Raw genomic sequence first — 121,896 nt, 5'->3', positions numbered from 1 at the left:
ATTTCTTTACTTATCCTGCCTTACCCTTCCCGAGCAGCGCTCACCGATCAATGAAGACTCAAATCATGCAGTAGCTGATAATTTACTTTTAGCATTTCTGCCCTCACCTGGATTGTATGTCCATGCAGCACCATTTCATCACAAGTGCTCCTTCAACAGTCTGTCAGCTGGGGCATGGTGTCCCTTTACTTAGAACCTGATATTCAGGTTTTATTTCTTTGCGCAGCAGTGACACATTATGTACTACACCAGCTGCTGCTGTGTGCGGATACAGTTACTCACTGAAGGAACAGCGAGAGCGCTGAAAAGGGTTCGAGAAATAGTCAAAGCGCTATATTCTAGGAAGAACGTTTCGCTACCTCCTCATGTGAATAGGATTGGATTGGGGAGATTTAATGCGTCTTCCATTGGATAAGTGTAACAAAGACGCAATTTCGGTTCTGCTGCTACTCTCGACTTGGTAGGTGATGACTGCATTGTCTTGCATATCATAGCGTCATTGTGTCTTCGGTGGTTGAGCATCTCCGCAGGAAATATCAGTGAGGATACCGTTAATTCGAATGCACTGATCAGGAAGGTACTACCCCAAGCAAAATGTTATCTTCCTTGCTTATGGAGAAAGGGCATAACAATGATAGACAGAGCAATGCGAGAAATACGTTGACGTATATGAGAGATGGAAGATCCTGCGGCCGAGATTGAGGCCCAGCTCGCCGAAAAAACATATATAACTGTGCATCTAAACTCAGCCATTTAGAGAATTATAAAGGCGACAGATGGGCAAAAACACGTGTAACACTGCCTTCGCCAGATATTTGAATTTCAGCTTAACTTCTGAGCATTTTTTTCATCGCGTTTGCACATTGGATTGCATAAGGATATTTGTTTTGTTTGGGCTGGTTTGTGGGGTTTAACGTCCCAAAGCGACTCAGGCTATGAGAGACGCCGTAGTGGAGGATTCCAGAAATTTCGACCACCTGGGGTTCTTTAACGTGCACTGATATCGCACAGCACACGGGCGCCTTGCTTTTGGCCTGCTGCCGCCGAGGCCGGGATTCGATCCCGCGTCCTTGGGAACAGTAGTCGAGCGCCGTAACCACTGCGCTACAGTGCCCTAGAAGGGGGCACTGTAACTGCACCACCCCGGCGGGGTGATATTTGTATTTGCTCCACCCACTGGTAGTACAGTAAATTAGCAAAAACGTATTTTAATTGTGTGAGTGTTTGTCTTACCTTGTTAGTTTTATCTGGTCGCTCAGTGTCGGTATGAAGGATCTGGTTTACGAGCCATTGTCACTGGATATCTCTATAATCACAAACCCTATTGTCGCCTATGACTAGGACATGGTCATTGGGCGGCGTAGCCAACGAATGCTACCTATAATATGTTGTACCAATGGAGCATGTGTTATTTGGTGTTGCGTAGGTATTACCGATTGCCATGTACAAGCCCCACAAGAGTCGCCAGTGCCGGTCGGTATCGTTCGACGAAGGCAAACGGCTCGTGATTGCTACCGACTTGGACCCGGAGGTGGACCCGCTTAAGCTGAGGCCCGTCGAAGGCCGTCCCCCGACTCCACGGCCTTCGCGAGCTGATTGTACCGCCTGCTCCTCGCCCGAAGGCCAGTATGACGAGTTAGGCGAGTGCTCCTCGCGGCCACCCAGCGCCGCCTCGACCGCAGCCGCCGCCCAGCAGCCGTCTACGATGGGCTCGCCACCTAAGGTATCAAAGAGCATTTCGCTACAGAACGCAAGCATAGAGCAACAATAGAAGCAGAAATCAGTGAAACCCTTCCGATATATTGATAAAGGTCTCTGTACCGGCTTAGCATAGTATATTCGCTGGCAAAATATAGATGCATGGCTCAGAAAAAACGCTCCCTGCACAGGTTAATGTAGTGATTAAAGAAATCAGTCCTCATTGAAGTACATTAAAGACAGAAGTGAATACTGCTGGCTTTATTTTACCGCCTTCCGATATATTGATAAAGGTCTCTGTACCGGCTTAGCATAGTATATTCGCTGGCAAAATATAGATGCATGGCTCAGAAAAAACGCTCCCTGCACAGGTTAATGTAGTGATTAAAGAAATCAGTCCTCATTGAAGTACATTAAAGACAGAAGTGAATACTGCTGACTTTATTTTACCGCCTTCCGATATATTGATAAAGGTCTCTGTACCGGCTTAGCATAGTATATTCGCTGGCAAAATATAGATGCATGGCTCAGAAAAAACGCTCCCTGCACAGGTTAATGTAGTGATTAAAGAAATCAGTCCTCATTGAAGTACATTAAAGACAGAAGTGAATACTGCTGACTTTATTTTACCGCCTTCCGATATATTGATAAAGGTCTCTGTACCGGCTTAGCATAGTATATTCGCTGGCAAAATATAGATGCATGGCTCAGAAAAAACGCTCCCTGCACAGGTTAATGTAGTGATTAAAGAAATCAGTCCTCATTGAAGTACATTAAAGACAGAAGTGAATACTGCTGGCTTTATTTTACCGCCTTCCGATATATTGATAAAGGTCTCTGTACCGGCTTAGCATAGTATATTCGCTGGCAAAATATAGATGCATGGCTCAGAAAAAACGCTCCCTGCACAGGTTAATGTAGTGATTAAAGAAATCAGTCCTCATTGAAGTACATTAAAGACAGAAGTGAATACTGCTGACTTTATTTTACCGCCTTCCGATATATTGATAAAGGCCTCTGTACCGGCTTAGCATAGTATATTCGCTGGCAAAATATAGATGCATGGCTCAGAAAAAACGCTCCCTGCACAGGTTAATGTAGTGATTAAAGAAATCAGTCCTCATTGAAGTACATTAAAGACAGAAGTGAATACTGCTGACTTTATTTTACCGCCTTCCGATATATTGATAAAGGTCTCTGTACCGGCTTAGCATAGTATATTCGCTGGCAAAATATAGATGCATGGCTCAGAAAAAACGCTCCCTGCACAGGTTAATGTAGTGATTAAAGAAATCAGTCCTCATTGAAGTACATTAAAGACAGAAGTGAATACTGCTGGCTTTATTTTACCGCCTTCCGATATATTGATAAAGGTCTCTGTACCGGCTTAGCATAGTATATTCGCTGGCAAAATATAGATGCATGGCTCAGAAAAAACGCTCCCTGCACAGGTTAATGTAGTGATTAAAGAAATCAGTCCTCATTGAAGTACATTAAAGACAGAAGTGAATACTGCTGGCTTTATTTTACCGCCTTCCGATATATTGATAAAGGTCTCTGTACCGGCTTAGCATAGTATATTCGCTGGCAAAATATAGATGCATGGCTCAGAAAAAACGCTCCCTGCACAGGTTAATGTAGTGATTAAAGAAATCAGTCCTCATTGAAGTACATTAAAGACAGAAGTGAATACTGCTGGCTTTATTTTACCGCCTTCCGATATATTGATAAAGGTCTCTGTACCGGCTTAGCATAGTATATTCGCTGGCAAAATATAGATGCATGGCTCAGAAAAAACGCTCCCTGCACAGGTTAATGTAGTGATTAAAGAAATCAGTCCTCATTGAAGTACATTAAAGACAGAAGTGAATACTGCTGACTTTATTTTACCGCCTTCCGATATATTGATAAAGGTCTCTGTACCGGCTTAGCATAGTATATTCGCTGGCAAAATATAGATGCATGGCTCAGAAAAAACGCTCCCTGCACAGGTTAATGTAGTGATTAAAGAAATCAGTCCTCATTGAAGTACATTAAAGACAGAAGTGAATACTGCTGGCTTTATTTTACCGCCTTCCGATATATTGATAAAGGTCTCTGTACCGGCTTAGCATAGTATATTCGCTGGCAAAATATAGATGCATGGCTCAGAAAAAACGCTCCCTGCACAGGTTAATGTAGTGATTAAAGAAATCAGTCCTCATTGAAGTACATTAAAGACAGAAGTGAATACTGCTGACTTTATTTTACCGCCTTCCGATATATTGATAAAGGTCTCTGTACCGGCTTAGCATAGTATATTCGCTGGCAAAATATAGATGCATGGCTCAGAAAAAACGCTCCCTGCACAGGTTAATGTAGTGATTAAAGAAATCAGTCCTCATTGAAGTACATTAAAGACAGAAGTGAATACTGCTGGCTTTATTTTACCGCCTTCCGATATATTGATAAAGGTCTCTGTACCGGCTTAGCATAGTATATTCGCTGGCAAAATATAGATGCATGGCTCAGAAAAAACGCTCCCTGCACAGGTTAATGTAGTGATTAAAGAAATCAGTCCTCATTGAAGTACATTAAAGACAGAAGTGAATACTGCTGGCTTTATTTTACCGCCTTCCGATATATTGATAAAGGTCTCTGTACCGGCTTAGCATAGTATATTCGCTGGCAAAATATAGATGCATGGCTCAGAAAAAACGCTCCCTGCACAGGTTAATGTAGTGATTAAAGAAATCAGTCCTCATTGAAGTACATTAAAGACAGAAGTGAATACTGCTGACTTTATTTTACCGCCTTCCGATATATTGATAAAGGTCTCTGTACCGGCTTAGCATAGTATATTCGCTGGCAAAATATAGATGCATGGCTCAGAAAAAACGCTCCCTGCACAGGTTAATGTAGTGATTAAAGAAATCAGTCCTCATTGAAGTACATTAAAGACAGAAGTGAATACTGCTGACTTTATTTTACCGCCTTCCGATATATTGATAAAGGTCTCTGTACTGGCTTAGCATAGTATATTCGCTGGCAAAATATAGATGCATGGCTCAGAAAAAACGCTCCCTGCACAGGTTAATGTAGTGATTAAAGAAATCAGTCCTCATTGAAGTACATTAAAGACAGAAGTGAATACTGCTGGCTTTATTTTACCGCCTTCCGATATATTGATAAAGGTCTCTGTACCGGCTTAGCATAGTATATTCGCTGGCAAAATATAGATGCATGGCTCAGAAAAAACGCTCCCTGCACAGGTTAATGTAGTGATTAAAGAAATCAGTCCTCATTGAAGTACATTAAAGACAGAAGTGAATACTGCTGACTTTATTTTACCGCCTTCCGATATATTGATAAAGGTCTCTGTACCGGCTTAGCATATTATATTCGCTGGCAAAATATAGATGCATGGCTCAGAAAAAACGCTCCCTGCACAGGTTAATGTAGTGATTAAAGAAATCAGTCCTCATTGAAGTACATTAAAGGCAGAAGTGAATACTGCTGACTTTATTTTACCGCCTTCCGATATATTGATAAAGGTCTCTGTACCGGCTTAGCATAGTATATTCGCTGGCAAAATATAGATGCATGGCTCAGAAAAAACGCTCCCTGCACAGGTTAATGTAGTGATTAAAGAAATCAGTCCTCATTGAAGTACATTAAAGACAGAAGTGAATACTGCTGACTTTATTTTACCGCCTTCCGATATATTGATAAAGGTCTCTGTACCGGCTTAGCATAGTATATTCGCTGGCAAAATATAGATGCATGGCTCAGAAAAAACGCTCCCTGCACAGGTTAATGTAGTGATTAAAGAAATCAGTCCTCATTGAAGTACATTAAAGACAGAAGTGAATACTGCTGGCTTTATTTTACCGCCTTCCGATATATTGATAAAGGTCTCTGTACCGGCTTAGCATAGTATATTCGCTGGCAAAATATAGAGCATGGCTCAGAAAAAACGCTCCCTGCACAGGTTAATGTAGTGATTAAAGAAATCAGTCCTCATTGAAGTACATTAAAGACAGAAGTGAATACTGCTGACTTTATTTTACCGCCTTCCGATATATTGATAAAGGTCTCTGTACCGGCTTAGCATAGTATATTCGCTGGCAAAATATAGATGCATGGCTCAGAAAAAACGCTCCCTGCACAGTTAAAGAAGATCAGTCCTCATTGAAGTACATTAAAGACAGAAGTGAATACTGCTGACTTTATTTTACCGCCTTCCGATATATTGATAAAGGTCTCTGTACCGGCTTAGCATAGTATATTCGCTGGCAAAATATAGATGCATGGCTCAGAAAAAACGCTCCCTGCACAGGTTAATGTAGTGATTAAAGAAATCAGTCCTCATTGAAGTACATTAAAGACAGAAGTGAATACTGCTGACTTTATTTTACCGCCTTCCGATATATTGATAAAGGTCTCTGTACCGGCTTAGCATAGTATATTCGCTGGCAAAATATAGATGCATGGCTCAGAAAAAACGCTCCCTGCACAGGTTAATGTAGTGATTAAAGAAATCAGTCCTCATTGAAGTACATTAAAGACAGAAGTGAATACTGCTGACTTTATTTTACCGCCTTCCGATATATTGATAAAGGTCTCTGTACCGGCTTAGCATAGTATATTCGCTGGCAAAATATAGATGCATGGCTCAGAAAAAACGCTCCCTGCACAGGTTAATGTAGTGATTAAAGAAATCAGTCCTCATTGAAGTACATTAAAGACAGAAGTGAATACTGCTGACTTTATTTTACCGCCTTCCGATATATTGATAAAGGTCTCTGTACCGGCTTAGCATAGTATATTCGCTGGCAAAATATAGATGCATGGCTCGGAAAAAACGCTTCCTGCACAGGTTAATGTAGTGATTAAAGAAATCAGTCCTCATTGAAGTACATTAAAGACAGAAGTGAATACTGCTGGCTTTATTTTACCGCCTTCCGATATATTGATAAAGGTCTCTGTACCGGCTTAGCATAGTATATTCGCTGGCAAAATATAGATGCATGGCTCAGAAAAAACGCTCCCTGCACAGGTTAATGTAGTGATTAAAGAAATCAGTCCTCATTGAAGTACATTAAAGAGAGAAGTGAATACTGCTGACTTTATTTTACCGCCTTCCGATATATTGATAAAGGTCTCTGTACCGGCTTAGCATAGTATATTCGCTGGCAAAATATAGATGCATGGCTCAGAAAAAACGCTCCCTGCACAGGTTAATGTAGTGATTAAAGAAATCAGTCCTCATTGAAGTACATTAAAGACAGAAGTGAATACTGCTGACTTTATTTTACCGCCTTCCGATATATTGATAAAGGTCTCTGTACCGGCTTAGCATAGTATATTCGCTGGCAAAATATAGATGCATGGCTCAGAAAAAACGCTCCCTGCACAGGTTAATGTAGTGATTAAAGAAATCAGTCCTCATTGAAGTACATTAAAGACAGAAGTGAATACTGCTGACTTTATTTTACCGCCTTCCGATATATTGATAAAGGTCTCTGTACCGGCTTAGCATAGTATATTCGCTGGCAAAATATAGATGCATGGCTCAGAAAAAACGCTCCCTGCACAGGTTAATGTAGTGATTAAAGAAATCAGTCCTCATTGAAGTACATTAAAGACAGAAGTGAATACTGCTGGCTTTATTTTACCGCCTTCCGATATATTGATAAAGGTCTCTGTACCGGCTTAGCATAGTATATTCGCTGGCAAAATGTAGATGCATGGCTCAGAAAAAACGCTCCCTGCACAGGTTAATGTAGTGATTAAAGAAATCAGTCCTCATTGAAGTACATTAAAGACAGAAGTGAATACTGCTGACTTTATTTTACCGCCTTCCGATATATTGATAAAGGTCTCTGTACCGGCTTAGCATAGTATATTCGCTGGCAAAATATAGATGCATGGCTCAGAAAAAACGCTCCCTGCACAGGTTAATGTAGTGATTAAAGAAATCAGTCCTCATTGAAGTACATTAAAGACAGAAGTGAATACTGCTGGCATTATTTTACCGCCTTCCGATATATTGATAAAGGTCTCTGTACCGGCTTAGCATAGTATATTCGCTGGCAAAATATAGATGCATGGCTCAGAAAAAACGCTCCCTGCACAGGTTAATGTAGTGATTAAAGAAATCAGTCCTCATTGAAGTACATTAAAGACAGAAGTGAATACTGCTGGCTTTATTTTACCGCCTTCCGATATATTGATAAAGGTCTCTGTACCGGCTTAGCATAGTATATTCGCTGGCAAAATATAGATGCATGGCTCAGAAAAAACGCTCCCTGCACAGGTTAATGTAGTGATTAAAGAAATCAGTCCTCATTGAAGTACATTAAAGACAGAAGTGAATACTGCTGACTTTATTTTACCGCCTTCCGATATATTGATAAAGGTCTCTGTACCGGCTTAGCATAGTATATTCGCTGGCAAAATATAGATGCATGGCTCAGAAAAAACGCTCCCTGCACAGGTTAATGTAGTGATTAAAGAAATCAGTCCTCATTGAAGTACATTAAAGACAGAAGTGAATACTGCTGACTTTATTTTACCGCCTTCCGATATATTGATAAAGGTCTCTGTACCGGCTTAGCATAGTATATTCGCTGGCAAAATATAGATGCATGGCTCAGAAAAAACGCTCCCTGCACAGGTTAATGTAGTGATTAAAGAAATCAGTCCTCATTGAAGTACATTAAAGACAGAAGTGAATACTGCTGGCTTTATTTTACCGCCTTCCGATATATTGATAAAGGTCTCTGTACCGGCTTAGCATAGTATATTCGCTGGCAAAATATAGATGCATGGCTCAGAAAAAACGCTCCCTGCACAGGTTAATGTAGTGATTAAAGAAATCAGTCCTCATTGAAGTACATTAAAGACAGAAGTGAATACTGCTGACTTTATTTTACCGCCTTCCGATATATTGATAAAGGCCTCTGTACCGGCTTAGCATAGTATATTCGCTGGCAAAATATAGATGCATGGCTCAGAAAAAACGCTCCCTGCACAGGTTAATGTAGTGATTAAAGAAATCAGTCCTCATTGAAGTACATTAAAGACAGAAGTGAATACTGCTGACTTTATTTTACCGCCTTCCGATATATTGATAAAGGTCTCTGTACCGGCTTAGCATAGTATATTCGCTGGCAAAATATAGATGCATGGCTCAGAAAAAACGCTCCCTGCACAGGTTAATGTAGTGATTAAAGAAATCAGTCCTCATTGAAGTACATTAAAGACAGAAGTGAATACTGCTGGCTTTATTTTACCGCCTTCCGATATATTGATAAAGGTCTCTGTACCGGCTTAGCATAGTATATTCGCTGGCAAAATATAGATGCATGGCTCAGAAAAAACGCTCCCTGCACAGGTTAATGTAGTGATTAAAGAAATCAGTCCTCATTGAAGTACATTAAAGACAGAAGTGAATACTGCTGGCTTTATTTTACCGCCTTCCGATATATTGATAAAGGTCTCTGTACCGGCTTAGCATAGTATATTCGCTGGCAAAATATAGATGCATGGCTCAGAAAAAACGCTCCCTGCACAGGTTAATGTAGTGATTAAAGAAATCAGTCCTCATTGAAGTACATTAAAGACAGAAGTGAATACTGCTGGCTTTATTTTACCGCCTTCCGATATATTGATAAAGGTCTCTGTACCGGCTTAGCATAGTATATTCGCTGGCAAAATATAGATGCATGGCTCAGAAAAAACGCTCCCTGCACAGGTTAATGTAGTGATTAAAGAAATCAGTCCTCATTGAAGTACATTAAAGACAGAAGTGAATACTGCTGACTTTATTTTACCGCCTTCCGATATATTGATAAAGGTCTCTGTACCGGCTTAGCATAGTATATTCGCTGGCAAAATATAGATGCATGGCTCAGAAAAAACGCTCCCTGCACAGGTTAATGTAGTGATTAAAGAAATCAGTCCTCATTGAAGTACATTAAAGACAGAAGTGAATACTGCTGGCTTTATTTTACCGCCTTCCGATATATTGATAAAGGTCTCTGTACCGGCTTAGCATAGTATATTCGCTGGCAAAATATAGATGCATGGCTCAGAAAAAACGCTCCCTGCACAGGTTAATGTAGTGATTAAAGAAATCAGTCCTCATTGAAGTACATTAAAGACAGAAGTGAATACTGCTGACTTTATTTTACCGCCTTCCGATATATTGATAAAGGTCTCTGTACCGCTTAGCATAGTATATTCGCTGGCAAAATATAGATGCATGGCTCAGAAAAAACGCTCCCTGCACAGGTTAACAGGTATGTAGTGATTAAAGAAATCAGTCCTCATTGAAGTACATTAAAGACAGAAGTGAATACTGCTGGCTTTATTTTACCGCCTTCCGATATATTGATAAAGGTCTCTGTACCGGCTTAGCATAGTATATTCGCTGGCAAAATATAGATGCATGGCTCAGAAAAAACGCTCCCTGCACAGGTTAATGTAGTGATTAAAGAAATCAGTCCTCATTGAAGTACATTAAAGACAGAAGTGAATACTGCTGGCTTTATTTTACCGCCTTCCGATATATTGATAAAGGTCTCTGTACCGGCTTAGCATAGTATATTCGCTGGCAAAATATAGATGCATGGCTCAGAAAAAACGCTCCCTGCACAGGTTAATGTAGTGATTAAAGAAATCAGTCCTCATTGAAGTACATTAAAGACAGAAGTGAATACTGCTGACTTTATTTTACCGCCTTCCGATATATTGATAAAGGTCTCTGTACCGGCTTAGCATAGTATATTCGCTGGCAAAATATAGATGCATGGCTCAGAAAAAACGCTCCCTGCACAGGTTAATGTAGTGATTAAAGAAATCAGTCCTCATTGAAGTACATTAAAGACAGAAGTGAATACTGCTGACTTTATTTTACCGCCTTCCGATATATTGATAAAGGTCTCTGTACCGGCTTAGCATAGTATATTCGCTGGCAAAATATAGATGCATGGCTCAGAAAAAACGCTCCCTGCACAGGTTAATGTAGTGATTAAAGAAATCAGTCCTCATTGAAGTACATTAAAGACAGAAGTGAATACTGCTGGACTTTATTTTACCGCCTTCCGATATATTGATAAAGGTCTCTGTACCGGCTTAGCATAGTATATTCGCTGGCAAAATATAGATGCATGGCTCAGAAAAAACGCTCCCTGCACAGGTTAATGTAGTGATTAAAGAAATCAGTCCTCATTGAAGTACATTAAAGACAGAAGTGAATACTGCTGACTTTATTTTACCGCCTTCCGATATATTGATAAAGGTCTCTGTACCGGCTTAGCATAGTATATTCGCTGGCAAAATATAGATGCATGGCTCAGAAAAAACGCTCCCTGCACAGGTTAATGTAGTGATTAAAGAAATCAGTCCTCATTGAAGTACATTAAAGACAGAAGTGAATACTGCTGACTTTATTTTACCGCCTTCCGATATATTGATAAAGGTCTCTGTACCGGCTTAGCATAGTATATTCGCTGGCAAAATATAGATGCATGGCTCAGAAAAAACGCTCCCTGCACAGGTTAATGTAGTGATTAAAGAAATCAGTCCTCATTGAAGTACATTAAAGACAGAAGTGAATACTGCTGACTTTATTTTACCGCCTTCCGATATATTGATAAAGGTCTCTGTACCGGCTTAGCATAGTATATTCGCTGGCAAAATATAGATGCATGGCTCAGAAAAAACGCTCCCTGCACAGGTTAATGTAGTGATTAAAGAAATCAGTCCTCATTGAAGTACATTAAAGACAGAAGTGAATACTGCTGACTTTATTTTACCGCCTTCCGATATATTGATAAAGGTCTCTGTACCGGCTTAGCATAGTATATTCGCTGGCAAAATATAGATGCATGGCTCAGAAAAAACGCTCCCTGCACAGGTTAATGTAGTGATTAAAGAAATCAGTCCTCATTGAAGTACATTAAAGACAGAAGTGAATACTGCTGACTTTATTTTACCGCCTTCCGATATATTGATAAAGGTCTCTGTACCGGCTTAGCATAGTATATTCGCTGGCAAAATATAGATGCATGGCTCAGAAAAAACGCTCCCTGCACAGGTTAATGTAGTGATTAAAGAAATCAGTCCTCATTGAAGTACATTAAAGACAGAAGTGAATACTGCTGACTTTATTTTACCGCCTTCCGATATATTGATAAAGGTCTCTGTACCGGCTTAGCATAGTATATTCGCTGGCAAAATATAGATGCATGGCTCAGAAAAAACGCTCCCTGCACAGGTTAATGTAGTGATTAAAGAAATCAGTCCTCATTGAAGTACATTAAAGACAGAAGTGAATACTGCTGACTTTATTTTACCGCCTTCCGATATATTGATAAAGGTCTCTGTACCGGCTTAGCATAGTATATTCGCTGGCAAAATATAGATGCATGGCTCAGAAAAAACGCTCCCTGCACAGGTTAATGTAGTGATTAAAGAAATCAGTCCTCATTGAAGTACATTAAAGACAGAAGTGAATACTGCTGACTTTATTTTACCGCCTTCCGATATATTGATAAAGGTCTCTGTACCGGCTTAGCATAGTATATTCGCTGGCAAAATATAGATGCATGGCTCAGAAAAAACGCTCCCTGCACAGGTTAATGTAGTGATTAAAGAAATCAGTCCTCATTGAAGTACATTAAAGACAGAAGTGAATACTGCTGACTTTATTTTACCGCCTTCCGATATATTGATAAAGGTCTCTGTACCGGCTTAGCATAGTATATTCGCTGGCAAAATATAGATGCATGGCTCAGAAAAAACGCTCCCTGCACAGGTTAATGTAGTGATTAAAGAAATCAGTCCTCATTGAAGTACATTAAAGACAGAAGTGAATACTGCTGGACTTTATTTTACCGCCTTCCGATATATTGATAAAGGTCTCTGTACCGGCTTAGCATAGTATATTCGCTGGCAAAATATAGATGCATGGCTCAGAAAAAACGCTCCCTGCACAGGTTAATGTAGTGATTAAAGAAATCAGTCCTCATTGAAGTACATTAAAGACAGAAGTGAATACTGCTGACTTTATTTTACCGCCTTCCGATATATTGATAAAGGTCTCTGTACCGGCTTAGCATAGTATATTCGCTGGCAAAATATAGATGCATGGCTCAGAAAAAACGCTCCCTGCACAGGTTAATGTAGTGATTAAAGAAATCAGTCCTCATTGAAGTACATTAAAGACAGAAGTGAATACTGCTGACTTTATTTTACCGCCTTCCGATATATTGATAAAGGTCTCTGTACCGGCTTAGCATAGTATATTCGCTGGCAAAATATAGATGCATGGCTCAGAAAAAACGCTCCCTGCACAGGTTAATGTAGTGATTAAAGAAATCAGTCCTCATTGAAGTACATTAAAGACAGAAGTGAATACTGCTGACTTTATTTTACCGCCTTCCGATATATTGATAAAGGTCTCTGTACCGGCTTAGCATAGTATATTCGCTGGCAAAATATAGATGCATGGCTCAGAAAAAACGCTCCCTGCACAGGTTAATGTAGTGATTAAAGAAATCAGTCCTCATTGAAGTACATTAAAGACAGAAGTGAATACTGCTGACTTTATTTTACCGCCTTCCGATATATTGATAAAGGTCTCTGTACCGGCTTAGCATAGTATATTCGCTGGCAAAATATAGATGCATGGCTCAGAAAAAACGCTCCCTGCACAGGTTAATGTAGTGATTAAAGAAATCAGTCCTCATTGAAGTACATTAAAGACAGAAGTGAATACTGCTGGCTTTATTTTACCGCCTTCCGATATATTGATAAAGGTCTCTGTACCGGCTTAGCATAGTATATTCGCTGGCAAAATATAGATGCATGGCTCAGAAAAAACGCTCCCTGCACAGGTTAATGTAGTGATTAAAGAAATCAGTCCTCATTGAAGTACATTAAAGACAGAAGTGAATACTGCTGGCTTTATTTTACCGCCTTCCGATATATTGATAAAGGTCTCTGTACCGGCTTAGCATAGTATATTCGCTGGCAAAATATAGATGCATGGCTCAGAAAAAACGCTCCCTGCACAGGTTAATGTAGTGATTAAAGAAATCAGTCCTCATTGAAGTACATTAAAGACAGAAGTGAATACTGCTGGCTTTATTTTACCGCCTTCCGATATATTGATAAAGGTCTCTGTACCGGCTTAGCATAGTATATTCGCTGGCAAAATATAGATGCATGGCTCAGAAAAAACGCTCCCTGCACAGGTTAATGTAGTGATTAAAGAAATCAGTCCTCATTGAAGTACATTAAAGACAGAAGTGAATACTGCTGGCTTTATTTTACCGCCTTCCGATATATTGATAAAGGTCTCTGTACCGGCTTAGCATAGTATATTCGCTGGCAAAATATAGATGCATGGCTCAGAAAAAACGCTCCCTGCACAGGTTAATGTAGTGATTAAAGAAATCAGTCCTCATTGAAGTACATTAAAGACAGAAGTGAATACTGCTGGCTTTATTTTACCGCCTTCCGATATATTGATAAAGGTCTCTGTACCGGCTTAGCATAGTATATTCGCTGGCAAAATATAGATGCATGGCTCAGAAAAAACGCTCCCTGCACAGGTTAATGTAGTGATTAAAGAAATCAGTCCTCATTGAAGTACATTAAAGACAGAAGTGAATACTGCTGACTTTATTTTACCGCCTTCCGATATATTGATAAAGGTCTCTGTACCGGCTTAGCATAGTATATTCGCTGGCAAAATATAGATGCATGGCTCAGAAAAAACGCTCCCTGCACAGGTTAATGTAGTGATTAAAGAAATCAGTCCTCATTGAAGTACATTAAAGACAGAAGTGAATACTGCTGACTTTATTTTACCGCCTTCCGATATATTGATAAAGGTCTCTGTACCGGCTTAGCATAGTATATTCGCTGGCAAAATATAGATGCATGGCTCAGAAAAAACGCTCCCTGCACAGGTTAATGTAGTGATTAAAGAAATCAGTCCTCATTGAAGTACATTAAAGACAGAAGTGAATACTGCTGACTTTATTTTACCGCCTTCCGATATATTGATAAAGGTCTCTGTACCGGCTTAGCATAGTATATTCGCTGGCAAAATATAGATGCATGGCTCAGAAAAAACGCTCCCTGCACAGGTTAATGTAGTGATTAAAGAAATCAGTCCTCATTGAAGTACATTAAAGACAGAAGTGAATACTGCTGACTTTATTTTACCGCCTTCCGATATATTGATAAAGGTCTCTGTACCGGCTTAGCATAGTATATTCGCTGGCAAAATATAGATGCATGGCTCAGAAAAAACGCTCCCTGCACAGGTTAATGTAGTGATTAAAGAAATCAGTCCTCATTGAAGTACATTAAAGACAGAAGTGAATACTGCTGACTTTATTTTACCGCCTTCCGATATATTGATAAAGGTCTCTGTACCGGCTTAGCATAGTATATTCGCTGGCAAAATATAGATGCATGGCTCAGAAAAAACGCTCCCTGCACAGGTTAATGTAGTGATTAAAGAAATCAGTCCTCATTGAAGTACATTAAAGACAGAAGTGAATACTGCTGGACTTTATTTTACCGCCTTCCGATATATTGATAAAGGTCTCTGTACCGGCTTAGCATAGTATATTCGCTGGCAAAATATAGATGCATGGCTCAGAAAAAAACGCTCCCTGCACAGGTTAATGTAGTGATTAAAGAAAATTGAAGTACATTAAAGACAGAAGTGAATACTGCTGGCTTTATTTTACCGCCTTCCGATATATTGATAAAGGTCTCTGTACCGGCTTAGCATAGTATATTCGCTGACAAAATATAGATGCATGGCTCAGAAAAAACGCTCCCTGCACAGGTTAATGTAGTGATTAAAAAAATCAGTCCTCATTGAAGTACATTAAAGACAGAAGTGAATACTGCTGGCTTTATTTTACCGCCTTCCGATATATTGATAAAGGTCTCTGTACCGGCTTAGCATAGTATATTCGCTGGCAAAATATAGATGCATGGCTCAGAAAAAACGCTCCCTGCACAGGTTAATGTAGGGATTAAAGAAATCAGTCCTCATTGAAGTACATTAAAGACAGAAGTGAATACTGCTGGCTTTATTTTACCGCCTTCCGATATATTGATAAAGGTCTCTGTACCGGCTTAGCATAGTATATTCGCTGGCAAAATATAGATGCATGGCTCAGAAAAAACGCTCCCTGCACAGGTTAATGTAGTGATTAAAGAAATCAGTCCTCATTGAAGTACATTAAAGACAGAAGTGAATACTGCTGACTTTATTTTACCGCCTTCCGATATATTGATAAAGGTGTCTGTACCGGCTTAGCATAGTATATTCGCTGGCAAAATTTAGATGCATGGCTCAGAAAAAACGCTCCCTGCACAGGTTATTGTAGTGATTAAAGTAATCAGTCCTCATTGAAGTACATTAAATACAGAAGTGAATACTGCTGACTTTATTTTACCGCCTTCCGATATATTGATAAAGGTCTCTGTACCGGCTTAGCATATTATATTCGCTGGCAAAATATAGATGCATGGCTCAGAAAAAACGCTCCCTGCACAGGTTAATGTAGTGATTAAAGAAATCAGTCCTCATTGAAGTACATTAAAGACAGAAGTGAATACTGCTGACTTTATTTTACCGCCTTCCGATACATTGATAAAGGTCTCTGTACCGGCTTAGCATAGTATATTTGCTGGCAAAATATAGATGCATGGCTCAGAAAAAACGCTCCCTGCACAGGTTAATGTAGTGATTAAAGAAATCAGTCCTCATTGAAGTACATTAAAGACAGAAGTGAATACTGCTGACTTTATTTTACCGCCTTCCGATATATTGATAAAGGTCTCTGTACCGGCTTAGCATAGTATATTCGCTGGCAAAATATAGATGCATGGCTCAGAAAAAACGCTCCCTGCACAGGTTAATGTAGTGATTAAAGAAATCAGTCCTCATTGAAGTACATTAAAGACAGAAGTGAATACTGCTGGCTTTATTTTACCGCCTTCCGATATATTGATAAAGGTCTCTGTACCGGCTTAGCATAGTACATTCGCTGGCAAAATATAGATGCATGGCTCAGAAAAAACGCTCCCTGCACAGGTTAATGTAGGGATTAAAGAAATCAGTCCTCATTGAAGTACATTAAAGACAGAAGTGAATACTGCTGGCTTTATTTTACCGCCTTCCGATATATTGATAAAGGTCTCTGTACCGGCTTAGCATAGTATATTCGCTGGCAAAATATAGATGCATGGCTCAGAAAAAACGCTCCCTGCACAGGTTAATGTAGGGATTAAAGAAATCAGTCCTCATTGAAGTACATTAAAGACAGAAGTGAATACTGCTGGCTTTATTTTACCGCCTTCCGATATATTGATAAAGGTCTCTGTACCGGCTTAGCATAGTATATTCGCTGGCAAAATATAGATGCATGGCTCAGAAAAAACGCTCCCTGCACAGGTTAATGTAGTGATTAAAGAAATCAGTCCTCATTGAAGTACATTAAAGACAGAAGTGAATACTGCTGGCTTTATTTTACCGCCTTCCGATATATTGATAAAGGTCTCTGTACCGGCTTAGCATAGTATATTCGCTGGCAAAATATAGATGCATGGCTCAGAAAAAACGCTCCCTGCACAGGTTAATGTAGGGATTAAAGAAATCAGTCCTCATTGAAGTACATTAAAGACAGAAGTGAATACTGCTGGCTTTATTTTACCGCCTTCCGATATATTGATAAAGGTCTCTGTACCGGCTTAGCATAGTATATTCGCTGGCAAAATATAGATGCATGGCTCAGAAAAAACGCTCCCTGCACAGGTTAATGTAGTGATTAAAGAAATCAGTCCTCATTGAAGTACATTAAAGACAGAAGTGAATACTGCTGGCTTTATTTTACCGCCTTCCGATATATTGATAAAGGTCTCTGTACCGGCTTAGCATAGTATATTCGCTGGCAAAATATAGATGCATGGCTCAGAAAAAACGCTTCCTGCACAGGTTAATGTAGGGATTAAAGAAATCAGTCCTCATTGAAGTACATTAAAGACAGAAGTGAATACTGCTGGCTTTATTTTACCGCCTTCCGATATATTGATAAAGGTCTCTGTACCGGCTTAGCATAGTATATTCGCTGGCAAAATATAGATGCATGGCTCAGAAAAAACGCTCCCTGCACAGGTTAATGTAGGGATTAAAGAAATCAGTCCTCATTGAAGTACATTAAAGACAGAAGTGAATACTGCTGGCTTTATTTTACCGCCTTCCGATATATTGATAAAGGTCTCTGTACCGGCTTAGCATAGTATATTCGCTGGCAAAATATAGATGCATGGCTCAGAAAAAACGCTCCCTGCACAGGTTAATGTAGGGATTAAAGAAATCAGTCCTCATTGAAGTACATTAAAGACAGAAGTGAATACTGCTGGCTTTATTTTACCGCCTTCCGATATATTGATAAAGGTCTCTGTACCGGCTTAGCATAGTATATTCGCTGGCAAAATATAGATGCATGGCTCAGAAAAAACGCTCCCTGCACAGGTTAATGTAGGGATTAAAGAAATCAGTCCTCATTGAAGTACATTAAAGACAGAAGTGAATGCTGCTGGCTTTATTTTACCGCCTTCCGATATATTGATAAAGGTCTCTGTACCGGCTTAGCATAGTATATTCGCTGGCAAAATATAGATGCATGGCTCAGAAAAAACGCTCCCTGCACAGGTTAATGTAGGGATTAAAGAAATCAGTCCTCATTGAAGTACATTAAAGACAGAAGTGAATACTGCTGGCTTTATTTTACCGCCTTCCGATATATTGATAAAGGTCTCTGTACCGGCTTAGCATAGTATATTCGCTGGCAAAATATAGATGCATGGCTCAGAAAAAACGCTCCCTGCACAGGTTAATGTAGGGATTAAAGAAATCAGTCCTCATTGAAGTACATTAAAGACAGAAGTGAATACTGCTGGCTTTATTTTACCGCCTTCCGATATATTGATAAAGGTCTCTGTACCGGCTTAGCATAGTATATTCGCTGGCAAAATATAGATGCATGGCTCAGAAAAAACGCTCCCTGCACAGGTTAATGTAGTGATTAAAGAAATCAGTCCTCATTGAAGTACATTAAAGACAGAAGTGAATACTGCTGGCTTTATTTTACCGCCTTCCGATATATTGATAAAGGTCTCTGTACCGGCTTAGCATAGTATATTCGCTGGCAAAATATAGATGCATGGCTCAGAAAAAACGCTCCCTGCACAGGTTAATGTAGGGATTAAAGAAATCAGTCCTCATTGAAGTACATTAAAGACAGAAGTGAATACTGCTGGCTTTATTTTACCGCCTTCCGATATATTGATAAAGGTCTCTGTACCGGCTTAGCATAGTATATTCGCTGGCAAAATATAGATGCATGGCTCAGAAAAAACGCTCCCTGCACAGGTTAATGTAGTGATTAAAGAAATCAGTCCTCATTGAAGTACATTAAAGACAGAAGTGAATACTGCTGGCTTTATTTTACCGCCTTCCGATATATTGATAAAGGTCTCTGTACCGGCTTAGCATAGTATATTCGCTGGCAAAATATAGATGCATGGCTCAGAAAAAACGCTCCCTGCACAGGTTAATGTAGGGATTAAAGAAATCAGTCCTCATTGAAGTACATTAAAGACAGAAGTGAATACTGCTGGCTTTATTTTACCGCCTTCCGATATATTGATAAAGGTCTCTGTACCGGCTTAGCATAGTATATTCGCTGGCAAAATATAGATGCATGGCTCAGAAAAAACGCTCCCTGCACAGGTTAATGTAGGGATTAAAGAAATCAGTCCTCATTGAAGTACATTAAAGACAGAAGTGAATACTGCTGGCTTTATTTTACCGCCTTCCGATATATTGATAAAGGTCTCTGTACCGGCTTAGCATAGTATATTCGCTGGCAAAATATAGATGCATGGCTCAGAAAAAACGCTCCCTGCACAGGTTAATGTAGGGATTAAAGAAATCAGTCCTCATTGAAGTACATTAAAGACAGAAGTGAATACTGCTGGCTTTATTTTACCGCCTTCCGATATATTGATAAAGGTCTCTGTACCGGCTTAGCATAGTATATTCGCTGGCAAAATATAGATGCATGGCTCAGAAAAAACGCTCCCTGCACAGGTTAATGTAGGGATTAAAGAAATCAGTCCTCATTGAAGTACATTAAAGACAGAAGTGAATACTGCTGGCTTTATTTTACCGCCTTCCGATATATTGATAAAGGTCTCTGTACCGGCTTAGCATAGTATATTCGCTGGCAAAATATAGATGCATGGCTCAGAAAAAACGCTCCCTGCACAGGTTAATGTAGTGATTAAAGAAATCAGTCCTCATTGAAGTACATTAAAGACAGAAGTGAATACTCCTGGCTTTATTTTACCGCCTTCCGATATATTGATAAAGGTCTCTGTACCGGCTTAGCATAGTATATTCGCTGGCAAAATATAGATGCATGGCTCAGAAAAAACGCTCCCTGCACAGGTTAATGTAGGGATTAAAGAAATCAGTCCTCATTGAAGTACATTAAAGACAGAAGTGAATACTGCTGACTTTATTTTATCGCCTTCCGATATATTGATAAAGGTCTCTGTACCGGATTAGCATAGTATATTCGCTGGCAAAATATAGATGCATGGCTCAGAAAAAACGCTCCCTGCACAGGTTAATGTAGGGATTAAAGAAATCAGTCCTCATTGAAGTACATTAAAGACAGAAGTGAATACTGCTGACTTTATTTTACCGCCTTCCGATATATTGATAAAGGTCTCTGTACCGGCTTAGCATAGTATATTCGCTTGCAAAATATAGATGCATGGCTCAGAAAAAACGCTCCCTGCACAGGTTAATGTAGGGATTAAAGAAATCAGTCCTCATTGAAGTACATTAAAGACAGAAGTGAATACTGCTGACTTTATTTTACCGCCTTCCGATATATTGATAAAGGTCTCTGTACCGGCTTAGCATAGTATATTCGCTGGCAAAATATAGATGCATGGCTCAGAAAAAACGCTCCCTGCACAGGTTAATGTAGTGATTAAAGAAATCAGTCCTCATTGAAGTACATTAAAGACAGAAGTGAATACTGCTGGCTTTATTTTACCGCCTTCCGATATATTGATAAAGGTCTCTGTACCGGCTTAGCATAGTATATTCGCTGGCAAAATATAGATGCATGGCTCAGAAAAAACGCTCCCTGCACAGGTTAATGTAGTGATTAAAGAAATCAGTCCTCATTGAAGTACATTAAAGACAGAAGTGAATACTGCTGGCTTTATTTTACCGCCTTCCGATATATTGATAAAGGTCTCTGTACCGGCTTAGCATAGTATATTCGCTGACAAAATATAGATGCATGGCTCAGAAAAAACGCTCCCTGCACAGGTTAATGTAGTGATTAAAGAAATCAGTCCTCATTGAAGTACATTAAAGACAGAAGTGAATACTGCTGGCTTTATTTTACCGCCTTCCGATATATTGATAAAGGTCTCTGTACCGGCTTAGCATAGTATATTCGCTGGCAAAATATAGATGCATGGCTCAGAAAAAACGCTCCCTGCACAGGTTAATGTAGGGATTAAAGAAATCAGTCCTCATTGAAGTACATTAAAGACAGAAGTGAATACTGCTGGCTTTATTTTACCGCCTTCCGATATATTGATAAAGGTCTCTGTACCGGCTTAGCATAGTATATTCGCTGGCAAAATATAGATGCATGGCTCAGAAAAAACGCTCCCTGCACAGGTTAATGTAGTGATTAAAGAAATCAGTCCTCATTGAAGTACATTAAAGACAGAAGTGAATACTGCTGACTTTATTTTACCGCCTTCCGATATATTGATAAAGGTCTCTGTACCAGCTTAGCATAGTATATTCGCTGGCAAAATGTAGATGCATGGCTCAGAAAAAACGCTCCCTGCACAGGTTAATGTAGTGATTAAAGAAATCAGTCCTCATTGAAGTACATTAAATACAGAAGTGAATACTGCTGACTTTATTTTACCGCCTTCGATATATTGATAAAGGTCTCTGTACCGGCTTAGCATAGTATATTCGCTGGCAAAATATAGATGCATGGCTCAGAAAAAACGCTCCCTGCACAGGTTAATGTAGTGATTAAAGAAATCAGTCCTCATTGAAGTACATTAAAGACAGAAGTGAATACTGCTGGCTTTATTTTACCGCCTTCCGATATATTGATAAAGGTCTCTGTACTGGCTTAGCATAGTATATTCGCTGGCAAAATATAGATGCATGGCTCAGAAAAAACGCTCCCTGCACAGGTTAATGTAGGGATTAAAGAAATCAGTCCTCATTGAAGTACATTAAAGACAGAAGTGAATACTGCTGGCTTTATTTTACCGCCTTCCGATATATTGATAAAGGTCTCTGTACCGGCTTAGCATAGTATATTCGCTGGCAAAATATAGATGCATGGCTCAGAAAAAACGCTCCCTGCACAGGTTAATGTAGTGATTAAAGAAATCAGTCCTCATTGAAGTACATTAAAGACAGAAGTGAATACTGCTGGCTTTATTTTACCGCCTTCCGATATATTGATAAAGGTCTCTGTACCGGCTTAGCATAGTATATTCACTGGCAAAATATAGATGCATGGCTCAGAAAAAACGCTCCCTGCACAGGTTAATGTAGGGATTAAAGAAATCAGTCCTCATTGAAGTACATTAAAGACAGAAGTGAATACTGCTGGCTTTATTTTACCGCCTTCCGATATATTGATAAAGGTCTCTGTACCGGCTTAGCATAGTATATTCGCTAGCAAAATATAGATGCATGGCTCAGAAAAAACGCTCCCTGCACAGGTTAATGTAATGATTAAAGAAATCAGTCCTCATTGAAGTACATTAAAGACAGAAGTGAATACTGCTGGCTTTATTTTACCGCCTTCCGATATATTGATAAAGGTCTCTGTACCGGCTTAGCATAGTATATTCGCTGACAAAATATAGATGCATGGCTCAGAAAAAACGCTCCCTGCACAGGTTAATGTAGTGATTAAAGAAATCAGTCCTCATTGAAGTACATTAAAGACAGAAGTGAATACTGCTGGCTTTATTTTACCGCCTTCCGATATATTGATAAAGGTCTCTGTACCGGCTTAGCATAGTATATTCGCTGGCAAAATATAGATGCATGGCTCAGAAAAAACGCTCCCTGCACAGGTTAATGTAGGGATTAAAGAAATCAGTCCTCATTGAAGTACATTAAAGACAGAAGTGAATACTGCTGGCTTTATTCTACCGCCTTCCGATATATTGATAAAGGTCTCTGTACCGGCTTAGCATAGTATATTCGCTGGCAAAATATAGATGCATGGCTCAGAAAAAACGCTCCCTGCACAGGTTAATGTAGTGATTAAAGAAATCAGTCCTCATTGAAGTACATTAAAGACAGAAGTGAATACTGCTGGCTTTATTTTACCGCCTTCCGATATATTGATAAAGGTCTCTGTACCGGCTTAGCATAGTATATTCGCTGGCAAAATATAGATGCATGGCTCAGAAAAAACGCTCCCTGCACAGGTTAATGTAGGGATTAAAGAAATCAGTCCTCATTGAAGTACATTAAAGACAGAAGTGAATACTGCTGGCTTTATTTTACCGCCTTCCGATATATTGATAAAGGTCTCTGTACCGGCTTAGCATAGTATATTCGCTAGCAAAATATAGATGCATGGCTCAGAAAAAACGCTCCCTGCACAGGTTAATGTAGTGATTAAAGAAATCAGTCCTCATTGAAGTACATTAAAGACAGAAGTGAATACTGCTGGCTTTATTTTACCGCCTTCCGATATATTGATAAAGGTCTCTGTACCGGCTTAGCATAGTATATTCGCTGACAAAATATAGATGCATGGCTCAGAAAAAACGCTCCCTGCACAGGTTAATGTAGTGATTAAAGAAATCAGTCCTCATTGAAGTACATTAAAGACAGAAGTGAATACTGCTGGCTTTATTTTACCGCCTTCCGATATATTGATAAAGGTCTCTGTACCGGCTTAGCATAGTATATTCGCTGGCAAAATATAGATGCATGGCTCAGAAAAAACGCTCCCTGCACAGGTTAATGTAGGGATTAAAGAAATCAGTCCTCATTGAAGTACATTAAAGACAGAAGTGAATACTGCTGGCTTTATTTTACCGCCTTCCGATATATTGATAAAGGTCTCTGTACCGGCTTAGCATAGTATATTCGCTGGCAAAATATAGATGCATGGCTCAGAAAAAACGCTCCCTGCACAGGTTAATGTAGTGATTAAAGAAATCAGTCCTCATTGAAGTACATTAAAGACAGAAGTGAATACTGCTGGCTTTATTTTACCGCCTTCCGATATATTGATAAAGGTCTCTGTACCGGCTTAGCATAGTATATTCGCTGGCAAAATATAGATGCATGGCTCAGAAAAAACGCTCCCTGCACAGGTTAATGTAGGGATTAAAGAAATCAGTCCTCATTGAAGTACATTAAAGACAGAAGTGAATACTGCTGGCTTTATTTTACTGCCTTCCGATATATTGATAAAGGTCTCTGTACCGGCTTAGCATAGTATATTCGCTGGCAAAATATAGATGCATGGCTCAGAAAAAACGCTCCCTGCACAGGTTAATGTAGTGATTAAAGAAATCAGTCCTCATTGAAGTACATTAAAGACAGAAGTGAATACTGCTGGCTTTATTTTACCGCCTTCCGATATATTGATAAAGGTCTCTGTACCGGCTTAGCATAGTATATTCGCTGGCAAAATATAGATGCATGGCTCAGAAAAAACGCTCCCTGCACAGGTTAATGTAGGGATTAAAGAAATCAGTCCTCATTGAAGTACATTAAAGACAGAAGTGAATACTGCTGGCTTTATTTTACCGCCTTCCGATATATTGATAAAGGTCTCTGTACCGGCTTAGCATAGTATATTCGCTGGCAAAATATAGATGCATGGCTCAGAAAAAACGCTCCCTGCACAGGTTAATGTAGGGATTAAAGAAATCAGTCCTCATTGAAGTACATTAAAGACAGAAGTGAATACTGCTGGCTTTATTTTACCGCCTTCCGATATATTGATAAAGGTCTCTGTACCGGCTTAGCATAGTATATTCGCTGGCAAAATATAGATGCATGGCTCAGAAAAAACGCTCCCTGCACAGGTTAATGTAGGGATTAAAGAAATCAGTCCTCATTGAAGTACATTAAAGACAGAAGTGAATACTGCTGGCTTTATTTTACCGCCTTCCGATATATTGATAAAGGTCTCTGTACCGGCTTAGCATAGTATATTCGCTGGCAAAATATAGATGCATGGCTCAGAAAAAACGCTCCCTGCACAGGTTAATGTAGGGATTAAAGAAATCAGTCCTCATTGAAGTACATTAAAGACAGAAGTGAACACTGCTGGCTTTATTTTACCGCCTTCCGATATATTGATAAAGGTCTCTGTACCGGCTTAGCATAGTATATTCGCTGGCAAAATATAGATGCATGGCTCAGAAAAAACGCTCCCTGCACAGGTTAATGTAGTGATTAAAGAAATCAGTCCTCATTGAAGTACATTAAAGACAGAAGTGAATACTGCTGACTTTATTTTACCGCCTTCCGATATATTGATAAAGGTCTCTGTACCAGCTTAGCATAGTATATTCGCTGGCAAAATGTAGATGCATGGCTCAGAAAAAACGCTCCCTGCACAGGTTAATGTAGTGATTAAAGAAATCAGTCCTCATTGAAGTACATTAAATACAGAAGTGAATACTGCTGACTTTATTTTACCGCCTTCCGATATATTGATAAAGGTCTCTGTACCGGCTTAGCATAGTATATTCGCTGGCAAAATATAGATGCATGGCTCAGAAAAAACGCTCCCTGCACAGGTTAATGTAGTGATTAAAGAAATCAGTCCTCATTGAAGTACATTAAAGACAGAAGTGAATACTGCTGGCTTTATTTTACCGCCTTCCGATATATTGATAAAGGTCTCTGTACTGGCTTAGCATAGTATATTCGCTGGCAAAATATAGATGCATGGCTCAGAAAAAACGCTCCCTGCACAGGTTAATGTAGGGATTAAAGAAATCAGTCCTCATTGAAGTACATTAAAGACAGAAGTGAATACTGCTGGCTTTATTTTACCGCCTTCCGATATATTGATAAAGGTCTCTGTACCGGCTTAGCATAGTATATTCGCTGGCAAAATATAGATGCATGGCTCAGAAAAAACGCTCCCTGCACAGGTTAATGTAGTGATTAAAGAAATCAGTCCTCATTGAAGTACATTAAAGACAGAAGTGAATACTGCTGGCTTTATTTTACCGCCTTCCGATATATTGATAAAGGTCTCTGTACCGGCTTAGCATAGTATATTCACTGGCAAAATATAGATGCATGGCTCAGAAAAAACGCTCCCTGCACAGGTTAATGTAGGGATTAAAGAAATCAGTCCTCATTGAAGTACATTAAAGACAGAAGTGAATACTGCTGGCTTTATTTTACCGCCTTCCGATATATTGATAAAGGTCTCTGTACCGGCTTAGCATAGTATATTCGCTAGCAAAATATAGATGCATGGCTCAGAAAAAACGCTCCCTGCACAGGTTAATGTAATGATTAAAGAAATCAGTCCTCATTGAAGTACATTAAAGACAGAAGTGAATACTGCTGGCTTTATTTTACCGCCTTCCGATATATTGATAAAGGTCTCTGTACCGGCTTAGCATAGTATATTCGCTGACAAAATATAGATGCATGGCTCAGAAAAAACGCTCCCTGCACAGGTTAATGTAGTGATTAAAGAAATCAGTCCTCATTGAAGTACATTAAAGACAGAAGTGAATACTGCTGGCTTTATTTTACCGCCTTCCGATATATTGATAAAGGTCTCTGTACCGGCTTAGCATAGTATATTCGCTGGCAAAATATAGATGCATGGCTCAGAAAAAACGCTCCCTGCACAGGTTAATGTAGGGATTAAAGAAATCAGTCCTCATTGAAGTACATTAAAGACAGAAGTGAATACTGCTGGCTTTATTCTACCGCCTTCCGATATATTGATAAAGGTCTCTGTACCGGCTTAGCATAGTATATTCGCTGGCAAAATATAGATGCATGGCTCAGAAAAAACGCTCCCTGCACAGGTTAATGTAGTGATTAAAGAAATCAGTCCTCATTGAAGTACATTAAAGACAGAAGTGAATACTGCTGGCTTTATTTTACCGCCTTCCGATATATTGATAAAGGTCTCTGTACCGGCTTAGCATAGTATATTCGCTGGCAAAATATAGATGCATGGCTCAGAAAAAACGCTCCCTGCACAGGTTAATGTAGGGATTAAAGAAATCAGTCCTCATTGAAGTACATTAAAGACAGAAGTGAATACTGCTGGCTTTATTTTACCGCCTTCCGATATATTGATAAAGGTCTCTGTACCGGCTTAGCATAGTATATTCGCTGCAAAATATAGATGCATGGCTCAGAAAAAACGCTCCCTGCACAGGTTAATGTAGTGATTAAAGAAATCAGTCCTCATTGAAGTACATTAAAGACAGAAGTGAATACTGCTGGCTTTATTTTACCGCCTTCCGATATATTGATAAAGGTCTCTGTACCGGCTTAGCATAGTATATTCGCTGGCAAAATATAGATGCATGGCTCAGAAAAAACGCTCCCTGCACAGGTTAATGTAGTGATTAAAGAAATCAGTCCTCATTGAAGTACATTAAAGACAGAAGTGAATACTGCTGGCTTTATTTTACCGCCTTCCGATATATTGATAAAGGTCTCTGTACCGGCTTAGCATAGTATATTCGCTGGCAAAATATAGATGCATGGCTCAGAAAAAACGCTCCCTGCACAGGTTAATGTAGGGATTAAAGAAATCAGTCCTCATTGAAGTACATTAAAGACAGAAGTGAATACTGCTGGCTTTATTTTACCGCCTTCCGATATATTGATAAAGGTCTCTGTACCGGCTTAGCATAGTATATTCGCTGGCAAAATATAGATGCATGGCTCAGAAAAAACGCTCCCTGCACAGGTTAATGTAGTGATTAAAGAAATCAGTCCTCATTGAAGTACATTAAAGACAGAAGTGAATACTGCTGGCTTTATTTTACCGCCTTCCGATATATTGATAAAGGTCTCTGTACCGGCTTAGCATAGTATATTCGCTGGCAAAATATAGATGCATGGCTCAGAAAAAACGCTCCTGCACAGGTTAATGTAGGGATTAAAGAAATCAGTCCTCATTGAAGTACATTAAAGACAGAAGTGAATACTGCTGGCTTTATTTTACCGCCTTCCGATATATTGATAAAGGTCTCTGTACCGGCTTAGCATAGTATATTCGCTGGCAAAATATAGATGCATGGCTCAGAAAAAACGCTCCCTGCACAGGTTAATGTAGTGATTAAAGAAATCAGTCCTCATTGAAGTACATTAAAGACAGAAGTGAATACTGCTGGCTTTATTTTACCGCCTTCCGATATATTGATAAAGGTCTCTGTACCGGCTTAGCATAGTATATTCGCTGGCAAAATATAGATGCATGGCTCAGAAAAAACGCTCCCTGCACAGGTTAATGTAGGGATTAAAGAAATCAGTCCTCATTGAAGTACATTAAAGACAGAAGTGAATACTGCTGGCTTTATTTTACCGCCTTCCGATATATTGATAAAGGTCTCTGTACCGGCTTAGCATAGTATATTCGCTGGCAAAATATAGATGCATGGCTCAGAAAAAACGCTCCCTGCACAGGTTAATGTAGGGATTAAAGAAATCAGTCCTCATTGAAGTACATTAAAGACAGAAGTGAATACTGCTGGCTTTATTTTACCGCCTTCCGATATATTGATAAAGGTCTCTGTACCGGCTTAGCATAGTATATTCGCTGGCAAAATATAGATGCATGGCTCAGAAAAAACGCTCCCTGCACAGGTTAATGTAGGGATTAAAGAAATCAGTCCTCATTGAAGTACATTAAAGACAGAAGTGAATACTGCTGGCTTTATTTTACCGCCTTCCGATATATTGATAAAGGTCTCTGTACCGGCTTAGCATAGTATATTCGCTGGCAAAATATAGATGCATGGCTCAGAAAAACGCTCCCTGCACAGGTTAATGTAGGGATTAAAGAAATCAGTCCTCATTGAAGTACATTAAAGACAGAAGTGAATACTGCTGGCTTTATTTTACCGCCTTCCGATATATTGATAAAGGTCTCTGTACCGGCTTAGCATAGTATATTCGCTGGCAAAATATAGATGCATGGCTCAGAAAAAACGCTCCCTGCACAGGTTAATGTAGGGATTAAAGAAATCAGTCCTCATTGAAGTACATTAAAGACAGAAGTGAATACTGCTGGCTTTATTTTACCGCCTTCCGATATATTGATAAAGGTCTCTGTACCGGCTTAGCATAGTATATTCGCTGGCAAAATATAGATGCATGGCTCAGAAAAAACGCTCCCTGCACAGGTTAATGTAGGGATTAAAGAAATCAGTCCTCATTGAAGTACATTAAAGACAGAAGTGAATACTGCTGGCTTTATTTTACCGCCTTCCGATATATTGATAAAGGTCTCTGTACCGGCTTAGCATAGTATATTCGCTGGCAAAATATAGATGCATGGCTCAGAAAAAACGCTCCCTGCACAGGTTAATGTAGTGATTAAAGAAATCAGTCCTCATGAAGTACATTAAAGACAGAAGTGAATACTGCTGGCTTTATTTTACCGCCTTCCGATAATATTGATAAAGGTCTCTGTACCGGCTTAGCATAGTATATTCGCTGGCAAAATATAGATGCATGGCTCAGAAAAAACGCTCCCTGCACAGGTTAATGTAGGGATTAAAGAAATCAGTCCTCATTGAAGTACATTAAAGACAGAAGTGAATACTGCTGGCTTTATTTTACCGCCTTCCGATATATTGATAAAGGTCTCTGTACCGGCTTAGCATAGTATATTCGCTGGCAAAATATAGATGCATGACTCAGAAAAAACGCTCCCTGCACAGGTTAATGTAGTGATTAAAGAAATCAGTCCTCATTGAAGTACATTAAAGACAGAAGTGAATACTGCTGGCTTTATTTTACCGCCTTCCGATATATTGATAAAGGTCTCTGTACCGGCTTAGCATAGTATATTCGCTGGCAAAATATAGATGCATGGCTCAGAAAAAACGCTCCCTGCACAGGTTAATGTAGGGATTAAAGAAATCAGTCCTCATTGAAGTACATTAAAGACAGAAGTGAATACTGCTGGCTTTATTTTACCGCCTTCCGATATATTGATAAAGGTCTCTGTACCGGCTTAGCATAGTATATTCGCTGGCAAAATATAGATGCATGGCTCAGAAAAAACGCTCCCTGCACAGGTTAATGTAGGGATTAAAGAAATCAGTCCTCATTGAAGTACATTAAAGACAGAAGTGAATACTGCTGGCTTTATTTTACCGCCTTCCGATATATTGATAAAGGTCTCTGTACCGGCTTAGCATAGTATATTCGCTGGCAAAATATAGATGCATGGCTCAGAAAAAACGCTCCCTGCACAGGTTAATGTAGGGATTAAAGAAATCAGTCCTCATTGAAGTACATTAAAGACAGAAGTGAATACTGCTGGCTTTATTTTACCGCCTTCCGATATATTGATAAAGGTCTCTGTACCGGCTTAGCATAGTATATTCGCTGGCAAAATATAGATGCATGGCTCAGAAAAAACGCTCCCTGCACAGGTTAATGTAGGGATTAAAGAAATCAGTCCTCATTGAAGTACATTAAAGACAGAAGTGAATACTGCTGGCTTTATTTTACCGCCTTCCGATATATTGGTAAAGGTCTCTGTACCGGCTTAGCATAGTATATTCGCTGGCAAAATATAGATGCATGGCTCAGAAAAAACGCTCCCTGCACAGGTTAATGTAGTGATTAAAGAAATCAGTCCTCATTGAAGTACATTAAAGACAGAAGTGAATACTCCTGGCTTTATTTTACCGCCTTCCGATATATTGATAAAGGTCTCTGTACCGGCTTAGCATAGTATATTCGCTGGCAAAATATAGATGCATGGCTCAGAAAAAACGCTCCCTGCACAGGTTAATGTAGGGATTAAAGAAATCAGTCCTCATTGAAGTACATTAAAGACAGAAGTGAATACTGCTGACTTTATTTTACCGCCTTCCGATATATTGATAAAGGTCTCTGTACCGGATTAGCATAGTATATTCGCTGGCAAAATATAGATGCATGGCTCAGAAAAAACGCTCCCTGCACAGGTTAATGTAGTGATTAAAGAAATCACTCCTCATTGAAGTACATTAAAGACAGAAGTGAATACTGCTGACTTTATTTTACCGCCTTCCGATATATTGATAAAGGTCTCTGTACCGGCTTAGCATAGTATATTCGCTGGCAAAATATAGATGCATGGCTCAGAAAAAAACGCTCCCTGCACAGGTTAATGTAGTGATTAAAGAAATCAGTCCTCATTGAAGTACATTAAAGACAGAAGTGAATACTGCTGGCTTTATTTTACCGCCTTCCGATATATTGATAAAGGTCTCTGTACCGGCTTAGCATAGTATATTCGCTGGCAAAATATAGATGCATGGCTCAGAAAAAACGCTCCCTGCACAGGTTAATGTAGTGATTAAAGAAATCAGTCCTCATTGAAGTACATTAAAGACAGAAGTGAATACTGCTGGCTTTATTTTACCGCCTTCCGATATATTGATAAAGGTCTCTGTACCGGCTTAGCATAGTATATTCGCTGGCAAAATATAGATGCATGGCTCAGAAAAAACGCTCCCTGCACAGGTTAATGTAGGGATTAAAGAAATCAGTCCTCATTGAAGTACATTAAAGACAGAAGTGAATACTGCTGACTTTATTTTACCGCCTTCCGATATGTTGATAAAGGTCTCTGTACCGGCTTAGCATAGTATATTCGCTGGCAAAATATAGATGCATGGCTCAGAAAAAACGCTCCCTGCACAGGTTAATGTAGTGATTAAAGAAATCAGTCCTCATTGAAGTACATTAAAGACAGAAGTGAATACTGCTGACTTTATTTTACCGCCTTCCGATATATTGATAAAGGTCTCTGTACCGGCTTAGCATAGTATATTCGCTGGCAAAATATAGATGCATGGCTCAGAAAAAACGCTCCCTGCACAGGTTAATGTAGGGATTAAAGAAATCAGTCCTCATTGAAGTACATTAAAGACAGAAGTGAATACTGCTGACTTTATTTTACCGCCTTCCGATATATTGATAAAGGTCTCTGTACCGGCTTAGCATAGTATATTCGCTGGCAAAATATAGATGCATGGCTCAGAAAAAACGCTCCCTGCACAGGTTAATGTAGGGATTAAAGAAATCAGTCCTCATTGAAGTACATTAAAGACAGAATTGAATACTGCTGACTTTATTTTACCGCCTTCCGATATATTGATAAAGGTCTCTGTACCGGCTTAGCCTAGTATATTCGCTGGCAAAATATAGATGCATGGCTCAGAAAAAACGCTCCCTGCACAGGTTGATGTAGTGATTAAAGAAATCAGTCCTCATTGAAGTACATTAAAGACAGAAGTGAATACTGCTGGCTTTATTTTACCGCCTTCCGATATATTGATAAAGGTCTCTGTACCGGCTTAGCATAGTATATTCGCTGGCAAAATATAGATGCATGGCTCAGAAAAAACGCTCCCTGCACAGGTTAATGTAGTGATTAAAGAAATCAGTCCTCATTGAAGTACATTAAAGACAGAAGTGAATACTGCTGGCTTTATTTTACCGCCTTCCGATATATTGATAAAGGTCTCTGTACCGGCTTAGCATAGTATATTCGCTGGCAAAATATAGATGCATGGCTCAGAAAAAACGCTCCCTGCACAGGTTAATGTAGTGATTAAAGAAATCAGTCCTCATTGAAGTACATTAAAGACAGAAGTGAATACTGCTGGCTTTATTTTACCGCCTTCCGATATATTGATAAAGGTCTCTGTACCGGCTTAGCATAGTATATTCGCTGGCAAAATATAGATGCATGGCTCAGAAAAAACGCTCCCTGCACAGGTTAATGTGGTGATTAAAGAAATCAGTCCTCATTGAAGTACATTAAAGACAGAAGTGAATACTGCTGACTTTATTTTACCGCCTTCCGATATATTGATAAAGGTCTCTGTACCGGCTTAGCATAGTATATTCGCTGGCAAAATATAGATGCATGGCTCAGAAAAAACGCTCCCTGCACAGGTTAATGTAGTGATTAAAGAAATCAGTCCTCATTGAAGTACATTAAAGACAGAAGTGAATACTGCTGGCTTTATTTTACCGCCTTCCGATATATTGATAAAGGTCTCTGTACCGGCTTAGCATAGTATATTCGCTGGCAAAATATAGATGCATGGCTCAGAAAAAACGCTCCCTGCACAGGTTAATGTAGGGATTAAAGAAATCAGTCCTCATTGAAGTACATTAAAGACAGAAGTGAATACTGCTGACTTTATTTCACCGCCTTCCGATATATTGATAAAGGTCTCTGTACCGGCTTAGCATAGTATATTCGCTGGCAAAATATAGATGCATGGCTCAGAAAAAACGCTCCCTGCACAGGTTAATGTAGTGATTAAAGAAATCAGTCCTCATTGAAGTACATTAAAGACAGAAGTGAATACTGCTGGCTTTATTTTACCGCCTTCCGATATATTGATAAAGGTCTCTGTACCGGCTTAGCATAGTATATTCGCTGGCAAAATATAGATGCATGGCTCAGAAAAAACGCTCCCTGCACAGGTTAATGTAGTGATTAAAGAAATCAGTCCTCATTGAAGTACATTAAAGACAGAAGTGAATACTGCTGACTTTATTTTACCGCCTTCCGATATATTGATAAAGGTCTCTGTACCGGCTTAGCATAGTATATTCGCTGGCAAAATATAGATGCATGGCTCAGAAAAAACGCTCCCTGCACAGGTTAATGTAGGGATTAAAGAAATCAGTCCTCATTGAAGTACATTAAAGACAGAAGTGAATACTGCTGGCTTTATTTTACCGCCTTCCGATATATTGATAAAGGTCTCTGTACCGGCTTAGCATAGTATATTCGCTGGCAAAATATAGATGCATGGCTCAGAAAAAACGCTCCCTGCACAGGTTAATGTAGTGATTAAAGAAATCAGTCCTCATTGAAGTACATTAAAGACAGAAGTGAATACTGCTGGCTTTATTTTACCGCCTTCCGATATATTGATAAAGGTCTCTGTACCGGCTTAGCATAGTATATTCGCTGGCAAAATATAGATGCATGGCTCAGAAAAAACGCTCCCTGCACAGGTTAATGTAGGGATTAAAGAAATCAGTCCTCATTGAAGTACATTAAAGACAGAAGTGAATACTGCTGACTTTATTTTACCGCCTTCCGATATATTGATAAAGGTCTCTGTACCGGCTTAGCATAGTATATTCGCTGGCAAAATATAGATGCATGGCTCAGAAAAAACGCTCCCTGCACAGGTTAATGTAGGGATTAAAGAAATCAGTCCTCATTGAAGTACATTAAAGACAGAAGTGAATACTGCTGACTTTATTTTACCGCCTTCCGATATATTGATAAAGGTCTCTGTACCGGCTTAGCATAGTATATTCGCTGGCAAAATATAGATGCATGGCTCAGAAAAAACGCTCCCTGCACAGGTTAATGTAGTGATTAAAGAAATCAGTCCTCATTGAAGTACATTAAAGACAGAAGTGAATACTGCTGGCTTTATTTTACCGCCTTCCGATATATTGATAAAGGGCTCTGTACCGGCTTAGCACAGTATATTCGCTGGCAAAATATAGATGCATGGCTCAGAAAAAACGCTCCCTGCACAGGTTAATGTAGGGATTAAAGAAATCAGTCCTCATTGAAGTACATTAAAGACAGAAGTGAATACTGCTGACTTTATTTTACCGCCTTCCGATATATTGATAAAGGTCTCTGTACCGGCTTAGCATAGTATATTCGCTGGCAAAATATAGATGCATGGCTCAGAAAAAACGCTCCCTGCACAGGTTAATGTAGGGATTAAAGAAATCAGTCCTCATTGAAGTACATTAAAGACAGAAGTGAATACTGCTGACTTTATTTTACCGCCTTCCGATATATTGATAAAGGTCTCTGTACCGGATTAGCATAGTATATTCGCTGGCAAAATATAGATGCATGGCTCAGAAAAAACGCTCCCTGCACAGGTTAATGTAGGGATTAAAGAAATCAGTCCTCATTGAAGTACATTAAAGACAGAAGTGAATACTGCTGACTTTATTTTACCGCCTTCCGATATATTGATAAAGGTCTCTGTACCGGATTAGCATAGTATATTCGCTGGCAAAATATAGATGCATGGCTCAGAAAAAACGCTCCCTGCACAGGTTAATGTAGGGATTAAAGAAATCAGTCCTCATTGAAGTACATTAAAGACAGAAGTGAATACTGCTGACTTTATTTTACCGCCTTCCGATATATTGATAAAGGTCTCTGTACCGGCTTAGCATAGTATATTCGCTGGCAAAATATAGATGCATGGCTCAGAAAAAACGCTCCCTGCACAGGTTAATGTAGGGATTAAAGAAATCAGTCCTCATTGAAGTACATTAAAGACAGAAGTGAATACTGCTGACTTTATTTTACCGCCTTCCGATATATTGATAAAGGTCTCTGTACCGGATTAGCATAGTATATTCGCTGGCAAAATATAGATGCATGGCTCAGAAAAAACGCTCCCTGCACAGGTTAATGTAGGGATTAAAGAAATCAGTCCTCATTGAAGTACATTAAAGACAGAAGTGAATACTGCTGACTTTATTTTACCGCCTTCCGATATATTGATAAAGGTCTCTGTAGCGGCTTAGCATAGTATATTCGCTGGCAAAATATAGATGCATGGCTCAGAAAAAACGCTCCCTGCACAGGTTAATGTAGGGATTAAAGAAATCAGTCCTCATTGAAGTACATTAAAGACAGAAGTGAATACTGCTGACTTTATTTTACCGCCTTCCGATATATTGATAAAGGTCTCTGTACCGGATTAGCATAGTATATTCGCTGGCAAAATATAGATGCATGGCTCAGAAAAAACGCTCCCTGCACAGGTTAATGTAGGGATTAAAAAAATCAGTCCTCATTGAAGTACATTAAAGACAGAAGTGAATACTGCTGACTTTATTTTACCGCCTTCCGATATATTGATAAAGGTCTCTGTACCGGCTTAGCATAGTATATTCGCTGGCAAAATATAGATGCATGGCTCAGAAAAAACGCTCCCTGCACAGGTTAATGTAGGGATTAAAGAAATCAGTCCTCATTGAAGTACATTAAAGACAGAAGTGAATACTGCTGGCTTTATTTTACAGCCGCATTTCTCCTTTCAAATCGATAATAACTGGCGATATCTGTCCCTTAATTGATATCGATTCAATTTTTTGAATTCCTGTGAATATATTAAATTAAGTAGGTGACTATACTACTCTAGTTTTATTCAGTTTGGCGATACAGCCTAAGGGGAAGGGTTAAATATGCCAATAACTTCAGTTGTCTTGAAACTCGCCGCCTTATACAATGCATCGATAGCCATACGAGCCGCTATATTCATTGTATCGAAAGAATATATTTTTTTCCTTCGCTGGGCGCCGCTACAGGCAACTCCCTGAGGAAGCGTTGGTGTGTACTCGCACATTGCATTTTGTGAACTGTTACTCATATCAAAATTTTTTCGGTATCGATTTTCCCACAAGGAAGGAGGAAAAAATATTTATTTACAGTGAAATGATTTGCGAAGGGAGGTGCGTATGGCTGTGGAGCTGAGTGGCAGACCCTATTCCGGGACGCTATTGGCCGCCGCAGGGTCAAATTCTAAAGTTAAAGCTCAGCTACTTTGGTCATCTGATGAGAAGAGAGGAGTCGCTGGAGAAAGATTTGATGTTGGGAAAGGTTGAGGGTCGCCGGAGAAGGGGTAGGCAGCGAACGCGATGGTTAGATGGCATTCTCGAGGCATTGCAGATGAAGCTATGTGATGTTAAGAAGATAGTGAGAGACCGGAAAGCGTGGCGTGACATGGTCTATAGGGTCACGAAGAGTCGGACACGACTGAACGCCTGAACTGAACTGATTGGCCGCCGCAGCTGCCCGAGCTCTCAGGACCAGGGCACGCTGGACCTCCAGGTTTGAGCTGGACAGGGTCGCCTCCCTACCCTCCTTAGTTGGCTGTCTTATAACTTTTATTTTTGTATTTTGCTGGCAGGCCCACAACATGTGGTATATGTCAGCAAAATACAAGAAATAAAAGTTTCCCCTAGGAAATGTAGTGAACTCCCCTGATGGGGCTGGGACAAGTAGGTCACCGCCGCTTGCGGCGGGGGCTAGAACCCTAGGAGTCGGCGCAAGGATGTACAACTACATCCGAGATTTCCTCAGCCACCGCACAGCCACACTTACCTTCGGCGACCACCGCCTTCCAAGCATCACGCTGGGAGCACGAGGTACGCCCCAGGGTGCCGTCCTATCCCCTATTTTATTCAATATAGCACTTCTTCACCTACCCCAAAAACTAGCTCAAATCCCCGACATCCATTTCAGCCTCTGCGCCGACGACATCACTGTCGGGACAAACCACGGCAGTGACGCCGAAATAGAAGAGCACCTACAATTGGCACTAACTACCATCGACACATACGTACGGGAGCATGGCCTGACCTGCTCCCCTTCAAAATCAGAGCTCTTTCTCTACCGCCCCAAGCAACAGGACAACGTCAATCCTCCCATCTCCCTCACACTAGGTACCCATTCCATCCCACTAGTATCCAAAATCCGAGTGCTAGGGCTAATGCTCCACTCCCATGGCGCGCACGGAGAAGTCATAAAGGCTCTCCAAACACACGCTCAACAGGCCACCCGACTGATTCGCCGCATAGCGAACCGCCGGGCTGACCTACGCGAGCGAAACACCCTTCGCCTCACCCAGGGTTACATCATAAGCCGCACCGTATATGCCCTTCCATACCTACCCCTCCGACAGAAGGAGAGAGACCGGGTAAATGCGCTCCTGCGGAGTTGCACGAAGATGGCTCTACGCCTTCCCCCCAGCACATCCAACGATCGGCTTCTCAAACTCGGTGTCCACAACACCTTTGAGGAAATTACAGAAGCCACCTTTACGGCACAAATATACCGTCTATCGAACTCAGAGGCTGGCCGCGCTCTATTATCCAAATTAAACCTAAACACACACTACCAAGGGCGTCCCCCTTTCTTCTATCTTCCGCTCTAACCTCAATATACCCCCTCCCCAAGAACATGCACCCTGAGCGAGATAGGAACCGCAGAATAGCAAGGGCTCGGGCCCTCCACAAACAGTATAGCGAGGACCATGCGGTGGTCTATGTGGACGCAGCGGAATATACGTCAGGCCACCGTATGGCCCTGGCGGTAGCCAACAATCAAGCAAAACTTCTAACCTCCAGCTCAATCATCACCAATTCGGCCATAGAGGCAGAAGAGGCAGCCATCGCGCTTGCTCTGACCTCTACATCTGCCAACATAATTATCTCTGACTCCAAATCTGCCATTCTCAACTATGCCAATGGCTGCATATCTCGCACCGCTGCTCGCTTACTACGCTTCTGGCAGCCCCGGCACCCTGTAACCCTAATCTGGACGCCAGCACATGCCGGCCTCCCTGGCAACGAAGAAGCTCATTCTCTAGCGGTCTCACATTCCGGGCAGGAGGAGATGAGCCCCTTCTACAGGCCGAGAAGCGTCTGCTCTCCTTCCGCGATATTCTCTCATATTACCGGGACAAACGAAGAGAATACGCACCCCCAGCCCCGGCCCTTACCATAGCGCAGGCTGCACACTGGCGACGACTACAAACTCGCACTGCTCCATACCCCATACTACTACATGCCAGATACCCAGACCAATTTCCCTCCTCATGCAAACTTAGCGGCAAACCAGATTTCCTACACACTCCTTCCGCGATATTCTCTCATATTACCGGGACAAAGGAAGAGAATACGCACCCCCAGCCCCGGCCCTTACCATAGCGCAGGCTGCACACTGGCGACGACTACAAACTTGCACTGCTCCATACCCCATACTTCTACATGCCAGATACCCAGACCAATTTCCCTCCTCATGCAAACTTAGCGGCAAACCAGGAGATTTCCTGCACACCCTCCTCACATGCCCCACCTTCCCTCATCCCCCATCACCGACCGTGGCGGAGTCTTACTGGGAAACTCTACTGAACACCACTTCTGCTCAAGACCAGCGCCGGATCATCTTCAGTGCTATGAGAAGGATAGCGCTCCAAGGACTATCCTTCGCTTTGTAAGGGTGCCCTCCGCACAGTGAGGGAGCACCCAAGTGCCATGTAGGGGGCTTCGCCCCCGCTATTCATGTCATTGGCATTAAATGTTTTTACCTACCTAACCTGCCACATAATTTTTAACTGTTGTAGGCCGTCATTGCACCCTCCACCGTTTCGGTGCTGGACGACGGCTATTGTTGCGGCAGGTGTCTTTCTTTCCCTCTTTTCTTTCTTCTCTATTTTCTTATTTTCTCTTCTGTCTGCACGAGGCAGCGGAGGTGGCTCAGCTACAGGTCCAGTATCAGGCCCGTGCATTTTCTTTTCCTTCTTCCTACAGCCACAACAACAACAACCTAGGAAAGGATAAAGTTTCCAATATCCCCCTCAATCTGACCCTCCGTCTACCCTTCATGTTTTATTGTTCAATGATCACGTGGTTCACCTATCCTCCTCCCAAGGCCACGTATGAAGTGTAGTGTTATACAGCGTGCGTTTTGACTGATATGAGTACTGCTATATGCGCAACCTCGTGCTTCGTCCCCCCTTCTTCCTCTCCAGCAGGGGCGCTTATGCCACGAGAGGCCCTTCTTTAACGCCCAAAAAAGCACGTGACCGTTACGGTGCCTACTTTGTAGCGTTCGCCCTCCAGCGCAGCCGGATAATGTTCACAATGACCAGCAGTTCAATAATAATAATAATTGGTGCACAAGAAAGGCGCAGTCTCTGTCACACTTTTTCTGTGAACACCGGACCCGCGGAGGTGGTGAAGGGTGGCTGTTCCTGGTACTACGGGGCTGGGATGGTAGGACACCGCCGCTTGCGGCGGGGGCTAGTACGCCACCGATTTTTATCTGTTGTAGGCTGTCATTGCACCCTCCACTACTTCGGTGGTGGATAACGGCTGTTGTTGCGGCGCGCGTCTTCCTCTTCTTTTTTTTCTTCTCTATTTTTTCTTCTATTGTTGTTGTGGCTGTAGGAAGAAGGAAAAGAAAATACACGGGTCTACTACTGGCTCTGTAGCTGAGTCACCTCCGCTGCCTCGTGCAAACAGAAGAGAAAATAGAGAAAAATTAAAAAGAAGAGGGAGATAAAGACGCGCGCCACAACAACAGCCGTCGTCCACCACCGAAGCGGTGGCGGGTGCAATGACGGCCTACAACAGAAAAATTCTGTCGCAGGCTAGCCCCCGCTGCAAGCGGCGGTGACTCTCCTGTCCCAGCTCCGTAGGGCCAGACCAACTAGACGGTTGAGGTTGCCCATCTCTTCTGTCCGCACGAAGCAGCGGAGGTGGCTCAGCTACAGAGCCAGTAGCAGGCCCGTGCATTTTCTTTTCCGTCTTCCTACAGCCACACCTGACCCGCGCTCTAAGGGAAGGGAGGATGATGGGAGTGAAACTGGAAAAAGGGAAAGAGGAGCCGTAGTGGAGGCCTACGGAGTAATTTAGGCCACCTGGGGATATTTAACGTGCGCTGACGTCGCACAGCACACGGGCCCCTCTCCGTTTCGCCTCCAAAGAAACGCAACCGCCGACGATCGCGATCGAACCCGGGTATAACGACACAGTAGTCGGGCATCTTAATCACTGCACCACTGTGGCGGGGACCAGCAGTTGTAAAATTAGTTAGGGGAATCAAGAGCTCTACGTGTATCTTCTCGGCTGACACATGAATGTGCCGCTAAGGAAGGGAGGGAGCTGAATGATAAACAGGTGGCATTAGAGGGCTGCGGAATAATTTCGACTATGGTTAACATGCATGGTTATCGCAATGCACACAGACTTCTTTAGAGCGTTAGCTACACTGATCACTTGCCACAAGGGCGCGTTATCCCTCAAATCGTAAGCATACTGCGGTCGCCATGGTAACCACGCGTATTCGTCGCACAGCAGTAGCGGTTGTCACGCGACCTTGGTTGCAACAGACGGCTGCGTTTCATGGAGGCGAAACGAAGAGGCGTCGTGTGCTGTGAGATGTCAGCGCACGTTAAAGATCCCCAGGTGGTCGAAATTACTCCGTAGCCCTCCACTACGGCTCCTCTTTCTCTCTATCCACTTTCACTCCCGTCTTCCTCCCTTCCGTTACGGCGCGGTTGAGGTGTCCACAGAAAACCAGTGGGACAGTTACCGCTCCTTTCCCTTCTGTAAACGAATCAGCTTTTTTTGGTTGCAACCGAATTGCGTGCCAGCTGCTATGAAGAGGAAAAATGACGAGGGCAGTGACGTATGCCGCGCGCCAGCTGCGGTCGAGAGGAGTCAAGAGGGTAGTCTAGGAAGCCTTTATACGAACGCCGTGTTTAGTGTGGCGCAAAGGAAAGGATCCGCCACTTTCACACGTGCACTTCTGATCAGACGCCTGAACCAAGCCATAAGGGAAATGAGGAACGAAGTGAAATTAGAGTGAAAGAGCTGCATTAGTGGAGGACTGAGTAACTTCGGCCACCCGGAGATCTTTAACTTGTAATAACATTAAAGCATAGCAGTAGTAGAAGTAAAAAACATTTATTTTAACAGAGGAGTTCGGGGCACGCAGGCCCCTGGGCCCCTGCACGGCCCCGCTACGCTGAAACGTTCATGTTCCTACGGTTCATGACGTCGGCAGCTCGGTCTGTAGCGGTCTTTTGCCGGACCGGGTCCTCAGAGCGTAGCAGGGTCTCCCATTCCTCCCAGGTGGCTAAGTGCTCCAGACCCCGCGGGGGAGGATCCTCCGGGCATTGGAATAGAATGCGGGCGAGGGTGGCAGTGGGGTGGTTGCAAAGGGTGCAGGAGGGGTAGGTAAGAGTGGGGTGGTAACGGGACCTAATGTAAGGGAATGGGAGGGTTCGCGTCTGGAGGCGGCGCCATAGTGCTTGGTGGTGATTGCTGAGGGAGGAGTGAGGTGGGGGGTAGATCTGTCTCTCGACCCGGTAGGCCTGAGTCATCTCTTTAAACGTGTGCATGCGCTCCCGGGAGAACTCCGACGTGGGGACCGCCTGTGCCCGGCGTATTAGATTTCGGGCTAAGCTGTTGGCGGCCTCGTTGCCAGGGTTCCCCGAGTGCGCAGGCACCCAGTTAAGCGCTACGTGGCGGGGCGGGTTGGCAGTGGGCGAGGTCAGTATGCAAAAAGCAGAAACATGAACTCGTCCACGTGCGAAATTTAGTAGTGCAGTTTTTGAGTCTGTTAGTATATATCTAGCTTCCGTGTGGGCAATTGCAAGGGCGATCGCTGCCTCCTCGGCCACTTCTGAGGAGGTAACAGAGGAGAGGGGGAGAGTTGCAATGGACTGAAGGGTATTGTTCACCGCGGCTGCCGCCGCCTCATCGTCCGAGCATGCGGCGTCCACCCATACGGCATCCGTCTCGGAGCCGTAATATTTGTGGAGCGCCTTTGCCCGGGCTCGGCGGCGGGGCTCGTGGTGTTGTGGATGGGAGTTTCGGGGAAGGGGTTTGACAGGAAGGTTGGAGTGGATAGCGCGTAGGATGGAGAGGAGTGTGGGGTCGTTAGCTGGGATGTGAACATCGAGAGTTTTGAGGATGTGACGTCTGGTGGCAGTCTGTGTCAATCGGATATACTGGGTCTGTCTGTGGGCCTCCACAAGCTCCACAACAGTATTGTGGAGACCCAGCTGAAGTAATTTCTCTGTTGAAGTGTTGAGGGGTAGGTGGAGGGCGGTTTTGAACGTGGTACGAAGCATCGCGTCCAAAGTGGAGATCTCGTCACCTCAAAGTCTGAGGTAAGGGAGCGTGTATAAGAATCGGCTGAGGATAAAGGCATGAATGAGACGACATAGACCGTGCTCCCTCATGCCCTTATGGTGGCCCGAAACTCTGCGGATGAGGTGCGAGATCGCACCTGTCACCCGCTTGAGTTCTTTATTGTGAGGCTGTTTCTACCGTTGCTTTGGATATGAAGCCCCAGGACCCGGAGAGTGTCCACCTCCGTAATGGGGCGATCATCCAAAGCAATGGTTATGGGGGCGCTGGGAGGGTTACGGGTGGTGGGGCGGAGGATGAGGAGCTTGGACTTCTCTGGGGAGCATGAGAGTCCGATGCTTCGTGCGTGTTCTTGTGTTAATGTGGCGGCGCTTTGTAGTGTGCCTTCTATGTCGCCATCACTGCCGTGGGTGGTCCACAACGTTATGTCGTCGGCATAGAGGGTGTGCCGGAGGTGTGGTATCGTGGTGAGTTTGCGGGCATAGCAGCCGCGTTGTTGTTGCGACTGAAGGATGAAAAGAAACCGGCCTGCCAACTGACTATATAGCTGATTGGTTTGGTTTGGTTTCTGGGGTTTAACGTCCCAAAGCCACTCAGGCTATGAGAGACGCTGAAGGGAAGAACTCCGAAAATTTCGACCACCTGTGTTTTTAACGTGCACTGACATCGCACAGCACATGGGCGCCTTTTCTTTCGTCTCCGTCGAAAAGTAGCCGGCACTGTCAAGATTTGATCTCGCATCTTTGGCCATTAAAGTCTAGCCCATAACCACTACACCACCATGTTGATATCTGGATTTTTGCTGCACTAGGCGTAGCTGGTGTAGGTAAAAATTGCCATATGCAACCGTGAAAGTTTACTACAGTGATCTAGATACTGTTCGCAATCAGTATAATGAACGAAATAAATAATAATAACATCGAAACTACCCCTGTGTCTTAATACCAACAAAGTTATCGCTCAAAATATGGTCTAAAATTAAGCATTGAGCCGCTCTAAATTTTTCCTTTTTGTGGAGAAAAAAACGCTGCCGTGTTTGTGCCCGTATAACTCTGGCTCAGTTGCCGAGCCCACTACACACACAGCTCCCGTGTTGGATTTTAGTTGCAGCGGTAGTTATGTATCTGGTTACAATATGATAGAGATGTATTTCTTCGTCACGCAGTACCGAGCAGCTTTCTTTTATTTCATACACAAGGTGATATACTATATACTCCGTAGTAGTGGTCTTTGTGCGTGTTCGAGCATGATCTAAAGCTCTGAGTGAGCCTATTTATTCCAATCATTAGAACAAAATCCTCGCTGCGACTGCTCGATCTATTTGGACAACACCTCACCTCAAGTTCTTAGCGGTTCCTGGCTACTGACGTGAAGAAGACCATCAGGGTACGCCCTCTCATTGTTCGCGCTCACATTACAGGTGTGGGACAGAGCGCGGTGAGAGAGCAGGGGCGCTGACTTGACCTGGTTTAACGTCATAGCGGTAAAGGCTCAATTCGCCGAAGATCCGGCATCGGTGGCCGCCCGCCGCCACCGGTTTAGTGAGCGAAAAGCAAGAGGATCGCGCTGGTATGCGGTAGTTGGCAGCTCACATGGCCGAGCACTAACTGGATCTAGGGTGCCTGACATTACGTTCGGCGGGAGCTGCCAATTGGGGCCTCTCCTTCATATGGCCGGGCGATATCAGAATCAGTCTGCCAGGACCCTCGCATTCACGTTACCCCGGCTGCTCTGGCACGTTCATATAGCTTGGTTAGAGTGGGGCTTTGCATTTTTGTTTATTATTTCTTTCTCGTCGGCGTGCGTTGGAGGTACGCCGTGGTTCTGGGGGAACACAGCATCGTGTTTATGGCCTATATAGGTGGTGATCTTAACCAACTTTAAAGCATTTGGGCTGTGGACTTGAGTGACGTAATATCGATCGTTCGTGCGGGTTCGCATGCCTTAATAAAATGTTTTTCACAGTTTCCTTAACCGTGAATGACTGATATGTGCAGTGGCGTGTCCATCCCTAATCGAACCCTGCAATGGCAGCGAGCGAAGGTGGAAGTTTGTTATTTGCACGCAGGAAAAATCCCTAGACTTGGAGCTCCTCATGACGCGCCTGAATCTCGAGTGCGATGGCCTTGCCGACAAGGATCAGGCCGCGGATGATCCATCGTTGCTACGTGAGCGTGGAGAAGGCCTTGCGGTAGAGGAGGTGGATGTAGACAAGCTGGCCTCCCAGGACCTGACCAGCGAAAGTGGAGGCAGCGCCTGACATGCGACGTGCCCCTATGCTTCAGCGGTCACATTGTCGCGCAGTGTCTCCTCAAGCCGCCATTCAAAGCCGGCGTCGTCGTCCGCTCGAATAGCGGGGCGGAGTCCACGAGTCTCGTGTCTTGTGCACAGTGACCGATCCGCATGTAAAATGGCATATCTGTGCCGACAAATAGGTTGCTGAAGCTCAAGCTATTTTCCGTCACACCTTTGAGGATATATTGTCGTGGCCTGTCAGTGTTATAAATTCTATGACATATATTAAAAGTAACGATGTCATCCAGCAGTGTACGCGATACAACATGAGGCAATAACAAACCTCATTTGATACTTGAGTTCCTTGACTTGAAAGGGACAAAATTTTGCACTGTATGGCATGCGAGAAAACCAACGACTGCGAACACCTTTACAGATGATTTAGCCACACACTGTAAATTTTTTTTATTGAAAAATACAGAAATTTTCTGGCAGCTGTCCTGCCAGAAATTTTCTGTTCTGCTATGTTTTCTGTTTTTTTAATTTTTCTGTGATTTTACCCTTTTTTCCGTTTACAACTGATAGAATATTTTTGTAAAATGACAAACATGTTCTGTTATACGGTGTTTTGTTTTTATTTCCGTTTTTTTTGTGGTAGTGAAAATAATGATAAAAATATATCTTTTTTTACTCGCTTTAATTTCACATTTTCTGCCTGTAAGAACAATAAAATTGCGCTAAGCGCCAATTTCTTCAATTAAGGTGAAAGCCGGGCCAACTACATCTCAAGAATATCTCTCGGCGCTGGCAATACTCGATGGCACCCATAAGGTTGTCCTCGCAACAGCCGTTGTCTAGCCACCGAAAAGATGGAAGTGGAAAAATGCTAACAGATGCCACTGTAGCAGGGAGCCAACCAAAAACTAACCTTAATGTGTCACCACTAGTTATCTTCTTTCGAATCGAAATTGTTGCGCAGCCGATCATCGAACAGCGCCTTCGGTGTTGTCATACCATTTCGCTTTCTATTCAGAGTTTACCTACTATTCAAGCAAAAGTAAGTTTGCGGTAGAAAATAGAACAGATGGCAAAAATGTATCGAGTTGTTTGCCTTAGATTCAAGGTTTAGACTGCAAAAAAAAAAAAAAAATTACTGTATTTTTCGGTAACTTATTTCCGTCAGTGAAGTAGAACAAATTTTCTCTGTACTAGTACAGAAATTTTCTTTAAAATATCTGTAATTTCACACACATTTTTTAGAGTGCAGGGCAGTAGTACCAACTTGAATGCCAGCTTTCATCCTGCTTAAATTATAGCGGAACAAGGAGCCAAATGAGCCCATACTCAAGGTCGAATGCGTGAGTAAGTCTCTTTAGTCGACTCTACTCACCTCTCTGTCCTTTGTAAACAGCTTTCTGTCTTTGTCTTTACTGTTACATAAAGTTATTTAGTGGGTTACCGAAAGTTCGTTGTCCTTCGTCTCACTGTGTGTGAACTACACTTCGCCGGCGGAATCGACGATCACCTCGAAGAGGTGCGGAATTAGGGAAGAACACGACGAACCTGATTTTACTAGCAGTGCATGCCTAATCAGCACCAATTGATGCTGTCTACCGTTGTTGACCATTTATGGCATGAAATTCATGTTTTGTCACAACGCGGCGTACGTTGTCATAGCGCATGTAAGAGGTTATGATAGTCATGAGCGATGAAAAGTAGCGTCTTGTGACCTTGTACTGCATGACTCTTTCATATCATGAATCATAACACGTATTCATATTGCAACATAGCATAATTCAGCACGTTATAATGTAGCGTGCTGTAAGGTATGAAGTCCTCAAGCGCGGTAATCATAATGCTCATAATTATCACTCACGATGCTTAGGGTTATGCAATGTAGCATGACGCACTCTACAGCTAACATACCGGATGGGCAGATATTGTGCAAACATTACCGATAGCCATGAATTAACTCACAAATTATAGTGGTTATGCAATGACACATAACTCAGAACTTTACAACGTAAATAACCAGTATTACAAAGCAATCTGCAAGTCGGCGCGAAATTCTACATAATCCAAAGTTTGCTACACGTTGGTAGGGTGCTCACGTGCAGCGAACACATTTCTATAAACGTTATCTAGCGTTTGTCGCCGGTTATAATAAAATGAAACAATGCGTCAGTATACGATACTCCCCCTTAAGAGATGTACTTGTCGGGTTAGTTACAAGGTTGCAATCCTTCAAGCAACTAGTAAGCTGTCTATCTAGGTAATACGACTAAAGTTTCCTCCTACCTCTCATAAAAGCTGGGGCACAAGATGGCTGCCCGCAAAGCCTGATGGCCGTGTTCGGCTGCATTAGGAAAGCGTGGCCTGAGATGTTACCACATTAAGCCGGCAGGCAGCTCAATATGTAGGTTCTCCACTCTTACTGGTTGCTCCTTTTGTTCCCTGTGTGGGTCCTATGTTCTTGGTCTGTGCGCTGTGTTCGGGCCATCATTGTCTTTCGCCAGAAAACATTTTCGCTTTTTTTTTTCTTATAATTAAAAGCTCCGTGAAATTAAACTACTTTGTTATCTCTTAATATATGTTGAGTCGATAATAGCCTCTTTTTGATCCCAGTGTCGATGGGGCGTAGCTGTCCCGTTTGAGTCTGTGCTTTATGCTTCTTCTTCAATGGGTGTTTCCCACTGTGTCCATTTCGTGCCTGTTCTAAGTTGTTATAACCTTGCTGTAGATTAAAGTGAAGTAGTTCTGCGGATAGAGCTATCACAGCACATGTTTGTAAGCAGTTGTCTGGACGTAGACTCGCCTCCACTGATCAAACAACAACTTCTCCGTGGCCAAAACTGAATAACGAAAAAATTAGGAGTGTTCAGCGATTTTCATTATAACACATTCTCGGCGGCTTGACAACATTGGAACGCATATCGAAGCAAAGGAGGTTTAGTTATTCGACTTCTACCAGGACTGGCCAGATTGAAAACGCTGCACTTAACTTTACTAATGTTTTCCCCTGGTATCACGATTCAAAGTGCTGCCATGGATTGTAAACATTTCTAAGCCGCGCTTTTAGCTAAACCCACCAAGCCCAGCTCAACACTTACCCATCTGTTTAACTTTATGCGAGAGAAATTTACTAAAGTAATTTAGTGCTTATTCCTAAGGTCCACGCATGACGTGAGACTTGCTTAGTTCATTGCATGAGTCCGTGCATAAGCATGCAGTGCTCACTGATGTTGGTTGCATAAAAATGAGACACATCGACAAAACTGCAACAAAACATTTTTTCTGCTCTTTACTATCTTCAAGTGTGCTGACAGCAGCTTTACCGTTGCAACGTTTCAAGACGAACCCACACGCCGTCTTTAGGCACAACCAGCACGGCTTGTGTCTGCAGCTTCAAGTCAGCCTGCGATTATTAAAAAAAACAAAGGCAGTCAGAAAAGGCGGACATAAATATTTCTCTGCATGCTTTAACCCTTTTCTATGCTAAGTGGCATATGTGCTCTACGTTGAAGCAAGGATTTGTAATCCGCAAAACGTCGCTGGTCAATACTTCGAAATCATCTTTTACAACTATCGCCATCTACGAATAGAATAAACACTTTGCTAAAATTATATTCTGCTTGAAAATGAAAGTAGTGTAACAGAGTTTAATTTGGTGACTGGTGTGTGCGCTTTTTGAGAGTAACGGCATACTTAATTTTGGTATCTTAATTTACCCTGTGCTCTCTTCCAGGATGTCCAGAGTGAGCACTTTTTGTTTGTTGCTTCTACACGTTTACTACTTTCAGACATCAAAAAAACTTCCAAGAGCACTGCAGAATCTGTACTGGAGAAATGCGAATTCCTGAGTGTTGGTGCTGCACAAGGTATATCATGCGAATCTTGTAGAGCTTTTGCATGCAAGGCCGCGGCTCGTGGCCTGCAAAGCTATGACTAACGAAGTTCATCGTGCCCTGTTTTACTTACGCCGTAGTTTGCCCTTAGCCTCTTCGTCTATTAAACCTCTCGAAAATGTAACACTGGTTCGTTCTAATCTTGAATATGCATGTGCAGTTTGGGTCCCTCACACTTATCATCTGACTAAAGCAGTTGAATCTGTCCACAACCGCGCAGTGAGATTCATCCACTCAGATTACTCATATCGTTCTAGTGTGACTCGTGAAGCCAAGAGCCATCCTTCCTGACCTCAGACCGATCCTGTCCCACAAATATTATCAAATATCTCTAGCAGATTTAAAACCAGCTCCCCATGTCTCCCTTCGCACTAACCACCCCAAAGTCGTTTACCCCCTCGCGCACATGCCACTGCGCACCTGCACTCTCTTTTTTTGGCCAGACATCTGTAGACTGGAATGGCCTGCCTGTCGAAGCCGCACGCTCCAGTACCGCCTATTTGAAAAACTCTATCGAAATTACGCTTTCAAAAATGTGTTTAATTTCAGTTTAATTTTGGGAATTGCGTTTTGCCCTCATGTCTATATAGGAGCATTTGAGGCGCACAATAAATAAACAAATAATTATCACACAATTCTGGCCAATTTCCCTAATACACTGCAAGCCAGATACGTTGTCGATATACAAAGGACGCAGATTGTTCGCAGGAGACATACATTTAAAGTTTAGGAACGTTTTGTACTGTCGACCCATGTTTGCCTGTTAGCAGCAGCTGCATTAAAACTATATCGGATGCCATAAACTTTTGCATATAAATAGTTATCATGCAGCACCACTAGATTTTAACCTCTTATCTATGTTCATCTTAGCCACTGATGCCAAAGATAACTGCGGCAAATAGGCCTGACATGGCGATAATATCATGGCAACTTACAAAAACGCCACAATGATCGTTTGTAATTTATGCGGTTTATTGTCCCAAAGAAACTCAAGCTATGATAAACGCCGTAGTGGACTGCTGTGAAAATTTCGACTACCTGGGGTTTTTTAACCCACGCTGACATCGGACAGGACACGGAAGTCTAGATTTTCTCCTCCATCAAAACGCTGCCACTGCCGAGGTAGGGATTCGATCCCGCATCCAAGGGCACAGCAGTCGAGCGCCATAATCACTGGGGCACAGCGGTGGTGCGCCACAAAGATACATGTCCTCTTTAAAAACGCGTTGGGAAGACACCGATGCTCTGTATTGCCGCGAAGCCTTCAAAACTGTATTTGTTGTTTAACAGCCGCCGGCAAGCGGTCTTATCACTCTGATTCTGGAACGCGTATCAGTTCTGTATTCTTTGTTTGTTAATGCTCGATGTCCCGAGTCGCATCTTTATCAGTTTCTTTGTAGCGCAAGATGCACCGAGATCTGCCCCGAAGATTCTGGCCACTCGCATGTCTTTCTTCAATTTTCCAGCATGTGCTTGTAGCAGTTGCGACGTTATCTAGATTGTTCTGAGCAGCCTTTAAATTGAGCGTTGACGAGTGCGACGGGCATTCTTTGTTCGACCACCGACGAGCACGGTTGTTGCTATCGCCGCCGCCGAGTTGCTTAGTTCTCTTGCGGGCGCAAGTCAGCCAAATAAAGAGTTTCTTCAGTGCGATCATTAACTCTTCATTTGTGTCATCGACCTTGTCACCACCACGTGACAGTATACTGTAAGCAGACTCCAAAAGTGCTTCTGGGTTATCCGCATTATCTTTATACCACGATTGTCGGTGCCGAGCTATATTGCAGGTCCGTAAACACATTTTAAACTCCACGCGCCTGGCGCAAATCCGTAGCTTTCGTTCTTCGAAGATAACACCTTTTCACTGCCAAAGTCAGTGCAAGACGTCGATAGCGACAGCTAGAGCTTACATTTCAGCCTTCTTTTTCAAGTGAATCAGATACGTCGGGCATCTAGCGCCACGCACCTGGCAAGAACAGAAAGGCGGCAAGGAGTACGTACGCTGTGGTGTGCTTTCTGCGCATATCTGGTGTTCAGTTCAGTTCAGTCATTCAGTCGTGTCCGACTCTTCGTGACCCTATGGACCATATCACGCCACTCTTTCCGGTCTCTCACTACCTTCCTAACATTACATAACTTCATCTGCAGCGCCTCGATGATGCCATGTAACCATCGCGTTCGCTGCCTACCCCTTCTCCGGTAACCCTCAACCTTTCCCAACATCAAATCTTTCTCCAGCGACTCCTCTCTTCTCATCAGATGACCAAAGTAGCTGAGCTTTAACTTTAGAATTTGACCCTCTATTGAGCATTCAGGGTTTATGGTCGACAATATCGACTGATTTGATCTTCTGGCCGTCCAAGGAAATCTCAAGAGTCTCCACCAGCACCACAATTCAAACGCGTCAATTCTTAGGCTCTTAAAGATGCGATTGCAATTTTACTTAGTATAAAACGCGATAAAAGTTTGTTTTCAGATATTTGAGTTTTAACATATCCTGAGTATATTCTCTCCCACCTTCCTCCTTTTACTTATGGCTCTGTTGAGGTGTCCGCGGATAACTGTGAATTTTTTTTTTGTTTCCTGTAAACTATTTTGAAATGCCTCTGATGCCTGTTGTACTATGTCTGCTTCTATATGCTGCGTGGTGCGGTGTTTTAAGAAGCGGCCTATAATATTTTTCATGCCAAATATATTGCCAGGCCGCAAATTTTAACGCAAGAAGTGTCGTAACTGCATTGTGGGCAAGCATCATGGCAATTTCATCTAAGAAGCATAAGTGAGTTATTGCCCGTCAAAATATAAAAACTGATTCGCGGAAAAGAGGCAAAATACAAAGAGGACGCTTAAGCTCCGCTTTAAGAGTAGGAACGTTGGAGAGCACACTCATTGCATCACTTCTAATGCTCATACTTCGGCATCCCGCCTTGGCTTCATCAATCTAGCTGTCTCATGCCGAGCGTTTTCCGCCTTTTCAGCATCCGTCTTACTTAGTCCTCTTGATACTCGTCCACAACAATCACGAGAATACCCATCTTTTAACGAAGTCCCCACATTATTACAGCCACCTGGTACAATATCAGACGACGTTTCCCCACTAGTACTAGCCACAAGTTCCATCTCACGTGTTCAAACTCAGCGTTACAGATACGAGATTTCATCTATACGACACTGGTTTCATCACCTAATTACCTCTCACTAATTAACTAATCACACTATCAATTAACACTAATCAATCAGTGAACACTGCATATATCATATACACTGCACACAAGGCGTCCATCCTTTTTCTGGCAATTTTTTCGACTCCTCCTTGATGCCTACTAGATGCGCAGTTTACCCTAGTATGCGGTGGCGCCATCCATGTTTACAGATACGTGCCAGACCGGAGTTCTGGTGGCCTCCGCATCGGAGCCACCCTAAATGATTTCCCCACCACAGTTTTCACCTGTCCTTGAAAGCTCCCTCTCAAACCAAAGGACGGCGACAGCTTTTCGGCGAAACGAACCTAGTACACTTCGCGTAAAACACCTACGTTTTCATGTTGAGAGCCTAAATGCAGGCGGTAGCGGTGCACCGTTTTTGCGAGCAGGAGGCACATGGTCGCCTGGGCCAACTTGATGCCGGCGCAGTTACGCGGACCCATGCCGTACGGCTGGAAGGCGAGGGGGTCCCAAGTGCTCTTTTGTTCCGGCGAGAACCTGAACGCGTTTGCGGAACGAAGAGGGACATGTGGTAAAATGCAAGGCAAATGTACGCAAAATACTATTATCAACCATGTTAACACATTTTTATGTACGCTTTAATAACAGTCAAGATGCAGCAGTCCGTTCATCCAGTTCAATCGCATAGTGATTTCTAAAAGTAGGTTAGATTTTTTTATATTGACAGGAACTGCCACGTAATGTTTCGCGGCTCTTTACTGCCGCCAACTTAAGCATACGTATACTGACGATCTGGACAACATCGGGATCCTTGGAAGAAAAAAAAAAAAAAGACTGTCCCGAGAGATTTTGGATGCTGTCGCCATCAACAAAAAAGGATAGGGCTGCGTCAGCACGGTATTTGTTGCGCTCTTGATGAAAGGAAAAGCGTTCCTGTATGATGCTTACCTTGACCGATGCACCGGCTTTGTTGAACCAGCCACGAACTCGTTTCATAGTTTCTTTTATCTTCTTTACCTCGCCAACATCAATTTTTGTTATTTAGTCTTGCTCAGTCGCGTTATTGTTTTGGCCGGTTTATTTGGCTTCCGGCTCATTTGAAGCTGCGGGCTCGTTACCCAAATCATCATCTTGCTCATCATCACAGTTGACCTTTGAGCTGTGTTACCGTGTTTATTGAGGTCGCTTTTTGTACTTTGATGCCGTGTTCGGTCCTTTCAGCATCTGGCTATTGCAAATTGGTTTTTTGTTGCACTTCAGGTCACGCCATTCCTCTAGGTTTCTGTCCAGTTCGTAGTTTGCTTTTGTTGCGCTCCCTTGTGCCATGCAACATGCCATCTCGCCCTCTCTCCCTTCTTTCAATTTCTTTCTGGTCACGCGGGCATAAATATCCCCATTTCGCTCTGTTCATAAAAACTGTTAGTCGGCGAAGTGTTCGGTGTCTCCCTCGTCAGAAAGTTCATTCTGATATTCACAACAGTTACAGTGTCCCCCCCCCCCCCCCCCCATATAGAGTCAAATATTTTATTTGCGAAAATGTCAAACCTGTTTATGCGGTGTGAAACATGAGGCACACAGCTTCCACAATAGGCACTCGCCTGTCAGGGCTGAATTCCTCCGGTTTGTTCCAGAGACTGGGGTCCATGTGTATCTGCTCCGTGCAAGCCATTATACTCGTTCCTTGCGGAATTATTATTCCTTTGTAATGGTAGTCACAGGAAGCTTTCCTGGTAGTGAATCTATTGCGCAGGAAAAAAAAAACAGCGAATATCAACACAATTTAGCAAATTTCGGGTGTGCTTCACTCTAAACCTCTACACCGCGTACGATATTCATACGGAGCTAGAAACAAAGAAAGCAAAATAACCGGTCAAGAAATAAACGCTGAAGGAAAAGCGTTACAGTGAAACTGTAACTATTAAACTATTCTTGCGCATCAAGGTAGCATAGCTTTAGAATAGTACCCATCTGCTCTTGATGGCAACAAAGTGATGAGGTTAGCTAAAAGAAGGCTAAAAAAAGTACAACTGCCCCCGCTGAACGTGAAACTGTATTTTGCATGTCATTTTTCACGCCGTTAGCAGAACGGTGTAGGAGTGCTCACTATAAAACAGAATTGAGAAAAAGTTTTTCGAGACTCGAACTAATACTTCCAAGCCTCGCTGAGCATTTGACTTTGGTTGTTACAATTCGACCTAAGTAATTTATGCCGGCTATAAACCCAGTTAGGCACATTAAGGCTTAGGTGCACAATTTTCTATAAAGTGTGCGGTTCAAATGAAATGGGACATCCAACCACCAGCATATATACGTCGGATGAGCACTGCAGACCACACAAAAAAAAATCAATTTTTGTTAAAAATTTGTAAGACGAAAGAAATAGAAAAAAAATTGCTCCTCTGAGTGAAAGAAAATATTCTTCATAAATATATCAGAGGAACTACATTTAGGCCATGATATTGTAAAATAATATTGAAAATATTCAAAAATATTATTACATTCTTTCTGAATATTTGACAAAGATGATTGTCTGCATTAGTTACCGAATTTGAGAAAACAGCAGTTGCGAAATGGCGTTTGCCAAATTTGTCTGAAAGAAAAGAATCCTTGCTAGAGGCTGCATAGCCCCTACAAAACCTGTATATTCGCGGCATACACAAAAATACATATCTCGAGAAAGGGTGAACAAATCAAATTTATTCACGAGCATTTAGTTTCCAGTAAAACTAAAAAACCGTGCCCGGCAACAGAAGCCAGTTCCTAGTGCGCAAACGCAATGGGACCTTCACCTGTACGAAATGGACATTGGTTCGGATTTGCTTCGTTCGTAGAATTTAAGGTCCCAAATCGACTCGGACTGTGACATATTTTGATATGGAGGGCTGAGGAAATTTCGACTAACCGGGGCTTTTAATGTACATTGATATCGCACAGTACGCAGGGACCTTGCTTTGAAAGCGCCAGCCGCAGCCGTGATTCGATTTCAAATCTTTGGGTTGAGAAGTGGAGCGCCCTAACCACTGAGGCTCCACACTGCAGAATTGGGCATATTCCGTCAAAACGCCGAAGCACCAAACGACGCATATAATTTGGCTTTAGTCAATTAGCTGCTGCAATTTTGTACACTCTAAACATGGATAAGCCTATAAAGGAGTAAAAAGGGAGTAGAGTGTCCTCTAGGCCACTCTCTCGTGGGGGCGCGGTATTCTCTACAAGTCCTCGAGTAGATTTTCACCACTAAGTGCGCGAAATAATTTGACAACAGACGCACATTTCCTTCTAAGATAATATTTATTCGTGTAATTAGCAATGAAACGAGGCTTTTAACTAGTGTACAAGGAGTCTTGACGTTAGCAATTACAGGACACAGAAACCCCATTTATGATCGTAATTGCTAAAAATTCGCATATTCTCATCTGACAATTAGCTTCCATATGTCTTATAAAAATCTGCCCAGAGGTCGGTCAGCATGACCTGAAATTAATAGGAAGTGCGCTAGACGACAGGCTACTCGTTTTTTACTCTCTCAGGGGCTTATTCGTGTCTAGAGGTTAGGATGTGGTGCTATTCCGCCGCATACACACCCCATCCTGCAGAGCATCGTGGCGTGTACTCACGAGAAAGCTGGCGAGTAGAGCCGCAGCGTCTCGAATATGACTTGCGTTGTGTACGGAAGGTCGGTGATGGCGTCATACGTAAAGCCACCCTGCAGAGAGAAGGGGTAAGTTTCGAATTCACTGGAGGTATTAGCTGCAATCCTAGTGCGTGTAAAGCGATTGATATTTTATCTACTTCAGGGATGCAGTCAGGCGTTCAAGGAACACGTATAAAATTTCAGTGCTGCGCACGTTATAAAGGTTTCAAATTAGGCTCGATAATTAGACTTGTAGCAAAGCATTGTTAGGAGGAGCTTAAGGTTTCTGAGAAGTATAGTTTGCAACTTTCCGGACAAAACGAAGGAACTTGCGAAAATCACTACCAGTGAAAGCGTGGTGCGATTTCAACATCAGAAGAACGACTGTTGGGGCTATTCGGTATATCACCTAGAGGTCTGGAAATCGCTACTTTGTGCCAAACAAATGACAAACACACACAACGCTTTGTCTTTTAGGGTTAAGTTGTTCTTTCTATGTTACAGGCTATCGCTTTCAAAACCTCAAAAGGGCGTTTCTTGCGTTAGATAAACGCCGGCGCTCGTAATGAGGCAGAAGCAAGAACTGCAGTTATGGTGGGTTGCACGTCACCTAGCGTCGCTCCGCTTTCGGCAATCAGGATGGGATATGCTGTTAATGGCTGTAATGAATATTTGAGGAAGAACGGCCGTATGATCAAGTCGGCCGTAATGTTAATGCACATCTAATAAGAACAGTGCGGAACCTCTGACGTGTGCTCGATAAGTAGCCTAGTCGTAGTTAAGGTGGCGTAATTTGTCACGCGTAGTCTGGTATTCATGGCGCTTTATTCAAGCAAAAGCCTTGAATCAGAATAGAAGAACGCGGTGCACTGGCACCAATATACAGTCACATTTGTGTCCAGTGCGTGTCATTGCCACGCAAAGGGTAGTGGAGCAAAGAGGAGTAAATAAAAGCTGCGTGAACTTGACACAAGCCCTCATTATAGGTAATGCTACAAAAGTCTCTAGTTGGTTTTCCATATTAATTTACTACCTGACAGCAAATTTACTGACATCAAAGGACAGGGACACGATACAGGTAATGATCGGGAACTTTCACCTGTTTATTAGCTTTGCTGCTGAGCTTATATATGCACACAATAAAGAACAAATGCACACAAGATAAGAAACAAGTAAGAGAAAAACGAGCTATTCATGAACCAGCAACCCTTATATTGTAACGTAACGTTACACAGAAGGCGCTGTGGCACTGTGACACCGAAGAACACCAACAGCCAGTCAGGGCAGCACGAAAGCGGAGCACCGTTTCGCTTCGTCGTCTTCTCCGAATCGCCGGTTCAAATCTTCGTCGTCTATGAATGGCATATGTGTCATTGCCCCCCTTCTTGGCAGCATCGCCTCGATGCTGCAAATGCTGCTTGATGCGATGAGCTGACAGATGTTATTCTAGGTTGGTGTGGGATACCACAACACAAAACGGGGCACCATCAGTCTCAAGAATAGTCAGCGGGGCGATCGTGGTAGGGTTTCATCCGGACGACGTGTACAACATCAGTGAACTTGCGTCGTCTGCGGCTTGAGGGATCTTGGGTAGCGGATTCAACTTCGTAAGTAACGTCGCTGAGGCGGCGGAGGACACGATATGGACCGAAGTACCGGCGCAGCAATTTTTCAGACAACCCACGATGACGAACGGGCGTCCAAATCCAGACATAGTCTCCAGGCTCGTAGGCAGCGAAGCGCCGTCCCTTGTTGTAACGGTCAGCGTCTAGTTGCTGTTGTAGGTATATGCGCTGCCTTGCCAGCTGCCGTGCTTCTTCCGCACGCTGGGTAAAACTAGCGATGTCCAGGTCAAGCTCACCTTCGTCGTCGGTGTATACGGGCAGCATTGTATCCAGTGGAGTGGTCACTCGACGGCCGAAGACAAGCTCGAAGGGTGTGAGCCGCGTCGTCTCCTGAAGTGCCGTATTATATGCGAACGTGGCATATGGGAGGATTTGATCCCAGGTCTTATGTTCTATATCCACGTACATAGACAGCATGTCGGCCAGAGTTCTGTTTAGCCGTTCCACCAAGCCATTAGTTTGCGGGTGGTATGCCGTGGCCCGTCTATGGCTAGTGTGTGTAAGGTTCAGTACAGCCTTAGTCAGGCGGGCCGTAAAAGCTGCCCCGCGGTCGGTAATGATAACAGCCGGAGCGCCATGACGCAACACGATGTCGTGGACAAAAAACTCTGCGACTTCGGCGGCAGTTCCATTTGTGAGCGACGCGGTTTCAGCATATCGGGTCAAGTAGTCTGTCGCGACAACAATCCAACGCCTTCCATTAGTTGACTTCGGGAAAGGACCGAGAAGATCCATTCCCACTTGTTGGAATGGAGTTTGCGGTGGAGCGATCGGCTGAAGAAATCCAGCTGGTTTCACGGGTGGAGTCTTTCGGCGTTGACAGTCACGGCAGGTTTTAACGTAGGATCGTACTGAAGGTAATAATTTTGGCCAATAGTATTTCTCCCGAATTCTTGCAAGCGTACGACTAACTCCCAAGTGGCCGGCGGACGGTTCGTCGTGACAAGCGCTCAAGATGTCAGGCCGTAGGTGCGTAGGTACTACGAGTAGAAATGTCTCTCTTGATCTTTCAAAATTGCGCTTGTAGAGAACTCCACTTCGTAAAGCGTATGACTGCAAGCCACGACGAAAAACAAGCGGTACTCTACCACCGCGTCCTTCCAGATAATCGATGAGCGGCGCCAGCTCCGGGTCCTTGCGTTGAAGGTCAGCCATATGGGATTGAGTAATAGCCCCAATAAAGGGGAACTCGTCGGCGTTTTCTACTGCGGTGGAGTCCAATGGCGCGCGTGACAAGCAATCCGCATCTTGGTGTTTATGTCCCGACTTATAGACAACAGTAACGTCATACTCTTGAAGACGGAGGCTCCAACGAGCTAAGCGTCCAGACGGGTCTTTAAGGCTTGCCAGCCAGCACAAGGAATGATGGTCGCTGACAATACGGAAGGGTCGTCCGTACAAATATGGTCGAAACTTGCTGATGGCCCAGATTACCGCAAGGCACTCCTTCTCCGTTGTCGAATAGTTCGCCTCTGATCGTGAGAGTGTTCGACTCGCGTAGGCGATAACCCGTTCTACTCCGCCTTGCCACTGAATGAGTACCGCGCCGAGGCCAACGTTGCTGGCATCAGTATGTACGTCTGTTGCGGCGTCTTCATCGAAATGGGCGAGTATTGGGGGTTTGTGTAGGCGGCTTCTAAGCTCCTGGAAGGCTTGCTCTTGATCGTCTCCCCACAGGAAGGGTATGTCATCTCTGGTTAGTGCTGTCAGTGGTTCAGCTATCTTAGAAAAATCTTGGACGAAGCGTCGATAGTACGAACAAAGACCTAGAAATCGTCGAAGTGCCTTTTTGTCGGTAGGACGTGGAAAATTTGACACTGCGGTAGTCTTCTCGGGATCAGGGAGAACGCCCTGTGCACTGACAACATGGCCGAGGAAGCGTAGTTCTTTGAAAGCAAAGTGGCATTTCTCAGGCTTGATCGTTAGTTGCGCGCCTTTGAGTGCTTGAAGCACGATGCGCAACCTGTCCAAGTGTTGCTCGAAAGTAGGCGAGAAAATAACAACATCATCTAAGTACACCAAGCACGACTGCCACTTGAGACCTGATAAAACCGTGTCCATCATACGTTGGAACGTGGCCGGTGCAGAGCAAAGACCAAACGGAAGCACCTTAAACTCGTATAGGCCGTCGGGCGTCACAAATGCAGTCTTCTCTCTGTCTCTCTGATCCACCTCGATTTGCCAGTATCCGCTTTTGAGGTCTAATGAGGAGAAGTACCTGGCGTCGCGTAGCCGGTCGAGGGCATCATCAATCCTGGGCAGCGGATAGACGTCCTTTTTAGTCACGTTATTTAACTTTCGGTAATCGACACAGAATCTCAAGGTGCCATCTTTCTTTTTGACAAGGACCACTGGCGATGCCCATGGGCTCGTCGAAGGCTGGATCACGTCGTCCGCAAGCATTTCATCCACTTGCATTTTAATGGCGTCACGTTCCTTAGGAGAAACCCGGTACGGGCGCTGGCATACCGGTAACGTGGTCTCATCGGTGATGATGCGGTGCTTGGCGACAGGAGTACGACCGACCTTAGAGCCTGTGGCGAAGCAGTCTGCGAAATCGCTCAGAAGAGCCGAGAGAAGATTCCTCTGATCGGGCCTCAAGTCGGGGTTAATTTTAACGGTCTGCAGAGCATGACAAGGTGCGGCCTCCTCTTTAGGGTTCGCTCCGGTGGTGCATAAATGAGGCAAGGCAGTAACATCGTGAAGGACGGCAACAGCCGTGTCCTTGGCGAGATGCCGCATCTCCTTAGCAAAATTTGTCAGGAGGACAGTAGCACAACTGTTCTGGAGTTGTACGAGTCCTCGAGCAACGGCTAATTCCTTCTCGAGTAGTAGCGGAAGGTGCCCATCCGCGATGCCCTCGTAATCGTGGAATAAGTCATGCTTTACAAGAACCAACACACTAGAACGTGCCGGAACCCTCACGTCATCGTCGACTATACGCAAAACGTTCAGACCCGGATCTTCGTTTTCAATGCGCGCCACGGCTCGTTTCGTCGAAAAGGAAACACGCGCTTCTTTCAGGTCAATGACAGCGCCGTTGGTCTGCAGGAAGTCTAGACCAAGGATCAAGTCTTTCGAACACTCAGGAAGCACGATAAATTCTCCGACATACACAAAACCACGGATTCCGACCCGCGCTGTGCACTTGCCTGCAGGTTCGATCAAGTGGCTTCCCGCCGTGCGAATTTTCGGGCCGGACCAATGTGTCAAAACTTTCTTCAATTCTCGGGCGAGACCGCGGCTCATTACTGAATAATCCGCACCAGTGTCGAGTAACGCGGTGACATCCACTCCATCAATCGTTACACATAAATCGGAGGTAGTATGCCGGATGCTGTCGCTACCTGACACAAGCGAAATCTCGTCGGGTCGGCCTGACGATGACGGAGGATCTTCACATTTCCCGACATCAGCGACCCTGCCTCCGAAGGCCGCTGGTATTAGTTTTCCCGGCTAGGGCTGGGAGAGGAGCGGCGTCGGGAAGAGTGGGGACTTGTCGAACGGTAGCTCGTCGGGGACGTAGACCGACGCTCTTGGTAACCGGACGTGACGGGATACTGTCGCGCTGCAAGGTCGCTTGCAATCTCAGTAGGCCGTTCGTCATACCGAGGGTGGAGTTCCTCCGAGGCGAAACCCCGCATGTTGACGCGGCGGTACGGGCATGCCCGGTAAAGGTGACTGGCTTCCCCGCAATGATAGCACAGGGGGCGACGGTCCCGGGGCCGCCATACTTGACGGGGTCGCTGGTACATTGGCGGAGGGGAGTACTGAGGCCCCATGCGGCTCCATGCGAGGCCCTCCATGCGAGGACCCTGCGGCTCCATTGCTGGAGCTGCGGCGTTGATACTATGGTCCGGCGGGGGAGCCCTACGTAAGACGGATGCGTAGGTGGGCCTCGCGTCGATCGTCTGGTGGGGAACGTGCTGCTGGGGAACGCGCTGCTGGGGAACGTCAGCAACTTGCTGAGCTGCCATACGCACCTCGTCCCGGACGACTTCAGCCAGTGAAGGAAAAGCTGTTGTGTTGCAAGGCATCCGGAGCGCTTGCAGTTCCTCCCGCACGACAGAACGGATGAGATTTCGTAGTGCGTCCATGTCGCTGCCGATATGCACAGGAGGTGCGTCGGACCCAATGATGTTCACGTCACGGTTGTACTGACGGGCTCGGTGTTGCAGCGTTGTCTCCATGGTCGCTGCCTCGCTGAGAAACTCCGCCACAGTGCGCGGTGGACTGCGCACCAGTCCCGCGAAAAGTTCTTGTTTAACGCCCCGCATCAGGTGACGCAGTTTCTTATCTTCAGGCATTTGTGGGTCTGCACGCTTGAAAAGGCGTGTCATGTCCTCAAAGAACATACGCACGCTCTCGTTCGGGCGCTGATTGCGCGAGTGTAGCGCAGCTTCTGCTCGCTCCCGGCGGTCGGCGCTAGGAAAGGTGGCTTTGAAATCACGACAGAAGGCTGCCCAGGATGGGAAGGCAGTCTCATGGTTTTCAAACCATGTCCGTGCAGACTCTTCAAGAGCGAAGTACACGTTGTGGAGCTTGCGCTCATCAGTCCACCCGTTGTAACGAGCAACTCGCTCGTAGTTCTCAAGCCAGTCCTCGGCGTCCTCGAACACGTCACCATGAAAGGAGGGGGGTGTTCGCGGCTGATGACACAGGATGTGGGTGGGAAGCCTGCTCTCAGATGTCATTGCAGCAGGTTCTAAGGCCGTCTGAGGATGCGTCGTCCTGGTAGCGGCCGGAAGGGGTCCGAATTCAGGGGGCTCTCCACGTAGGCGGCGGCCGACACGTTGATGTACGGGGGTAAGCTCCGTATTGACAGGCTGATTATGCAGGACTGGATCGATACCTGGCAATTCCTCCACCAGATTTGTAACGTAACGTTACACAGAAGGCGCTGTGGCACTGTGACACCGAAGAACACCAACAGCCAGTCAGGGCAGCACGAAAGCGGAGCACCGTTTCGCTTCGTCGTCTTCTCCGAATCGCCGGTTCAAATCTTCGTCGTCTATGAATGGCATATGTGTCAATATCACCGCTTTCTGTCGCGGTGCTAGACAACAATTCAATCTCAATCTGGGTCAGCATTATCAATGGATCACTAATGCATTCCGTAGGATCGGCTTGTGTCAATTCACATGCTTCGAATAATAATTTGTCATTCTGTCTGTAAACCGTCCGATTATAGTGGTTTCCTCAAAATTCAGCTCGCAATCCTTGCAACGGGCTACATGCCTGGGAGATCGCTGTGGATGTTGACTTTGCCTCAGTTTCTTCGATGCTCTCCCAGTCTCATGTTTATGCATCTTTCTGTCTTGACCACGTATACCTTTTGCCGCATATTTCATGAACTTCCGTTGATGGTCGATTCCGCATGTCGTGCTCATCCTCTTCTTTCTATCGGCGATATTCACTTTTCCGGGCATTTACATCAGCTTTGGTGAGCTGAAAGATGCATGGAGGTTTCATCCTTCGCTGCAATCTTCTTAAGCCGATTCGAAACCTTGCGTACATAACGTAGAACAACTGACCTCGCCTTTTATTTTCTGCGATTCAGCCAATCACATTATCTGGAAATATGCTGGCTATCAGCCTGTCAACTTCCAGTTGCAAACATCTCATAAATACCCACACGATTCTTTAATACATTGTTTTAGGCATGAGTTTGCCGCACTTCTTTAAACAAGGTTTGATTGGCTGATGTCATATCGCATTATAGGCTTTGCCCCTTTGATCCTGTACGTCCAGCACATGGTGATGGTCTGTACATGGCCTGGGTATACTTGTGTATTTGGATGTCAAGGAAGCTGATACTTGAATATTTGGGGATTTCATGCGCAAAGTCAAGCCCTATTCTAAACTGCTGTACCACAAGTTCGACGGCAATCAGTCTGAACTCATTGTAGGAGCAACAAAGAAAATCGTCCATGTACTGAAAGCACGTTAAAAAGCAAGGGCCTAGAGCTTGTCTCTCAGTGATAGACCACCTTGTGCCATGTAAATATTGGAAATCAAAGGCGCAGTGGGTAAGCCTATGCATATTCCGTGGCGTTGAGAGTACGACACACCATCGTGTTCGACAAGCAAAGAAGCCTTGTACACACGCAGCAGTTCCAGAAAAACCCCATGGACTGGTTTCATTTTCCTTATGGAATTCCATTTCTTAACCTCGAGTTCGATAGGAACAACTGACTGACACTGTTGCATTACTCGTGGCGGAACTTTATCCAAGCATCGAATTCAGTCCCTCTAGCAGGGGCACTCTGGCTTTTTAGCCGTCGTCCCTTATACAAACATTACGGATGCATCACACACACACAACTGGCCCAGCCTCCGATGCCAGAACCAACAAAACATCACGCCTTCCGGTCGCCAATATTCTGCAGGAATGTCACTTAGAACTTTCAATACATCGCAGTTGCGTTCAGTTCAAAAGGCAGTCTGTCATTTTAAACTTCGCGCGTTTGGTATTATTCAGCCGCAGGCTCCGTATGTCTACTATACGCGAAGCTATGGCGCTTGCTGAAGATCTGAAGCTTTAGATTGAGTATGAGCTGAAAATATAACTGAGAGCTACTAAGGGGAACCTGGCCATGATATACCAAGAGGAATGGAGAATCTCGTGCTCGAGCGAAGTATTTCATAAAAATAAATAGAAACAAGAAAAAGTTACCATAAAATGAAATTAGCCAAATCTGTTCAGTATATGATGCACCGCTGTTCGGGTATGGTAGCATAACGATAAAAACAGGTTATATTTTGAGCGCTCTACAAAAAAAAAAAACAAAAAAAAAAAACCACATTCCAGGAGAAGAGGATCGAAGCGTACTCACGTGCTTGTTGTAGGATGCATTCACTTCCTCCCTGACCTTTTCCTGTACATTAGGATATTTGGCCAAGCTGTACAGGCAGTATGCACTGCTCACCTGCACAGTTTCGAAACTAGGCGAGAGCAAAGAGTCATCAAATATGAGACGCCAGCGTAAAGCGTGATCTTGCAACGAGAACTCATCATGGTTTGAAGTGCCCCAAATGGTTGCGTTAGAACACTTTTTTCTAGAAATGGAGCATCCTGACTTGGGCAGCGCGAACATCTAGACAAAGCTACTATTATAAACTAAGCAGATATTTTCGTCGTTAAAGAAAATAGTGATTTTATTTTCCTCAAAGTGCATTTTGTCACCTTATCAGCCTAATTATGCAAATAAGCCTCATTACTGTACGACTGAAAGTATGCTGTGGTGGTAAATCTTTACCTAAAGTGTAAAAATGCTGTAATGTAGATATGGCTGCACCACCCTAATAAGGCATCAGGCACAGGCCCCTAACACTTATAACTAGGTATTCATGTATACCTGACTGCAACCTTTAAACTTCAAAGCCAAAACCATTCTCACGTCAGAAATTTTTACGCTCTTGGTGCATTTTATATGGCGCGTATGTCACATTTCTCATTGTTTTTTAAAGGTGCGGAAGCAAGATAAAACAAACATTTTGAGGGAAAATTCTATGATGGTGGGGAGTGGATAAATCCCCGCTTTTAATAATAATAATAATAATAATAATAATAATAATAATAATAATAATAATAATAATAATAATAATAATAATAATAATAATAATAATAATAATAATAATAATAATAATAATAATAATAATAATAATAATAATAATAATAATAATAATCACTTGCTTTTGAACCTTCGAAAAACAAGCGCGCATAACGTTCATTGTTAAAAATGTAACTATTCTGTTGTTTGAAACGATAATGCATTTATTTTTTCCAATACCTTAGGAACACCTATAATGTTCACACTCTGCTGATAAACAACAAATTCATGCTCATTATGTGCATGTCCAGTACACAGGCGCGTACTGGGGACTCCGGAAAGTTTTTTCAAATCTTAAAATTCACATCTGCACCATAAATGCTGAAATTATCCATTTGTAACTGTATGCAACACGTTTATTATTCAGGTCGTATTACTCGTGAGAAATGAAGAATGTTTTGAACTGTGCTATGACTCAGCATAACATTCGACCAGTAATCATTTTTCTATTTAAAATTGAAAAGTCGATGTTGTCCGACCCAGCACTAAAGTGTTGTGCTTACGTAGGTGGCATCTCCCAGGAGAGATGCTAAGAAATTTTAGAATTGTAAATAGATAAATCGTAATTCAACAAAAGAAAGAATTACTGTTGCAGCGGAAGTATTCCTGAATCGTTAGATAAACGGCACAAGAATTTATGCCGGGAAATAATAATATCCTCATAACTACGATGGTTGAAACTTTATTACTGACTGAGAATGCCGAAACAAATTCTGCAATAATACCAGGCGTAACTTGGGTGTTACGGCCTTGGCAGACGTCAACCACATGGCGAGGACTATAAAATATCTCGCTGCTCTTCTATTTAAGCAATCAGTTGTTCTGCGATGCTTTAGAACACTCGCAAACCGTGCACCGCTGTTGTCTTCGCATCATTAGATGCGTCAAGAACCGGACGAAACAAATTGGCCAAAGCGCTCCTGCTATTTTATCCTTGCTCCATCTAGTTTCCTGGCCTTTTCTTTCCGTCTCTAACATTTTTTTTCTGTTTTCTTTCTAACTGCATTTCTATAAACCCGCAGTGGCCTCTCCAAGCTTTATTGTTTTAAGACACAGGGGTGTATAGCTGTGTACGAGAATGTCCAAAATAAATAGCAACGGACTTAGTTTCCGAGGTTAGTTCTTTAGACAAGGAATGCTTACAGAGCCTGTATCGAGATCATAACGTATTCCTACTGACGAAAGGAGCTCGGGACCTTACCCGGCAACGAGGACGGTGGCAGCGTTAGCTGCGATGTCAGTCAGTGGTACACGATAGTCACCTGGGTAGTAACAAAAGGCGTTCGCGTCAGTGATTTCATGATCACACTCTTTGGTTTACTGTGCATACAACACTTCTTATTAGGAGTTCGTAAAATCCAGAATATAGAGTTATTTAACGCCTCTGAGTGCACGGCCCCCGCCGGGGTGGCGCAGTGGTTACGACGCTCGACTACTGTTCCCAAGGACGCGGGATCGAATCCCGGCCTCGGCGGCAGCTTTTCGGTGGAGGCGAAAAGCAAGGCGTCCGTGTGTTGTGCGATGTCAGCGCACGTTAAAGAACCCCAGGTGGTCGAAATTTCCGGAGTCCTCCACTACGGCGTCTCTCATAGCCTGAGTTGCTTTGGGACGTTAAACCCCACAAACCAAACCAAACCTGAGTGCACGGACACGCTACTACTAGAACGTACTTGTGTGGCTTTGGTTTGTTTATAGAATTCAACGCCCATACCGACTCAGGCTACGAGAGGCGGCATTATGAAGGACTCCAGAAATTTTCACCGCTTAGAGTTTTTTAGCGTTTATTGACATCGCACAGTACACGGGTGCTTTGTATTTTGCCTCCACAAAAAAAAAAAAAAAAGTGGTGTCCGCAGCCTGGATTCGATCCCGCGTCCTTGTTAAGAGTAGTCGAGCACAATAATCTCTGAACAACCCCGGCAGGGTTAAGTGGAAAACGAATGTTCTGTTGTGCGCAGTGGCTATATCTGTGAACATGTTTCAGGCTTCCACTGTTTAAGGTGACCCGAAACGCCACTACTGGAACACCCAGCACTAATAATGCAACTAACTTTCAGCGCTACACCTCTACATTTATCACAGTCTGTAGCAATCGCTTTACAGCACTTTTTAATCCTCCTGTTGTTAATTTTCAGTGTTGTACAGCATATAGCAAAAAGGCCGTAAACACTACGGCACACCCTTTTTCAATGCAAGCTACCAGAAGGCACTGCGATCTTAAAATACGGGAAGCCAAAGCTATACCCTCAGCGTCATTTGCCAATGAAATGCAAGACAGGTTATATATACAGACATGAATGAGATAAACGCAGTTCTCCGAGATTATGGGTTTTATCAACAGTTTCTTTGGTACTGATGATAATCTAGGGAGTTCCTCAACCCGTGAATTGTCCTAAATGCAGCCTCTTCCCCTGCTACTTTCCCTAGATCGCGAAAGTTTAAAAGGTGTAACCCGGCTTCGAAGGTATGTTGGTGCGCCACGATACGAATCATTTGTGACTTACCTTTTTCGTTAGTGCGGGATTTAAATTCGAGTTCTCTGTACAGTTCTTCCGGGATCTTCGCCTCCAAAAAGTTCTGTATCAGGTCTGGTTGAGAAAGCTGCACAGCAGTCACCCAATCAACATTTGCGAAGGGTTTTGAAAAAGGCAGCACTGGTGACAAATACTAACATTGAGTGGCATACATAGCTAACACAGCGCGTCTTCAAATGAAGTTTTGTATCTCAAGTTGTTTCAAACACATTTCTCATGGATGACATATTTAGCTAAGCTTCAAACATAGAAAGAACTGTCATGATGCCGAGAACATTAAAACTACTTATGGAAGCTGTAAATGCAGTTTTTTCCATAATATTACGCTGAGAAGCGGAAGCAGGAACCTTAACTTTTGTTGGATGGATGGATGGATGGAATATAGGAGCGTCCCTATTGAAACGGGGTGGTAGCAGTAGCTATCATGCTCATTTTTCTCCCTATATCTTAATTATTGATTTAGATTGGTTAACTAAACCATCATTCTATTTATTAAAATTTTGTTTCTAGATTACTAACATTATGTCACTTCTCTGCTTTTAAGCCACCAATCTTCCAGTCGTTGCGGAGGCGGCTAAGCGCCTCTCGCGGTAGACTTCAGAACTGAAATCAGCGGGTTGCATAGCAGTCACGGGAGCCTCATTGTGATGAAGACGATATAATGAACTTGAGGGACGCTTAAGTTCCGACCTTTATGGACTTAGTGAGGCAGCTATAATAGCTCCCTTCAATCCTCTTTGGGGATCTACGCTCGTATGCATAGAGTGCGTGAAAAGCTTAATTAGTGATCCCTTAAAGGGTCACTGCAGCGGTTTTCAAATATACAAACACTATAAATTTTTGAAGCAGATTATGTTTTGATCATGTCTGTGAAGTTATTGTTTTCGATTATGCATAAAAGCCTGCGCAATCGCCTACAGAAAGCGCGCAATTTAAATTTCCCGAGCCCCGCGCGACTGCTAGAGAAGAGGAAAGTGCAGAGGAAAACCTCGCTTCTCCGACCATCGTGACGTCACTGTGAGGAGCCGGAGGCATTCAGAGCCAACGGAGCTTTCGGCGTGCGCTGTTCCTCGTCTTGCGTGCGTTTCGGACGTACAAAACAACGTCAACTTAGTGTTGTGCACCTGATACAACGCAACTCTGCATGTATTCTGATGCACGAACAGCTGGGGACGCGACGATGTAAATCTTCCATTGTGTTAAAATCTCGCGGCGCAATGCGGCGTTGCTTAGAAGAGCGATAAATTCAAGCCGACCAAAGGAAATATTCTACTCGAAGCATTTTTGTGACTGTAACTACCAGCAGTTTGTTCCTAATGCGATTTCTATAGGGCTTTCACAAGGAGGCATGGTTGAGCCGTGACGCGGTTCCTGGCAGTCACCATTTCCTAGAACCACGGTTATTAAAGGACGAAAAGAGAGGTAAGGCTTGTACTTCGTAATTCCATTACTATCTGACTATTCAGGTCTCATTTGTACGTGAACCGTTGCGTTTAGCGTTAACTGCGATCCGTTCGTGGAGTGCAATCTCGCGATGGGACGCGCAGACAGCATCGGCGCATGGTTGTATTCGCATGTCGCGTTTATTTGTTGTTGTTTTTTTTGCCCAAAAGCTCTGCGCTACAGCATCTGGGCTAAATAAGGATAACTCATCAGCAGCACGCGCTCATGATTTTTGCGAACTAGCAGATGATTAAGAAGAGCCCACTCCTTTGTCGCAGCTAGGTTGTGCCGTGCTGGCGAGATCCTTGCCAGCACGGCATGTGCCTGATATGTTCGTGGAACCCTTAAGGTAGCATAATTATAAGATAAGGAGTGTGCCGCTCAGCTGAATATAGGGGCATTCAGGTAAGGAGCCTAGAGACCGTGGTTTTCTTCGATGCGTCCAAGCAAGCATTCATCGAAGTTGTTTATATATGGCCTTGTGATTTTGCACCCGTTGCAACCTCGTCATTTTACATAGTCCTGTCTTATTTGGGGATGCAAATTAGGTTAAAAATGAAAACGACGAGGGTCTTGTAAGAAAACACATTTCGGAACGTGGTTTTCTCATGAAGATATGGGTGCGGAGGAGCTGCAGCTTGGCTTTCAACATAGATCAGCCGTCAATTCACTGAACGTGTATTTTTAGAGTACGATAAAAGGGAAAGGTTCTCTACGTCTGCTAAATGTGACGCAAGCAGCATTCTGCGCGCCTTTGACTTGGCCTCCAGCACAATGGCCCCGTCATGGCCTCGCATGCATTGCAGAGCTCGGCAACCACGCTTCGCTTATTGTTCACTTGCATGGTGTCAGCTGTGTACTGCTTCACCATTTCTATACAATACTTTGTTTTCTCAATGTAGGACAGCTGGCACTCAAAGCAGGATTTGGTATGCTAAGCCTTGGGTCCATGTTTTACAACAATGACCTTTCGGGCGGGGCGGGAGGCCTGAGACGGAGGTAGTCAGCTAGGGCATAGTTCGCTGCCCTTCCTTGGAAGCTTCCAAGGAATATTCACACCGAGGTTTCGCTGAGGACCATGTAGTTTCTGCTAATAATGACACACACTACTTTTCAAAATGCCTCACTCTAACCAAAGCAAGTTTTCATGCCAAACCTACGCTCCTCACAACGGAAGTGCTGCATCGTTTCTGGGCGCATCTGGTACGGATACATGCGGTGAAAATTCCGATCGTCATTCGTGTAGAAATGGCATGCCATAATGACATTCACAAAGCCGCAGGGAGCTGCGATCAGCACACAGCGCAGCGAAGGAGCCGCATCGGCAGCTTCCCCACTCCTCAATATGTCGTCACGCGACGTCTTGGCCAATCACAGCCTCGTCGCGCGGGCTGCGCATTTCTGCTGAAAAAAAAAAAAAAGACTATTTCTGCTTTCTTGTGCCTAAGTTTAATCTGATATTCGAGTTTGCAGCATGAAAAAACTATGGGTTTCTGCTTAAAGCTTAATTTGTGCAAAATGGGCGGCAGTATCCCTTTAATTTGGCCCCTGTTTTCTCACACTCCCTCTACCGCATTACGTGAAAGACCCGCCGACATAGCTACCAGGCCGCGCTTTATACAGACGGTACGAACATGCCTGCGTGGCCTGGAATTAGTGTGCTGAATAGGAATCCAAGGGTCTCGGTGGGTTCAATTCACATCTAACCCCCCCCCCCCCCCCCCCCCTCCCCCTGTCACAGGAACACCGGAGGTTCAAGTTTCCAACTGGGCCATATCATATGGTGTCGTGACGTCATACAAGTTCGTCCACTATATTAGCACTGTCTTAGCTTCGAAAGCTAAACACTGCCGACGTTTTGTGAATGGTGATTCAAACAGTGCTAGGTGATGCAAGGTTGTTATTTACGTCGTGTGTTCTCCCTGTGTTGCCGTCAACCACCTCTTGTACTAGTGTGCTCGCGTTTGAGCGCACAAAAGCTCTGGTTAGAAACAGATGCAAATAAAATGCTAGCATACGCTGGGATCTTTCGCCCTGAGCTCTACTATGGGCTTCGCTTTTCGTGCTAGCTCGGTGAGAGGCTCATGTCCAAACTGCCGCTCCAGGAGGCCAATGAGACGCACCAAGGGTTTGATTCCGGAAAAGTACTCTGCGTAGAAACAAGTGAAACGTGTTACACGCGGTTAGAATAGACTCGCACCAGTTCGAAAGCGAGCATTTCATTTTAGCAATGGCCCCCGAATCATACTACTACTTGATAGCATATTGTGGGTAGCTCACGGATCTGGATCTGTAAATTTGCTAAGGGCGATATATTGTTAGTGATGTAACGTGGATACATCACCACGAAACTCGTATATTATTTTGTATCGGATAACTTTCAAAGAGCAGAAATGAGCAGGGTAATTCTTCGCAGTGCATAAAGGTTTATTAAAACACGAAATAAAGCTTATCTCAAATTTTCGGATGACAGCTTTGCTATAAATTTTTGTATCGTTTTTTTTTTTTTTCAGCTTTCTAGTTAGGAGATGCCTAGGCATGCCTGAGGTGAGTTACACCGCCGTCGTCAGAGCGCAGAAGGGGTGGCCACATTTCTACGGTCTAAACACTTTCGAGAGCATTCGAATAATCCCACACGTGAGAAATACGAAAGCCTGAGGGTCTCTGCTGTACGCGCCATATCGCACACCGCTTCTTAGGTTTTTGCTAGCAAAGCCAGGGCACGTCCTGCACATAGCCAATTTCCGTTTCTTGACTTGCGTTCGTTGCAGTGCTTCTGCATGCGTGCGATTGGACGGGATACCACAGATCCTGTCACGTGGCGTTGACTCTTGTGATTAGACTGCCACGCACGTGATTGCGTAACATTAGTGTGTTAATGTACTCATTGAATTAGAAAAATACGAAATCCTGAGGGTCTCTGCTGTACACGCCACATCGCACACCGCTTCTAAGGTTTTTGCTAGCAAAGCCAGGGCACGTCCTGCACATAGCCAATTTCCGTTTCTTGACTTGCGTTCGTTGCAGTGCTTCTGCATGCGTGCGATTGGACGGGATACCACAGATCCTGTCACGTGGCGTTGACTCTTGTGATTAGACTGCCACGCACGTGATTGCGTAACATTAGTGTGTTAATGTACTCATTGAATTAGAAAAATACGAAATCCTGAGGGTCTCTGCTGTACACGCCACATCGCACACCGCTTCTAAGGTTTTTGCTAGCAAAGCCAGGGCACGTCCTGCACATAGCCAATTTCCGTTTCTTGACTTGCGTTCGTTGCAGTGCTTCTGCATGCGTGCGATTGGACGGGATACCACAGATCCTGTCACGTGGCGTTGACTCTTGTGATTAGACTGCCACGCACGTGATTGCGTAACATTAGTGTGTTAATGTACTCATTGAATTAGAAAAATACGAAATCCTGAGGGTCTCTGCTGTACACGCCACATCGCACACCGCTTCTAAGGTTTTTGCTAGCAAAGCCAGGGCACGTCCTGCACATAGCCAATTTCCGTTTCTTGACTTGCGTTCGTTGCAGTGCTTCTGCATGCGTGCGATTGGACGGGATACCACAGATCCTGTCACGTGGCGTTGACTCTTGTGATTAGACTGCCACGCACGTGATTGCGTAACATTAGTGTGTTAATGTATCATTGAATTAGAAAAATACGAAATCCTGAGGGTCTCTGCTGTACACGCCACATCGCACACCGCTTCTAAGGTTTTTGCTAGCAAAGCCAGGGCACGTCCTGCACATAGCCAATTTCCGTTTCTTGACTTGCGTTCGTTGCAGTGCTTCTGCATGCGTGCGATTGGACGGGATACCACAGATCCTGTCACGTGGCGTTGACTCTTGTGATTAGACTGCCACGCACGTGATTGCGTAACATTAGTGTGTTAATGTACTCATTGAATTAGAAAAATACGAAATCCTGAGGGTCTCTGCTGTACACGCCACATCGCACACCGCTTCTAAGGTTTTTGCTAGCAAAGCCAGGGCACGTCCTGCACATAGCCAATTTCCGTTTCTTGACTTGCGTTCGTTGCAGTGCTTCTGCATGCGTGCGATTGGACGGGATACCACAGATCCTGTCACGTGGCGTTGACTCTTGTGATTAGACTGCCACGCACGTGATTGCGTAACATTAGTGTGTTAATGTATCATTGAATTAGAAAAATACGAAATCCTGAGGGTCTCTGCTGTACACGCCACATCGCACACCGCTTCTAAGGTTTTTGCTAGCAAAGCCAGGGCACGTCCTGCACATAGCCAATTTCCGTTTCTTGACTTGCGTTCGTTGCAGTGCTTCTGCATGCGTGCGATTGGACGGGATACCACAGATCCTGTCACGTGGCGTTGACTCTTGTGATTAGACTGCCACGCACGTGATTGCGTAACATTAGTGTGTTAATGTACTCATTGAATTAGAAAAATACGAAATCTTGAGGGTCTCTGCTGTACACGCCACATCGCACACCGCTTCTAAGGTTTTTGCTAGCAAAGCCAGGGCACGTCCTGCACATAGCCAATTTCCGTTTCTTGACTTGCGTTCGTTGCAGTGCTTCTGCATGCGTGCGATTGGACGGGATACCACAGATCCTGTCACGTGGCGTTGACTCTTGTGATTAGACTGCCACGCACGTGATTGCGTAACATTAGTGTGTTAATGTATCATTGAATTAGAAAAATACGAAATCCTGAGGGTCTCTGCTGTACACGCCACATCGCACACCGCTTCTAAGGTTTTTGCTAGCAAAGCCAGGGCACGTCCTGCACATAGCCAATTTCCGTTTCTTGACTTGCGTTCGTTGCAGTGCTTCTGCATGCGTGCGATTGGACGGGATACCACAGATCCTGTCACGTGGCGTTGACTCTTGTGATTAGACTGCCACGCACGTGATTGCGTAACATTAGTGTGTTAATGTACTCATTGAATTAGAAAAATACGAAATCCTGAGGGTCTCTGCTGTACACGCCACATCGCACACCGCTTCTAAGGTTTTTGCTAGCAAAGCCAGGGCACGTCCTGCACATAGCCAATTTCCGTTTCTTGACTTGCGTTCGTTGCAGTACTTCTGCATGCGTGCGATTGGACGGGATACCACAGATCCTGTCACGTGGCGTTGACTCTTGTGATTAGACTGCCACGCACGTGATTGCGTAACATTAGTGTGTTAATGTACTCATTGAATTAGAAAAATACGAAATCCTGAGGGTCTCTGCTGTACACGCCACATCGCACACCGCTTCTAAGGTTTTTGCTAGCAAAGCCAGGGCACGTCCTGCACATAGCCAATTTCCGTTTCTTGACTTGCGTTCGTTGCAGTGCTTCTGCATGCGTGCGATTGGACGGGATACCACAGATCCTGTCACGTGGCGTTGACTCTTGTGATTAGACTGCCACGCACGTGATTGCGTAACATTAGTGTGTTAATGTACTCATTGAATTAGAAAAATACGAAATCCTGAGGGTCTCTGCTGTACACGCCACATCGCACACCGCTTCTAAGGTTTTTGCTAGCAAAGCCAGGGCACGTCCTGCACATAGCCAATTTCCGTTTCTTGACTTGCGTTCGTTGCAGTGCTTCTGCATGCGTGCGATTGGACGGGATACCACAGATCCTGTCACGTGGCGTTGACTCTTGTGATTAGACTGCCACGCACGTGATTGCGTAACATTAGTGTGTTAATGTACTCATTGAATTAGAAAAATACGAAATCCTGAGGGTCTCTGCTGTACACGCCACATCGCACACCGCTTCTAAGGTTTTTGCTAGCAAAGCCAGGGCACGTCCTGCACATAGCCAATTTCCGTTTCTTGACTTGCGTTCGTTGCAGTGCTTCTGCATGCGTGCGATTGGACGGGATACCACAGATCCTGTCACGTGGCGTTGACTCTTGTGATTAGACTGCCACGCACGTGATTGCGTAACATTAGTGTGTTAATGTACTCATTGAATTAGAAAAATACGAAATCCTGAGGGTCTCTGCTGTACACGCCACATCGCACACCGCTTCTAAGGTTTTTGCTAGCAAAGCCAGGGCACGTCCTGCACATAGCCAATTTCCGTTTCTTGACTTGCGTTCGTTGCAGTGCTTCTGCATGCGTGCGATTGGACGGGATACCACAGATCCTGTCACGTGGCGTTGACTCTTGTGATTAGACTGCCACGCACGTGATTGCGTAACATTAGTGTGTTAATGTATCATTGAATTAGAAAAATACGAAATCCTGAGGGTCTCTGCTGTACACGCCACATCGCACACCGCTTCTAAGGTTTTTGCTAGCAAAGCCAGGGCACGTCCTGCACATAGCCAATTTCCGTTTCTTGACTTGCGTTCGTTGCAGTGCTTCTGCATGCGTGCGATTGGACGGGATACCACAGATCCTGTCACGTGGCGTTGACTCTTGTGATTAGACTGCCACGCACGTGATTGCGTAACATTAGTGTGTTAATGTACTCATTGAATTAGAAAAATACGAAATCCTGAGGGTCTCTGCTGTACACGCCACATCGCACACCGCTTCTAAGGTTTTTGCTAGCAAAGCCAGGGCACGTCCTGCACATAGCCAATTTCCGTTTCTTGACTTGCGTTCGTTGCAGTGCTTCTGCATGCGTGCGATTGGACGGGATACCACAGATCCTGTCACGTGGCGTTGACTCTTGTGATTAGACTGCCACGCACGTGATTGCGTAACATTAGTGTGTTAATGTACTCATTGAATTAGAAAAATACGAAATCCTGAGGGTCTCTGCTGTACACGCCACATCGCACACCGCTTCTAAGGTTTTTGCTAGCAAAGCCAGGGCACGTCCTGCACATAGCCAATTTCCGTTTCTTGACTTGCGTTCGTTGCAGTGCTTCTGCATGCGTGCGATTGGACGGGATACCACAGATCCTGTCACGTGGCGTTGACTCTTGTGATTAGACTGCCACGCACGTGATTGCGTAACATTAGTGTGTTAATGTACTCATTGAATTAGAAAAATACGAAATCCTGAGGGTCTCTGCTGTACACGCCACATCGCACACCGCTTCTAAGGTTTTTGCTAGCAAAGCCAGGGCACGTCCTGCACATAGCCAATTTCCGTTTCTTGACTTGCGTTCGTTGCAGTGCTTCTGCATGCGTGCGATTGGACGGGATACCACAGATCCTGTCACGTGGCGTTGACTCTTGTGATTAGACTGCCACGCACGTGATTGCGTAACATTAGTGTGTTAATGTATCATTGAATTAGAAAAATACGAAATCCTGAGGGTCTCTGCTGTACACGCCACATCGCACACCGCTTCTAAGGTTTTTGCTAGCAAAGCCAGGGCACGTCCTGCACATAGCCAATTTCCGTTTCTTGACTTGCGTTCGTTGCAGTGCTTCTGCATGCGTGCGATTGGACGGGATACCACAGATCCTGTCACGTGGCGTTGACTCTTGTGATTAGACTGCCACGCACGTGATTGCGTAACATTAGTGTGTTAATGTACTCATTGAATTAGAAAAATACGAAATCCTGAGGGTCTCTGCTGTACACGCCACATCGCACACCGCTTCTAAGGTTTTTGCTAGCAAAGCCAGGGCACGTCCTGCACATAGCCAATTTCCGTTTCTTGACTTGCGTTCGTTGCAGTACTTCTGCATGCGTGCGATTGGACGGGATACCACAGATCCTGTCACGTGGCGTTGACTCTTGTGATTAGACTGCCACGCACGTGATTGCGTAACATTAGTGTGTTAATGTACTCATTGAATTAGAAAAATACGAAATCCTGAGGGTCTCTGCTGTACACGCCACATCGCACACCGCTTCTAAGGTTTTTGCTAGCAAAGCCAGGGCACGTCCTGCACATAGCCAATTTCCGTTTCTTGACTTGCGTTCGTTGCAGTGCTTCTGCATGCGTGCGATTGGACGGGATACCACAGATCCTGTCACGTGGCGTTGACTCTTGTGATTAGACTGCCACACACGTGATTGCGTAACATTAGTGTGTTAATGTACTCATTGAATAATTCAATTGAATATTGCTATTTCTCGTACATTGAAGTTGTCTGTCCATGACATCGAAAACTGCAACAGTTAGTCGTGTCAATTGCTTACTTCAATTAATTACTAAATAATTACCCAATCTTATCTTCAATCTCACCACAGTTTATTTTAGGCACTATGTAATCTTTTTTACATCGTATTATACGTTATTTAACCAGAACATTGACATAAGACGAGGCTTAAAACGAAATATTTACCTAATTAAATCAGTGTAATTACACACCTAACTAAATTACCAACCTGACTACTACATATTACACACAATAATATATCACCAGACAAAATTATATTTTATCACATTCATCTATATGGGGCGGCGTTTTCGTGCCGACAAATTTTGCCGATGCTTTTTGCGGACGCGCTTTGCCAACAGGATAGCCACATAATTCTTTCGCACTATACGGATGTGCTTTCAATGACGCAGTCCTCCAAAAATGCCTCTTTGGAGCATTGCTGATTTCGAAGACCTTGCGCAGGGCTAGCATGTAATTGTTCCTGAGGGTATCAGGGCGAGGATTATTGCTATACTTTCCCAACGATAACTCAGCAAGCTTCACCGGAGGTGTTCGGAAATAAGGAGCGGTTGAATATGAAAACGATAAAACTAACTTGTGAACAAGATCGTCATCTTCACAAGCTGCAGGACAATACCTCGTCTTGTCGATATTTAATTAACCAGCTGCAGCACTAGCCAGGGCACCTTACATGTGCTAGCTTCATAATGTTTTTAAGCATGTGCGTTGTAGCAATGGGTTTATATTGATGAATGTACAAATACGTGTTTTTCAGAATAACGTAAGTCGCGAGTATGTGCCCTTCTTTATGCTCTTATCGTCTGTGTCTTTATTTGTGCATTTGCCTGGCTTAAGAATGTACGACCGACTAACCTAACAACGTGCGCTCCTTTCCCAGATAACTCTGTTATAATCCCTATTTCATATCTTTTTGTTGAAACGTGATTTCATTTGAGCCGTTAACTTGAGGTACCATCGGGGTCCTGATAACGTGCAGTGTCTAAGTAGAGGGACCACTGCATGCTTACGGTAGGTAAATGCTAGCAGTATTGCTTAAATTCATACGCTTTATTATGCTTATAAGCTCCAAATCTGTGAATCTCTGTACACTCCAAATGATTCTGGGCCGCCTCATTCGCTGAATGAAATCAGTGCGCAGGGGCCCAGATCAAGGCAATCCGGCCGAGTTAGAATAGGGAATAAGATGGCAGATAAAACATCAGTTATTCCTCCTCTACTGCATCTCAAACATACAGCCACATGTTCAAGCTGGTTAGCGTATACAGATTCTCAACAACTAGCCCGAGAAAACGTTCTGGAGTATAGTTAACTCTGCTCAGGAACAGAAATGCAGAACCTTTTCTCTTACTCCTGCCAATTTTGCTGCTGCATATTCGCTTCTTTATGACTTGGCCGTTTCTAATGCGTTTCGAGTCTCATGTGCTGCTCCCAGTTGGGCCTCACGAGACTGATGCGCTGTTTTGTGTCAACACTGTTAGATGGCGCCATGTGTCTCTGTAACGGCACAGCCATTATCTGATTTGTTTTGAATTTGGCACGCGCAGATTCCGAAACGCATTCGGTGATGCTCAATACCTATACTGGAAAGCGGCTTATTTAAATCTTTCTTCATTTTGATCTTGTTTTCTTACCGCCATTCTAAACGTTTCCCGCAGCGCCCTGCAGCGTCCTTACGCTAGACAAAGAGAACTGCGAAATCTTTCTCACGCACCCGGCGTAGTGTAGTGGCTAGCGCTCCACTGAGGGTGGAGAGAATGCTGTTTCGACTCCTGTAGTTGACATGATTCTTATCTTAAGTTTTTCTTAAGTTGCAGAGCGAAGAAAGGTTGCTGGTAGCAGTCACTTGTCGCATTTCCTGGTCACACAAAGCATAAGTCAAGACATGCTTTCGTATTACAAAATATTCTGCGCCAGCTCGATCTAATGCAATTCCAAGACTTACGGCCGGCTTTATGGAATCCGCCTGAGATAAGTTTTGCTCTCATTGACCGAACCGACGTGTAATGCTGGTCGCCAGGTTTGTGCTGCACGTCCAGACGAAGCCCGCAAGCGGTCTCGGCGGCCACGTCGAACGCTAATGCTGCCAACATGGGGCACACATCTACTTCTCCGCTGGGAGTTTCCTGGCATTTCTTTTCCAGAAGGCCGAGAAAGCGGTCGACGGTCTCAGTGACAGAAGGTATCATCTGCGCAAGTACACATAATTGAATAACTTAATAAATGCTCGAATAAAGCAACAAATAAACCAAATTGCTAATCGAATTCACACAATAGATTAATTTCATTTCTGTGCGGCCGAGAGCCGGAGGGAGTTTACGTTCTATCTTTTAGTCCATGTCTACCAGCCACAATTTCGGAAACACACCTAAAAGTGTCCCTACCCAACTTATTTTTATGAACCGTGCAAGAATGAGCGCAATTATTTCGAAAATGTTCCAATGCTTGTGGTAATGCGATTTGAGTTTTTTTCTGAACAGAAGTAAAATAAATTTATCATGCAGTGATTTCAAAATTTTTCAAGAAATTATTTCATTCACGTTCAAGACCTTAAAAGTCCACCAATTTCGCCATATCTTTTTCGCGTAGGAAAACGCATTGAGTTCGCGCATTATAAGACAAGGCATATCATGCAAAGCTAATACTAGGCGCAACACGAACTCACTAAATAAAAAAAGTTGAAACTTCGCATTTCATATTCATTTTATTAAGTATATTAATTTCCTAGCAAATGCTGCGGATGTTGTCTGCCAGGCCTTTAATAACACGTCCTCACGAAGCCCATTGAGAACCTGCTTATGAGTTTATTAATTGCTAAAATTTCCGTGCAGCTTGGGAGGACACGCCAATACAACGAGTCTGTCTCCAACAAGTTAAAATACTTGCCGTGATTTCTAACAGCGTGAGTGAATTAGGCAGTTGAGTGACACTATAAATTAGATTTCGGCGGCACCTATGCCTCAGTAGAAAACTGCAACTTATACATTTCATAATGCGCTTCCAGTCTTTTACCAGACCTCAATCTATTTTTTGCAGTAACAATTTCAAGTGATATGAATAAGAAAACGTGGACTACTCACACGGCGCAGTTTTGACGCACTGAAGGTTGTTGCGACCAAACGCCTCGTCAGCTTCCACTGGTTATCCCTCGCAAATGTGAGGCTGTTACGCAGCACCAGATTCTCGTTCAGCATAGCCCAGACATCCTGCAAGTGTTCAGAAATTATGCGTAAAGATGTGAGAACAAAATATGTTAGGCTGCCAATGCAATTTTTCACCGCCAAAACTGCTTAATTAGTTATTAATCATAACATTATTCGCAGAAATACGTCGATGAGTACAAATGATCAGCAGGGTGCACGGTGTTGAACGAATAGAAAGTAGCTTAAAAAACACTCACCCCTTTATTAAGGAACTTGCCGAAATCAGTCACAAATACGCGACGAAGGAGCTCCAAATCTTTAACCATTAAGAACGGTGCATCGCCGTTGAAAAATCTGTAACATTCAGATGAACAACGTGTGTGTAAGTATTGAGGAGTAATATTATAGCGCGAATAGGTGAAAAATATCTAAAATTCGCTGTACAACCAAATGTATATTTTCGCAGGTCGTAAGACTCATTCATATAAACGGTGCTCCAACTTTTCTGCAGCTATTCTTATGCCGTTCCTTACGTTTTCTTGCTGATTACGAGTGATAAGTGTTTACTTCGGCTCATTTGCGATGAGGCACCTATTGCCAATGTACGAGCAGGCCTTCCATTCAGTTTTCGACAACATCGACCAGGGGTTTAATCTTGGTGCCGCATATGTAAAAAAACGGACACAAATTATGAAGTACGCCACGCTTCTCACAGACCTCTTCGCTCATGCGCTGCCGCTTCTTTCACAAGACCGAAAATATCGCAAGCTACGGACATTCAACATAGGAGGTGCGCTAATGTCTTCGTTTTCGTGTCATACTGCATACAGCTTGTTCCGTCGAAAAGGCGCCGCCATCGTAAACAGTGGTCTGGAAAAATCCTGAATGGTCGACAGATTCATGACGTCCAAAAAACACGTCTTCGCGTGAGAATTTTAGTCATGGCGCATTCAAACGAAGCTAAAGAATTATAGGAGGATCGAAAAGATGCTAAATAATTGGCTAGGAGGTTCTTCGAATAGGAAAGTTTCAGAAAATTATCGAAAAAGAATTGCAGGGTATTTTAGATGTCTATTCAGAAAATGACGAAACCCTATCCTTCCTCTCATTTGCCTCTTAGCGGCTTTCGTTGCAGTGCTGCATATAATTATATTTGATTTACAGTAAAGGAAAGGCGAAGTATCGGTCACATTTTCTCCGCCAAATGTATCAACGGCAGACCATCGCTCCTGTCGCGTGGCGTTCCTTGGCTTGCGTTGAAATGTGGCATTGCAGATGGCAGGACGCTAGAAAAGAACTCATCTCGTAGAATCTCGCTGAATATAAGAGATCTCGCGCAAAGATATAGCGCGCAACTCTCGCGCATGGGGTTTCGTTTCATTACCCTAGAAAGACTTTCGCCTTAATGCGCTCTTGGGGCTCGAACGGAGGCCCTTACTTGACAGGCGGTCACGCAAAGCATAGACCACGATGGTACCGAACGTGCTAGAGGAGTAGATTAGTGAAAGCGTTATCGTGCGTATGACTTTATAACATTAGTTTGGAATTCGCAGTAATGTTTAAAGTAATGATAATACATAAAAAAATTAAATTATTTAAACACGATAATTTAAAAAAAATATTTGCGAAATTAAATATGTGATGTTAAAGGCGGTATCGCGTCTACCCTTAAGGCTTAGCTTAAGCATAGTCTCATAATTCAATTCAATTTAGTGTGTTTTTCCAGAACCGCTGTATTGTCTCCCGGGTCTCCTGCCAAAATAATCACTCCACCACTCAACACAACTAGGCTCACATCAGTACGAGTAATTGTATTGTTACAGACAAACATCCCTCAAACAGGGTTAGTTTTTTCTGCCCTATCCTTATTTCCATGTTTGGTACCCCTGCAACTTTAACAGGAGTCCTAACCAGATGATCAGTATTTCAAGAAGTGAGTGGCAGCATGTGACGCCCCCGTTACGTGTACTATCACAACTCTTGTACTACACTTTATTTAAGTTCTGCAAAAATTACTCCCAACAGACTTAGTGTGAAAGGTCTCATTGATAGTACCTTGCCACTCGGAGTTGTGCAGCCGTGTTGCGTATATGTAGCTCGAGGTGTTTGTAGTCAAACATAAAACAAGTTAGACTCTTGGGCATGTTGGTTAGGCATTGTCGTGCATGTGCCACTCTTGCCACGAGCAGAGTTCAGGTCATGCCTGTTATGTCATTTTCTATGGTGGTGGTAGAAACATTTTATTGCCATTGAACAAACAGTGGGGACGAAGCCCCCTGCATGGCACTTGGATGCTCCCTTACTATGTGGGAGACACCCTTATAAAGCAAAAGAAAGTCCTTGAAGAGCAATCCTCCTCATAGCACTGGAGATAATCTTCCATTGTTCTTGACTTGAAGTGCTCTTCATGAGAGACTTCCAGTAGGACTCTGCGACGTTCCGTGATGGGCGATGAGGAAAGGTGGGGCATGTAAGAAGGATGTGTAGGAAGTGTCCTGGTTTGCTGCAGAGTCTGCATGATGAGGAAAACTGGTCTGGGTATCGGGCATGTAGAAGTGTAGGGTATGGAGCCGTCCGAGTCTGCAAGCTTCGCCAGTGTACGGCCTGTGCTATGGTGAGAGAGGGGGCTGGGGGTGTATATTCCCTTCGTTTGTCCCGGTAGTACAAGAGAATATCACGGAAAGAGAGAAGGCGCTCCCCGGCCCGTAGAGAGGGCTCCGTTTCACTAGCCCGGAATGTAAGACCTCGGGCTAGGGAATTAATTTCTTCGTTACCAGGGAGGCCGGCATGTGCTGGCGTCCAAATGAGGCTTGTGCGTGCTTTCTTTCCTTTTTTTGAGACTGTCCGCCAATGTATTTAAACAGAGTCAAAGCCTCAATAAACATCCGTTTTAGGTTCAGCGCTGTTTCTGTGTCTACTCTCGTCCTCGTCGTATGCACCGACACAACATACCTTTAAGCTGCTATGTTGAAATGTAGTATCTACCCACGCACCTCTTGCCAAAGGTACTTGAGCAATGTTGTTTTGTTCTTCGTTGTGGCACAAGTTTGCCCGTTATAACGGGAAACTTGTAACCCCTGTTATATTTTATGACTTCGTCGTCTTCATGCATGTGAGTCTTCAGTGATTCGTTGTATGACTCAAAAGCGGACAATGAGGTTCTATAACTTGTTACCATGGAAGTACTATCTGCAGGAAAGGTTCTCAGGTCAAGGCTTTGGTGACCACGGTGGCTGGGTGACACCTCTGGCTATATACAGTCAACTGTGGTGTGAAATGTCTGAGAGGGGTCGAACCACCTCTACGTTTTGCAAAGATGTTAGCAGAACCGCTTTCCCATGTATGGTTCGGAACGTTCTCGACTGCTGGAAGAGTGCGAAGAGAAGTAAACGGAGCGCACCACATGGGAAAAAAAGTTGCCACTGTGGACGGACAGACGGACAGGTTTGTGGTTGGGCGGTCGGTTCGGTGTGTAGGTGGTCAGCTGGATGGACGAACAGACGCATACAATGGACGTAAGGTCATACCTTAAATTGACGATAAAAAGATTAATTTTTGTCCTCAGAAATATAGTTTGGTACTACAGCCAATGATTGTACCGTGCCATTTAGCTGCTCTGATAAATTATACATGTGCACTTGTGAAACGACAGCTCTAGAGAAACCTTTGAAGACTTATACTGAAATGGAAAATTTAAAGTCCTTTTGTGACGGCCTCATTACTGTCCGGACTTACCCGTAGATGTCACCGTACTTTCTCGACCATTCGTCCCGTACTATGAGTGCGTTCTGAAACAATAGGAGTGTCAATTGAGGCACCATCAATGGCGTGTCTGTCACAGGCGATAGCGGAAATAATAAGCCAGGCAAAACAAAAACAGAAAGAAGATTAACTCTCGCTTGTCATACTCTCTCTCACCATCTCGTTCGCGCTCTCTCTCAGATGTATAATTTTCATTGCGCAGTGCATTGCAATCCCAAAATATTTTTTTTTCGGATGCATTGCCTAAGAACTACACATGGAAAGCGGGAATTTCGAGAGATGCGTATTACAAGTGATTTTATCATTTAACTGATTGTCAGACCCAAAGATTCATTTTCGAGCTTTAAATTGCGCTGGGAAACAAACTCCCATAAGCAACCAGCATACGTATGCAAGCGAATGCTGTTTTTGATTGGCTGGCGTTTTTTACCGTTTCGATTTGTTAGTATATGAGAAAAAAGAGCCTCTATTAATAGCGCCAGTGATGACGAACAACAGCAGGAAGTTATTAACGGTTTTGAGAAAGCCTGACTGGAAACGGCTGCGACAGAGATGCTGTATTGTGAACACGACAAAAACACGAGCTGTTCATCGAATATGAGATGCCTGCTTGATTCATTCGAAGAGTTCGAAGAAAAGAGAATTTTACAGGCGTCGGAAGAGACTTTTTGTGGTCTATAAGTGGCCCAACTATACGTACCGACATACTCGTTGCTGACAATATATTGTTTTCACCGCCCATAATATAATATTAGTTATCAGCGGCGTGATTAAGGCTTGATTTTTCATGTCATTTAGCCTAGGCGTATTCAGATATGTGGCGCAAACAAACACAAACACAGGAGAAGATACACTACACACGCGCACACTACCAACTGTAAGAAGAACCGGAAAACACTTCTTCTTCTACTCTCAGGCACGTCTCAACTTCATCTTCTTCTCATCTTCCTCTTCTTTGCCAAGGGGAAAATGGCACTCTCTTCCTCGCAGACCAAAAGCTTGTCCAAACATGGCGGTGACCAATCTCTTCTTCCTCTTCTTCTATTCTTCCTCTTCTTTACCAAGGGGATAGTGACACTTTCTTCCTCTCAGCCCAAAAACATCGACCAAACATGACAGTCACAAATTCTATACTGTCTTATCACCACATGTGGTGATATTTGCCTGTCCAGCGTGGTAGGAGTAACTGGGCAAAGCAGAGGTGTGGATTTACAAGACAGTATAGAATTTGTGACTGTCATGTTTGGTCGATGTTTTTGGGCTGAGAGGAAGAAAGTGTCACTATCCCCTTGGTAAAGAAGAGGAAGATGAGAAGAAGATGAAGTTGAGACGTGCCTGAGAGTAGAAGAGGAAGTGTTTTCCGGTTCTTCTTACAGTTGGTAGTGTGCGCGTGTGTAGTGTATCTTCTCCTGTGTTTGTGTTTGTTTGCGCCACATATCTGAATACGATGATGCACCAACTCGCCCCTCAAGCCGTTATTTTGAGCCTAGGCGTCTTCTCGCGCAAGGGCACCATCATTAGACTGATAGTTAAAGTTGGTATACAGCAATGATTATGAAGTTACAAAATTGACCTTGGCCTCCAAGAAAGCGCTATAATCTCTTCTGCAAAAATGACACATCGAAATGTTTTACATTATTTGGCATTTTTGCGTGAATCTTGCTGAATTGGTGAGACCACCGCAAAGACACTATGACTGTTTTCAGAGCAAAGAGGAGAACCAGAAACCGGTGAGAAAATGCTAGATTTCGAGAAATTTTCTTAACCTTTCAGTTTCTAAAATGGCCAATTTGTAAATTACCAAAACACATTGAGGCATATATATAACAGACATAATAACAGAGGTTATAGCTTCAAATGCGATCTGATGAGAATAAACTTGATTTATCAGGGCAGGCTGGATCTCGTTATGCGTACCTCGCTCCAAATCTGGTGGAAGTGTCCTGATACAAGGCTGGGTTCAGGACCTGGAATTCCTTGTTTTTTGAAGTAACTGAACTTATTCCGTCGCCACCTGTATGCGCAAAATAATCTTTCAAAAGTTGATAGAAAAGGTTCTGACACTAATGCAAGCAAAACAATCTTAACTCAGCGTTTCAGGTAAATCAGTTTTTTGCATGTAAATTCTCGGCTTACAGTGATCATCGCGGAAAGCCACTGCATAAAAACATGAAAATCGGAACGTCGACCTTGAAGCAAATACAAAAAAAAAATATATATATTTCTTCGCCCATGGGGAAGTGCTTCACCGTGATATGTACTAAAGGTAAACGTATATGAATGCGTCCGCACAGAAAGCGCGCGGATCTTTGCCGGTATATTGCAGTTAGCAGATTCCAGTCACTTTGATGCGGGATATTAATGGGCATTAACTAAACACGAGTGCCACAATGTGGGAACTTGCGCCTATTCTCCGCTCTCAGGCTACGTATCGCCGGCCCAAAATCAATTAGGGAGTGCATACGTTCTCGAACACCGAATACAGGTCTTTGCGGTATAAGGTTGCCTGATGAGGGACAGAACGGAGTCAGCTGCCCACGTTAGAATGGCTGATCACAGGAAACAAAAAACCCACACTCGATATGTGGGTAGCCGCGTTGACAATTACCAGACCATAGTGATCGTTTTCGCTCTATGGAGAGGTCCTAAAGAGCGTCACAGGCTATACTGCAACGCGAAGTTGTCACTTTGCGGCCGAACATTATGTTGCCCACCCCCTAGTGGAGATCAGTGATGTTGCCCAATAAACAGAGTCAAAGAGGTATAGCCGGTTGCGTATGGCAGAAATCATACTTTCTGAAAAAAAAAAAAAAAAAAAAAGGGCGAGACATAAAAATAAAGTCTACAGCACCCTGCCAATCCGATGAACACCACTCATGCTGAATAAGAGGAATGACCAGACATCTTTGCTAACGGCATGTTCATAACCGCAGCCCATTGCACTCTGGCGCTCCGGCGACCAGACATTGGCTTCATCTTGTTTTGGTTGCGACAGTACGTTAAGTGAGACAATTTGGATGGATTTTGGTATTCATTTTAAGAGACTTAGTAACTTTCCATATTCAATTGAGAGTCCAAGGTTTCCTATACAGTACACATATTTATAACTATCTATTGGCATTTGTGATATTCTGACATTTAGTAGACAATGGTAATGCGTCCGCGAGTTAGCACCTTAAGTGAAACGAACAAGTTTTTGACTTAATTCATATTGCGGGTGGCATTGTTTCATGCATGACCCTGTCTTTCTCGCAACACTTACGGAATAACTTATAGAACTTGAATGGCGGTGGTTGGCCCTCGCGGTTGTTGAGCGAACAAATGAGTTGGTGGCGGCTTCTGTTTACGGTCATTAAAGTAGTCATGCCATGATCATACAATATATGGCAGTTTTACAGTCTGGCAGTTAATAGTGGACCCTATTGTTTTATTTCCGAATCCTGAGCGCTAAAGGCGCATTCTTTACTTAAAAATAAGCGATTGAAGTTGAGACCGCGAAGCTCCTCCCACCGACAGCTATCGCGACGTTGAGACGATTGGTGACATCACAGACTGACTCCGCGTCGTCTGCTGTTGTGTGTTCGCGCTTGATCACAACCAGCATGACGCAGAACACAGGCTGTAGTGAAGCGCGATTAGCTCTTGCCCACATATCCGCCTTCAGCGCGACCACCAACATCGTCTGCGGCAGCACTTCCCCCATCGCCGCAAACAACGCCGAACCGACCGTTCTCTTCGAGCATGGAGGAAGCCTTCGAGCCTTTCCCAAGCTGTCCGCGTCAGCGATACGGCAGATACTTGGCGCCTGTGTCAGAAAAGCGTGCTAAAATTTGTTTTTAATATTTCAGGCCCCGGAAAAGAAAATTTGAAATATAAACGCTTTTTGAGAAATATGTTGATTCATAAGATGGGAGAGTTTTTGCTTACAGCCGCATAGAAGCTTCCTCCGGTGTGATGCCCTCCTTGTATGATAGATCCGCTGCCAAGGCGTCACCGAAAATAATATTTTCCTTCAATACAAAACAATCCAGTTGAGAGGAAGTTTCATGATTGAATGGTCCTTTTAATAAAACGCCTCGCTGGTCACTTACAAATTGCCGTACGCTGTGGTTTCGGTGCCAGGCAATGTAGGCCTAGCGATGATTAGGGAGAAGCAGACGGCCAGAGCGCCGTCGTCAGCTGCATTCGCGGGCAGCACCATTGCTTTAAGCTTGCGGCATCGTGTGCTTCAAGCCTCACTAAATTATCGTCTACTTTCGTGATGTGGCTGGGGCCCGGCTTAAGCCTGAGAACGAACAGCATGAGCGATGCTGGTAAGACGAGATGGAGTATTGTGGGGCTCGATGTAGCGCGCCACACCTTATACACCACGCTGCTACGCTTTCGGATAGTACTCGAAGATTGTACAAAAGCGCCTCTTATGTGTTGCTTTTGAGACGTGTTTTAGTGTACAATGTGCACGTTGTTCGAGTGTCCCCAGGCAGCAATTTGGCCGATGACCTGTCATTGCAGAATATTCATGGTAACTTGTACATGTGAAATTACCCTAAAAAAGTTTGTTCTTAGAATGAATTTGTATACGTCCACCTGGGCACACCGCAAGTTTTACGTTTTCCCCAACTCGGTCGGTGCACGTGTTTGGTGTCGCCTGCTGGAGTTGCTTATACAAGTTAAGCCTAAAATTTACGCTTCGGAGCAGTTTTGGAAGCCAAACTTTGTTTATTTCGTGTACTACTGGATTGGCGTTCGAAATTGCTAACGCTCTAAAAGAAAAAAAAAGTGGTTTTGGCGGGAACGTAAGCCCTGTTGCACAGCAAAAGGGTTAGTCGGTTGAACAGCTCGCTTCTTCGCGCTCAAATTTGGTGCACGTAGCGCACGATGCCCCATTTGTAATTTTGATTTCAGATTTGCTCAATGTGCTCAATTGTTCAATAACAAGTTTAACTCTGCGCGTCGCGTGCATGGTCCGCTATCGACCTTGTTATTTGTAGTCAGTTCTGATTGAATTAGGAGAGTACACTGTGAACATACAATTGAAAATTATAAAAAAATCGTCGCTATCGGTACGCCGAATTCAGGCGCGAATTTTGGCGCTGCAACAGTCAATCGGTAGCTGCTAGCAGGTCATGGATAATATTATATAAAAGAAGCAAAATAATAAAATTACACGTACACCTAATCGTATTGGGCAAAATATCTGCAAGTATAACTCCCGGTCTGTGCTGAAGAACATTTTAAGCACCGCAAATAACAGTGGAAATATGTTAATGAAAGGCACATTCAAATGGAATGAACTAGCCGAATTCTGGTTAAATCTGTGCATTTACAACGAATAATTACAGGTGCGGACATAAGTAAACGGAGCACGCTTTTCTCTTGAACTTATAATCACGCCTCCTGCACCGGAGAAAAGAAAACAATATTTGTCCAAGTGTAAGGGCACTGGTGCGAAACATTTACAAGGAAACTGCGTCCTCCGTTTACTTTTGTTCACACCGGTACATGCCATAATGCTCTTGTTACGGTGGCTGAACTTTCAGAATGCAGTGATTACAGTGTCAGTAAATTGCATGTCATGTTGCAATGGTGGCAGTGTGGCACGAGATCACAAACAAAAGTACTCATTTCATGAACACTTAGCGTGCATCGCATCCAAGGCTGGAAGCGGATATATCACTATTAGGCAGCCATGCATACAGTTGAGAGTGTGTGTACTCAGGTTACTGCACGTGCCAATATAGGTCGGAGAACGTATCATGCAGATAAGGGGGTAGCTAGTGGAAGTAAGGTGAAAGCGCTCTTGACAGGAAATAATGTCAGTTTTGTGCATCATCTGACAAAATATTTCACAGAAATATTTAGCGCCTACTTACTTGCTTAGTTTAATTAATTTAGAGACTAAAGGACAACACACTGTGTAAGCAGAGACTCATAGCTTTACCACAGTTTATCAAGTGCTCGGTTGTGCAAGTACTTACAGCATGCATTGAACACAAAAATAAGAAATATGCACTGTGCCTTCATGATAGCGGAGGCAAGCTAACACCATCTAATTTAATTATTGCTATAAATTTTACTTTAGGATCTTTTTCACTGACACACTCATTTTCCATTCAGTGCTTTGCATGAACCCGTCACAGTTTGTGTTCTTAGCTTTCCCTTTAGTCGCATTTTTTGTTTGCAGTGTGGTTCTACCAAAATATGTAATTCATTGCTAATTGGTTGGGGTGTTCAAAAGTGCTTTAAATTTTACGCTTGTGCATGTGCTATATTTTGCAGGTGCAACACGCAGGCTTTCTGACACGACGGAAGCATGTGTCGCATATTCCATCAAAAGGTGGCTTATGTTTGTACGCGATCAGAAGAGGGGCCGCACTGCAACGCATCATACTAATGCGGCGTCAACAAGCGCATGAACTATGCAAGTAGCACTCATTGAAATAAAACATGAACATAGTCAGTGCACTACCTGAGTGTGGTGTATTTTGCAGTACTCATCTGTCATGTACCGAACAATATTCCTGCTGGATTTGTAGATATACATAAGCGCAAGAACAAAGTATGAAGTAATTACTAGTTTATTGCCGATATTATGAATGATAAATTATAAATTATAGCTTATAAATTATAAAGCTACACAAAACAATTGTATATATGCCTCTCATTTATGTACATTTTCAGCTATTCGGCTTCCTTGACATATATGAAAAATTCCATGGATTCTTTGGAAGCCTGTTCCAAGAATACCTCGCACTTTTTTAGTAGGAAGCTTGCAGCAGCACTATAAACTGCTTACTGCTGTATGTTCGCACCAGCTTGTCATGTAGCCATACTAACTGTTTTTTCAGGTCTCCTTCACCTCCTAGAAGACCTCAATATATTTGACATATCCAGAAGTAGTGGCCTCAAACCTTCTGTGCAGGTATAAAATGTCGGATAAGGCTACATGAGAGTGGAAGCAACTGGCTGTCGCTGAAAAGAGGCGCCAGAAAGAGGCTAATATACATATTGACCAACATATTTGAATTATATAGCCATCACAGTTTGATGTTTGCTTAGCTATTCTATAAAGTTTCCTTTGTCAATAGAAGAGAGAGAGCGACTGAGGTGTACCGCTCGCCCTGAAATGCGCTTAGGAGGATTTACACTGGACCATGTTCGTAGCCGTAAGCAAAACTCCTTTATGTATCCATCAAAATAATTCTTTAATTTTATACCCTGGCCATATCTAAGGACCGATTTTGAGCATATTGTTTAACTACTCTCTCCGGTACGAAAATGTTTTTCAAGTTTTTCAAGGCGTCTGCAAGTAGATGTTTATCCACATCCAGTTTTAAATAAATATATATTCCCAGACTTTGAAGATGAGATGTGCAGGATTTGAGGGCCGAGGGGCACCCTGAACCATATAACATGTGAATGTTTGCATTCCCCAGGCAGGGCAAACAAAATTTACAGTAGAGAAGCCTGGGAGGCTTTGCTGTAAAGCCCAACCCCGGAACACCAGCTACTAGCGGTTCGACTGGCTGAAGAGGCCGCCGAGATCCCAGGGGATTTTGGTCAGTCTCTGAAGCGGATTCTCACCTGCCCCAAGGCACCTCTCCTCTAGAGAGGAGGACCTGGGGTTGAAAAGAGCCTCTTCTGTGGGACAATAAAGCTGACTCACTCACTCAAGTACCCTGAACTGTTTTCAAACAGCAAGAAACAAGAAACTAAACCCGAAGCAGCGCTCTCACCAAGCAATTTCGCCAGGACAGGTCAGTGAAATTACGCCGCATATACTATCCCAAAACATGCAGTGAACGCTTTGTTGGGCTATACTGGCGACAATGCGCCGCAGCGTAGGTAGTTTTGGTCTGAAGTGGACAAAACGAGCTCTAAAGGTCCTACAGCAAACGTAAAGCACACGTTGAAGGCTGCCCGTCCCGTGACGTCATACATGCGAGGTTCCCACACAATGGGAAATTTCAAAATCCATTAAGAGAACAAAACACCAACTGCATGAAAATTTTGAAAAAGATGCAAAAAAAAAACTGCAGCGAACATACAGTGAAAATGTCTGCAAAATATGCAGAGGAAGAAAAAACACCGCAGTTGCCCCTTAAACACTTAACCGTTTTTTAGGTGCTCCCATTCGCTGCACTGAATATCAGCATGTAATATTGTTACAGACTGGATGGATGAAGAGGAGGAGTTTAGTGTAGGAGGACAAAGAAGTGTGTGCGCGTTCAGGTGCTGTTTGGCTCAGGTGTACTTGTTTTGTGTGAGTAACGTTGGTTTACGTGTAACATCAAGAGTGTTAAATATGAATTGATTGGTAATAATATCGAGCAACAAAGGACACTTACCTCAATACTGTCACAAGAAGTACCATGAGGCAGGTAATGGCAAAAGGGACAATCCATTGAACGGGTACGCCAGCCATTGTCATGCATTAGAACCGGTTGCCGCGCATTTAAGATCGTTTACTCAGCAGCATAGATTCCAAGACGCTGCATCCGACAAAAGACACATGCTGCGATTGAGTCTAGTATGTTATTTTGGCCTGGTGATAATGCACGCACGTCACTCGGGATCCTTTAGCAAGGTGCCAATATCATCGTGGTTTTTGTTGGCTCATGTGGCCGCGACGTTAAGATTAGGGTAATGAAAGCCCCTTTGATAAGAGCAACCTTGTCCGAACTGAGCTGATAGTGCGCTCACATAGACGTTCTATGGCTCAAATGTACGCAGCAGGAGCAAGATAGTGCAGGGCGCGTAGGAAGAAAGCGATAACGAGTTCAAGCTTGCACCGATAGAACATGTTCCTCCAATGGCATGCGCCAAGTTCCAGAGAGCACGAGGCACAAAATCTGGTTAAAGCGCAGCTGAAGACAAATGGAAGTTCGCCCCTACAATTACCTGCCTGGTTAGACACAGTATTTGAAATATTATTCTACAATTATTCGCGTGACACCCCCATTCGCGTTTCGTCTATAAGTGCAAGATCAAGGTGCCCAGAATAGGTCGTGTTAAAGGGTCGACTGAACCATCTGCGATGTGCGGGATTCGTTCGCAGAGTGCCAAATAATTGGTGATGCAGTACGGTACGGACGACACGTCTTGCCCACCACTTCTCAACATTAACTGAATATATAATAAGCCATTGCTCACTGATTAAGGCTTGGCAAATTCAGGCCACTTTTCATGTGTTCGAGTCCACAGTTGTCGACACACATCACCAGGCTTCATAGTGAGGGCATTGTTTTAGACAGGACTGCCAGGGTAGCTAGATCAATCTCGCCCGTATCCTTCCGCCGGTGATGTTCATGAAAAAAAAAAGCAAAAAAAAAACACAGTAAATTAACAATTGTGTGTGTGCGCGCTTTGCCCGTGGGTGATCTCTGTTTGTGCTGTAACGTTTCAAGAAAAAATCAAAACAAAATATATCAGCGGTAACATTTTGTTTGCCACAGCTGCATGTTATCGTGTCAACGGTGAACGTTACCGTCACTGATTTTAGACAGATTACCATGCTTTCTCGTAAGTTTCTTTCTGGTTTCTTTAGTGCAACATGCAGTGGGTTCTCTCGCGTTCTGATTGAATTTTACGCTTGTTTTGTTAGTGATCGCCTTCAGTACTTTTGGCCTCATAAGACTGCACAGCTGCGAGCGGCCAAAGGAACGGATAAGAAAACGCACAATAATACTGCATATGCGACTGTCAGGTTTTCACTTTGGTTTCCTTTTATGCGATTTTAAGTTTTTGACCCGACGGAGGTTAATAATGTTTGGTTTGGTTTGTGGGGTTTAACGTCCCAAAGCGGCTTAGGCTATGAGAGCCGCCGTAGTGGAGGACTGCATAAAGTTTGACCACCTGGTGTTTAACGTCCACTGATATTGCACAGATTATGGCTTCAAGAATTTTGCTAATTTTGAGAAGGCTGCAGTGCAACTATTGCGGTTGGAGACTTTTTAAAATAATTGTGATACGCGATTCCTTACCACAAAGTGTCCTGCCGAGGATGGCACAATAGTTAAGGGCAGGCAACGGCTGAGCAAGAAGTCGATGGCTTGGGCTTGGCGGTGAGGCCCCGTGTATGGGCGCCTGGCTTTTCGCCTCCATTGAAAAGCGGCCGCCGCGGCCGGGACTCTAACCCCCATCCTTGGGCACAGAAGTCAAGCGCCCTAATCACTGCACCACCGGGGCGGGTGTTGTGAATGACACAATAGTGGAGAGCTTCATAGCTCAACCACCTCAGTTTTTTGTCAAAGAGTCGGCATGATCACAGTGTCGGAATGAATCTCTGTGACCATTCCCGGACTTCTTGTCAAGTCCTCTATGAAGCATAGTCAGATTATCCGAGGTAGAACGTTTAGCACGCACCTCAAATGAAAGCGTAATCACAACGCTCAAACTGATTTTTGCTCTACATAGCATTGGACTATAAGGACACAGCTATGGAGACCCGAAGTTTAGTCTGAGTGCTCATCGTGACTTTGCCCGAACAAATGATTTCAAGCAAGTCGTGTCCAGCCAGATATTTCACCGTGCCAACGGCCTTGCTCAAAAGGGAGTGCAGATCTCCAAGCGCCAGATGAAGAGACCAGAAGTGCTGAAGAACTAGCTGGATCGGCCTTCTGAACATTATAATTTCTCCTTTGAAAGGTGGTCGAAGCTCAGCTGAACTACTAAAAGGACAACTACGCTGTCACATCCCTGATTTCGAAATTCAGCGTGCAGCAGGAGTCAAGAGCACTTAGGAAAGCCAGGTCACTTCCTTTCCTATCAAAGAGGAACGCAGTGACCATTCAAGATGACTCCAGATGGAATACAAAGACAACAGTTTAAGATCAAAAAGGCTTCGCAACCCCTCCAGCTCCGAGCGGAAGACGGGCACGATCTGCTACGAGGTAGGCAACACTTCCGAAAAACAAGAGGACTACACACGCAACTGTGGAGCATACAAACTGGGATCGTGTCCGAGATCCCCATGCCACAATACACCCGGACTTCACAAAGCGTAGACGCAGCGGTGAATATGGGGAAACTACTGCATCACACCAGCCGGCGTATGTGGGCAACTAATCAGAGAGTATCACGTGCGCCGATGATCCACGCCAGATGAGATGACCCACGTGATAATGAGAATCGGTCTAGTCAGCTGACACTCAATGGTGCTCACGATTCTAAACATCTTCGTAGGTCTTCACCAAGGAGGTTATAAAACTGCTGGAGTGGAAGTGGCGCCCAAAAAGTGAAGCCAGCGTCAGCCACCTTGAAACGGTCAAAAACAAAGCAGTCCCGTAGCCCATATATGAAACGTCGCATATGTGACGCGCTCAACTATTTCGCAGTCCTCTAAAACTTACATGCTCTTGTAGCTCGTAGAGTAAATTCTCTGAGAGTTTGTTCATGTTACATTTTATTTCGTGTTAGCCCTATTCAGAATCTGCGGCTGGTGCTAAGCAATTAATGCTTTGGGAAACATCATCATCATCATCATCATCACCATCATCATCATCAGCCTGATTATACCCACTGCAGGGCAAAGGCCTCTCCCATTGCTAGCTGCATCCACCTGACCCCTGCGAACTTCTTAATCTCATCCACCCATCTAACTTTCTGCCGCCCCCTGCTACGCTTTCCTTCCCTTGGAATCCAGAATTTGGGAAACAGAATGATTAAAAATCGGTTGCTTTGTGAACCGCGTTGCCTGGTTCTTTTCTTAATGCAAACAAGCCTTAAAAAAATGTGTAATGTCCTATGAAGTTAAATTCCTTTTCTTCAGCTCTATTTGAAATGTATTACAAAACTCTGACATCCTTGCTTTTTCTTGTTTCCTTACAAGGAATAGTTTGCTGACTTCTGGCGTTATTGTGAAAAACCGGAAAAATATCTCCTAGCTCCTCAGATTAATAAACTAAAACACACATTTCGATTGATCACATATTTCATCTTTATTTCCAGGATATTTTGGCCAAGCGTAATTGTAATTGCACCTATTGGTAAAGAAATGTTTCATTGAAAATAGGCGAAAAAAATCCAAAAAGTCAAAATCGCCTGAAATCGAGTTAATTCAGTCCTAGAATATGTAAGGGGAAATGGGTTGTCAATATGATGCCATGACATGTCTGATTTTTTATATTTACGAAATTGCTATAGTTCCGGAGGAGTTTGTCGAAGGAAAGTCACCCCGCTATTTACCAGCAAACAAAAATATCGTAAACCAAAAACAAACTGACTTACTCTGAAGATTTTCAGCAGTTTCCCTAGACTTTCATGTGTATTTGTATGTTGGTGCAGTTGCTCATGTTACTGCATCTCTATTTTATGTGTGGAAGGGGAAGGTGCATCGATATGTAGCTGATTAAGCTGTGTAGTCTGGCAATACTGATCACGCACACAGGGTATTAAAGAGAGCGCAACGCAAATAAAGGCAGTTCTTCTTATGCCAGTCGCAGTGTCGGCGTCCTGTCACTCGGAACAATCATAGTGTTCTTCTTCGCAGTTTTTTTTTAGTATGCAAGCTTGCCATAAGGCATATTATAAAAACCCGTGTAAATTACTGTCCGTAAGGATCTGGAGAAGGCTCCTAGCATAAAGCAATGTGGTTTCAGCAGTCAGCGGCTGAATGTTCCTCGGAGGCACATTTCCCACACGTTCGGCGGCCGCGGTAACTCCGTAATTCATGACCGAATGTTTTTTTCAGCTAAAGCATCGTTAAGATTTAGATATGTAGTGTCTAACACTTATATTGAGGTGGGCTACTTCAATGGAGTCAGGGAGAGTAGTGGAGGTAAATGTGATCTCAGGATTTAGTTGCTTACTGCTCTGATCTTTGTTCTCTGAGAATTTAGGACATTTCGCCAGTCTTTCTAAGGTTTCTTTCTCAGTGAGTTGTATGAATCTATATTCTGAAATCACAACTAGGACAGAGGTCAAAGATCAGTATCCAACAATCGAGACAGTTATGTACCCGATAGACACACGATAGACACATTTTGCATTATCTGTCAGTTCTAGAAGCAAGTCTCCGCTCGCCTTTTCCCCTTGTAGCCTGCACCCAATGCACCTATCAGTGTATTTGCAACCATGAATGGGGAGATGATTCTCGCAAGCATTGTTCTTGCAGGATTTCTTCTGTTACATTCGTCCACTCTCTTTTAGAAGGGCGATCAGTTCCAAGGAGAGAAGCCATAAGATGTATTTTTCTGCTACGGTGGCCATCCACCCTTCACGGGTTTCACAAGGGGATAGTGGAAGATCTTTTATGCAAGTTTCTCCCTAATAGCTATAACCTAATATTGTGTAACCGGGGAGCTATACCACACGAGGTTAACTCTCGCAGCCAATAAAATGAAAAAGCTAAGATAGAGGAAATAGGACCATGCTGAGAAAAGAGAGGAAAGCGACGGATAGAGAGGATAGGAAAATGCGACGGCAGGTTTCCTTCGGGTGGGTCAGCCAGGTGGTGCCCTCTATGGTAAGCGTGATCCAAAGTGGTGTGTTTCCTCTGCCGACGGGTCTTAAAGGTCCAAACACTCAGCATCCGCTAACCACCAGGATCCTCTTTCTCAGATCCGCCGATGCCACACACCTCTACGCGTGGGTGTTCAGGGTCCGTGCTGTCGCATAGTACACGCAAACATCTGGTTTAGTATAGATGCCCCCTGCGGCGGATTTTACGGAAAGCCTGCAGTTTCTTCGGTGTGCCACCTTTTTTTGGGAGCGATCGTTTTAGAGGGAAGAAGCCATTACATAAGTATGTCGTTCGGCCATAAGAGAGAGAAACAACTTTTATTGCCAAAAGAGCGTGGTCATTACGGCATGTCCGGCTGGCGTGGCCTCCAGGTGGGGGTGACGCTCTAGCTGCGGCTTCTTGTCTGAGCAGGTAACAAGGTGGTGGCCACCTGCCACGGAGCACACCCAACAAAGGGCAGGACAGGAGTTTGTAAATAAACACAGACTACGCTAGGCGTACACCTTCTCTGAAAAAGAACACGGCCTAGCACAGGGTGGCAAGTCCCACAGGGTTATTCGTAGACGCCAAGAAAACTATGAGAAGCAAGGACAGAGAGGACAGTGGGTGATGTGATAAAAAGGAAGGGAAAGTGAAATATGGAGGGCGGAATACGAAAGGCTATACCAGATTTCCTTTGGTCGCGTTAGCCTGGAGGTGCCGCCTTTGGAAAGCGTAGGCCAAAATGTGGGTTGCCTCCGCAGAGAGGCCTTAAAGGTCCAAACTGTCGGTATCAACTGCAACCGGAATCCCCTTATCCGCAGACATGGCAACGCCACCCACGGCTAAGTGTGGGAGCTCGGGGTCCGTGAGGTCGCTGTGTACACGCAAACATCTACTTTAGCAGATTCTCTTTGGGAGGGGGGTCGTCATGTGAAAGTGTGAAGTAAAGTTAGCGTTTGTACATGTTCTTTCCTCACCGTTCTGTGCGTGTTCTTTATCTTCAGCGCTTTTGCACTCCCATTGTTTTACCAACTAGCCCCAGCCCACACCTCACTAAGAATGGGAAAAATTCGAGGCGCAAACTAAGGCAGTAGTGATTGCAGGGGCCTTGCAACGCTTGTCCGCTATACTTTAGATAAATTAAGTCAAGCAGATACCAAATCAAAATGAATTACAGGAATCTGTGCACTAGAACCGGAGTTATTATTGAATTAAATTTTAAAGCGCAAGAAAACCAAACACTGCCCTCAACCCAATATTCCCGGTGTTTCGCTTTCCTATTTCACTCGCCGAATGACAATTCTCAGAGGGACCAATCGAAACAGCCTAGATGAGCGCAACACTGCAATGTCGCGGGATATTGCTTCTCATGGGTTTCTATTCACTGTAGCACGTTTTTGTTCAATCTGAGACCTCTCGTCCACGGCTCAGCCAGAGGGCCATAGTTGGCATATGTTCTAGATTCCCCTAAATATTTTATTACGAAAGCAATACTGCTAGCACTTCGAGCCTTTGGCGTGTTGTGGCGCCTTCATACATGACCTTTCACGTGGCCGTGTGACATCACGCAGACCGAGAGACGGGGCCCCAGCTCGCGCCATCGGATGGTGGCGGTGAGTCCTTACAGGAGCCGCAGCGGTGACGTCACGACATTTTCACGTGACCGTGTGACGTCACGCCAGACCGAGAGAAGGGACCCCAGCTCGCGCCATCGGATGGTGGCGGCGAGTCCATACATAGCGCTGCGTCGCAGCCGCTCGCTGTTTGGGACGCCACAATAGGAGGATAAATGGGGCTGTGGCTCGGCTCCTCGCAGTAGTCGGGGCGCAGCCTTACGGCATGTCGGATGATGCGTATAAGGCGTATAAGGTCCATTTAAATGGGCAAAGAAGAAGCGAATTAAGCTACTGGAAGCAAACAACAGCAGCATCCGTGCTTTCGCATTACTCTAATGTAGATTCTGCAGTGCTCTAGGTTTTTCGTGTGGTTTCTTACTCGAGCTGCTGTAGGTGAAGATGAGATGTCACATATTGCCTAGCGGAAAACCTGATTCCTTGAAAGGTACGTGAGCCTGAAGAGCTGGCAGTGTTATTCGAGAGAATAAAGGCCGAGGTTTGTAGCAAATCGAAGGCGTTGTGAGCGAAGAATAGCGAGCATGCCTCCGAAAGCAACTAGTCGGAATGTGCCATGGCTGGCAGCTAATCTTCCTCGGCTTGTATGACGTATGACTCGACATGAAACGTACTGAAGCAAGACGGCTGCGAGATGGGTGTGTAGTATATTGTGGTCGCCTGGCTCGAATTCTCCTTTGAGGTGAGATGAGTGATATCACCGAAGTGGCAGGAACTGCTTACTGAGGCAGCTTATTTGAGATGTGATGGTGATATGGGAAGTACAGCTTTATTATGGATAGAAATTTTAGGGGTTGGGAAGGTTGCCAGCACGTGTCTCTGAGACCATGTAGATTGTTGGCGACACAGGCCCATGCCATGGTCGACGCTGGCCTTTACTTCATGATACGTATCGAGGCATCAGTTCTCTGGGAGGTAGATGGACCCAACAATCCCTAATTATAAGACTTAGTGACATGTGGGACAAATTTCTGAATCAAAGAATTTACAAAAACGTATAGGTTAGGGAATGCATTAGTTTGAAGTTTTATCCACACCACTTATGACATGGGAATAGAAAAGGGGCCCGCCACAGCCCTGTGGACAACTCCCAGGGAATAATTGCCTGCCGCCTCATTTTCTGGATGGAATTAGTGCAAAGCAACCCAGATCATTCAAATCTGGCGGAGTTGGAAATTGCTGGATTGGAGGAGAGACCGGACGGCGGAGAGATCCGGCCTTTGCCAAAATTTCGAATTGCATATTTATAATCGCTTAAGATGGTTTTTGCAGAGATGGAGCCATAGCCAAGGCTATGACCACACTCTCGGCTCTTCGAAGATCCGATGCGGATAGAACACGCAACTAAAGGCCGTGAACAGTCGTTTACTATAGCAAGCGAAAAAGCATGCTGTTCGGGGTTCCGGCTGCGTCGACGTACACTGTTGTCCAATCTCTCGAATACTTTTTATGCAGGGACTTAGCGCTGTTTTTGTGGCAAGCGACGTGATACACTAGATGTATATTTTAAGGAGAGAGGTAACAATGGGGTTACCGTGGATATGAAGCAGAAGCTGGGCATTGACAATGACCGTCGCTTTCAAGCTGTCCCTACCTTGTCAAGTATGTGACGTCCCGCAGGGGTGTAGGCGAGAACCTCGTACTGAGATGTAAGATGAGCTTCCACGAGCTCCGTTACAGTGTATTGACCCCAAATGGCAGGAATTTGTAGATGGGGGTCAGGTGAGTGAGATGCACAGCCGCCTTGTGTGCCTGTCTAATATGGCAGTCAACGCGGTCAGTTTCTGGCAGCTAGACTACAGAGGTAAGTGCGGAAATAGGTGAGGCGACTGATTGGACAGGACATCATAGCTCAGCCTGCCGCATGGATATGTTAGCAGTGCAGCGAATGAGACGCATGGTCTGTGAGACAGACGCTTTGAGTTTTTCCAGAATATTGGTGTTATGCGATTGCTCTGAATGAGGAGCCTCAATACCCTAATGGCGGATACTTTTTCTATAAGCTGGAGTCATGTCGCTGTCGGTGCCGTTGCCGTCATAACCGAGCGAGAGAGAATAATGACTAAGAGAATATCTCAAAAGAGGCGAAAGAAGAGCCACGAGAAACCGGCGCAAAGCTCGTGGCTCTTCTTTTTTCTTCTGAGAACACTCCGGCTTACGAGAAGTGTGATGTGTAATTGCTCATATATCATCATCATCAGCCTGATTATACCCACTGCAGGGCGAAGGCCTCTCCCATATTTCTCCATCTAACCCGGTTCTGTGCTAGCTGCATCCACTTGACCCCTGCGAACTTCTTAATCTCATCCGCCCACCTAACTTTCTGCCGCCCCCTGCTACGCTTTCCTTCCCTTGGAATCCAGTTTGTTACCCTCAGCGACCATCGGTTATCCTCTCTTCGCCCTACATGTCCTGCCCATGTCCATTTCTTCTTCTTAATTTCCACTAGAATGTCGGTAACTTGAGTTATTTCTCTGACCCACTCTGCACGCTTTCTATCTCTTAATGTTACCCCTACCATTTTTCGTTCCATAGCCCTCTGGGTTGTCCTCAACTTAAGTAGAACTCTCTTGGTTAGCCTCCACGTTTCAGCCCCATAGGTGAGTACAGGCAAGATGCAACTGTTGTATACTTTCCTCTTGAGCGATACCGGTAAGCTGCTAGTCATAATCTGCGAGTGCTTGCCAAATGCGCACCATCCCAATCTTATTCTTCTTGTTATTTCCTTTTCATGGTCCGGATCTGCGGTTACTACCTGTCCTAGGTAGACATATTCGCCTACTACTTCCAGTATTTCGCTACCTAATGTAAACTGCTGTTCCTTCCCGAGGCTGTTGAACATTACCTTAGTCTTCTGCATATTGATTTTCAAGCCTACCTTTCTACTTTTTCTGTCTAGGTCATCAATCATTATTTGCAGTTCATCCCCCGAGTTGCTTAGCAAGGCAATGTCATCAGCAAATCGCAGATTACTGAGGTATTCTCCATCTACCCTTATCCCTAACTGCTCCCATTCCAAGTCTCTGAATACTTCCTCTAAACAAGCTGTGAATAGTACTGGGGAGATTGTGTCTCCTTGCCTAACACCTTTCTTTATGGGAATTTTGTTACTTTTTTTATGCAGAACTATGGTTGCTGTGCAGCCACTATATATATCTTCCAGCACTTTCACGTACGGCTCGTCTACCCCCTGATTTCGCAATGCCTGCATCACCGCCGAGGTTTCAACTGAGTCAAATGCTTTTTCGTAATCAATGAATGCTATGTATAAGGGCTGGTTATATTCCGAGCATTTTTCTATCACCTGGTTGATGGTATGGATATGATCGATAGTAGAGTACCGTTTCCGAAACCCTGCTTGATCCTTTGATTGATTGCAGTCTAAGGTTGTTCTGATTCTATTAGCGATTACCTTAGTAAATACCTTATACGTAACAGACAGTAAGCTGATTGGTCTGTAATTTTTAAGGTCCTTAGAGTCCCCTTTCTTGTGAATGAGGATAATGTTTGCATTCTTCCATGGTTCCGGTACCGTCGATGACACCAGGCACTGCGTATACAGGGTGGCCAGTTTTTCTAGCACGATATCCCCCCCGTCCTTCAGCAAATCTGTAGTTATCTGATCCTCTCCAGCTGATTTCCCCCTTTTCATAGTTTCTAATGCTTTCTTGACCTCGTCTTTCGTCACTGGTGGAACGTCTGACTGTTTTTCCCTACCGCCAATCTCATTACGGTCCTGACTACTTTGGCTGCTGTAGAGATCTGTATAGAACTCCTCGGCTACTTTGACTATCTTGTCCATATTAGTGATGACGTTGCCCGCCTTGTCCCTTATCGCATACATCTGGTTTTTGCCTATGCCCAATTTCTTCTTTACCGCTTTAAGGCTTCCCCCGTTCTTTACAGCATGCTCAATTTTCTCCATGTTATACTTCCTTATATCGGCCACCTTGCGCTTATTGATTAGCTTTGATATCTCGGCCAATTCGATCTGGTCTGTTGGATTGGAAGCTTTCATACTCTGGCGTTTCTTAATCAAATCTTTCGTCTCCTTAGACAGCTTACCGGTATCCTCTCTAACTATCCTACCGCCTACTTCTACCGCGCACTCAGTAATGATATCTCTGAAATTATTGTTCCTTGCCTCTAGGGTAATGTCGCCATCCTCAGTTAGAGCTGAATACCTATTCTGTAGCGAGATCCTGAACTCTTCTGCCCTCCCCCTCAACGCTAATTCGTTGATGGGTTTCTTTCTTACTAATCTGTTGCGTTCCTTCTTCAGATTTAGGCTAATTCGGGACCTCACCATCCTGTGGTCACTGCATCGCACTTTCCCGATTACCTCTACATCCTGCACAATGGCGGGGGTTGAACACATTATGAAGTCGATTTCATTTTTAGTCTCTCCGTTAGGACTTTTCCATGTCCATTTCCGGTTCTTCCGTTTGCTGAAGAAGGTATTCATGATTCGTAAGTTACTGCGCTCTGCAAACTCAACTAGTAACTCCCCCCTGCTGTTTCTAGAACCAACGCCATAGCCACCTACTGCCTTGTCTCCTGCCTGTTTTTTCCCTACCTTGGCATTGAAGTCGCCCATTAGTACAGTATACTGCGTCTTTACTTTTCGCATTGCCGATTCTACATCTTCATAGAAGCTTTCAACTGCCTGGTCATCATAGCTACTTGTAGGTGCATAGGCCTGTACAACCTTCAGTTTATACCGCTTATTAAGCCTAATTACGATGCCTGCAACCCTCTCATTAATACTATAGAATTCATCTATATTACCCGCTATATACTTATTGACAAGGAAACCTACTCCTAGTTGTCGCCTCTCTGGTAAACCTCGATAACACATTACATGCCCATCCTTCAGTACAGTATATGCCTCATTCGGCCTCCTAACCTCACTAAGCCCTATGACATCCCATTTCATGCCCTCTAGTTCCTCTAACAGCACTGCTAAACTAGCTTCACTAGCTAGGGTTCTAGCATTAAACGTTGCCAGGGTCAGTTTCCAATGGCGGCCTGTCCAGCGGAGCCAGGCTTTCTTAGCACCCCCTGCTGCGTCACAGGTCTGACCGCCGCCGTGATCAGTTGTTCCGCAGCCGCTGGTGACTGAGGGCCGGGGTTTTATGGAGCTTATCATAGGAGGTTGTGGCCAATTACTGCACCAGGGTGGCCAACTCCTGTTCTGGTGAGGGAGTGCGTTGCCGGAGGTGTTCACCGACATCAGGTCGCACTCCAAACCTGTTTATGCAATTCCATCGACACTCGGATTTTTTTTTTTTTTGTTCATCCGGTGGAGAATTGCGCGGCACCGGGATTTGAACCCCGGTCCTCTTGCATGCGAGGCGGATGTTCTACCGCTACGCCACCGCCGCACCTCCAGCATACAAAATTATTTGCCTAAATATATCGCTAGAACGCTTAAATAGCTCCGCTAACATTTCGCATCAGGGAGTATGGTAAACTTCCCTATGAGCTTTTTCCGCAGATTTGCCGGCGTGAATAACATTGGGCGTAAAAGGCGTTCATATTGCAAATAATTCACAAAACACTAAGAGATATCAGAGTTGAGCATGTTAATTAACCATGTTAACCAGTTTACCTTATCAGTTAACCATGTTAAGGGGCAGGAACACTGTTGAGAAACTAGGATAGTAGATTGTTCTTCCTTTGAAGTAATTTTTTCTGGTTGTAAAATATTGAATAGCGAATTTGAAAAACAAGTTGCCTGGAAAATGTTTTTAAACACAAGATTGAGGCAAGTGGGCACATTTGTATGTAGCGCACTATTCAATACATTTAATGTTCATCAGTCTTTGCGGGGTTACAAACGCGGCATACTACAGACTAGGAGCTTTAAAGAAGCCTTGTAACTGAAAATAGCAGCGCAGAGTTGCAGGGTGTAATTATTGCTTAAATCTTACAAATGACCTGTCGCAGAATCGAGCTGGCATTCAACGTGCCAGTGACGTGCGGTAAAAGTAATACCAAAATAATACATGCACAAAGGCGGTGATTTGTTCCGGACGTAGGTTTGTGCACTGAAAATGATGAACATAATTCAGTTTCGCTGAAGGTTTGGATGTGTACGATAGCAGGACTGTCATAAAGTGCACATAAGTCAATACTATAAATTTGCGGCTAATGTTTCTTAGCATTATGACACTTGCACCTATTAAATATTACGCCTAAGTTTGTACATTTTCTCATACACTTCCTCACAATGTTTTGTTATTCCTCAAAGCAGTTTCAGCATTTTTATTCTGGTATGTCTAAAATATGAGGGAGTTCAAAAGGATTATTCCTGAACAATGTATATTTAAATGGAGCCCCAGCGAAAAACGCCTTAAATATAAAGAATGAATAATGCAATTCAGCTGCCTCAAAATAACTATGCGTCGCACAGAAAGTAAGTCAATTAAGGTCATGCACTATAAACTAATTTAAGCGAATAAAAAGCAAGATGAACACATTATCACTATATTGAAAGGCATGTAGCACCTAACTAAAGAGGTGACATTTTTTCTCAGGATTCATCTTCGAACCAGATGTGCAGTTGAATGCGGTCGCGAAAACAGCAGAATTTCTCGCGATTTTGTTGCAGTCTGCAGTGAAGGCACTCTTGAAGCCGGGCAAAGCACACGCCATGTAGCAGATGGTCATAAAGAAAGCATTGAGACTTGGAAGGCCCCTCTGAACATCAAGGCTACCGTTGCTAGTCTTGTCGGTTACCTCGAGGGCTGCGTAGGCCATTTCCAAGGCCGGTATTTCTGGGAACGGACCCTCAGCGCCATCTGGTTCGAGGCAGCTGCCCATATTTTCGAAGGCTTTTCGCGCCTCCTTCGAAAGAATGCTGTCGACATTTGTGCCATTAGGAAGCCAACGCACCCCAACTTCATCAAGAGCCTTGATGAAGTTCAAAGCAAGCAGGAATCCCAAACCACCGAAGAACATTGAGTTCGTGCCCTCACTATAATATAATGGCCTGTCAAGTTGATATATAGGCAATGCTAGGGTGCCCGTGACGTAGTCGTAGATTGCATAGGAAGCCACAAAGTTCAATGGCAGTCCCAGAGCATCCCAGTAAGTCTGAGAATCATTTATATGACGCACTTTCTCGCTTTTATAGCGAATGGCTTGGCGTGTGTGAATCCAGTATGCGGCGAAAGATCCTTCCGCACTCGGGTAATCCTTGTAAATTTCCTCAAGCTCCTCGTTCTTCATTAAAAGATCACTGACCCACGCTTGCATCTTAACGGACGTGATCTTGTCCTTCGCGTTTTTCTTGCTATCGGCGTCCATCCACAGTGAGCTCTCTATCTTCTTGACTGCAGCCGAGACGAGTGTTTGGAATCCGGTTTCAATAATCACCTTGTCTGTGTCCTTGATGCGGGCGGCAATATCGAGGGAGAGCAGCAGCACCTTGTACGTCGCTTCGACGTGGAAGCCGCAGAATATAGGCCGGTAGGCTTTCACTTTGTAGCGGTCGCCAAAGCGCCTCAGCAGCATGCGTGGCTCAGCTATCGGAGCGTACTGTTGTACGAATGTCCACGCACACTGACTGATAATCTTTTGCTCGGAGAAGTTGTGGAAGAGGCTTCCGATGGTGTCCAAAAAGTTTTCGTGATTTAAGGCTACGTCATGATTGGCATCCAAAGGGGGACTGAGGGCTACGTTTTTGTGAAGAGCATTCATCCACGTTGTGAAAGTGATTGGTTTGGAGTAGTTGCCAATGTTTCCGAGACTGAAGACAGTCGGGCTTTGTCTTCGAGCCATGGTGAATGGTTCCAAGATGTTCAGTATCGCACTTTCCATTTCACGTGATTCCATAATGGCGGCAGCGACATCGGACCCGTTCATAAAAGCCGTGGTGTTAGGGTTTAAATCTGCGAAGTACCCCATCCAGTATGGAGTGTAGGTGGCGATGTCCTTCACATTATTATAGTGGTTTATAATAACGGGTAGTGCTGATGCATGATTAATGGCCAAGCGCCATTTGCGTGACTCAGGCAAGGCCAGCACTCGCACTTCGATCCACAAGTGCACCTGCCACTTGTACGACAGAGCAATGAGTACATCTAGGGCATTTACTTCGTCAGGAGCTTCCGGCCAGCTGAGACCCATTTCCCGCATAAGCGCTTGGAACTGGCGGAGATGGAGTCCGCCGTGATCCTGGTCATTCATACAGGACTTGTGCATTTGCAGAGCCTTCATTCCGGCCGGAATCTTCCGGGTTCCCTCCACGAGGATGGTGTCAAATCCCGCGATTCGGTAAAAGGCCATGCTGTCGACAGGCGTCTTGATGTGTTCCCTGTAGTCCCCCGTAGGAGACCAACCAGAGCAGACGTATGCGGAGAAGTCCTCGCACGGGTCCATGCTGGTGTTGAGGTGCGCTGTGAGAAGTCTGGCATGCAATTGGCAGTCCAAGGTGGCGCAGTACTGTTCGTCCTTTCGATGCCATTTTTCGGTCTTGAAGGTCAACACAATGAAGGTGACGACAACCATGAAAAGGAACAGCGGTAGGAGGCACCCTATCGAAGCGAGGGCCCTTTCTCTAGCCGTTAACTGCAAGGAAATTGAAAAAGGAAACACCTTTAGCATTTGTTAATTAATTTACTTGTAACTGTAATTAAAATGTTTTATAAGGGACAGTTATACTCACTGCTTGCATGAACAAGGAAAAATAATTGGAAATGACTTAAAAGAAGTGCCATTTTTTTAATGTGAAAGTGACCTCGTTGTTGGGCATAAACATCAGAAAAAGACACGGGCATGAAGTGAAAGTTGTCAGGCAAACAGACACAATCTCTCCAGTACTATCGACAGAAGCTTGCTTACAGAATATATTGAAATACTTGGATTGAGAGCAGTTAGAGATAATGGTCGATGGAGAATACCTTGGTAATCTGCGATACGCTGATTGCTTTGCCTTGGTAACTAAAGGGATGAATTGATGATTGATGACGAAGACTGAAAAGCTAAAGGGTATGCTTAAAAGGTAACATGCGCAACACTAAGGTAATACGCTAAAGCCTCGTAAAGAAACCCTAATTTACAACAGGTAGCGAACTGCTGGATGTAGCAGGTGAATATGCCCACTTAGGTCAAGTGACTGCTAATGCGGACCACGAAAGGCAAAGAGAACCAGACTAAGATTGAGCGCATTTGGTAAGTACTTGCAGATTCCGAGTAGAAACTTACCGATATCGCTCACGAGAAATTTATATAACCATTGCTTCTTCAGGTACCTATGTATAGAACTCAAATGTAGAGACTAAGAAAAGTTGTTCAACTTAAGTTAAGAACAACGCAGAGGGCAAATAAACAAAAAATGGTAGGTGTAACATTGATAGGAAGCGTGCAGAGTTGGTTAGAGAAATAACTGGAGTTAACGATATTCTAGTGGAAATCTGAAGATGAAGTGCGCATAGTAAGGGCAACTTGGTCGGAGAGAGGATAAAGGATAGTCGCTAACGGAAACAAATTGGATTGCGAGAGACGGCAAGCGTAACAAGGGGTGACAAAACGTTATTGTGGGCGGATCAGATTAAGAAGTTTGCAGGGGTCAAGCAGATGCAGCTAGCACATTACCGGGTTAATTTGAGGAGTATAGGTGAGGTTTCCGCCCTGTAGTCGGTACAGTGCACCTGGTGATGATGATGATGACATACTTAAGAGGACGCAGTAGGGATGCACGGTAGCCTCTTTCTGTGTGCTTTGCATTAAACGTTGATAACTGGTCCATACCACGACCTTACTAAACCAGTTACAGAGCTCAAGAAAAATTGCTCGTATCCAGAAAAACGCCATGATTCAGGCTTTAAGCTTTACATGGAAAGATGGCCTGTCCTTATTTGTGTTATTAGTGCCTATTAGTGCTAACCATGTATTCAATTTCCGAATCTGACACTTTTTAGTGACGCGAATTCCTCGAAGCCGGTGCCTAAATGTATGATTGAGTGGAAGCATCGTCACATCATGATGAGTGCGGGTTAACGCAGCTGTTAAAATCCTACTAAGGGGCGTTAATGCGAAAATATTGATGTGCCATGGAGGCTAGCCTTGTGGGACATCATTTAATGATGAAGCAAATGTGGCATTGCCTATGAAAGGATTGTGGAAAATGACGGAGGTCATCCAAGCTCCCGATGAATGTCAATTAAAAAGCATATCTTAAAGCAATTTAAAAAGGGTACAGAAGATATAGGCTGCATTTTCAAAAATAAAGAAGACGAAAATGTGGAACAATGTAAGGTATATTTATTTAAAAACGACTTGACAGAAATGGTCTATATAGCTTTCGTGGCAGATGTCTTTCTCCCTCAACAGCGACACCAATGTTGGAAGAGCGAGGGCTCTAACACCATCGATTTAAATTCTGAACGTGGAACTTGCATAAATCTGAGCGCTCTAAGATCTCATAGCGACCAAGAACATATATCCCATCCACCTAACTGTTCGTGCTATTTAACTTTGAGACGATATGTGAACAGTAAACCTATCCGGCACCAGAGAGGGTGGCAGTGGTGAAACCCCATCTATCCCTGAATTATAAATTGACACCGTGAAACGTTCTGCTCTTGAAAGAAAAGAGAACAAATAAACTAGAAATAAAAATTAAAAACAAAACATGATCGCGGTGCGTCTGTTATTCTGTCCCATTTATTTGATCTGTGTTCTTTCAGACGTTCAAGGAATGTACCTGAGGTTCAGCATGAACCCGAGGTTTCATTGCCTGCGGCGCCCTTATTGACCACGTGCTATAGTGCTCCCATCACATGATGCTTGCTTAGTTGTTGGGAATAAATTCAGATAACACTCACTGCGTTATCCTTGGTACAGGGACCATGCGTTGACAGCCCTGTAGACCGCCCGCAGCTTAAGTTCGATGTCTCACTTAAGCCTCTCCTTCCGGCAGAAACCCAGCTTGTCTCCCTGGCAGACAGCAGCAAGGCATGAGGGGCGTGTGTTGCCTCAGGGAGTGCCGGCACCGACGGCTCTAAACAAGGCGATGATCGCTTTGCTGTCGGCAATGTGGCGGGATGGTGCGGGCTGGTGACAGGCAGGGATTGGTCTGGGCGAGCAGCCGCGGTGTGCCGTTGTTCTTCAGGTTGTGACGACGACGCCTTGCCACCGGAAGGAGCGAGATTCGCCTTTGGCTTACGCCGAGGTGTTTGGGCGTTGCTGACACGGCCTGAGGTTGTCTGCAGTGTTGGTGACAGTGGCGCTGCAGTGAAGAAATGCGAGAAAGAGCGCCATTCAAGATGTACGCCTTGCTGCCTGCGACTCGTGTGGGATTCTGAGCACTCCACATTTAGTTACTGGCACGATATATGTGTTCAAACTCATCACTGGCAAGGCTGGCTTCAAAGAGACAAACGCAAATAAGTAAAATAAACAAATTGTGTCGAATAATAACACCTCAGCACTTGCAATTCAGCTACATCTAATTAAGATGGTCTTAACTGCACAGCCCCACTGTGATTGTTCCGAATGAGGGCAAAAGCAATGATCTTGGTTGGGGGCATTGCATTTAAGAACACAGCCAAACTTCTCCTATGGTGCCTTTAAACCAATGTTTTCTTCTACCCCGACATAATACATGTATTTGATCCAAGAATCAACGGTCAGTAGGCAACCACTCTGCTAATGTGGCAGATATATATCACACGGTCTGGGTGTTGCATGGAGGGAAGCGGGATGGAAAGATAGCGAGAGATGCTACATGGTGAATGGTTGCGCCATAATTCCGACGCCTGGGGCTCTTAAACGCGCACTGACATCGCACAACACCTGGACGCCCTCCCGTTTGGCCTCCATCTAAAACGTATGTAGTTTAGTTTTAGGTAAAGGAAAGCGCACTATGTGTTTCACTTCTCGATAGACACCTGCACTTACAAAAACTACATACAATTGGAAGCACATATGTCGTATGTTCGACTCCCTGTCGCAAACTAACATCTATATTTATTATGATCAGGATGCTGAATGGCAAGAGAAATGGCATGAGCCCACACTGAGCGCTGCGAAAAAACGGTTACGTCATAATTTAGCATTGAATCACAAGCGCATTTTTAGGACTAAGTTTTCTCGGAAATAGGGCTATGCGGCATGGATGGATATTCGTAAATGTGTGCTATTGAATGTCAGTAGAATGTGTTTTGTTATCCGTGTGTTATTTCTTCTTATGGTATTTCGGCGGGCTGTAACTACTCCTTTCTCGCTTAGTTCTTCTAGTTCTCCGTAGGCGCACTGTATCAATTCCTACTCCGAAATGACGCCCTTTGAGTAGCTATTGGTGAGATGAGGTATCGCACAATTAATTAACCATGATTTGGAAATACAGCAACTGGTCATTTTGATCCTTGGCGCGATTAAGATAAGAAGGTCTCCATTCCTTTGTTTTTTGGTTTTATAGTTTCGGCCAACGCATTTCGGGACACTTTTGGTAATGTCAAATGCAGAAAAATCTCCTACTGCCTCATGACTCTGAATGTGGTCGCAAAAAATAAAAAAAAAAGAAAAGCTTTCCGTTTTCTTAGCCATCGGTTGCTTCATATCTGTGCGACCGCTATTCATAGTTCGATCATGATTTGATAGATTATTTCGGCGATCATGCTTTAGCAGATGTTCCCAGAAAAAGTGTGCCAAATACTGCTGCTTTCCTTTCCTGTAAACCAAATATTAACCAAGCAGTACGAATGTACTTGCGTGGCCTAAATGTAGCGCACCTGACTCGGCCTCCAAGAGCAGAGGAAGGCTTATTATCATTCCAATTTTCCACCTCAAAGCAGCAACCCGAGCTGGCAACCCCTCCAAATCTTCTGATATTCCGTGGTCTCGTTAATTCGAGGAAACCATCATAGAATCAGTGCGCGGATGTTTCGACTACCAGCTACGATCCCTCCCTTGATTTTTAACTTACAACGTGGACGAGGCGTTTTATAGTAGCAGACCTGTAGCACTACCACATTAAAAGACACTAGTGATGGACAAGATGTTTTAAAAGCGCGGTACCCGTTCTTTGCTCCGGGCTCGGCCGACTTGTGTTGGACCCGAAAACCAACGACCAGACCCCGCTTCCCACAAACATGCCACTTCCCAGCATCGCGGAGCTGCAACCGCCATTTCCTGAGTACCACTCCCGCATAAGAGCCAATATTCATAGGCGAGGTTACTCATTTCCTCTCCCAAACAATGCACTGAGAATATGCCTGAGCCGTATTTTGCGATCATGGTTGCACCTTCGTACCTGACACTTTGTGGGCATATTCTCTTGATTTGCCGGGAACAGCTTTGGCTTTGTCTCGCCTCCCAGGCAGTCGATGTTTCCCAGAAGCCTCCGTCACAGTGCTGGCTTGAAGGCGCTCCTGATGGGCACCCTGGTCAGATGTGCCAAGTGGACTCGGAGCTCCCCCTGGTTCCGATGACCGATGTTTCTTCCGAGTCATCTTCTACGGGGCTGCAAGGTGAATAAGGAGGAAGAATTATGACGCTAGCTCAGCTATGGACGTGAATGCCTCGTGTTTACATCCACGTGTGCTGAGGTGTGTATTCTTTTTTAGACGCGAAACGTTCACTGTACCATGCCGCGGTGGCGCAATAGTTAAAAAGCCCGACTAATCTACCAGAGTACCAAGGCTCGAATCTAACGCTGGCGGCTTCGTTTCTCTGGAGGCGAAATGTGGTGGCCTCCATGTGCTATGAGACGTCAGTGCGCGATAAATAACTCCTGGTAGTCGAAATGTCCTGCCTCATGCACTACGGCGTTTCTCATAGTCTGAGTCAATCTGCGGCGTTAAGCGACACAGGTCAACCAAGTACGCCATTTATCAGCCAAGAGCAACCTCTCAGCTACTTGACCGTAAAAAAGGTGGTGTGACCTTTACCTTACTATGTGTAGGTGTTCACCGTTTTGTGGTGTCCTTCAAAACGTATGTATTGCCTTCATTTCTACAAAACCGAACTTAATCAAAAATATCATGTCGCGCCACGTTGGTAAGGGGCCAAGACACTAGACTATTGTACCAGTGTACTCGGGCTCGAACCCAATCACTGGCGGCTGCGTTTCGACGGAGGCGAAACGGAGAAGCGGTCGTGTGCTTTGCAATGTCACAAGTCTAGGTGGTCGAAATTACTTTGTAGCCTTCTACCACGGCTCATCTTTCTCTTTCCACGTTTACACCCATATAACCCTTCCTTACGACTGTGGGAAGAAGGAAAAGAAAATGCACAGGCCTGCTACTCGCACTGTAGCTGAGCCACCTCCGCTGCCTCGTGCGGACAGAAGAGAAAATATAGAACTAAGAAAAAGAAGAGGGAGAGAAATACGCGCGTAGTAACAACCGTCGTCTACCACCGAAACGGATGTACCTACAAAAAATAAAAATTCAGTGCCTGGCTAGTCCCAACCGCAAGCGGCGGTGACCTACCAGTCCCAGCCCCGCAGGGCCAGGAGGCGCGGTTCACATGTCCACAAAAGGGGTGAGAGGAACTGCGCCTTTATTTTCCTACACCTATTTATATATCCATTCATACTTTTGAAGAAAATATGAAAAACTTACGGATTAAAAACGCCATCTTACAGAGGCTACTATGGCTACTATCGAGGTGCAGTATAACCGTCCCCCTAATTCAAAACCTTGCATAGCCGTGCTAACAAAGATTTTGCTCATATCACTATGTTCAAGCCATGCCTAGCCCTACAATTTTGTTCAACTACATTACAAGGACTTCAGTGCAGCACCAGCCTGTACCGATAAGACTATAGTGGCTTAGAAACTTCTAATAGGGGAGGAAATATACATTTCCAGAGCCTAGGAACCAGCTTGCCCCCCCCCCCCCCCAAATTAAGTGTACGGCAGGAGAGCGCCAATAGCTCCCATCAATGGCTTCCCTTACGGATCCACGCTTGACCACATGGTACATTACTGCTTGCTTAATCATTCTTTTTTTTCTTTAACCTTTATTATCTCACAAGACTCATTACCATAAAGCCTTAGGCAACCACATTAGGTTAAACTTCGCCGTGGTGGCGCAGTGGATAGGGTGCTCGACTACAGTGCCCAAAGATGCGGGATCGAATCCGGACTCGGCAGCCGTTTTTTGGTAGAGACAAAAAGCTAGACTCCCGTGTGCTGTGCGATGTCAGTGCGCGTTAAAGATCCCCAGGTGGTCGAAATACCCGGAGCCCACATCACCACTACAACGTTTTAGATAGCCTGAGTCACATTGGGACGTTAAGCTCCAAACAAAACCTTAGGTAAATGACCACCCGACAGAGATACAAAGCACTGCAGCCTTACGAACGTGCCTGTATGACCAAGGTATAGCTTCAAATAAAACGAATTTTCATCCCTCCGCAGATGAAGGGGAAGGTTTGAAATTGCGATCTAAAAATAATTTCTACTAGCTACGCAGCGCTGACGCCCGAAATCTCTGCTTCATTAACACCAATATGCCCCGCAGTGGTGGTTCAGTGTTTAGGGCGCTCGACTACAGTGCCCAAGGATGCGGGATCGAATCCCGGCCGCGGCAGCCGCTTTTTGATGGAGGCGAAAAGTAAAGCGCCCGTGTGCTGTGCGATGTCAGTGCGCGTTAAAGAACCCCAGGTGGTCCAAGAAATTTCCGCACTCCTCCACTACGGTGGCTCTCATAAGCCCCACAAAAAAAAAAAAAAACCCAAAGGGAACAGTTTAGCACCGACATCTACTGGAATAAATGCGGGACATATCAGGTGATCGCCTTGTCGTCGGTACCCTTGAGTACCTAATGAGTATCAATCTATTACGAAGACTCGCCATAAGTTCGTGCGTACTGAGAGTGAAAGACTGATAGATACAACTTTTGGCATCGGTGAAGCTGATTAACGGCCACTTTCTACGCCCATCTACAAAAAAGCAGCTCGCTCACCGGCGTTGCCTGGCTTTTAGCTGAGACGGGCTGAGTCCGGGCTTCGCGGCTCAAGCTAACAATGAAGAGTCGGCGAGGGCAGGCTGACGTGGCGGCACCGCAGGACGGGATTCTTCTTCTCCGCGAGATCGCGCACGCTCGCGCCCGTGAGGCGTAATCATGATGCTGATGATGATGGCCTTTGAACAGCACGTACCCATGGCGGAGGATTGGCATGTGCTTGCAGGCGCGGACACTTTTATAATGTAGGAGGGTAGAGTTTGCATAGCTTGATTTAAAAGGCAAGCAAATAGGAAAAATTTTGCTGTTTAAGCCATCTCCAATACTTATTTTGTAGTTATGAAGATACTCATACACTTCGTTATCTATACACCCCTTTACGCTAGCACCAAAGAAGGGGAAATTTATCAACGCTAAGTACTAAATCATACAATATAAATTTTGCAGCTCACGTCGGCATCATGTATTGAAACTCTGTATCTGCACTCAACCCGATGTGTACCGATCACGATGGAATAACCGTGGTACAGATGCAAGAAGAAGATCACCCCAAACAACGGGGGGTGGGGAGCAGGTTTATTGTTGTTATTATCAGGGTAAATTTAATGCAGCAGCGGATGGACACCAGTAGTGAATATATGGCTGTGGATCCTTTCACACCTGGATTTCATCCAGTTACTGTCGCTAATATTTATTTTCCATCTGGAGTCCTCAACACGCGTCTTTGTTCATTACTCTCCGTCAACAGGTCGCAGGTGTTGTTGGTAGAAGACTTCTCACACCTCACTACTTGTGAATTCCGAACAGATTAATGTGGCTCTGGTTTATGGGACGGCCTCTGTTGATAACCTGATTTGAACGAAATCAGGTTGTACAACTTTCCCCAGGGGCCAATCGCGATCAGTATTAGGTTTAACGTTCTCGACCATAGGAGTAACAGTGGACTCCTGTAGATGCTGCAACAAAGAGTGATCACCTTTTAGTCAGTTTTCAAATTGTGTGTTCAATGGTTTTTATCGGCGGACTAAGCTACTCTCTAATCAATAATAAGAATTTTATAAGATCACTACCTGTGGAACTAAAAACAGCGAAACAGCGCCGAATTTCTCTAATGAATATAGGGCGTCAGGCATTTGCTCCGCCATAGATCGAGCGCGGAAGGAACCTGAATCTATAGTCTGGACTGGTAAAGTCATTTCTACTAGTCCTTAGTGGGACGCCGAATGTACTAGGGATTATGGACGGCGAAAGGCAGCTTAGAAAAATCTAATTCACAATCAATGCATCCAAAGTAGTACAGATTAGAAGTGTTTTGCAACAACCTTTAAGCGAATAGTGTCTCGGGCAAAGAAAGAATATGAACATAATTATAAGTATTTATCTCGAACAGAATATAGACGAACTATGGTTCGCTTCCTGAGATCGAGGAATAGGTTGCGAATTCCTTGCAATACACCCCCGACTATGCTGACCCCGGTGGAACTTGAAATGCCATTAGAAGTAATTGGTAGAGGTATGGAGCGTCTCTTTTCCGCAGTTTTTTCTCGTCCCTTCTCAGAGGGTAATCCCTATGTCGACTTTATTAACATCTCTGTCTGAGCTCTCCCAAATTCTGAATCAATGAAATGTTCCAGCTCCTGACGCAGACTGCGTCAGCTCTGGGATAATTAAACTATTTTCGCTGAATCACTTAGTGATTTACTAGAGCTTCTAAATTGATCTATTAGTATCCTATGGATTCAGGATGCCTGGCGTCTATCGAAAGCTGTCCCTCTATTTAAAAACAAAGTGAAGGATTAGTTTTCGATAATATTAGACCAATTTCTTAAACTTCGAATACAATGAATTGGTGGAACATGTGCTGTATGGCCGAAAAGGGAATCCTGAGTTCCTGACAAATTGGTGCTAGGCCGGAGTGCCCAACATGGTGCACGCATACTGATCTGGAAACTAGTGTCCGATTAGTCATCCTTCATCATCAATATCTGTACTTGTTACTCTGCATCAATAAAGCGTACGACAATGTTGAACATAGATCCTGCTGCACATACTTCAGGTTCAAGGCTTCCCAGGTTAATTTGTTGGATGGATGTCAACATTCTTGACTGAGAGGAAATTTTACTGCTGTAAACGTGGGGAACCCTCATCTAAATTCCGACAAACGCGATGGGTGCCCCAAGGTGCGGTTTTATGCAGTACTTATGTTTCCCGAGTTTTATTCCGACCACTCCTCATGTGTTTATATATGTGTATACAGATGACAGCTTCTTTTGTAGAAGCGGGTGACCTATATACCATTTGCAGAGTGTTGAAGAGATACTTAGATGCCCTTGGCCCATGGTTAATGGATATCCACTCATGCCTTAATGTACACAAGTGTGCATTGATAGTTTTCCCCATTCATAATCAGGCTCAACAAGTTAACATCTCGCTAAGTTCCAGGCATAACGTGATACCGCTGATGTACTCTATAATGTACCTCGGTGTTGCATATGACGCCTCTCTTACTCGGCAAACTCATAGATCAAGTTGCTGCGAAAGGAGACAGGGCGTTTGGAATGATGCTTAGGCTGCGCAGCCCTCGCTGTGGTAAGCGCAGGCACGCTCATTTGATGGTTTATAAAATATTGGCCCAATTCTAGAATTTGTCTGTGTCCTGTTTTCTATCGCCGCTGCTTATAAACTGCGCCAGCTCTTATTCTTAGAGAGAGAAGCTCTTCCTTTCTGTTTGGGACTGTGTAAGTTTGTGTCCAACAAATTTTTATATCCTGAAGCTCGGTTTCCATCTCTTACATCGATGTCTCGCTTCTGACGGTCCAAGCATTTTTACATTTATCCGAGTCGAAGCAGCATATAACGCAATTGATTTCCCTGATTAATCTAGGGGAATTATTTCTCGCTTTCTGTTTCCCCAAATTTCTTTGGGTGAATCCTTGCTGGGCCACCAAATGTGCGAATGCCCGAAACTTGTTCCGTTACGATCAATCACATCATTTGTCAATATAATCGCCGATAATATTTATACGCGTAGTGCCAAATTACTACCTTTAACTTTATAAAGGGCATTCTACAAGACTACTTCATGACCTTTTGCTCGCATTTTACAATTGCGACTGATGCGTCTGTGTGTGAAAGAAAAGGCAGGTGGAGGCATTTTCTCTCAATCCATTGATTGGTCTTTTTATCTCCGTGTTCGAGATTTGCCTCTATTTTGGATGAGTTTTTAGCGGTAGTTCTGCCCTGCGCAAGCTCCCAAATTCTTTTAACGACTTGAATACTTCCTGACTCACTATTTTTGTGCACTTCCCTATGCGCGTCTAATGAGTCGCAGTTAGTTCGCGCGTATAAATTTCGAGTCTTCTTCAAGTCAGATCGATTATAATTGTTTGGGTTCCTGGCCAGAGGCCTTCATTCCAATGAATCTGCTGATACTTTAGCGAAAGCAGCCCTGAGTGGTCCGATCTCTCACCTCCTTTTAAGTTGTGTTTTCTTCACTGCAGTAAGTTTCCGTAAGTACACTTTAAAGCGAAGATGCGGCACCACAGCGCTCACCTTGGTTGACTTTCATCACGTTGTATTCCTTTGAGGAAGTAAACCTTGGAAGCCTCGCAAACTAGAGAATTCCTTCAGACTACTTCGTTGCCGTGTTGCTCAGCTAAATCGTTACCTTTAAAGCCCTGATCTTGTAACCTCTCCGCTATGCCAATATTGTTCTGAACTAAAAACAATTGCACATTTTTTGCTCTTTTGTCGCCGATATACATCACTCAAGAGGCGGTTGTTAGAAACATAATTACAGAAACTTAGCTCGTGCTTGCCCTCACCGATTGTTCTGTCTCGGCGTTTATACGCTGGGACGTGCCGATTGAAATGTTTTCTCTGCCATAGAAACTTTTCTAGAATCATAAAGTTTCCAATCACAACTGGCTGTATAATTGTTTGCCCTAGACTTTCGATATTCTGTATGTTATTGCTAAATAAGTTTACTTTATTTATATATTTATTATTTTTAATCACTCAAATGTAAAGCTGAATACGCCCCAGCACCACCTTCAACCATCACTGTCAGTGAACCTAATTTGCTCAAATTACTAATTCCAGTTCTGCAACATGGAATCTAAGAAACTGTAATCCCCGTCTGGCCATGGCTAATCCCGCTTCTGGGTATGCGAGATTTTTATGAGAGCAACAACAACTATCAACGCCATGAGCTCTGCAAGCCATTGGATTCGGGCGTGTAGGAACTGCTCAAAATTTCCGGTTAAGCTATGGCACATGCTTTTGTCCGGAAGGCTGAAAAAGCTACAAAATGAACGACACCAAGAAAATGTCTATGTAACGATTTATTTGCTGGAAAAAGGCATCACTGTTGTGGACCACTTTTATTTATGGACATAATGAAATCAGTACGGTAATAGTCTCCAACTCTACCACAATTATACCATACCAACATTTCAAGTAAGTACTATTGTTAACAATGCTCAAATTCTGACAGAACAAGGCAAAAGCAGGCACACAGGAGAATGCATCAACCACCGTTCTCATCTCGCCTGCAACAACATTCCGGGTTCCTTTATATTACACGGAGGAAAGCTCAAAAACAGCGACATACAGAACATTTTATTTTGGGGGAAGAAAATAATGCTCTTTTGCAAATAAAAAAGCAGGGAATGTGATAAAAGAGTGTCCATACTTCCATTCCATTTGCTTCTGAAAATGTGTCATTTGTGAGGCTATCCTGTTGCGTTTTTGAAAACAGAGCAAGTATCAATATACATTTTATTTGCTTGGTGTACAACACTTAATTGCTACGCAGTTTTTATGCTCCATTTACTTAGCACTTGTCCGGCATCATCATCATCATCATCAGCCTGATTATATCCACTGCAGGGCGAAGGCCTCTCCCATATTTCTCCACTTAACCCGGTTCTGTGCTAGCTGCATCCACTTTACCCCTGCGAACTTCTTAATCTCATCCGCCCACCTAACTTTCTGCCGCCCCCTGCTACGCTTTCCTTCCATTGGAATCCAGTTTGTTACCCTAAGCGACCATCGGTTATCCTCTCTTCGCACTACATGTCCTGCCCATGCCCATTTCTTCTTAATTTTTACTAGAATGTCGGTAACTTGAGTTATTTCTCTGACCCACTCTGCACGCTTTCTATCTCTTAATGTTACCCCTACCATTTTTCGTTCCATAGCCCTCTGGGTTGTCCTCAACTTAAGTAGAACTCTCTTGGTTAGCCTCCACGTTTCAGCCCCATAAGTGAATACAGGTTAGATGCAACTGTTGTATACTTTCCTCTTGAGCGATACCGGTAAGCTGCTAGTTATAATCTGCGAGTGCTTGCCAAATGCACTCCATCCCAATCTTATTCTTCTTGTTATTTCCTTTTCATGGTCCGGATCTGCGGTTACTACCTGTCCTAAGTAGACATATTCGCCTACTACTTCCAGTATTTCGCTACCTAATGTAAACTGCTGTTCCTTCCCGAGGCTGCTGAATATTACCTTAGTCTTCTGCATATTGATTTTCAAGCCTACCTTTCTACTTTTCCTGTCTAGGTCATCAATCATTATTTGCAGTTCATCCCCAGAGTTGCTTAGCAAGGCAATGTCATCAGCAAATCGCAGATTACTGAGGTATTCTCCATCTATCCTTGTCCGGCATAGGATATTGGAAAAGCATAGATTGTTTAACCGAAGTGAAACCTATAATGACGTTGCTTATGATATGCATGCATTGCTTGATGGTAACCGTCACTAGCTAAACCATTTTCGGCAAACCCATCTGCTGAATAAATTGTACTATAAAGATGCTCGTTACCCACTTCCCATTTTGTCAAGTACATTGAAATAATTATTTCCTTCGTGGTTTTCTATACACTGTCATTCTTCGGTTTCCCCGAGATTTTAGACAATTTTTTCCTGTGCAATTAATAGTTAAGAAGTGCCCAACTCTCTTAAGCACCAGGTCATTCAAATCCTGTTAGCCAAAAATGGAAAGTTAGAACAAACGTACGCGAATCTTCACGGCCTAAAGGTGTCTGTCACCTACGAGTGACGGCGAAGTGCAAAGCTCAGGATGAGTTTCAACCGCCAGTAGTTCTGCGTGTGGGCTATACGGAACGCCGCACTGGAAAGGTACAGGTAGAATTCGACCACATGTGATTCTTAAAGGTGTATGATTGCATAGCACAATGGTATAGTGCATTTCGTTTCCATCCAAATGGGCGCAAGTGTCCAGGATTTGATAGCACAAACTTTGGCGGCCACAGCCATTAGGCTGCTATAGGAAATACTCTTGAGCAAGGGAAGAGGACTTTTCTAAATGGCTCACCGACAACGCTAAGAGCGGGAGCCTGCTCCGGTTTCTCACGGAAAACCATTTACATGAGTTTATATAATATGCCTTATTGCAAGTTTGCGTAAAAAAAAAAAAAAAGGCTTTCCTTCTTTGTAGGCAAGCGAAGTACTCCACCTGTTTAAAACAACGTGAAATGCGTGAATCTTGAAAATCATTTGGCCTTCATTACAGTACTATTTTTACAGCTTTGAATAAATACACCTTATTCACACAGAAAAAGAGCAATATTGAGTTTGGATTTCTGCTTCTTCATTTCATTGAAGAGAGTTTCGGTCCCAGAGATGAATGTGCTGGGATATCCAAATACACCGCAAAACACTGCGTTGACCATAATAGGTCCCCCCGACTTGGCTGCACTTTCTGCACTAGTTCTCAAAAGTGCCGTGCTGGTGCAGCGCCAGTTCTTGCGGTTCGAGTGCAGCGCGACACTAGCGCTCTTCGTGGCGGGGCAGAATCGATTGCACAAGGGCGTGCATTCAGAGTGAGCTCCGCGCGCCGCTGCGTCGCACGCCGTCAACTGTTGCCCTGCTAGCCGTGCGTTGTTGTTTGCCGTAGCTTGTATCCTTCGGCGCTTCAACTGGCCGAATAAACCAGTGATTA

General features: G+C 43.9%; 2 protein-coding genes across 2 annotated transcripts; one reads left to right on the top strand and one right to left on the bottom strand.

Moving 5' to 3' along the window:
• The first annotated feature begins 1,438 nt into the window (after nt 1-1,438).
• LOC146181320 (uncharacterized) lies at nt 1,439-45,056 on the top strand. The gene is made up of 3 exons (XM_084575762.1): nt 1,439-1,723; nt 42,056-42,064; nt 44,865-45,056. Exons 1-3 carry the CDS (start codon nt 1,442-1,444, stop codon nt 45,054-45,056), a joined length of 483 nt encoding a protein of 160 aa, XP_084431888.1. The 5' UTR covers nt 1,439-1,441.
• Nucleotides 45,057-48,306: 3,250 nt separating this feature from the next.
• Nucleotides 48,307-92,576, bottom strand: LOC146181319 (cytochrome P450 3A11-like). The gene is made up of 14 exons (XM_084577876.1): nt 92,282-92,576; nt 85,851-85,947; nt 83,907-83,959; nt 80,429-80,525; nt 80,109-80,234; nt 78,974-79,217; nt 70,968-71,098; nt 67,477-67,573; nt 66,174-66,234; nt 64,196-64,304; nt 55,718-55,806; nt 53,699-53,839; nt 52,472-52,637; nt 48,307-48,446 (listed from the first exon to the last, which is right to left on the bottom strand). The coding sequence occupies exons 1-14, from the start codon at nt 92,362-92,364 to the stop codon at nt 48,363-48,365; spliced, it is 1,578 nt and encodes a 525-aa protein (XP_084434002.1). The 5' UTR covers nt 92,365-92,576; the 3' UTR covers nt 48,307-48,362.
• Between the last annotated feature and the right edge of the window lie 29,320 nt (nt 92,577-121,896).

This window comes from Amblyomma maculatum, chromosome 8 (assembly GCF_055883805.1).
Source record: "Amblyomma maculatum isolate TAMU_Amacu chromosome 8, ASM5588380v1, whole genome shotgun sequence".
NCBI lineage: Eukaryota > Metazoa > Arthropoda > Arachnida > Ixodida > Ixodidae > Amblyomma > Amblyomma maculatum.
The sequence above is the reverse complement of the archived record's forward strand: the minus strand, read 5'-3'. Positions and strand labels throughout refer to the sequence as shown.

What these genes read in the sequence shown, in the direction of transcription:
- LOC146181320 (XM_084575762.1), top strand. Translation starts at nt 1,442, where the DNA reads ATGTACAAGCCCCACAAGAGTCGCCAGTGCCGGTCGGTATCGTTCGAC.
- LOC146181319 (XM_084577876.1), bottom strand. Translation starts at nt 92,364, where the DNA reads ATGACAATGGCTGGCGTACCCGTTCAATGGATTGTCCCTTTTGCCATT. An exon ending in CTTCTTGTGACAGTATTGAG is followed by an intron (nt 85,948 to 92,281) that starts GTAAGTGTCCTT and finishes TTGCGCATACAG; the next exon opens with GTGGCGACGGAATAAGTTCA. An exon ending in ATGCATCCTACAACAAGCAC is followed by an intron (nt 55,807 to 64,195) that starts GTGAGTACGCTT and finishes TTCTCTCTGCAG; the next exon opens with GGTGGCTTTACGTATGACGC.